Raw genomic sequence first — 144,179 nt, 5'->3', positions numbered from 1 at the left:
TCCGCTTTTTCTAAATCAATTCTGTGTTTTAGGTGTAAGTGTTCAATACTTCTTATTGGTGACAATTTAATTCTTCCTATTAATGTAATCATCAGTAAAGAATGCCGTCTCAGATATGGACACGTTGATCATTCCATGTGTAATTATATAATGCTCCTGCGAAGAGTGCTAACTCAAATATGGACAGGTTAATACCCTCAGTGTAAATACATGATCCAGTGAAGAACACTGTTTCAGACCTGAACAAATTAATCACTCTAATGTGTAACTGCATAATGACGAAGACTTAGTTCAGGACTAGTTCTGTTGATTGTCATTTTGGGATCTTCAGTAAACTACGACTGTCAAAAATTAGTTGCAACTCGAGTTGAAGGCGAAAAGAGGGAACAGAGATAGTTGCACTTTTTGCTTAACCATCATACAGAGGCCATCTTAGTTACTCTGTAGATTGAACGCTTTTAACAGAATATTTGTTGCAGTCAGTTTCTGCATCATTCTGTTCTGTAAATACCTGACACTTGTTTTCTATGCTATTCCGTGACAAGGGAAGTGTCATTGGGGGGGATATATTTCTTTCAAAGTTTTTTTCCTTAAAAACCAGCAGCCAGCTACTTTACATTTTTAAAATGTTTGTATAATTCATGTTCAAAAATTCTTTATTCTATTTGATTATTCAAAACATTGTCAATCTAATTAGAATCTTTAGCAAAACTGTTTTCATGAAAGTCATAATTTAATCTTACCACGTTTCTACATAACAGTAAAAAGTTCAGATTTTATAGTCAAACCATGTAATTATGATTATGGGGTTCTTTGGTGGTGGTTGTGAAATCTGCAGGGACTGACATTTATAGAAAGCTCCAAAAGAACAGTTTTACAATGATTGAAACAAGATAGTTTTTCAGTACCTTCTTTTCTAAATAAATTGTGTTTTCTGTCCTTTTAGAAGAGAAGAATCAATTTATTAATAATACGTGCTACGAGTGAGCAATTGCCAAGACATATTTTCATTGTGTTTAGGTCAGGAACACCAGGGGCACCAAATCAAGAAACACAAAACAAAAAGATATTTCAACATTTTGATCTAACCAGGATCCACGCAACAACCGGTTCGAGAAGATATCCAGAAAGACAACTTGAGTGTGATTTTAGACCAGCAACGTTGAATGTCTGGAGGGCTTACATGATATTCTTGAATCAGTGCAGAAGTATCAAGACGCTGGTGATGGTGCATAAATATCTCTTGATGAGTTTGCGACAAATTACCCAATTTTTATTTCGATGTTAGCAAACTTCCAATTTACCTGCTGAGATAGAAATACATTTTACGCTTTGTAATAATCCGGGTGAAGTGCTTGGTGCTTATTCACTTTATATCAGACATAAATATGACACCAGATGCAATAAAATGCAAAATGATAGTGCACATACAATATTTTATCAAAAATACAACAATAAAATGGTTTATTCAGGTAGTGAAGTAAGTTTAAGTGGAGGACAAATGCGAAATCTAGCCAGTGAAGTGTCAAATCGAGATGGTGTTTCAATGAGGATTGATTCTAAGTCAACATCGGATCAATGACAACTTTGATGTTAACAAAAAATAAAAATAGACTATCTAAAGGATCATCATTTGTCCATAATCTATCTGCTGCTCATATAAAGGACATTGGTAAAAACGGTGGTTCATTTGGTCCTGCAATAGCAACTTTGATAAAGACACTTGCTCCAAACATAGTACTTGTACTTGGTACACTGGTTATTTCAGTTGGACCAGAGGCTGTTTCAGGAGCAACAAAGAGAGCTGTTAAGGGAGTAGAATAAAACGAATTTTGTAGAACACGGTTCAATAAATGCCAAAGAAAGCAAAGAAGACAAAGAGATTAAAGACAAAGAAAACAGGTTATATAAATCGATATGAGGATTTATCTCTCCACTGTTGAAGGGAATAGCAGGAAGTCTACTTCCGAATCTACTGAGAATAAGACGAGGTCTGACATTACCAGGTACAAGGAGACCTTAGCAACGTTAACAAATTTCGATATCGAAAAGAAGCTAGCTAATGTAAAAGAACTTTATTTGTGTTTAGCAAAGATCAGTTACCAATACGAGGACAATTTGGCTCGTGTTGTGCTATTAACACACAATATTACAATGTTGGATCTGGCACACACTCGGTAGCACTTTACAACAACAATTATTTTGACTCTTTCGGATTACCACCATTTGATAGGATAAAGGATTATGCTCACAGAACAATAAACTACTCATCAAACCAACTACAACCACTTGGAACAGCGTCTTGTGGTTATTACTGTGTGCACTTTGTCACACACATGAGCAAAAACAAACAACCTATTGGTTTTATAATCCAGTTGTATCCTGTACCATCGATAAACAATGCTCGTATTGCAATTTTATCTAAAACAGAATATAACAGTTTGCTGAAAGTGTAAAAAACTGACAGAAAATGTTGATCCTGAGGAGATAATTACAAACTATGATCGAAAAATGATAAAGAACACATGTAGAGCTTGTGGTAAACGGAAAAGTGTTTTATGAAGAAAGAACTAACAGTCGCACAAGCTGTAGCCGGAGAAGATATGTGCTGTTAAAAACAATAACAATAATAAAATAATGGTGTGCAATTGTAACGATGATTGTCATCTTGCTAACGAAGATAACAAGATTCTTTTTACTGTAAAAAAGTTTGATCGTAGAGGCATCATCGGCGAGACATATATATCAACTTGGTTCACTAGTCAAAGAAATAACTGAGTGTACAATTGATGTATACAGTTTGATAGGTAAGTTACCTTGACCAAAAGTAGGTTGGACACTCCCAAAGCATAAGTACACTGGTTCAAAGAACCCACTTGATCAACAACTTGATGAAAATGATCAACCATTGCCAGGTCAAGAACCTTACAACCAAGTTGATGCAATAGATATGATACGTGACATCTGTTACAGAGAAAACCCAGATGATATATACGCCGTGACAAAGTTGTGCTAGATGAATTATCTTCAGTGAGACCAAAAGCAATAAGAGAAAATATTGACCAAAACGTTGTTCAAGGAATAATAGGAGCAAAACATTAACTTGGTGTTGGTCTGACTGATCTTCAACAAATAGTGAGAGAACTTCACAAACCAAAATCTATTTCTACGATGAAAGGTCGTTTCAAACACATTAGATGACGTCTGGGCAGATGATCTGACTGACATGACACAAATACCTGATTATAATCAATGTAATATCGTTGATCTCTTCATCTGATTTGGATTTAGTGTACCATTAAAAACAGACGGGTGCTATAATAACAACTGCATTTTATGAAGTGATCACTTACGTTTGAGCGACAACCGAACAAGTTGTATACAGATGCTGGTGTTGAGTTCTTCAATAAAAAATTGAATATTTTCTTGATAAACACAATATTAAAAAATACACGTCAGATAATGAAGGAAATGGTGTTATGTTAGCAGGAAATTAAAGGAAAATATCTACAAGAACATGACGACTAATAACACAAACATTTACACAAACACATTACAAAAGATCGTTGATGACAACAACAACACAACACATAGATCAATTAAGATGACACCAAATGAAGCCATAAACAATCCATTGTTTGCTAACGAAAATCAATTTGAACAGTATCAACGTGACTTAGAAACGTTATCAAAATGAAACAAGTTCAATAAGAACAAAAAAGTTACAATTTTAATAGTAAAAACATTCTGAGAAATGCTATCATAAAAATTGCTCTGAGTAACTGTTTATTGTTGACAAGGTCTTAGCAACGGTACCTTTCACATGCAGATTAAAAGACTTGAACGATGAGGATATAATATGTTTATTTTATTAACCAGTGCTGCAAAAGACACAACAAGAGGTTTTTGTCGTTGACAGAGTGTTAGCAATTTGGGGCAACAGAAGCTTAGTCAAGTGGGGAGGTTGTCAAGACTCGTTCAATAGCTGGATATTGACTAGCACGGTAAACAAGATTTAATGTTCTTGTATGATATCACTGTGCTGTAAGCTTATGCTTATATTTTTAGTGTCAGCCATTTATCTTAACTACTTGATAAAAATTGTATCTTGTCGTTTTGTAATGTCCATAAGCTAATGTGTGAACGCCATCTGAACAATATCTTTGTCATCAAATGATGATAATCCTTTCAGTTGAATACGCTGGTCTTTATCTCGTGATGATCTGTACCGATGAGTGCATCCTTTTCAAATGTACTGTTATTTATCAAATGCCTTGTCTTTATTCTTGTCATTATGTATTCTTTTGCTTCACGTATATTTAACAACCATCTTTATCGTGTTTACTTCATATCTTATCTGCAGCATTCTCTACACGAAGTGAGGAGGAGGCATTTCTAGCTATTTCTGTCCAACAGTCGGTCTGTACATTTCATCATCCGTGGCAATCTCGCCCGCAAGTTGACAGAAACTATTTGAACAAATTATGTTAAACAAGATTGTATGCATATGATGGACAATCGGATTAAATATTTGTGTTGTCGTATTTATTTTGTGCATTCATTTTCACCAAAGGTGTTTTCAACTTTCTTATGGCGAACCTTATTTCGCACGACTAAGATTGGACTGATTGATACTGGCAATAACTTGACATCTTTCAAGGTACATCCAGATTACCATATTAGATGTTTATACCATCTAAGCAATGGTAGCATTTTATCTATTTTACTTGAACCTATTTAACATAGACTCTTTTGCATAACCACTGTAAGAATAAACACCCATAACCCCTCCCCTCTTGCTTAAGCAGTTTACACTTAATACGCATGTTTCTATGTATTTATAGATGACAATTATAGATTTTTCTGTAATCTAAGTAAATTGTGCACCGTTACCATTTTTTTTTAAATTTAGACATGACACTTGTAATTTAAAACCTCTCAGATTTACGGCGTTCACTTTTTTTAGCAGTGCATACATACATACATACATACATACATACATACATGCATGCATGCATACATACAAAGGCTTTTAACAAAATGTCTAAACGCAGTTTACAATAACTGAAACAATGACGTTTAATCAAAGTGAAAAAACGCAACTTTTCCCTCAATTTACTAAATTTTCAATTTCTTAATTTTATGTATGTCCTTTACTGATTATTATAACAGGATCCAGGTTTTCAAACATCTCTGACAGTTAGAGATTATAGTGATAATGTTTCCTACTGTTACATCTATCTACGTAATGAAAAGCTGGACAGTACAACTGAGCATAATGCCAGTTAACACGCAAGCGATACCGTTTTATGAAGCACAATGACTAAGGAACTATGCATTAGATTATAAATTTGAAACAATGTTTCGTTAACATAAAATGTTACCAATCAAAAGCTGTTATGAAATATGTTGTCTAAAGGTAAATGCCGTTGTTTAAGAAATTGCATCAGCATTATCAGTGAAAACAAAAACCTGATGTCCAGCTCTAAAACTAGCCTGTTCATCGGCAATAGAGTAATCTGCTTGGAATTTCAGTCTTATTGGATGATTGTAATAATAACCATGTTGGGTGACTGATGAAGCTGATTGTTCAATAGTTCTAGCACAGCTGCAAATTCCCTTTCTTATGGAAAGTGCTCAGATACTAGCGTTCCAGTCTCCTTGAATAACTAGAATATCCTTTTGTGTGTCTGGTCAATAAGAGTTTGAAGCTGTCCTAGAAAGCATCTACTACTTCGTCATCATAGTCAGATGTTGTGGTATGAACCTCTAGAATGGTGATTTTGAAATTAAATGCCCTCAAGCTGATGATAATCATCCTGTTAGACACTGGTCGACAACCCATGACTAAACTCATAATGTCTTTTAGTACCATTATTCCGACACAATGTTCATGCTTATCCTCACGTCCAATGAAGAAAATCCTGAGACCAAGGTTGTGCCATTGGTATATTTACATTTCATGAGTTAGCTCCTCGAGATTCTCTGCTAGTCTTAATTTCCTAACATTCCACGCCCCAATGTTGATATTATATCTTGCCAGTACTTGGTGATGGCTGCACCAGTAACATACTCATCACCTCCGTCTAGGTGTTCAGCGGATGGCGCAGCCGTTGATAACTGGGCTAGGATTGATCCGTTATGAGAACTCTTGTCATATGGTTGCAACCTGGTGAAACACATCCCTCTCCAGGCTGTAGACTATAGCTGATATCCATTTTACTGCGTTGCTCGCCCTGGTCTCGAACATGTGGCCGTTGAGTTCATCTTGGAACCCCTCCGCCCTGGCCGTTGACCTCATCTTACACGATTTCCGCCCTGTTACGTAATGTTACTACCTTGGGATTCTTTAGACGTCATATATCATTGTGGTACATCAGGACATTATATATTGCTGGACTTCATTCGGAACACTATACATTTTGGAGTTATGATGGAACATTCATGATTATCTGGAATTTTATTCTTAATATTGTAAGCTGCGTTTGAATTTAATTGTGTATTCTAGGGAAACAACATATTTCTTCATTTTGCTAATCTTGCTGGTTTCGTCTATTTCTGTTACTTACTATAAGACCCAGAGTGGTAACATTATAATTAGTGGGTCATTCAAAGTCATTTTACAAAGGTTAATATCATACATTCAGCTTACGATTACAAAACTCAAAGCTTGAGCTAAATTGTATGCAGTCATCTATAAAATGCCTGTAAGTCACTGTGTAGAACAAGTTAAATAATTAGTTGAGGCTAACGTCAAGTCCCCGACGTTTCGCACTGTATGATACTTCTTCAAGAGTCTTAAATAAAAAATGACCAGAAGAAAATAAATAACCCACCTCTAAAGGTAAAAATAACCGGAGGGATAGAAGTATGGAAGTTGGAGGGCTTAACTGATTCAATAATTGACTGACCGATTATTTAGTTGATGAATGACTGACTGGCTGGATGATTAATATAATGATTTTAATATGCTATTTTGACTTGTTCTTGTTTCGGGTTTAACGTCTTTTGTCAGCACATGGTAGGCTATGTATGTCGGCCAGTATATTTGGTGGAGGAAGAGTCCGAAAAAATCCAGGAAGAACCCTTCGACTCACAGAAGCTACTGGCAAGTTTTTGCAAGTACCGAAGCAAGTCATTCCTGAGATTCGAACCCACGCAGATAGAGGTGAGCTGTCGGTGACTTGTAAAGGCGAGTGCCTTAGACCAATCGACCACCCTAAATGGAAAATGATCTCTGACTGTATAACTTCAAAGGACATTTTTTCGGATTAGTTTGATCATTGTGGGGCTAATTCTTTTGTTTTGTTTTGTTTAATTGATTTCTTTGCAATATTCTACGTTGTCATTAGAGATATCTTGATTCCGTAATATGTAAATGTGTGAATAACATTAATATCAATCCTACAAAAGTAAATGTAGAATCTGAAATCTCGTTCCTCGTTCCAGTATACTGTAAAGTATTAACTTTATGCATTAGATGATTACCACAGCTCACAACTTACCATTACTTTTCAAGTGTTTGTGTTTTTGTGTTGAAGACAGATTAAAGGTTAAAAGTGCAGTAACTTTCATACGCCTCAATTAAATGCGGACACTATGTCATTAAATTTTATCAACATTTATCTAGTGGCGGCAAAAACAGTTCGAATATACTTTCTTTTAACTTTACCGGTGTACAAAAATGTGAACACAATTCATGCAGACACTCCATGATTCGATTCGTTTTGTAAGTTGGGTTTTAAAATCAGGCTCTGTCATTTTATTTGTAGAAATCATTTGCGCAAAAAAACAAAGACTTTGCTGTATGTATGTAGTACGTACGTATGCACGCACACACATACGTATGTATTTACTTGCCTACTTGATCAATTTTTTTCTAATATTCGGACATGACAGAGACCGTATCGAGTATCAGCCAATAGAAAATTTCACATCGAATTTCAACATGTCATTAATACATGTTTGATAAGTATGTCACGAACTTATCACTTCCTTATGGAATCTGGCCATTAGGTAATCTGACTTCAATTCAATAGAAACCTTCATTCGTCTTCGTAGTGCATTGGTATCAATGTTATAGCTTGACTGTGTTGTATTATAAATTCATATTTTACGTTCTGCTCCCGTGGCAACGGACAAAACACAAACATTTCTCCTGCTAAAAACAACCATGGATTATCGAATAACATAGACAATTTATGAAATAATATGAATTCATTATTTTTTAGGTTCCACTTTTCGTGGATCAAGTATTGGTTAGGGACACGAATTTAAGATCTAGATTTCCTGATGCACTAATTGAAGCACCAACGAAAATACTAATTTTCCCAAAACACGACAATTTGCATATACAAAAATTAGCCAATTATTAGTATATTGATCCTAAACCGGCTAATCCAGGTATGCTTGCAATGCAGCCAAATTGGTGACAATTTGTAATTGATTTGTGCCTTAATTTTAGATCGGCGTGGCTGTAAGAGGTTCTCGATATACTTGGCAGTGTAATGCTGTATTACACCCTGATCACTGGTCCTATCTAAATGAACATTGAAATGTATTTTACGTGCCTAAGCCAAACGTTCCTTACAGAAATTAAAACACCATTCTTCCTATCAGCGGGAAAGCACTAAAGATGCTATGTCTTTCAAACTGCAAAACATTTGAGTCACAGAGCACCTGCTCAACTTAATTCAAACAACTGCACGTATATTTCGTTCACTTCATCTTAATCGTCTCTCATTTAAATGTAAAAAATACATTCAAAGTTGTATTAGAGTACAAGATCAGTCGTGTTTGCAATAAGACTAGGTCCAGTAAGTTTCCATTAGGATGGATGATTCTTTTTCCAGAATACTCTATTGAGACATAAGTCTAGTGAAATATGAATATAAACGATATTTGGTAAACAGTTGTTCATTTCTATTTAATAAAAGTCTTTAGGAATCTGTGAATAGAATTTACAGTTGTGTTCATGTAAAATTTTAGATGAATTATTTATTTAACTTTTCATCTTAATTACAAAGTGCTCAATGACTTTTTGTACTAAAAGTTTACTTTGCGATTATTGAGAAACCATTCTGGATCATTGTTGTACATCATAACATTCAAAATTCATGGAACATAAGACATTAAAGAGTATTGGAATTGATTCAGAACAGTATATACTATTGGACTTGTGATACAACATTTTGGATTATTTGGGATTCAGTTTCAATATTGTGTAGTTTTAATTTTCATTTCGTATTCTAGGGAAATAGAGTATTTGATGATTTTACTAAAAGTGTTGGTTTCATTTTTTCTATTACATTGTTCAAGACCTAGAATCTTAAAAATAACAATGTTGTTTTATTTATATCTAGCATCAATGAACATCTGTAGCAGAATCCGTTCAATGCTAATATTAAGGAAATAATAATCAGAAAAAAGGATAGCCATATTCCTAAAATAGTGCGGTATTAGAAAGTAATAGATCATTAATTTCATGTAAGGAAATAAACAAATTTGTATTTGGACCAAATAAAACCGGACGACCTCTCCCACTTCCGGACGGTTTTCTTCAAGCAGATAGATTATTTTTATTCAACAAGTAGACCTGATTGTACAGGGCATGACGTAACAACCGATAGCAATAGTACAGTCAAAGATATTGAGCCAACATCATTCTTTGTAACTGCCATAGTTTATACTCTAGTCTACCTTTCATGTCAGACAAATAAGGTTTAAATTATATATATATATATATATAGAGAGAGAGAGAGAGACTACACATTGACGGAAAAGCTTGTGTGTTTGTGTTTGTATATATGTTTGTATACCCTTCTTTATTCGAGGTTCTGCGAAACGCAGTGAGAACGTATCATATCAAACTTTTTCATTATGACACATTTAGCGACTGAACAATGCTCATAAACCTGTGACGTGAATTATCATTTTGTATGCAGCATTTGTTGGGTGTTAGTTTCTTCGAAATATGCACCGGTATCTAAATTATTTAGCTCTTCTTCCAAATTGGTCTAAATGGAGAAAATACCACCAATAAAAATCTAGTTTCCGGGCCTTAGAAAATATATAATGATCATATTCAGTTACATGAACATTTAAATAAGTTGAATCAAAACTTATTTCTTCTTGGCCAATTTTCAGCATACGACGGGCGATCAAGGCGGCTAGTATTATCTGGTGTAGGAAGAGCCCGGAAGAACCATCGACCCATCAGGAAGCTACTGGCAAGGTTTATCACGTACACACTCTGACCGAGACGGAGATTCGATAGGTTAGATTTCGTTGATGTATAAAGGCGAGCGCCATAGATCACTCGGCAAAGGGGAGACTAAATGTTGGTTTAAAAAGTAAAATAATCAATTATTGTATAGCATTTACGGACATGTTTACTCGGATAAGTTTGATCGTTATTTAGCAAAGTGTTCTGTTTTGTGATTTGTTTTTATTTTCTTTTTGCAATATGTACCCGTTATTATTGACATGGGAATATGTGGAAATGTTAATAACATCAATATCAATCCCAGAACATTACCTTTACATTTTGAAACCTCGTTATACGCTGCTTTATCTTGTGAAGCGTTAGATTCATGCATATCACAGCTCACTAATGAATATAACTTGTCATTTAAATGCTGGAACTATCTGCATAAATTATATTGACACTGACCTATTCGAAACTACTGCACATACTCGATGATTTGATTGATTTTGTTAGCTAGGTTTTGAAACCAGGCCCTTTTATTTTATTTTAATAAAATACATAAGACTTTGTTGCCTTTGAGATGACGTATCGCCTATGCCTTGATCTTTATCACCTATACATATTACACGTTATCTTTCCCAAGAGCATCGGAATGATAATGAATAGAAACAACGATGTCGTGAATATTCGGAATCTTGATATTATGATTATCGTGTGGTTGGCTGTTTAATTTTATATGACATTAGCAAATTTGAAATTGATTCCTTGTAATTCAGTGTTGAAATGTTTGCATTTTACTTTGTTGATATCATTTACAAGGTACTGTAAATTATTTACCATATTTATTTATTTAAAGATCTACTGCCAGTCAGCACGATTTTCTATGGAGTTATGTATCGCTACTCACTAGCTACTCACTAGCTACTCACTAGATACTCACTAGCTACTCACTAGATACTCACTAGCTACTCACTAGCTACTCACTAGATACTCACTAGCTACTCACTAGCTACTCACTAGATATTCGAATACCGACTTTTATAACAAATAGTTGTATCTTCTAAATAATCGTTTTAAATGCACTTGGTGTACGAGGCGTTTGCAGGCATACATGTACCTAATTAATGAGTGTGTATGTGACTTGGATTTTCAACGTAGCTTTTAATGGTTTTTCAGTCATATCGCTACGATGTCTGCAGTGTGGTAGTTTATAGTGATGTCTAGCACTGGGGCATCATGCCGTAGACATGTAGCAAGATGTCCAACCCAGTCACGTTATCCTGACACCAGGCCGACCACTCCTAAAACTAACGTCTTAATGTTGAAGGGCCACGCGAGGCAGCTGCTAGTACCATTTTCTATAAGTCTTTGGTATGACTCGGCCGTGGATCGAACCCACGACCTCCCGCATCCGAGTGGGACACTCTTACCAATAGGCCACAGGAGCGGTTTAATGTATGTATGTATGTATGTATGTATGTATGCATGCATGTGCGTATGTGTGAGTGTACCTCATCGATTTTTCTCTAATATTGGTACATGGCAGACAGTAAATAAACAGCATCAGCCAATAGAAAATTTTTATATCAAATTTTCACATGCCTTTAGTGCATGCTAGATAAGAGTATCACGAAGTTTTCACTTCCTTATTGTATCTGAGGAATTAGGTCCTATCTGTCTTCCATTCTGGTTCTATAGATCCCCATTGGTTATGATTTGAGTGGGGTGTATTATCAATGCAAATTATAAATGTGATGGCCTCCGTTCTGTACCTGCGGCAGAAGACAACATAATATTTGGCGAATTTTCAGATGTATGTAACTATGCATACACCGGTTTGCATGCATATCTGATATAGGTGTTGTAACAGCTGCAAACGGCTGACAATTAGTTTGGAGTGTAAGCACGTTCTAAAACGCGTTCTCGAATCTTAACATGTATTTAGTGTATATAAGATGCGTTTGTGACGATAATATTCCTTCCTTATGACCTCTGGTCACTAAGTCAACTGTCTTCTACTATGGTACCACTGAATAGTGTTGATCCTAAAATGTAACAATATCGACTTTAGAATTCGATTTAGATTACATTAATTTGCTAACGCAACTGCGTCCACTTACTACATGTGTATATATATATATATATATATATATATATATATATATATATATATATATATATATATATATATATTGTGCTTCCTACAGCAGCTTCTTCATCAGAATAGACCGCTCGACGAGACAGATGAGTTCGTCATATGTCCCTAGCCATGGAGCATAAGTGGTCGATATTCTTTCTTATATGCCTTATTTAAAAATAGCTTTGTAAAATCAACACATATGTAGAAGAACCGTCCGTATGTCTCGTAGACATGGGTTAACGGAAGAAGGCATTCAGATTGAGGCCTCCGGATTATGTCCATATAAGGTTAAACCATATCAATGCTAAGGATGACTCTTGACATACATACATACATACATACATACATACATACATATATATATATATATATATATATATATATATATATATATATATATATATATATATATATATATATCTTAGTTATTTAATCATTGGTATTTACCATCTGAACTGTACATATGATTAACTTTTTATTCAACAACAAATTGTGCAAACCGAATATTATATATTGTATTAAAACGTCTGAGTTGGCCAATAATATATGAATTGTTTGCTTTAAATTTCACAATTTTGGTAGCCAAATTGGTTAACCACAGTAAACTGTACTATGAAAAAAATGATAAGACTAACTAACTGCTTTATGAAAACATCTTCCAAATGTTAACCCTTAATCTGGCACACACATTGCAAGACGACAATAGCATTGCCTCCACGTGACCACTTACTAGGGTCAATGATAAGACAAGGTATATAGCTACATGATTCCAGGTACATTCTTAGTGTACACTGCTTGTATACGATGAAGGTCTTTACAGCTTATCTTGCCTTTATTCTATGCACTTTCACAAGAGGCGCAGAGCCGCCTGGCATAGACTATCAAGGAATGAACGTCTTTGATCAAACACGTCTGGACGTACAAAATTCCTTGGGGATTTCAAAAGGTTATGTTAAGTCGATGTTTGAATCGATGGAGAGGAAGTTGTTTCAAACAGAGAATCGTGTAAAAATGCTCGAAGACAAACTGCAGACATATGAAGGAAAAGACATGTTGATAGAGCAGCTAGAAAGGAAGTCGATGTCAGCAGAGAAATCATTGAAAAGGCTAGAGGACAGACTTCGATAGTCTGAGAATGCTCAAAGTGTCCAGGTTGAAAATCTGACAAGGAGATTAGAAAGCATGGAACACAGACTCAAACATGTCGATGAATTGAAGATGAAGCTTGATAAGGCAGAGTCCCGTCTCTCACTAGTAGAGGAACTGGAGGCAAAATTGAAAGCGGTGGAGAAAATCCTTGTTAAGATGACTATTGAGACAAGCGACGAAATGGAAGAACTACCCACATTGTCAGAAGGAAATAACCCTGAGAACATCCATTCAAAGAGTGGTAATGGTCATTCTGACAATCAGTGGTATGAGTCACCCATAGACCGAAATATCACTGAAAGAAAGAAAGTGCATGCTCACCAAACTAATGGAGTGTCATTTGAAAGATTGAGAGGTTTGTTGCTATTTGATTATGCTCGATTTCGAGATTATTTAATTATTTAATATGCTAAATTTGAATTTCAGTGACTTTTAAATTATTCCAGCATTATATAATTAGGAAAATATTAATTATGTCTTCGAAACCTCCAGCTCGTAAGCAGAATATAAGTAATATTTATATATTTAAAGTGTTTGATTTCGCCAGAGAATGCTTATACTTGCTACAAGTATATTTTAAACAAGCATCGGATGGAAATTAATGCGTTGAAACCACGTTACAATTATGTAATTCAAATAACTTTGGAACAGTGGTGGAACAAATAGCATATTTATTCCCAAGTTGATGCACCGTATATTTGACAAATCTTAACTCTTGATTGACATTTCAGTAATAATTAGTGAATAGAACGAAAATGTCTAGCAATTACTTTAATACCTCGAGATTTCTATGTGTAGAGTATTTTAATATAATTTAAAATAATGCATGCATGGATAACAATTCGATTATTCCTTTTCTCATATCAGTACTTCATATTATTTATTGTATGCAAGTTAGATATATTCCGTAAAATTAAACATTGATACTTTAAAGGCTTACTACTGGATGGCCATGTCGCTTTCAGTGCTGCCGGCCTGACAGGTCAGCAACCATTCCAACCAGGGAAAAGAATAATTTTCGGCTCTCTTGATTACAATGAAGGTGGCGGATTCCATATGTCTACAGGAACATTTATCTGCCCTAAATCAGGCTCATATTTCTTTGTGGGAACAATATCAAGTGCTGGCCACGGGTACATAGAAACAGCTATCAAGATTGATGGGGTGGGTAAAGTTAAACAGTATTCCGGGTACCATCTTCCGGGAGATAATATGTCAACCGGTGCCACTGTAGCTCATTGTCGAGCAGGACAATCTGTTTGGATGGAAATCACTAGCGGACAATATCTGGGTGGCAGTTGGCAGACGATGTCTGGTTTTCTTCTCTGGCCAGACATTTAGATTACCCTAGGTCAGACGCTACTTGTCTCCTTTTATCTTTGTTTTAAAACTCTTAATTAAAACAAATCAGCAATCCTCCAAACGTTGATTGAACAAGCTAATCAACTACACGCATATTCTTTTCTCAAAAGCCCAAACTCTACCCACCACACAATAAAACAAACTTTCACCAAAAAAAACTAGGTCACTCAACCTCTTGTTCATCCCAATTATTTCATAATTGAAAATGATAAATCTCGGAATAGAATAATGCAAACAATTAACAAAGGAAAGGTTTCTTGGCATTCTTCGTTATATATATATATATATATATATATATATATATATATATATATATATATATATATATATATATATATATATATATATATATATATATATTGTGTTCAATTGTATGAGCAGATGGTTGTACATTTTCTATTTCTTAGGAAATTTTCGTATTTTAATCCATTGCTAAATTTATTTTTAATTCCATTTGCTTTAAAACAAATTTCTGACACCGTCTTCTACAACAGACAAAATATACTTTTATTCTCAACATTAAAAACAAAGTTTGAAAAAGAGTAGTTTTCTTAAGTATTTACGAATATAGAAATTCTCATGAATATCCCTGGCAATTCCCATACAATGTTTACAACTGAGTCTGTCGGTAACAAGATATCCTCTCTTCTAGTTGCACGAATAAACTGTCATCTAGGATATAGTGTGTTTCGTTTATATCTCCTCCATTCCTGTCTATCAACATATAGTATAGCATCAAAGAGGTAGAGACCGGTATAGCTCCATATTTCTTCATTACAATACCATACCTATATCTTCGCCTCGTCTAGCACATTCTGAAATAAAGTTTCGTCCCCGCCATACCAAATCAGAAGCATTTTTCCACCTTGTTATATTGAACTCTAGAATGCCAATACAATCATTATCCGTCCATTCATGTAATTCTACACTATTCCCACACACAAAATGCTCGATACAATCTTGACAAATACTGCTCACCCTTTACTGTGTACGTTAAAAGCTCGGTCATTAGATCATGTATTTGGACAAATTCATTCAAAACAAAAAAGTCACAGTGAAGTTGATATACAATATAAATTGCAAATAATTATAAATGCTAGGAATTCCTCTGTGCGTGTGTGTGTGTGTGTGTGTGTGTGTGTGTGTGTGTGTGTGATTATAGTTTAATGTGATGTCTAGCACTGGGGCACCATGATGCCGCCGACACGTAGCATCATGTCCTGCCCGGTCATATTATCATGACACTAGGCCGACCAGTCCTAACACTAACCTCTTCATGATGAACGCCAAGCGAGGCAGCTGCGAGTACCATTTTGACTTTGGTTTGGCTCGGGATTCGACCTCGCCCATACAAGGCGGACGCTCTAACCACTTCGGCCATCGGAGTGGTCAGTAATGCCTATGCTACATTCTTACACATAGGTAAACATATTATATAAACTGCTATTTTTATTACTGCTACATGTATTGTAATCTTGGAATTTATGCTGTGTTCAAAAGTGATTCCTCGGATCTTTCCTGTTTTGAAAAAAACGTGCTTGAAAGTATATTTTTTTATTTGTATCAATGACTTCTGCGGCTTCTATTCTCAGAAACCGTCTTCTAAATATATACTAGTTAATGGGCAAATTTAACAGTTATTCCCTTACCTTATTCCATAAGAATTGCTTTCATGCATTTCTCTCGCTGTGTTTTATCTGTACGGAAATGGCACTCCGATTTAGAAACAAGATATGATTCCTCCTCCTTCACCTGGTTGTTTCCTCTCTATTCTAATAATAATAATAATAATAATAATAATAATAATAATAATAATAATAATAATAATAATGATAATAATAAGTAGAATCTGTATGTATAATGGTCAAACGTCTTTGGAATTATAAAATTAACGTGCGATAAAATAATGTAATTACGTGAACCTAGTTGTTTTGATCGATTAGTACAACGAAGCGTTTAGGAAACATTTTTATTTGCGCAACCTTCCCTTCGATCCCATGCCGTGGAGAAAGAATAACATTAGATTTTTTTTTTAAATTTACATGAAATTTAAATCCAATTAAACCCATACAAATTTACATTTTATTAATTATTAAGGGTAGTTCAGGTGTCAACAAATCAAAACAAGAAGCTAATTATTATTCGAGTATTGTTCATTTACTAACATTACCGAAACAAGTAATCTACATTTTGCGGTTCAACAGCATTAAAAGAATTTTATAACAATTTTCCCCATGCAAAAAATGTAAACTTTGCAACCATGAGTACATTTCACTCCAGCGTTGTATTTTCCTTTGGATTGGTGTGTACAGGGTGTGAAGGGCACGCTTTACCTCGTCGTAGAGTAAAATATCTCATCTCATTATCTCATTACGAAGTGTCTTGTCACTGAGCAGTCTACTTTAATGATGTGCTATCTCCAGCTGTAGAGGTGTGTGAGGTAAATATTATTTTTCTATTTGCATTATGGGATATAACTTTATTACTATTGGATTTATCTTGTATTTCTTAGTTTACCTGTATGTAACTTAACAGAACCATTATATTCGCAATAATGTTGTATTTATTAAGGAAGAGAAGGTGTTACATTAAGTATTGTAAGATTCTTGGCAGGCAGAGGTTCACTTCTGAGCCTGATTATCACCTTGTACAGTAGTCCCGATAATATACTTTGTATAAAATCAACTCAAGTTTACAGTACATGACGTCATTACGTGCTGTTATTACATGACCATGTCATTTGTAGTACACGGATTCGGATATTTTATTTTCACCTGACTGATTAGCCATTGACTGATTGATGGCCGGTGACTGTGAATGGTAACCGGTGAATGCTGAGTGTAGTGCTGAATGAGTGAAGGAGGGACAGAGTGATAGTTCTGCTGTATCTACGTATATCCACCATATTGCATGTGTTGTTCAGCATTGTTGCTAATTTGGGTTGTGTCATACCCAGTGTGCTACTGTCGGGGTTGACGTTGGCCCGGAAGAAGATAAAGGTCATCAGGTGGTGAAGAATCAAGGCTTCTGGACCAACGGGTCTGCAGAAAACAAGAGATTTTACGGATCTTTAGGCAGATCAGGAGGGGCACCCGTTCGTGGTGGCTTTTCAACCATTCGACAGAGCGTTTGGGGCTGAGAAGACCTTTCGGATTTGTTCGACTCTGCAAGATAGATGTCCCAATGTTTCCTATTACAATCTGAGCAAAAGCTCATCAATCAAATTTCACTATTTGAGTGAAAGGTAATCATATTTCACTGAGTGAAAACGTGTCATATTTCATTATTATGTGTGAACTATATTATTTTCGTGTGGAAATTGTAAATCTTTACGCATTGTCATTGTTTCCATTCTTTGTGTAGAATCACTTTGAACCATTAATCATTGCATCGTTTTACCATTTAATATTTTTTTCTTGCGCATCAGTACACATTTCATTTAAAACGCAATACATTATCGGGTTGGTGCATATTTTCTTAAATATCCAATATTTGGATTTTGTGGGCGCACAAATCAAACAGTCTTTTTCATTTAACCATTCATCAATAAACATTGTAATTTTGTCACCATCAAAAGTTTTCCTTGTTATGATCCGACCCCAACCCGGTTATCTTGTTGCAATGTTACGTCAAAAACCAGATGATATGGCCTCTTGCAAATAAATTGTAAAAACACGAAAGACAATCATTAAAACCATGCAAACCAAAAATCAGTTCCAGTGTTCACCCTGCTATGTGCTTGCCTTTTGCCGTCAGATCTGTACTATTTAATGTACGTAACCAAAGCTCAAGAGACCTGCAATAATTTTTTTTTAAAAATATGATCGATTATTGCCGAAGGTAACTAAGGTAACCCTTTGATGACAGTATGTTTCTTGCAAAATCACACAAAGGGGAAGGGTAATGGTAAAGCGTTTTAGTTTGCATTTTTAACATTGACATAAACACACATACACACACAAACACACGCACATAACACCTTCTCTTAGCTTAGAATGTAAGAGCAGGAGATGAAATCTCACAAATTATACTATCCTTTTACCACAAAAAAATAATTTCCATCACACCACTATACCATCCAATATCCCAATACCATCTATAATCCACACACAGTCCATACTGTGTTAGCTTGGAGTGTAAGAGAAGGAGATGAAAGCAAACAAAACACACACCTTATACACCATCCCACGCCTCCATTACACCATCTATACCACCCATCACTCCACACACTATTAAAAAAGGTCATGTGTTAGATTAGAATGTAAGAGCAGGAGATGAAATCTCACAAATTATAATATCCCGTACACCACAATAAATAAAATCCATCTCACCACTATACCATCCAATAGCCCAACACTATCCATATTCCACACACTACGTAAGAGAATGAGATAAAAGCATATTCTCACACAATTTATATTCCACTTTTATATTCTTCTATCTCTAAAGAAGGTCCACAGTCCAAAAAGGAATACGATTCTTCCATAGATTATAATAGTCTACAATCACTTCCAGCGTTTTGTCGAATTCTGCATACAAGATGACGTTCACCGTCTCAGCGATGTAGCAAACTGAAGTTCCTCATGAAGTTGGCCGTATTTTTAGGATGGTATTGTCATTCGTCGCTGCCTTGGTCAAGAGTGAAGTCAAAAGCCCACAAAGCGTAACCTCCTGCATAACTGTCGTAAGAAATGTCGTGGCTGCTTTTGGTAGATAAATGTCCTGTGGCTTTGTATAGGGCTAAGTAAGAACTCAAGTAATTATTCTGCTCAAAGTTATGGTCTATGCTTCTTTTCCTTACGTCAAGAGATTTTCTAGGTACCCTCTGTAAGGGTAAGTATTCTTGCTACTGCTGACCAGTTTGGTAATCAAGGACAAATTCACTTCGCTGAACAACGAATGCATGAAGTTGTTGATAGGAGCTACTCTTGCATCGGCGCCTGTAGAGGCATCGATAGGTTTAAGAACATTGACATTCAGGTACAAGTAACTGCTTTTCAGATCGGTCTGTCCTTTGATTTCATATTCGATGGGGGATTCTGGCATTGTCATCATGGGGGGTGGCATAGCAAACATATCCAGTTCTGACTATAAACTTTCATAAGACTCGGTGCATCCTTTCCTAATCTGATTTTTTTTATAATCAATGTCGTCTAATTCTCTGGTGGTTCTTCTTTTTTAGTTTTTCTCGCAAACAGTTTATGAAGTTTTCTGGAGGGTTTTCATGATCTGTTTCTGCCTTGTCCTTGCTGTGGCGTAAAGGAAGAAGGAATACCTTGCTCGGCAGCGTGCAGAGCATTTATTGGAGTTTCTCGTCGGCCCAAAATGTCGTTCCAGTTTGAAGCAACAAGGCTTCTTTGGGATTTTGTTTGTCGATGGTGACAGTTTGGAGAAATTCTTTTCCTTGCATCAAGGAGCATCTTTCAAGGCGTGCCGTCCTCGCGTTATCATCGGTTTCAAGACGAGAGCAACAGAACTAAACGCAGATTTCAGTATATCTCTAAACGATGTCCTCGTTATCGAGCGACTCCTCTGTACACAGGATACATCTATTACAAGTCGTTAGAGAATCGCTTTTGAAAATGTTCTTTCAGCTTCAGATGTTGAACGGAATATTTTGTCCGAAATCTCCTATTATACCAGTGTTGACATTGTCGAAATACGACTTGCTGGCAGGTAAACAGTGATGTGCAAATTGGCTGTGAATGTGATAGGTGTTTCCATGTTTTCGTAAGCAGCCACGGCAGAATCCACTTTGAAAGGAATGACTCGCAGTAACGATGCGGATGTGTTTCCCATCATGTTATATTCCACCACATCGGAGTACTTAAAGATCAAATTTATTCCTTCGTTCAGTTCTACAGGGTAACGAAAATACTTGTAATATTGATCTTTGTTATTGATGTCTCTGGAATTGGAAGACAATTTGATAACTCCATCCAAAATGTCAAACAAAAGCAAGAAAAAGTGATGGACAACGTTTTGGCATCCAAATATCTCATGAGCAGACGACGAGCTATTTTGTGGTACTCGACAAGGACACTTCGTTTTGTTTTATTCATGGTATTGCCAAATTGAGCATCGAAAATGCTAACAATCGTTTCCAACAGATTTTGAGCACTAAAATAATAGCCCGCGGAAATTTTCATGGCCTATATGCTTAATGCAGGATTGGCAGGTCTTGGTCCTTTAGATACGTAAAAACAATCATCGTTGACGTCCAAGTATTGCTGAGCTTGGTCGTTCAGGATTTCGATGCTAAAGTTCGTTTGATCCCATTGATGTTCAGGATTTACGTGGAGTGAATTATTTCGCCCAAAGCGACTTCCCAATGCGCTTCTTGCCGCAATTTGATCGCCTGAGGTAATTTGGCCGTGAAACAGCACTAAGTATTGTTGGCAAACAAATCCAAGGAACTGTCACAGGGAAAAGTTAAGTAAAATTGGTTATTCATAATTCAAGAGTTCTGCTTACCGCGGAGTTATTCGAGGCCAAAGGAGTGTCCAAAAGATGGTTGTTGTTGTTGTTCCTGATACTGTTTTGAGGATGACTGGCGTTGGTCGCAAGGCTCCCGTTTCGACAGGAATATTTCATGGAAGGATTGGGTAGGATGTAACCGATGCAACTTCTGAGTAAAATAATCCACAGTTGTTTGTCTCCTTGTTGCAAACTCAAATTGGCAATAGCTGTTCCGAAGACACAATACACTAAAAAGATTTGAGGGACAAAATTGCGTGTTTGGCACACGTTCTCCACACCACACCCACATGTGTTCCTTTTGTAGATCTTGATAAGAACTCGGAAAAGGAGCGGTTGCTCCTGCCGCTGTGTTTATCGGAATGATGGTCTTTTCTTTTTATAGTCGATTACTTGCGAAGCGTCCATCCAAAAATCAAAACTCGGCGTTTGCATCATTTACGTGTTCTTTGTTCGAGAATGTTATCGATGTCGTGTACATCGTCTTCATTTTTGGGGTCACTCCTTGTAATTTGGGCAAATAAAAAGTTCCTTTTACATCGATATACTTGAAGCTGTGTTGATGCGTAAAATATTTCCATATGCGTTCTTTGAACGTGCGTTGGAAACGTTCCACGTTGCTGGCTTATGTTTCTGGATGTTCGGTGATGCAAACACTGATGCCTCTTTTTTCAACTATTTTGGAAAAGCTTGGTCCATGAATTCGGTGCCTTTGTCTTTTTTCCATCAGACAGGGTGACGACAGCTTTGTTTCAACACCGGTTCTAAGCCTCGCACTAACTCAGAGCTCGTTTTGGAAGTAAAAGGCACGACTGGGGAAAATTTGGAAGAGACGTCGATGACACAAAACAAATATTTTAGCCGCGATTGTAGGTGGGTAAATGAGAGACATCTGCTAGATTGGCCTGCCATTGATGATTGATACCATCCAGTTTGGTGCGACTTCTGAAAACGTTTGGTCAAATGGGTTCGTGTAACGTGTATGTGACTTGTTATTGTAAGTATCGTTGCACCTGGGATGAAACGTACACTTTTCCGTTGAGTTTTGACTGCATGATACAATTTTTGAACTCCGTTGTAACCTGCAGGATTGACTGGATTGTAGTAAATGCTGGTTAAAAGATTCTCCATTAGGACTCTCTTTAATAAGTTACCCACTGTTCACTGATGATACTCTTGGTTTGGGGTGGTGATATGGAAACGGCTTGGCGTGTCCGACGTGCCACAGAAGTAGAACTCGAGAGTAGCGGCGGTGTTGGTGGTGGTGGTTAAGGAATGGCTCTCTTCTTGCGTTATTTTTTCGCTTCTAGTTTCAGTTCTTTCGTTTTTGCTTCTGTCGAAGGTGGAGTGGAGCTCTTCTCATTGAGGAGTAGGGGAAGGGGTTAAGAAACACGAAGCAACCTCATTCGAGATGGGAGCCGACGGTGTTTGAAAGACTTCTTGTGCATCTTTTTTTTCTAGCATCCGTGTGGCTACCTCTGTTTTGGTCACTAGGTGGTGGAGGTAATGGCGGTGATTGACTTATCATTATTCCCTTAAAGTATTTCCGAGTTGGTTTTTCTGTTTCATCTAAAGCTTTCTGGTGAAAGAGTTGAAGACGTTAAAAAACTTGACCGTACCTTTGAGATTTTTCCGTTTCTGACAAATAGGTGCGATCCATCAACGATTGTAATTCGTGTTGTAACTGTTGCATCAGATCAGATGAAGATTGGGAGGTAAATGAAGGGACGTTGTTCTTGCCAACGATGAAATTCCATCCATTGTTTGTATTGCACTAAAGGCAGATTTCGTCCTTCCATGAGATTCCAAGGTACACGTATGAGGTCTTCCCACAAATGAGGTCATTTTTATCTTCTTCATTCTCTCCCAGGACCTCTGGGTAAGAGTCCTCAAACGATTCCGCAAGCAGAGCTCCAGTCACTCCTCTGATCAAATGTCAAAGGTCATATTAGTGCGGAAAAAAGAAATCCTCTACGTTGCACCAACATACTTTTTCTTTTGAGGAATGGGTATTTTCCTTTGGATCATTTGACGAAGGTGTAGATGTTTGGCTAAGTGTTTTTTCTGATGTGTAGAAAAAGGTATCGTTCCTTTCAAGACATTCAGGCGCCATTTGCACACGAAAGCGGCAGGTCGTGGGTTCGAACTCCTGTCGAGTCATACCAAAGACTTACAAAAATGGTACTAACAGCTGCTTCGCTAGATGCTCAGCATTAAGAGGTTAGTGTCAAGACTGGTCGGCCTGGTGTCAGGATAATGTGAATGGGTGGGACATCATGCTACATGTCTGCAGCATGATGCCCCAGTGCTAGACATCACTATAAACTGCCACACTGCAGATATCGTAGCAATATAACTGAAAAATTGTTAAAGCTACGTTAAAAATCCTAATCACACACACACACACACACACACACACACACACACACACTCATTTGCACACGATATCGATGATGTTTCTTTTTGAATGTGTTGTTTTTGCATGTGTGGATGCGCTTTCGACAGAACCGACAACACATCCCAGTGTTTGGCTAAACAAGGAGGTATTCCTTTTCTTTTTCTTTTATTGTTAGAAGAGTGGTGACTTCTTTAGGGTGACATCTTTTTTCATTCAGGAGCAAAAACTATACTGAAGTTCATCGTTTGACACACGTTCTTTCATATTATTTATTTAGTCCTCTTAGTGTATCATAGTGTTTTAGCATGGAGCCCATCAGCGAAGGACTATGAATAAATCCTCCCATTTGCACCAACCTTTTTCTTTTGACGAATGAGTATTTTCTTTCGTTGACAACGAACGTTACGGTGGTTGACTTAGCGTTTTTTATCTTCTATGTTTGGCTTAACGACCAAACTGTCCTTTTCTTTTTTTGTTTCCTTTTTCTGGCAGGAGAGCGGTGGTGTGCAATTGGTCTGGGTGACGTCTTTTTTCTTTCAGGAACAAAAAAGAACTGAAGCAACTCGAATGGCTCGGGTCTTTTTAAACTGGAATGTGTTTCCATTGATTGTCAGTACGTCGTATCATCTTCATGATAGGCATCACTCAACGTTGAGGGTTTCGCAATCGACTAACTCGTGATAATTCTCGCTTGGATACATCAAAACAACTCTGCAACACTCCCAATCTCTCCTAGACTTTGATCTTGGGGAGGGTACCTTTTAGAGGTTGCCACTGAGGCTAAGATGATGATGATGATGATGATGATGATGATGAAGTGGAAGACGTTGCTGCTGCTGAAAGGTCACCGAAGGCCGTAGTTTGTGAAAGTAAGGTTGCATCCGGGCAGCACTGTCTCTCTTTAGGGTATAAACTGTTTTGGAACTTTTCTTTTTCTGGGGGTGTAACCTGGTCTTGACGCCACCGTTGCTCTTTTTCTTCTCGGAATGTCTTGGTTCGGGGGAGAATTTTTCTTGCGGGTTGCTGCTGAGGTATTTGGATACCATCTTAAGAGGAATAAATGATGACACCATCTAGAGAACCGCTACACCCAGATTTCAATATTATTTGCTGTTTGGTTTGATTGTCGATTCGGGGACAATGCTACTTTGCGTTTGTCGAAAAAAACGTTTGGTTTGATGAGGGATGTGAATGATGGCTTGAAGTAACTGACGTGCTGTCACAGTAAACCATCATAACACTTCTTTGAGACTAGTTAAGAATGACAGTAAAACCTTCTACTGTAAACGGTTCAATATTCTGTAAACCAAACTCTTGTTCAAGAAAATTCTTATTAGTTTATTCACTTTTTTCACTTTCCTCTTTTGAATTTCTCAACACATGTCCACGTGTTTCACGTCCACGTGTTTCATATATTTTGTTTTGTTGTGAAACATCTGGAAGTAACGGGAGGGTTCTTTCAGGTACTCCGTCTTAGGTAAACACGGTCATTTTTCCCCACAAGCAATTCAACATGACTTTGGCAAGCAATCGCCTTCCTTCGTTTCTCTCGATGTGGTTTACAAAAATGCCCTCGTCAGATAAGTATTCCTCTTTCAATGTCTCTTGGTCTTTGGGAGTCTGACACCAGGAAGGATAGACGTTAGCTTCCTGCTTGACTTTAAAAAAGGCAACCACGTAGCCCGAGAAAATGCCTTTTTGAGTGTCGTCGCCATTTTGGTACCGTTCTGACCCGCGAAATTGGTAAATTTCGTAGACTTCTAACAGTTACTTTCCCAGTTCCGGAGCTAAAATCAAGTCCAGGCTTACCGACGTTCTGTCATTGCGCGTTCTTCCTGAGTGTGATGAGAAAGTTGGTCTTGGTTACACATTTCGGCACAGGTGCGGCACAAAGGAAACATCAGCTTTCCTTGGCAATGATAAGATATGACGAGATGATATAAATCAGTGGGAGGCAAGACTTTGCATTTGATTAATCTTTCGTATTGTCGAATGTTGTTCAGGTCCATGTGTTCCGTCCGCAGTTGTGTGTGTCCTGCGGAAAAGTGACAATATCTGTACACTTAAAGATACAGGGATTACACGTCCATGTATTTGATTTGTTCTCCTTTCTTCTCCTCTGCGTGGTACAGCAAGCATTTGGCATTCGTTCGTCTTCCAAACAAGTTGTCCCGGGGGTCGAGAGAGTATATAAGGTGCTAAATTTCCACGATGATTTTAAATTCGGGATTGACTTTCAAACGACGGTTGTACTCGTGTTCCCACATTTCCACGTCTTGGAATCCTTCCTGTTCTAACTTCAGTCTCCACTGACAAGTGTCCTCGTACAAGTTTTCCATGGGACGCTGTAGCAATTGATTTTTGTTGTCACGTTGAGGGTAACATATAGGACATCCGTGAAGAAAAAAACATCCGTTAAATTCGCAGACAAGCTTGGGGATTTCTAAGTCACAGCCGTCATCTGTTTATATCCCAATGGTCTTTTCGCCTCCTCCGCTTCAGGCATGTTGGATCTATTTGTCTTCCGTTTTGCAAAAGTATCGTAGCCAGCACATAGCTTTGACCCAGCATCGACGTTAGACGAACTCAGAAGTTTGAGGGCCTATGACGGCTAGGGTGTTATCGGGCATGAATCGCTTGCGGTACACTAAAGAGCACGATTTGGTGATGTACAGGCTTCTTTCAAGGGGTCGATCCATGCTCCCTGAGTAGTTCTCGTAAAATGTCCATGTCGGAGAGACGATACTTTAATATTTCTTCCTGAAATTTGAAGGGGTCTGAAGCGTGAGAGTGATACCAAAAATGGAAAATTTCTCATTGTTTGGTACGCATGTTGTCGAGGTCGTAGTAGTGAGCATCAGGTAAATATGTCAGGACAGCTTCCTGATTGACCTCTGTACTGAAAAAGTGCGGAAATATCCTTTAGCTATTTTTGTCATTCTAAACATTTTAGACATTTTCGACTCAAGGGCATGGCCAAATAACTCATGGAATCTATTAATCGATCTTTCCCCACTTGCATGAAGATGATTTTGGCTCCGTTTTAGGTGACTTTATGTCATTCGGTCCCTTGTTCTGTATAGTATTTGAGAAGAAATTGTCCAACGTATCCCGAGAAACTGTGACCCATTACCGTAACATAGCAAGACAGTCTCCGTAACGTTCGATGTCTTCTTGAGTCCATGTATCCTTCATAGGATCTAAGATCCATCGAGCAAAATAGGCAAGTGTGTTAGGTTCTCGAAAGATTTTTTTTCACATCCTCCATGAATCTCGCTACAATGAGGACAACAAAAAAAGATCGGTTTTTGGAAGCACGTCTCACAGATCACGCTCGATGGTCCACGCAGAAATTAGAAATGTGAATGCCAGTCTCTTGCATGCGTTCAAAATGTATAAAGATGAAATTCCCTTCCTCCATCTGTTTCGATTGGTATTTTTGAATGTACCATTGATGTTTGAACTCCACGATTTGGCGACAAATGTGACATCGTTTTCTTTCCTCGACAAACGTGCGCCTTGGCAAAAATGTTACGTATGACTTGTCCACATGTAGAGTACCATCTCAGTAGTTGTAAACACTTTTACGCAGTGAACCTTGCGTCATCAGATGTTGTTGGTAACAATTAGGGTTGCCAAACGTTCACTGACAAGCTGAGCATTGAATTCGTTCTTGTCCTTCGTGATGACAGAGTTTAGAGGCTAACAATACCGACATTTCGATCCACAATGAGTGTGTTGCTCTCGATTGTTATACCCGTAGTTGCGTTTCTCACAATAGTAACCATACCCGAGGAATGCAGTGAGGCTGGTAATGGCATCCAAATATTCTTCGTGAATGTATTTTCCGTCCGGGGAATCTTTACCTCGAAACAATAGAGGTCCGTTCTTTTCTTGAAGATACCTAGAACCAAGACGTCTTACAGTGTTTGCATTTCAGAAATTCCAAAGGTTGTGTCTTTGATTAGGCATGCTTGCTGTAACAGGAGTTCTGCTTCACTTCATTGTTTGGGTCGATACGATTAAAAATGTTCTCCCAGGTTCTTTTCTATTTTGTCGTGTCTTTCTTGTCGGCGTACATTCGTCCCACGACAATGGCCCGGGCTATACACATTTTGTCGAGGGTTGTTAAATTGGACAATACCGTGTTTAGTGCTGAGAACGTCGTCCACCAATAACACTTTTTTGCGTCCGTCCCCTTTCGGAGGAGAAACGTGAATCATGTACAGTGTAGCTTTTTCAAGGATGATGGGACGCGTTGAATCTTATCAGTAATGTTGGAAGGTGTCAATTTTGTTGGGCTGCTAATTCGATCCAAACTGGCTACTTCAAACTGTGGTGATAAATGGAGAGTCTTAAGCGATTGTCTTCGTTTGCTTAGCATTGTCGTTTCCATGTGCTTAACAAAAAATCCAACAAATCGGCGATGAACCTTTCATATTTCTCTAGTTGTGCGTCTGGCTTGAAATGTTTAAACTTTGCCTTGTATGTGTGGGCCGTCGTTCTAATATTTCTGTAGGAGCGTTTTTCCGTCTCTCGAATGTGGTAATATTTTTCGGCAGATAATGGTTGACTTTGGCTTGGAGTAGACTATATTGGCCTGGATGCAGACGTAGGTGTGGATTCTGGCTTGCTCACGTCGTCTTCAGATTCACTGGCATGAATTCGAGCCACGAATTCAGCTCGTGTGCGAGGTGATGTTACATCGTGACCTCTTACTTTCGTCTCCTTTCTCACTGAACTATTGTGGTCGTTTCATCTTGATTGCAAAATGGCAAAATACTAAATTTTAGACACAGAGTGTCCCAATATAGGGTGTGTTTTGAGGCCAAAATTAGATACTGACATATATGGTTTTTCCATAAGACTTTCCTACAAATTGAGGATACAATTAAATACTACGGATCTTCTGTAGGATAGTCCTACAAGTTGTGGCTAAAAATAGATACTATGTTTTTTTCCACGGGAGTTTTCTAAAAGTTCAGATTATAATTAGATACTAGTTTTTTTTCAATCAGACTAGCGTACAAGTTGAGGTTAAATTAGAGAAAGTTTTTTTTTAGATAGGAATTTCCTACAAATTGAGGCTTAAACGAAATACCAAAGGACATTTCTACAAGCTGAAGTTATTAATAGATACTAGGGATTTTAAATCGGACTTGCCTACAAGCTCAAGTTAAAATTAAATACTAGAGCTTTTTAAGGTGTTGGATGGTATAAATAGTGTTATGGACAGCCTTTGTGATGCAAGGGATAGTATGTTTTGTGAAATTTCTTCTCCTTCTCTTGCGCTCTAAGCTAACACAGGACACTTGTAATAGTTTGTGCATGGGGAGTTGAATAGTATTGGAATGTTAAATGGTATAGTAGTGTGATGGATAGTATTTTGATGGGGTGTAAGGGATAGTATATTTTCTGAGATTTCATCTGCTTCTGTAAGCACTCCAAGCTAATACAAGACGCTTCTGATAGTGTGTATATGGGGTGTTGAATGGTATCGGGATGTTGGATGGTATATAAGGTATGTGATAGCATGTTTGTGAGATTTCATCTCCTCTTAGATTTTAGGCTAACACGTGTTATTTTGAGTGTGTGTGTGTGTGTGTGTGTGTGTGTGTGTCACTGTAAACAATTCAAACTAAAACTCTCCACCATTACCCTTCCCACCATGTTCAATCCCCCTTGTCCCTCAATAGGCCCATCATGTTAAATTCCCTTGTCCCTAGACAGTTCCATGTTAAATTCCAATGGTCCCTGAGGTAGCCCCATTAACTACAGTTGCATAATATAATAATCTTATATATTGTAGAAGCTAGTTACTCAGAGGTCATTATCTAGTTCAGACTACATACGGGATATATCAAAATCAATGAATCAAAAACATTGAATGCATACTCTTGATGCAAATTTGGAAATATTTCATAGTGGCATCAAGTCTTGTTAGTACCTTTCACCTGCTTGTATTTTTATGCATTGTGCCAAAGGTTGATGCTTGAGCAATGAAACACGCGGTTCCACAATTTACACATTATTCTAATATCAATTTGCAAGTTTTAGAAATATATGTTGCTATCTGAACTTCCTGCCATCCATTCCATTTACTCATGTAACTGTCTCACTACTGTATAACAATGCATAAAAACGTATATTTCTATATACCATTCTTTCTGGCTGAGTTCATGGTTCCCAATTACAGTTTGCATTGTTAATGCGATTTAGACAGTTAAAGTGTGTTTCCAACTTGATATTTAATGAAATATGTTTGAAAATTGCATTGTGCGCATTTTAATCGTATTTCATCATCCGGGTATCAACCCATAGATCGATTAAAAGGCTACAATGATCTAAGAGCGATAAATCGATGAAAACGCAACAGCAAGAGAGGTTGTAGAAATAGAATGGTTTCTCTGATAGTATATTTCGATTTCTCCATTTTCTAAAATGTAATCTGCTCTTCCCTTTGCACTGTTTAACTTTGACAGTCAGTTGTATTGAGAGCTTTAACAATATATCCTGACAACCATATTCTCAGACAGAACAATATTAATCGATACATATTTAAGGACAATATCCGATATTACTAGTAAATCTTTCACACCAGAACGTGGTCCTTGGTGTTTGAAACATTTCTGAATAAGAATATATAATACCAGAATAACCAATCAATAGCAGCTGTATGATAAGGATATAGATATAGTGGTAATATAAAATATACAGATATAAATATATAATGCATAGATAGATGGACGGATGCATGGACTCCTTGTTGGATTCATTAATCGATGTAATAAACGTTAGCATCCAAATTTAATTTATTTGCTGATATATAATTGTAGAACTATCTTCGACTTTATAACATGTTATTTTTTATTAAAAACATGTTTTCTGGATATATCTGACGATTATAGAAGCCTGGTTAGACCTAGTACGTCATGTAAGTACTGATGTACCAGTAGACTAGTGCTTATTGGTCATTTATTTCGTTAAGAATGTACATGTAGGGTTACAAAGTTCGTTACTATAGACTGCAAAACTTAATACTTACAAATTCAAACAAAAATTGCTCCCAAAAATGTATGTTGCTGAAATATTGTGAAATTCCCTGTCTAATGTTAGTTTCTCTTCAAACTTCTAATTATGCTACTAACATGTAACTCGTGTGTATTGAGCATTTTACCAAATGTCCTGTAAATTTTTACAGTTTTCTGTTCTAACAGGTTTAAAGTAGGATCAGTATCTTTTATGCCTGCTGGTTTATTTAAATGCAAATAAATATTGTCATTGTACCAAAGACAAGAATTTAGTTCATACATGCAAAGCATCCAAAATATGTACAGAAAGAAAAGATTGCAGAAGTATCCTATCTTTCAGTTGCAATCATAAGTAACCTTTTGTTGGGGAAATCTCGTCCGTATAGTTGCTATTTTCATTTACAGAAGTTGGAAAATTTCTACTACAAAGAGCAGAACAGTAATTTTTCTACCGAATCTTAAAAACGTGCCGGTAACATTTACAAGTTCGTAAATAAATTATTTCATACATTTGTTTCTGCCCTTGACGTTTAAATGGTTCGAAATCAAATGTGATGGTGATTTCTCAATCAAATTGTATGTTTTAAATGCACGCGAGCAAGGTTCCAGGTTTTCCATTGTAAGTAATCAGCATATGGATATGAGATGGTCACAAAACCGATGTAAAAAATCTTTTCAAACTCGTGACATTGCAATTCCTGTAAATATGACTTTAGTTGTGGGTTTATTTAACGTTCCAATGGATTTTCAATAAACAAGTTGAACATTAATTCCTTACTCTTTTTTGTGGTTTTTTTTTTTCATCTACCTTATTTTATCTCCTTTTTCAGTTATTAATTCAATGTATGGATTATATTTTGTCAGTGTAAGGTTCTCATTCCACTTGGAGTTTTGTCATTAGTTCGAACAGGAAATTTTTTTCCTCTGTCAAAATTAATCAAATAGTCAACACCCTGTCACATTTTGTCAACCGTTTCCCTTTAAATGAACAGTTATATTCAAACCATATATGTGGCCTCTTTTTCGTGCTCTTTCCTGTGCTATCGGTTATAAAGCATACACTATCAAACCTATAAAGAAAAAGTATTCATTTTTGATTTACACACAGACATATGGTAGTTAACGCTCTTTTTTAAATGCAGCAGATGTTCTGTGAATATGCATATATGTGTATGTATGTTTCTATGCATACGCGATAAAGGTGTCTAAACAATGGTGTATGGTGAGCAACGAATTCAGATAATCAGCCAGTCAAAAACATTATCTAGAATTTAGTACTATAGACCATTGTTGATCCTCCTAATGCAAGGGCTTCATGGTTTTAATTTATTTACATTTTTTGTTAGGCTAAGTTGTATTAGCCACAATAAAACATATAAAATGCACAGCTTATCTGCTGCACCGAGACCACGTACATGTGCAAAATCATTTCGTCATCCTAAATGTAACCACCACGTGCCGACTGCCGAGTAGAATAGAGGGCTTACAGAGACAGAGCATGTATGAAGCTAACTGTCGTATATCTCCGATTACTTATTTTAAAAAGGTTGAAAAATTAAAGGGTATAACTGTCAAGGCAATGTATGACTCTTGAAAAATGCACAAGGTAACCTATATTTAAAATTTCCAGGGGTAGGGTCTTTTTGTTTATTTTTTTTTTTTTTTTTTTTTTTTTGGTATTACCATTCCATTGGAAGCGTGATTTAAAATGTTCACAAATATCTGGAATTAATTTATAATGACAAATTTGCAACAACTTAATTGGAAATATTTCAGACTTATTTCTGTATGCTATTATCTGCCTGAAAGCATCAGGAGATGATTAAAATAATACAAAGTCCTTCATGATACTGAGTAACGAAACTTTGAATTCAAAATTGCAAAAATGTAAGGACTTCAATACTTTTTGTGATACCTTCACTTTCCATCATTTACTTTTCCGTCTTTAGTGACTATCCTACCTTTGCAATTAGTTTTGTTTAGGACTTCACACTATTCATGTACACTATAGAGGATTGGGTTGTCAGATATAAACTCGAGCGAGAAATGGTTATATTGATAACTACGTTGATAGACAAACGTTTCGACAGATTGACTGATTCAATAATTAATTCTTTTAAATATTTTATTGGCATTGTCATTTTAATATGATATTTTACTTTATATAATGTCTGATAAACGTAGAATAATCTTTGACATTAAAACATTTACTTGGGGATAAGTGTAACTCCTTTATTCTATAATACGTGTATGTAACAATTATCTCATGAAAACTACAAGTAGATCTGAAATTCAAGTTTTACGAATTCAGATGTGACGTATGCTCTCAAGCAAACATTGCTTAAAAATATATGCCTTAGAAAGATTGTGAAATTCTCTATCTAAGCTTGTTCTCTTTTTGATATCTTTCAAAGAATAACAGAGCTATAATTAGTATAGTCATTTACTGTTTGATGGAGAAATCTTGCCATAAATGGATCCTTAATCAGACATATATGGCATGATAGTCTGGATTCTTCCCCATGACCTTTGAATAGGTTTATTGAATAGACATGCGATAAAGATGCTCTGTTTCATGTGCACTCTTCAGTGTTCACCCTTCATATACAATGAAGGTCTAATTTTTTGTCATGGCTTTGTTCTCTGCACTTTCGCAACGGCGCAAAGACGCCTGGTATGGACCATCAAAGACTCAGCAACTTTGACATTAGATTTCAGGATGTACAAAATTCCTTGTGGAATACAATAAGAATGCTCCAATCAATGGAAACAAAGCTGTTGCAAACAGAGAAACATGTAGAAATTTTTATTGTTATTGTAGGGTTTCACGCCATTTTTCAGCACAAGATAGGCTGTACATGGCGGCCAGTATTAACGGTGGAGGAAGAACCCGGGAAAGAACCACCGACCCACGAGAAGCTACTGGCAGGCTTTCTCACATACCCACATTGGCCGAACCCAAGATTCGAACCTACGCAGACAGAGGTGAGATGACAGTGATCCGTAATGGTGAGCGCTTTAAACGACTCGGCCACTCGGAGCCCCATGTAGAAATACTTGGAGATAAACTGCAACTGCAGGCTTATGAAGAAGAAAAAATCATGTTGATCCTGCATCTAGAAGAGAAGCTAAGAGCATCGGAGCTGACCTCGAAGGAATATTTTATCCGTATGAAAATGCTAGAGAACACACTCTGAAATTCAGAGCATGATCAAACTATCCAAGCTGAAATTCTAAAAAGAAGGTTAGAATGTCTAAAAAATAGACTCTCCCATGTCGGCGAGTTAAAAATGAAACTTCATGAGGCAGAGTCCCGTCTCTCCAAAGTAGATGAGTTGGAGAACAAATTGAAAACCTTGAAGAAAAACTTAATAAAGATAAAGCAGAAATCAAGCGGTGAGGACATGGATCAAACATTCGCCTTCTCAGAAGTAAAAATGCGAGCTATCATCCAATCAAAAAGTTATAATGTGGATTCTAATTATCAGTGGAACGAGTCACTCGCAAGCAGAAAGGAAAATGAGAGGAAGACTGGGCATGATAAACAAGAGACTGGTAGGCATGCTGACAGATACAGAGGTATGCTCCTGAATGACTGTAAACGTTTGTAATATGCCATTTGAGATCATGTACCGTCACAATGTCCATTTCAGTAATCCTTACATAATTCCAGGATTATATAATCAATAACATAACATTGACGTTTTCTAAACTTAAATCTTTTAAAGAAGAATATAAGTAGTAGTTATTTGGGGACGAGTGTTTCACGTCATCTGATAATGATTATGCATAATACGTGAACATTATAAATATGCAGCTAACCTACATTTATTTTTTATATTGAAGGCTCAGGCGACACTACAATGTATCACAACATATTATATTGAAGATGCCGAAAGTCGTGTATATATTGGTTTAAATAACAATTGTTCAATTATAATAACTGAATAAAACCAAAAAGCCAGTGCACTGCAATTCCTCTGTGATGTCATTTAATGAAATGGAAATGTAATATATTACAGTAGCTATAGAGACTAATGACCTTTAGATTGTCCACTTTCTTATATATATATATATATATATATATATATATATATATATATATATATATATATATATATATAGATATATATATATATATATATATATATATATATATATATATATATATATATATATATATATATATGTATATATATATATATTCTTTCTGCTATTTGTATGAAAACTGTATGAATATTATCAATGGACACATCAATTGTTTGCAGGTTTGCGAGCTATGACTGAAGACCATGTTGCTATTCGCGCTAGCGGCATCAGGAGTCAGGATGGACATTACCTGTTTGCATTATAATGAGGGTAGTGGTTTCGACATGTTTAGTGGAACATTTGTTTGTCCAACATCAGGTACTTATTTCTTCGTGGCAACGATAGGATGTGTGGGTCTTAAGGTAGATGGGGTCATTGAGATGGCTTTAAATGCTGGTAAACACCTTTAGAGAAAACATGTATAGCAGTGTCACTATTTTCCATTGTCAGGCAGGACAATCTGTTTGAATGGAAGTCACTGCTGGAAACCATCTAGGTGGTTGGGAGACATTTTCTGGTTTTCTTCCGTGGTCAGACTGTGCGAGCAGTTAGATTAAAGTACCTTTAAATCTTTATCTTTAATAGGGGGTACTAACCAAATATTTTTGGTAACATCCACACCTGAACTTGGGAGAGTGCTTTCTGCTTGCCAGTTCTAATTATTTTAATTACAACTGCATTTCCTTAATTCTTCTCTCTTTATTTGCATTTCTCTTTCTTCATTCTGTATTTGCATTTTCATTTCTCTTCTTTCTCTTTTTGAATAGTATTTGTATCTATTCTCTTTCTCTTCTTTCTTCTATTTCAATTTCCATTTCTTTCTTTCTCTTCTTGAATCTGACTTTCTTCTTTATTCCTTTTGAAGCTGAAGTCTTCTAAATTCCATTTTCATCTTGTTTTATAACTTCAATTCTTTTACATTTATTTCAGACCCAGAAAGAGAAATACTAATCAAATCCAAAGCACTTGTATCAAAAAATTATTTTCCACTAAATATTAACACCCATCCTGGGTAGAATGTGAAACAAATTTCTCCACATTACAGGACACTGTGAAAGCTTGTTGGTTTCACTATAGATTTTCCAATATATGTGAAATTTAAATACCAGGAAGTAAGAAAATTCTGAAACAAAATAAACTTAAATTTCAAAAATAAATTAAACTTCTCTGAACAATTTTAAAGAAATTTGTATCCAGGATGAGCCCCCAATTTCTTGTTATGACTCTATGGTCTTCAACTAAGTAACAGAAAGAAGCAAAACCAACAAGCTTTGTAAAATGTAACAAATACTTTAATTCCCTAAGCTATAAAATGAAAATTTATGCGGAACTTACAGCATTATGAACTTAAATTTTTTAAAATAAAATTTCTATTACAAGTCCAAAAGAATAGTGTTCCAAATGATTTCCAGGTCCTGAATGTACTGATGTACTAAAATCCTTGCATGTTCTTAAGTATCAACAATCCCACCTGCACCACAATGGCACTGTCCAAAATGTCCCCAAATGAATTCACAACAATCCCAAAATATTGCCCCAATCCAGACAGTAATATAAAGACTCTGCTTTTCTAGTTAATAATTTTAATAAATGATTCTTCTCAAATTAAGTCTAAATACAACATAAATACATACGCATACTGATAAAACAAGAACAATACTAGGAAATAGGATTCAGGAATCAATTGTTATTCTTCCTCCTTATATACATTCCCACAACTGTATGTCACAATACCTCTCATGTGACTTAGGTCGCAATACAACCCAGCTGACTTATGTCACAACACAACCCACCTGACATAATCATCCAATCAGAAAATTACCCTTAACTTGTAAACAGGTTTAATATATAGAACATGAACCCAAATAAACAACCTATTTATTACTCATTATCTTTAATTAGAATCTACAGTCATATATCAAAAGTTGAACAGAATACAGATATACATAACAATATTCATCATCATTATTCATACCTTATTAATTAATTGGTATGTAAATGACATTTTAGTGACCTTGTGGCCACAGAGTGAGATTGCCAAAATAAATCCCATCAAATTTTACCACCTTAAATACTGTAAAATACATACATCAAAATAAGCAACCAACAAAAAAATATATTTAGAACAAAAACACAAATTTATATCTGCCAAACATACATGCTACATCATATAAGTTTTTCAATGTAAAAAAGTGCCAATACAATTAAACAAAATTATCTTTAAGCAGATGACTTGTCTATACACACCTCGGTATTTAAAAGTATCATATGGGAAACACTGAATGGAGCAGTTATATGCATATCTGACCAAGTTTTAAGAAAACTCATTACCTGAATTCTAAAAATTGAACAACAAAATCACTCATCAGATTGGAATTATTTTAATGACATACTGTAACCTGAGTGGAGAAACTCTTCTGCATAATAAATAAACAACAGAAACTAATACAATGATAAAGGCATTTCCTTTCTACTGCAATTGACTGTCATTGCTCTAATATAATGATTAAGGCATTTCCTTCTACTTTAGTCGACTATAGTTGCTCTAAAATAATGATTAAGGCATTTCCTTTCTATTGCAGTTGACTGTAGTTGCTCTAAAAATAATGATTACGGCATTTCCTTTCTAGTGCAATTGACTGTCATTGCTCAAATATAATGATTATGGCATTTCCTTTCTAGTGCAACTGACTATCATTGCTCTAATATAATGATTAAGGCATTTCCTTTCTACTGCAGTTGACTGTAGTTGCTCTAAAAACAATGATTACGGCATTTGTAATTGACTGTCATTGCTCAAATATAATGATTATGGCATTTCCTTTCTAGTGCAACTGACTATCATTGCTCTAATATAATGATTAAGGCATTTCCTTTGCATTGTAGTTGACTGTAGTTGCTCTAAAAATAATGATTATGGCATTTCCTTTCTACTGCAATTGACTGTCATTGCTCAAATATAATGACTAAGGCATTTCCTTTCTAGTGCAACTGACTATCATTGCTCTAATATAATGATTAAGGCATTTCCTTTGCATTGTAGTTGACTGTAGTTGCTCTAAAAATAATGATTATGGCATTTCCTTTCTACTGCAATTGACTGTCATTGCTCAAATATAATGACTAAGGCATTTCCTTTCTAGTGCAATTGACTGTCATTGCTCAAATATAATGACTAATGCATTTCCTTTCTAGTGCAATTGACTGTCATTGCTCAAATATAATGACTAAGGCATTTCCTTTCTAGTGCAATTGACTGTCATTGCTCAAATATAATGACTAAGGCATTTCCTTTCTAGTGCAATTGACTGTCATTGCTCAAATATAATGATTAAGGCATTTCCTTTCTATTGCAAATGACTATCGCTGCTCTGTTATAATGATTAAGGCAATTCCTTTCTACTGCAACTGAATGTCATTGCTCTATTATAATGATTAAGGCAATTCTTTTCTACTGCAACTGAATGTCATTGCTCTATTATAATGATTAAGGCAATTCCTTTCTACTGCAACTGAATGTCATTGCTCTATTATAATGATTAAGGCAATTCTTTTCTACTGCAACTGAATGTCATTGCTCTATTATAATGATTAAGGCAATTCCTTTCTACTGCAACTGAATGTCATTGCTCTATTATAATGATTAAGGCAATTCTTTTCTACTGCAACTGAATGTCATTTCTCTATTATAATGATTAAGGCAATTCCTTTCTACTGCAACTGAACATCATTGCTCTAATATAATGATTAAGGCATTTCCTTTCTATTGCAAATGACTGTCGTTGCTTTAATATAATGGTTAAGGCATTTCCTTTCTACTGCAACTGAATGTCATTGCTCTATTATAATGATTAAGGCAATTCCTTTCTACTGCAACTGAATGTCATTGCTCTGATATAATGATTAAGGCATTTCCTTTCTATTGCAAATGACTGTCGTTGCTTTAATATAATGATTATGGCATTTCCTTTCTACTACAAATGACTATCATTGCTCTAATACAATGATAATATATTTCGTTTCTACTACAAATGACTATCATCGCTCTAATACAATGATTAATGTAGTTCCTTTCTATTACAAATTGCTGTCTTTGCTCTTGTCATGTATCTGAAATTTCCAGTAATTTTTGATTATTTGTTAAATTATATCTTTAACATTATATCAATGCCCTCTTCAACCATTGAAGTATACTTAATAAGATATTACAAGATATAGGAACATGTGTTGTATTGTGATCAGCACTGAAATCCATTGCTATATTTCTATTCATCTGTTAATGATGTACATGTTAATACAAGACAAACACAAATGCCTCTGATTGACACTTGTCTCAATGGTGATGCAATGAAAATTACTTAGCCATTTAAATTTGTAAAATAGTATTCCTGCACAGAAAGTCAAAATTTGATCACAGCAATGATGATTAGCATACACAATTTCAAGCTCTACTGAACTGGGTAATAAACATCCATTAAAGACTTCACTGACATCGATTTATGTAGGGTGGGTATATCAACTACTTCCCATGCAGTGAAGGTCACATTCTTCTGAGAATGAACCATAAGGAAGCCATTGTCAGAGAAACGACCTTTGACACCATATGCCTCCAGCCAAACAAATGGTGCTATGGCATCAGTGGAGAGGGTTACTGTGTACATGCCAATGTTTGGTCCAGCTTGAATGGAAGTAATCTGAAAAAAAAAGTTATACAGCTATTGACTAAGTATGCAAATATGTCAAACACTGGGGTGTTTTACAGGTGTTCATTTGATATGAAATTTATGACCCAAGTTAAAAAAATATGTCATTAGTTATTTGTAGTGAGCTGCGCATTTCTTTATTCAACAAGTTTTCAGTATTTCATGTCAAATGAACAGGTGTATGAAACTCTTTTTATAACACAAGTCTGAAACAATCTATATAACAGGAGTCTGATACTCTATATATAACTGAAGTCTGAGACTATATGACAGGAGTTGGAGACTACTTATAACCAGTCAGATTCTATATATAACAGTTGTCTCAGACTATATAACAGGAATAGAGACTATTTTTAATCAGAGTTGGATACTATATATAACAGGAGTCTCAGACTCTATATAACAGGAACCTGAGACTATACATGACAGGAGTCTGAGACTATATATAACTGGAGTCTGAGACTCTATATAACATGAATCAGTGACTATATATAACAGAAGTCTGAGACTATTATAACAGGAGACTGTGACTCTATATAACAGTAGTCCAAGATTCTATATATAACAGTCTGAGATGCTATATATACCAGGAGTCTGAGACTCTATTTATAACAGGAGTCTGAGATGCTATATATAACAGGAGTCTGAGACTCTCTATATAGCAGGAGTCTGAGAACTCTATATATAACAAGAGTCTGAAACTCTATATATCATAGGAGTCTGAGACTCTATATACAGATAGCAAGACCTTGCAATAATCAATGATGTTGCTATGTGATGTTTCTAAATAAAGTGTGTAAAATCCTGAAGTGAGGATGTTAATAAAGGTAAATGTTATATAGCTAGTTGTTGAAATACAGCAAAGTAACATCATTCTCCACATAACTAAATTATCTATTATCCTCAGTCCCATTAAGTGATTCCTTACTATCATGTCCCTCAGTGGACCACTGCACTACTTATAATGCAGGTATGGTCATGGATTCCATTAAATTGGATGCATTTGTTTAATTACCACTTGATTCTAGTTCTTGGCTGTTGAAAATCCAAAAGACCTGTATAATGTTATTTCATCTGTCAACACAATCATTAATGCTTTGTATGCCTTATTGATATAGCCTTGTTGGGAAATAGCTCAATAAATTATAATTAAATTAAATTATAATGCATGCCATCTTTATCTATGTTGGCATCCATCTTTATCTATGTTGGCATCCAAGAACTCTGTTATGAAAAGGGAACTAGATGGCATAATGCAACTTAGCAGTTCTCTCCCCTTTATTTATTCAGGCATATATGCAGCTCCCTTTATTAATCTGTGACCAGAAAACTCTAGAACACACTTATAATATCATAAAATCAATAAATCCACTGTATGTATTTAGAATATGGTGACAAAATTAAAGAAAGTAGAGTCTGTGTTGCAAAAACTGATCATCCAATATTTGCATATTTTAAAGGTTTAAATGTCCAAATATTTCAGACATCAATTAGAAATGAAGGAGGACTATCTGAACATATACAAAATAAATGTTTACATAGACACAAGAATGCTGATGCAACTTCTGCATTTATTTATGTACAGTTGCCAGTTTTGCTGCTGATATGTCTGTACATACCCCACATATTGGCTGATTACAAAAGTACAGAATGTTTGAACATTTCACATTAGCTAATGACATAGAGTACAGAAAAAAAAACACACTAAGAATGTATTTCAGACCACAAAATCGTAAAAAGTGTCTATATCTGGGGCTAGACTCTGCTGTTCATCAGTGAGTATGTGTACCCAGTGCACATCATTCTGTAAGATATATGTACCTAGAACATGTCTTACTGTCAGATATGTAATTATCTAGGCCATGTCCTTCTGTTAGATGTGTACCTAGGGCATGTCATTCTGTTAGATGTGTACCATGGGAATGCAATTCTGTCAGATGTGTACCTAGGGCATGTCATTCTGTCAGATGTGCACTTAGTGAATATCATTCTGTCAGATGTGTACCTAGTGAATGTCATTCTGTCAGATGTGCACTTAGTGAATATCATTCTGTCAGATGTGTACCTAGTGAATGTCATTCTGTCAGATGTGTATCTAGTGAATGTCATTCTGTCAGATGTGTATCCAGGGCATGTAATTCTATCTGATGTGTACCAAGCGAATGTCATTCTGTCAGATGTGTACTTAGTAAATGTCATTCTGTCAGATGTGTACCTAGGGCATGTCATTCTGTCAGATGTGTACCTAGGGCATGTCATTCTGTCAGATGTGTATCTAGGGTATGTCATTCTGTCATATGTGTATCTAGGGCATGTCATTCGGTCAGATGTGTACCTAGGGCATGTCATTCTGTCAGATGTGTGCCTAGTGAGTGTACCTAGTGAATGTCATTCTGTCAGATGTGTACCTAGTGAGTGTACCTAGTGAATGTCATTCTGTCAGATAAATAACTAGTGAATATCATTCTGTCAGATGTGTATCTAGGGCATGTCATTCCATCAGATGTGTATCTAAGGCATGTCATTCTGTCATACGTGTATCTAGGGCATGTCATTCTGTCAGATGTGTATCTAGGGTATGTCATTCTGTCAGATGTGTACCTAGTGAATGTCATTGTCAGATGTGTACCTAGTGAATGTCATTGTCAGATTTGTATCTAGGGCATGTCAAACTGTCAGATGTGTACCTAGGGCATGTCATTCTGTCAGATGTGTACCTAGGGCATATCAATCCATCAGATGTGTACCTAGGGCATGTCATTCTGTCAGATATGTACCTAGTGAATGTCATTGTCAGATGCGTACCTAGTGAATGTCATTGTCAGATGTGAACCTAGTGAATGTCATTCTGTCAGATGTGTATCTAGGGAATGTCATTCTGTCAGATGTGTACCTAGTGAATGTCATTATCAGATGTGTACCTTGTGAATGTCATTCTGTCAGATGTGTATCTAGGGAATGTCATTCTGTCAGATGTGTACCTAGGGCATGTCATTCTGTCAGATGTGTATCTAGGGTATGTCATTCTGTTAAATGTGTACCTAGGGCATGTCATTTTGTCAGATTTGTACCCAAGATGTGTAAGTAACCTGTGAAGGCAAGCAGCCTTTTTAAAAAATGAAACTCAAGAAAACTTTATGACTATCTTTATATTAGTATGAAGATTGCTATGTACATGTATACATAACACAATAAAAATAATCCAAGTAAACATTTCTCTAAGTTCAATTAGAATGCTAGCTGACATTTAAGTTTTGTTACTTTATGCAAAAATATGTATTCTGATTGGAATTCAATATTCTGACTTTAATATTATATAGTACAAGTGTACATAATGTTTGTTCTCTTTAACTGTAACACAGACCATGGCAAGTTATGTTCTAAGTGAATCTAGTAATGATTTTTAAATTCTAATTAAATTTTACATTTGTTCTCCAAAAACAAATTTATATTTAAAGACAAGTTTCTCTTTTATACCGTACAGTAAGAAACAAAATGACTTACATGTCATAAACGACTATATAAACAAAGAAGGCCAAAGTTCAAATGTAGCACATGCCAAATAACTCAACAGTAGGTATGCACTACATCAAATGATGTATGCTGGGAATATAAGTACAGCAGAACCTAAATATTTTTCAGGAGACTGCAAAAAATACAAATAAGGTATGGAAAGTTTTTTTATTAAAACTTCCAATGAAAATTCTTATTATTTCAACTCAAAACTCACCCAGCAGCTACAGACAGAGTTGGAGACTGTGGGGTATATCTAATCATATCTGAGTGTGAAAACAGGGCTTCAAAAAACATTTTCTCACCCTGGTACTGTCTTCACCCATGACGATACACTAAGATGCAGACCTACTGGACAGGTGCTATACTGGGAGTTACCTGAATATGAGCTTTCTGCAGACCTACTGCATCTTTATATGCTGACAGCACATGCCAGGTTGCCGTGGAGTTGTACGGGTCACCAAGATGGAAGAACAGGAAGCAGCTTATTCTCCTTGGACATCCCGCCTCTAACATCATATCATTAACATTTCGAATGAAAACTGACTGGGACGTAGTATTCATCTGAAGAAGAAAAAAAATCTCTATGATATTTTTTACTTCAGGCTGTTGAGCTATTTACAGAAGCTTGTAAGCACTTAATTAAGAAGAAACAACCTTTGCTTATATCTTTTTCCTAATAAAGCTGCTGTTGGATTCCCATGTAACTTCTGACACACTCATAATAATAAAAGTAATGCTCTTAACATTAATTTTATTCTGTTGAGCATTCCACATTAATTTAATACTTAATATTTAAGTGATAATTTTCTGCTACTGTTACTGCCTACTTCAAATGGAACTGTCTCTATGTCCATATATCTGCATATATGGTGTTGATATTTCATCATCACTGAACAAGATCCACATACAACAAGAATTCAGTGGAATACTATTGTCTCACCTGCCCAATTGTGCCATAATCCATGAACCTTGCAATGTCACCCATGAAATAGAAAATCACTGTGACCTACTTTTGTCTACAGTGAGTAGTACCTCCGAGATGAAAATGATTGGAACATGTCAGTCTAAGAGAAAATTTACCTAATGCAAAAACTTACTACAATCATGTGAGTGAAAATAGGTCAATGTAACCTACTTGCATGCAGTGGTAATGCCTTGCAAGATGAATATACCTGTAGAGTTTCATGACTACATAATACAATGCTGTCAGAGAAAGTGAGCTAAATGCAAAACCTCAAGCTGATACCTACATCACAAACAACACTGACAACAACCACACCATCAGAAAAGTAATTCCTATGCTTGCATATCTTTTGCAGGTGAAACGAAACTAAATACATATTTTGTTCTGAGCTAGTGAAAGAATAACATTTTATCTGGCTTTAAGGCCATTAGACCAAGACAAACTCCGTCAAACCAATCTCTGATTATTTTGCACACAAATGCATTTCCAAAGGAAGATTATGTGAACTTTCCTAAACAACCACACTGCTAAAAAATCTTAACAGTATGCCAACAAAGCCACAATATTATCTAACATAGTTAAGACATAAAACAAACCGAGAATGGCACTGCCCATGTAAACAGGGGTTTCAGGGTCTGCCAGGTAAACATCTGAATGTACAAGGTCCCTGAAAGGGTTTGGTGACTGGCATGTACTCCAGAATCTGAAAGATAAATTTGTGCTGCATTATTTTCTTACAAAGATCTCGATGCTGATATCTGGTTTTATCCCCACATTTGCAGGGGAGATATCAATATTAAGTGCAAAAATAGATTCTTAGATAATACTTACCCAATCATAATATCCAAAAAGTACACACATAACTTTGCAAACCAGGCCCTCCCTAGCTAAAAGGAACAACTGCTGTGTCTGTTGCTTTTGTTTAACTAACAGAAGTACAAAAAGACTGTCTACCTGCCAAGATGATAATCAGACTAAAATGGTCTCCCCTTGGATATAGGAACTGTCACAGAAGGGAATGCTCTACAGATATTATGAACTTCTGAGAGAGTGGCAGGTGTAAGATACGTTGTTTACATTTGCAACATGCACAATGGAAAGAATGCTGGACAGGTTTACCTCTATGTTACTTCATGAACTGTGGCTCAAAATTTCTTTGCATATTGTGGAAACTGTACATGATCTAAGCCGCAAACAGCTAACTAAAATGACTGCTCCCTTATGCTAAAAACATCAGCAGAATTAATCTAAAGTATCCTATTTTTAGCAGTTATTAAAATAGGGAAAATTAATTTTGCCACAATGGAAAATACCAGCTTCTGAAAGTGCAATGAATGAATTAAAACATTTGTTTAAATATAAAAAATGTTATTGGCTCTTTTTTTTTACAATTTACCACTGTAGTTCTGGAAGTGAAAATAACCAAGCAGAGCTAGCATTTTTTTTAAAGGTGCACATCTGAAGTAAGGCCAAACTGTATACTCTGTATCCCATATTACACACATCAATCACACACCAAAATAATGGGAAATAAAAGTTCTTTAAACAATACCTAGGATATACAAGCCTTTTTTTTTTAAATAGCCAGTATAACCAGTGAGGAAAAATTAGGAAATTTCTTTTCCTTAAAAACAATGCAAATATGAAAATGTAGAGCACCACCAAATCCCAAATTGGTTCCTTCTCAAATGTTACCTGTCAGGATCATAATATTTAAGAATTTAATAGAACATGAAAAAGGAGTCATATCCCTTTATACCAGAGTTGGCCATGTCTCCAGTCCCCAAACATATGTGAAGTAGCTTACAATCTTGTGAGAGATATGGTCTAGGGATAGCACATGGTTCATGCATAGATACAGTTCTGTGTGAGATATGGTCTAGGGATAGCACACGGTTTATGCATGGATACATTTTTGTGTGAGATATGGTCTACGGAGAGCACATGGTTCATGCATGGATACAGTTCTGCATGAGATATGGTCTTGGGATAGCACTAGGTTCATGCATGGATCCAGTTTTATGTGAGATACAGTCTAAGCATAGCACATGGTTCATGCATGGATACAGTTTTATGTGAGATATGGTCTAAGGATAGCACATGGTTGATGCAAGGATATAATTGTGTGAGATATGGGCTATGGGTTACATGCATGGATACAGTTGTGTGAGATTTGGTCTAGGGATAGCACATGGTTCATGCATGTATACATTTTTATGTGAGATATGGTCTAGGGATAGCACATGGTTCATGCATGGATACAGTTCTGTGTGAGATTTGGTCAAGCGATAGTACATGGTTCATGCATGGATACAGTTTTGTGTGAGATATGGTCTAAAGATAGTACATGGTTTATGCAAGGATGCAATTTTGTGTGAGATATGGACTATGGATTACATCTGGTTCATGCTTGGATACAGTTGGGTGTGAGATATGTTCTAGGGATAGCACAAGGTTCATGCATCGATACAGTTATCAGACCAACAGTGAACCACACTGACCAAGTTATCAGACCAACAGTGAATCACACTGACCAAGGTATCAGACTAATGGTGAATCACACAGGCCAAGGTGTCAGACCAACAGTCAATCACACAGAGCAAGGTATCAGACCAACAGTGAATCACACTGGCCAAGGTGTCAAACCAACAGTGAATCACACAGACCAAGGTATCAGACTAATGGTGAATCACACAGGCCATGATATCAAACCAAATGTGAATCACACTGGCCAAGGTATCAGACCAACATTGAATCACACAGGCCAAGGTATCAGACTAATGGTGAATCACATAGACCAAGGTATCAGACCAACAGTGAATCACACAGGCCAAGGTATCAGACTAATGGTGAATCACTCAGTCCAAGATATCAAACCAAAAGTGAACCACACTGGCCAAGATATCAGACCAACAGTGAATCACATAGGCCAAGGTAACAGACCAACAGTGAATCACACAGGCCAAGGTATCAGATCAAGAAGTGAATCACATAGGCCAAGGTACCAGACCAACAGTGAATCACACTGGCCAAGGTGACAGACCAACAGTGAATCACACAAGGCAAGGTATGAGACCAACAGTGAATCACACAGACCAAGGTATCAGACCAACAATGAACCACATAGCCCAAGGTATCAGACCAACAGTGAATCACATATGCCAAGGTATCAGACCAACAGTGAATAACACTTGCCAAGATATGAGACCAACAGTGAATCACATAGGCCAAGGTATCAGACCAAGAAGTGAATCACACAGGCCAAGGTACCAGACCAACAGTGAATCACACTGGCCAAGGTGTCAGACCAACAGTGAATCACACAGGACAAGGTATCAGACCAACAGTGATTCACACTGGCCAAGGATACAGTTGGGTGTGAGATATGTTCTAGGGATAGCACAAGGTTCATGCATCGATACAGTTCTGTCTGAGATATGGTCTAGGGATAGCATATGGTTCATGCTTGGATACAATTTTGTGTGAAATATGGGCTAGGGATTGCACATGATTCATACATGAATTCAGTTTTGTGTGAGATATGGTCTATGGATAGCACATGGTTTATGCATGGAGACAGTTTTGTGAGATATGGGTTATGGTTTACACCTGGTTTATGTATGGATACAAGATATGAGCAAGGGATTGCATATGGTTCATGCACTGATATAGTTTTGCATGAGATACGCACTATTGATATCACAGAGTTGATGTATGGATAGTTTTGCAAGAGATACATGCAAGGGATAGCACATGATTCACACATGGCTGCATTTTTGAGAAAACATTTTCATTTCCTTCATAATGATTGGGAGTAGATTAACCTACAGTATTATTAAGCTGCTAAATAACCTGTTATTGAAACCTGTTGTGCTGCTGGTATAAGTCCCTCCAGGTGAAAGTGAACCCCTTAAGATACAAGGTATCTTAAGTCCATTAATGATGATCACAGGAAAAACCAATGAGTCCAGTACCTAGATATTTTTGTGTTGATGTTATACCTACTACTGGTGCAGATATGCCATCATACAAAGCAAATACTTGGCCAGTAGACACTGCTGAGAAACTGTTCTCTTTGTGACAATGAGAGTGATGGCAGGACTAGAACCATGTGATGGTCATGGTGACTGCGATTGATAAATATTTTTGAACAGGCAAGCCTTCCACCTTCATGGATTCAGTCAAAAGGAAGCTGCCAATGGCAGTGGCATTGATGGTAAGACTTATAGCATCCACATTCTTAATCATAATTCACAACTCTCTCATACACATTAATTAAATGTTTGGCAGTGACAGTCACCAATATATCCCCAGAACTGTACCTGATACAATTCACATACTAAGTCACTGTCTTCAGCCAGTTTAACAGCTTGCACCAACAAACTTTATTCTGCACCAGGTGTTGACACATTAAAATACAGGAAGCAGAAAAAGGGCATAAACACATGAATCACTTAAGCATCATGTGGCATTTACTATTAAGAGGACATTTTGAATATATCTTTTGACAAACTTTATGCATTTGTGACAGAAGGTGACAATTTATATTTGTAACAGAATTTGGATTACAACAACTGAGTCATGGGCTAAGAGGCATTAGTGTAATAAAAAGCATGATGATCGACCATAGGTCATGGATGCAGCTGTAGTTTGAGTCTTCATTCTGAGCCTACAGCCCCAAACAAATACCATCATTTCCTTTCTATGAATTTGCAATCCATGTGCAAATGTATATTTAATGGTTCACACACTTCTTTAAAACAAAAATTCATTGAATTTATTTTATTATCAGAGTCATCTAAAAATTATGCTTCATTTCATGTTCTATAAAAATATCAGCCATGTTGCACTATAGGAAATGCTTGATTTTTAAATGCTTCTCTCTGAATTAAAGAAGCATACTTTAAGTTCACTGTTATTCATGACGTAGTAGTTTCCCTGTATTTCATGTTTCCTTCAAACCATGAGTTAAAGGATTCTTTTAGCAATAATCTCTCTATACAAACAATAAACTATTATTCCTCAACACAGGCATAATTCAATTTTAAACACTAACAAAAAAATTACATTTTCTGCAAAGCCATAAATATTACCTAAAAAAATTAACAATTTCACAGTATCATGAAGAATAGTTTCCATCATGTTATTTCCAATCTCATCAAGATCTTCAAAAACAAATTAAAAAGAATTGTGCAATGAAGATAATAATTCCATAATACATATTGAAAGCTATAGTTTGAATTTGTGTATGTTGCTTGATAGTACTGGCCAAGTTATCAGACCAACAGTGAATCACACTGGCCAAGTTATCAGACCAACAGTGAATCACACTGACCAAGATATCAGACCAATGGTGAATCACACAGGCCAAGGTGTCAGACCAACAGTGAATCACACAGGCCAAGATATCAGACCAACAGTGAATCACACTGGCCAAGTTATCAGACTAACAGTGAATCACACTGACCAAGTTATCAGACCAACAGTGAATCACACTGACCAAGGTATCAGACTAATGGTGAATCACACAGGCCAAGGTGTCAGACCAACAGTGAATCACACAGGCCAAGATATCAGACCAACAGTGAATCACACTGGCCAAGTTATCAGACCAACAGTGAATCACACTGACCAAGTTATCAGACCAACAGTGAATCACACTGACCAAGGTATCAGACTAATGGTGAATCACACAGGCCAAGGTGTCAGACCAACAGTCAATCACACAGGCCAAGGTATCAGACCAACAGTGAATCACACAGGCCAAGGTGTCAGACCAACAGTGAATCACACTGGCCAAGATGTCAAACCAACAGTGAATCACACAGACCAAGGTATCAGACTAATGGTGAATCACACAGGCCATGATATCAAACCAAACGTGAATCACACTGGCCAAGGTATCAGACCAACAGTGAATCACACAGGCCAAGGTATTAGACTAATGGTGAATCACATAGACCAAGGTATCAGACCAACAGTGAATCACACTGGCCAAGGTATCAGACTAATGGTGAATCACTCAGTCCAAGGTATCAAACCAAAAGTGTACCACACTGGCCAAGATATCAGACCAACAGTGAATCATCAGGCCAAGGCATCAGACCAACAGTGAATCACACAGGCCAAGGTATCAGACAAACAGTGAATCACACTGGCCAAGGTGACAGACCAACAGTGAATCACACAAGGCAAGGTATGAGACCAAGAGTGAATCACACAGACCAAGGTATCAGACCAACAATGAACCATATAGCCTGACGTATCAGACCAACAGTGAATCACATATGCCAAGGTATCAGACCAACAGTGAATAACACTTGCCAAGGTATGAGACCAACAGTGAATCACACTGGCCAAGGTATCAGACCAACAGTGAATCACACTGGCCAAGTTATCAGACTAACAGTGAATCACACTGACCAAGTTATCAGACCAACAGTGAATCACACTGACCAAGGTATCAGACCAGTGGTGAATCACACAGGCCAAGGTGTCAGACCAACAGTGAATCACACAGGCCAAGGTATCAGACCAACAGTGAATAACACAGGCCAAGGTACTGGACCAACAGTCAATCACACTGGCCAAGGTATCAGACCAACAGTGAATAACACAGGCCAAGGTACTGGACCAACAGTCCATCAAACAGGCCAAGGTATCAGACCAACAGTCAATTACACAGGCCAAGGTATCAGACCAACAGTCAATCACACAGGCCAAATTATCAGACCAACAGTGAATCATCATAGTTAGATCAATAAGACATAGTTGGTAAACCCAAGACATTATATCTTGTCTCAAGAGTCGAATAAGGTCATTTTGAACTATGAATACTATGAATGTGCCATTTTTTATGTAGCACAAATTTTCATTCATTTCATGAATCTTGCCACAGAACGATAGGACTGTTTCCCAAATCCATGAATTTACATACCAACAAAACTATCATTTTTCATACTATAAACATTGACAACCACAAGAAAAAATGAATTCATGGTAAATAAAACTTTTACTGATGGCTGGTGGCAAGAAGGTTGAAAATGAGAATTTGCCAATTGAATTGAGGTTATGGCTGGTGGTAGATGGGTGGAGCTTGGAATGTTTAAATCAAGTTGACGCCATGGTGGAGGAGGGTACATGGAGCTTGTGAACTTGTCAATTAGACTGACGCCATGCCTTGTAGTGGTAAGATGGAGATTAGGGATATGCCAGTTGGTTTTGAGGTCATGCCTTGTAGTGGATAGATGGAGATCAGGAATATGCCAGTTGGGTTTGAGGCCATGGCTGGTCATAGGTAAGTGGTGCTGGTTATAAGTAGATGAAGCTTGCAAATTTGCCAAATGGACAAAGGCCATGGTTAGTGGTGGTCAATGAAGCTTGAAAAGCAATCAATTGGGATTAATACTATGTCAGTATAAAGCTGAGTATGGTATTACCCCAGTGTTGTGTTATTGTGTTAAAACATAAGATGAGACATCGTGTTCTAACTATCAATACTTTAATATATACAAGTGACTACTGTGAGGTCTTAATACAGAGTGCTATCAAAGAGGCAGACGCCTGTATATAGTACCAGTGGAGCCATGACTCATGCACAGAGGGTTCTGATTGGTCAGTTACACATGTATAATGTTACATCTCTCTTCTTACAAAGAAAAGGTTTTAATAAACTTTTAATAAGCTGTCTAAATGAATCATGAACCATTATAACTAATGTATCAAAATCAAGTTCGTCTTTGATAGCAATGCTTACAATGATTAACGAATGAAAGTCTGTGACAGACTGAGAATGCATTGTATATTTTTTTAAAATATCCTGCTGCTTGTTTGATTGCTATTTAATGTACACAGCTGGTCCTTATCTTGAATCACTGTCTGTGTTTATCAACAAAACCATACACTGTGCTACACTAATGACTGTTCTGTTAGCTGAGTCTCTCTTATCTGTGAGTACAGGATTTCCTAACTGTTTCTTATCCAGGATATGTACAGGTTTTAGGAACTGATATTACACTGACTCTATTATCTTTGGTTTTACTAGCCTACCAGAACGTGTGTAGTATCCGCTTTGCTGACAATCTTGTGGGTTTCTTGCAGCAGGCTCAGGCGTACTTCGGCTGAAACATTGAGATTCCACTGATTGTGAAATTGGTTTACTGGCATTTGCGGGAAGTGTTACTGCTGTACACAGTGTGTTTTCAATCTGAGAGAAGGGCGCATTTATATTACATTGTAGGAGGTGTGTTTCATTAGTTTTCATGAGCTGACGTCTATTGCGACGATAAATGGTACCATCTTTGGTGCGAACTGAGTATGACCTTTCGTCGAGTTTTCTTAATATAATGGCAGGTTCCCAGTTTTGACCTTTGAATTGAACTCTGACTGATTCCCCTTCCTTAAGTGGTTTTAGTGGTTTTGCACTTTTATCATAATAATTCTTTGTTTTCTTCTTGCGAAGTGTAATTTTCTTTTTGACCTCAGCGGTGATGGGTATTTTGGGAATTAGCTTTTCGTGGGTTGTTGGGAGAATTGATCTGAGTTGTCTCCCCATCAACAATTGTGCTGGTGAGGACCCGATATCAAGAGCAGTGGCTCGATATTCTAATATGCCTATAAGCGGTTCTCTGCCATCGGCTTTTGCTTTTGAGAGAATTCTCTTTACAGTTTGAACTGTTTTCTCTGCTAGGCCGTTCGACGGAGGGTATGTGGGACTCGATGTAACATGTTTAAAGTCCCATTCTTTCACAAAGCTTGTGAACTCTCGGGAAGAATAGCATGTTTGATTGTCGCTGACAACGACTTCTGGTATTCCGAAGCGCGCGAATATGCTTTTCATGTGATTAATAACAGTGCAACTTTTTGAGCTTGCGAGTGCCTTAACTTCAAAGTAGCGACTGAAATAATCTACTACAACAATGTAATCTTTATTATCCCATGTAAATAGGTCTGTGGCAACTTTTTGCCATGGATATTCAGGGACGTCATGGGGGATGAGAGGTTCCTTTTGGTTAGAACTTCTGCGCTCCAAGCAGATAGAGCATTTTGACACTACATCGGAAATGTCAACTGAGATTCTTGGCCAGAACAAGACATCTCTGGCTCTTTTCAGACACTTCTCAATGCCTAAATGTCCCGAATGTACAGTTTCTAGCATTTTCTGCCTGAGGACTTGTGGTATGACTATTTTTTGACCTTTCAAAATTAACCCATCTACAACCGAAAGTGTATCTCTATAATTCCAATAGTCAATTATCTCTGATTGACAGCTTGACCTCTTTTCAGGCCACCCTTCAATTATGACTTGTTTCAGTATGACCAGCTGGGGGTCTTGTTCAGTGAGAGATTAAATTTCTTCCTTCTTACGATCAGATATAGGTAATGCTGATAACACCATATGCACATGCATATCTATACCTTCAGATAAGGTGGGGAGTGTATCAGATAAAAACTTATGGGAGAGTGTGTCTGCTACGGATATGTTCTTACCTTGGTAATGTTTTACCTCTAGGTCATAACGCTGCAGCTACAAAAGCATGCGTTGTAGTCTCGGTGGGGCTGCGTAGAGGGGCTTTTTCATTATAGCGACAAGTGGAAGGTGATCAGTCTGAACGTGTACCTTTCTCGCGTATACATATTGATGGAACCGTTTGCATCCGAACAGTATAGCGAACATTTCTTTCTCTATCTGAACATAATTAATTTCAGTTGTTGTCAAGGATTTTGATGCATAAGCCACGGGCTTATCATCTTGCATTAGGGCAGCACCGAGCCCATATTTTGACGCATCAACTTGCAAAGTCAGTGGTTTCTTAGGGTCAAAGTAGGACAGAACAGGTCCCGGGCTTATAGTAATTATGTCTTTGACCTTTTGAAATGCATCTATTTGCGGAGAGTCCCATGAAAACTCTACGTCTTTCGCTAACAGTTGTCTTAATGGACTGGTGACCCCAGCCAAATTTGGGGCAAATTTGGACAAGTAGTTAACCATGCCAAGAATAGTTTCTAACTCTGCGCAGTTACGAGGGGGTTCCATTTCTCTGACCGCTGATACTTTGGCAGGGTCGGGTTTGAGACCTTCTGCTGACAGAATGTGCCCGAAGTACTGTACTTCTGTAACACCTACTTCTAGTTTTTCCTCATTAAGCCAGATTCCTTTTTCGAGGGAACGTTTGAGAACATTTCTCAAATTTGTATCATGTTCGTCGTGTGTGCATCTGAAAACTAGTATATCGTTGCAAATCGAAACAATACCACTTGAACCTTCAAAGCTCTCATCGATCTGCCATTGGAATTCATCCTGAGATGATTTCAAACCAAATGGGAGATGCAAGAAACGATAACAGCCGTAAGGGGTGTTGAAAGTTGTGAGGTATGATGAGTCACGTGACAGTTTTATTGCCCAATATCCTGACCGTACATCCAATTTGGTTAAGTATTTTGCACCTGATAATTGGGGTAGGATATCGTCTAGTTTGCGCATAGGGTAATGGGGAGGCAAAATTGCTTTATTAAGATCTTGTGGGTCGAGACATACCCTTAGTTTACCCGATTGCTTTTCTACGACAACCATAGAATTTACCCATGCTGTAGGTGATGTAACAGGGGCAATGATATTTTCGTTTAACCATGCAATCAAGTTCAGTTTTGAGTCTGTCTTGAAGTGCGACAGGTACTCGCCGCGAAGGGTGCACTACAGGTGTAGCCTTGGGGTCGATGTGTATGGTACATTCCCCAGGGAAAAGACCTATGCCGTTGAAGACTTCGGCATATTCCTTGAGAACAACTGCATTAGTGAGGGGCGTACTCTTGTTACATTGTAAATTTGACATCTGTGTCTGAACAGAGTATGTAAATTTAACTAAGCCTAACTCCATACAAGATTGTAAACCAAGAATAGGTGGTGCTTTCGTTTTAACAATGTAGAACTCGAGTTCATGTGTACGTTCAGTGCGCTTACACGTGAGATTGACTGTACCCATTGTACTCAATAATTTGCCATCATATGCGGATAATGTGCTTAATGTAGGTTGAAGTGGATGTTTAATGCCTAGCTTTTTGAATATATGCGATGGTATGATGTTAACTTGAGAGCCAGTATCCAATTTAAAATCAATAGAAACTAAATTAGGTCCTACCTCTATCGTCGCATACACCTGGCCATTGGCAATTATATCCCTTTTTACACTGTCAGTATATAAATCCTCGTTTTTATGTTCATTGTTAATCACACTGACCGTTTTTGATCTGCACACTTTCTCAAAGTGATTGAGTTTATGACACTTATTGCAAGTCTTTCCTTTTGCAGGGCACTTGTCCTGGCTTGAATGTGACTTGTATCCACAGTGTCCACAGGTCGCGTTGACGCTCCGTCTGGAAGATGTGGTCCATTTCTTCTTTGGCTGTAGTTCTTTTGTCTTGGTCTGTCGTTGAATTGTCGCATGTACTTCAAGTCTGGCTGATGCAGACATGGTCTGGAGCTGCTCCTGGGCATATTCATGGCTTTGACTGATGTTAATAGCCTTTTCCAAGGTCAACTTTTCACATTCGTTGATAAATTTTTCTCGTATCCTTGGTGACGATACCCCGAAGACAATTCTATCACGAATCATGTCGTCTTCGTCTTTGAAGAGACAGTCCTTGGCCAAAAGTTTCAGTGAAGTCACATATTGGTCTATTGTCCTGGAGCCTTGAATTTCATTGTTAAACTTGAATCTGGCAAAGACCGGATTTAATTTTGGTTGCACGTGATGTTTGAATTTTGCAAAGAGCGTTGATGGGTCCTTTTTATCTTCATCCGTCAGAGTCCATGTGTTGAAAATATCTCTACCTTTGTCGCCTACCCAAAGTAGAATGTAGTTGGCTTTGACCGCATCACTTCTTCTGCTCATCGGTCCATTAAACATTAATTCACAGTGTTGTTGGAATTTAGCCCATGAGTTGGTAAGGTTGGAATTGTCCCAGTCCATAGTAGGGGTTGGCATGCCGGAAAGATCCATCTCGAAGGTATTAAGTTCGTATGCAGAAATTTCAACGTTTTTAAGGTTTTAAATTCGTGCAAAATCTTCCGTGGATTGTAAAGTTATTGTTTCAAAATATCCATTTACGATCCATGTGCTATTCCAGTTATAATTAGTATCCCACATCTGACACCATGTTGTGTTATTGTGTTAAAACATAAGTTGAGACGTCATGTTCTAACTATCAATACTTTAATATATACAAGTGACTACTGTGAGGTCTTAATACAGAGTACTATCAAAGAGGCAGACGCCTGTAGATAGTACCAGTGGAGCTATGTCTCATGCACAGAGGGTTCTGATTGGTCAGTTACACATGTATAATGTTACACCCAGTATAATGAAAAATTTACCACAAAGTAAACAATCTTGTACTAAATTACACTTGAAATTTTTATCTTTCAGTATAGTTTAACAGCATAAGTCAATAAAGCACAAACACAGATCTAGCATGATCCAGGCTGTTCATGTGAGAATTATGTTTGTAATTCATACCAAAGTACATAACAAAATATTTATGTTTGATGGCAAAATGTTGTTGTAATACCTGTTTGATGTCCAATGGTATTAGGGTGACCCAAGATGTCCGCAAGTGTAGATGATTCAAAATCTGGCACAAATACGATCGTGTTGTCAGGATTACGTAATTCTTTCACTTTAACTACATCCAAAATTATAAATACATTGACACTGTCACCATCATCATATGGGGAAATTAGGAGTGGTGCAAAAAACTTTTCAGCAAAATAATGAAGCATCTTCCACTTTCCACCATATTCTGCAAACAAAAACAAATATATAAGATCACACATAAAAATTAGTATAGTTTTCTTACTGGTGTGTTTTATATATCATTTATGCTGTCACCCAATTCTCAGACTGACAAGGGTGTAGTACACAATACATTCTCTCACCAAGTTCCATGATTCTAAGTAGGATAGTATGCATAGAGCATGCCAAAATCCTGTGAGATCATAAGCTAAACAACAAAATTTAAACAAAGCCAGTAAAAGTTGAAAGCAAATTTTTAACTAAATTGCATTTTTCTGAGAATACTTAACCATTCACATTACATTAGGAATATTAGCCTGCTACCACATGAATCCAGATCTAATAAAAGACTAATATCATCTTTTTCCATTTCAATTGATAAAGGGCAATAACTCTTGCCTATTACTGCCATTTGGTACCACCAGGTGTAACTAGTTACTAACAAGGATGTTTGCTTGGCATGGTGGTTGGGAGGGTATTAAGTAATGTGATTGGGGGAGCATTCTTGGAGAAACATAATTTCCTTAAAATTTCCTTTCTCATTCAAATACATTCCCCAATCATATTACATTTGAGAATAATTAATAGGAGGAGGGGATGCTGATCAGCCGATCTCTAACTCAGGTATCTTTTTAAGGAAGAATAGCTGGATTTCCAATGGGAACAATATGCTGTTCTCCTAATTTCATAAGCAACACAACCCAGGTCAGCTGACATGTCACCCTAACATATGGTGAAGAAGACGCAATACTGATATCTTCTTACCTGCAAAATTTCACTGGCAAAACAAGCAAAGCTAACAGGCTGGGTTGATTGATCTAGTTTGGTTTGGTAGCCATCTGTTCTGCCACCACTGGACCTGCCAGATTCAATCTCTGAGATGAAGGATCAAGAACATTGACTCTGCATACCAGCCAACTGATTCTATTAAATCTTGGATTGAAATGCTGCATTCAAAAAAACCAAGGCTTGCAGAGATGGCTTGAAACTTCTGAGCAGTAATCTTTGTAAGGCAACTCCCATTCGGTGTCTGTGTGAGAAAAATGTCAGCCACATGAAGGATTTAGGCATGCAGAGGGATGATGTTGTAGGTATGACACCAATCCCTGAAAACATGCCACCTCCTAGTACGCCTTCAGAGTGGAGGGTAGGGATAGGGGCTTGAAGGCATTCCAAAATGACCAACAACCAACAAATTTCCTTGATGGTGGCTTGAAAGCTCATGGATCTGAATAAGATGGATTTGTTGGCATCTCACTGCACTCATAGTGTACCTAGTCCTTATCTGGGTTGTCTTGTAGCCCTGCACATGTCATGCTGGGTAGCATCGTTGATTCCATCCGGTCATATTTGGCAATGACACTAGCTCTCTCTTCAGGGTAGGAAATGAAAAATCTAAAGTATGACAGAGCCTACACTGCCAACTGGTATGAATGGTGTGTGGTTGACCAAAATGCTGGCAGTATATAAGACGGTCCATCAATCATCAGTACTGGCTGCTCCCAAGGCCTGGCTGAACAGACATATTTCTCATTGAAATCTCCAGTATAGTAGTGATAAGATGCTGGTGGAGTGATCTATGACTAAGATCACCATATGGCTGGACGTCTGGTAATGGTATGGCAGTATTAAGAGTTGGATCCAATGGATCTGGTATGACCCTCATGTGCCCTGACTTACAGGCTTCAGGATGTCTTCCTTGATTTATTCTGTCTTTCCTTCCATTCAGTGCTGTGGGGACTATTGCTTGATTGTGCATTTCATGCATTTAATAAAAATTTCTCGCAAAACAACACAAGAGAAAACAAAGCATAGATTAGCAAATCAGGATGTGCTATATAGACCACACTTCCTCTGACTACATATTACAAATGCTGCAAATCAAAGACAGCATATACTTAGTATCAACAAGAGTATGGTAGACTTCTGAAGTTACATACATAGTATTTAAATGACATTTTGCTGAAAAAACACAAAACCAAATTGACAGAGCAGAGAAAGTGTTGAATCAGAAACCTAGAGCCCTGTTAAGAACTTGCTTAGCTAATAAATAAGCCACAATTCTATCCAAAATGCATCAAAATGAATAAACTAAGTAAAAAAAATCAAGCATCACTTTTAGAATTTTCACTAATAAGAGCTCTGTAATAGACAGAGTAAGCAAACAAAGTCAAAGCAATACTAACTCATAATGACCTTGCATAAGGTCAAGGATAGCATGGTGGGATGGGGGTCTTAAAAGACAAAGTCCCAAAAGGTGATAAAATCACTCAAAATTGGCAGATATTGTAAAATGATGTATACAACCTGCAGAAAATTGATCCATCCACATAATAAACCCAAAAGGAACATTGGATGGGCCTATAGGAACACAAAAATGCCTGGACTGTCAGAGGATGAACTATACGACGTGTACTCTATACAGCATCAAAGCTAAAAACTAGGTACACCTGGTGGTGCCAAGGGAGGTAATGGGCAAGAACTATTGCCCTTTGTTTACTGAAATAGAAGAAGGCTATTTTTGTCTTTTAATAGGGCTGGACTCACAAAGTAGCAGGCTAATATTCCTAAAGTAATGTGATTGAGGAACATATTTGAAGGAGAAATATAGGTCGCACTGGCCTTTTTGTCTTGCCAAAGTGTAATCCTAGCCGAGTTGCATATCATCACCATATGATTCCTAACTATAATTTATCACTCCATGTACAACAGTACAGAAGGTGCAAAAGAACCTATGTGGTCATGAGCTAGATGCAAGAACTTATGAACAACATACAAATTTCATACATGTATGTTGACCTAGATTTTAGAAACTTATGAACAACATACAAATTTCATACATGTATGTTGACCTAGATGCAAGAACTTTTGAACAACATACAAATTTCATACATGTATGTTGAACTAGATGCAAGAACTTATCAACAACATACAAATTTCATACATGTGTGTTGAGCTAGATTTAAAAACTTTTCAACAACATGCAAATTTCATACAAATATGTTGAGCTAGATACAAGAACTTATCAACAACATACAAATTTCATACATGTATAATATCTGTCCCCTTGGTACCCTCTCCGGAAGGTTGATGCCATGAAACCCTGTCTGTTAGATATAACTTAGGAAAAAGAATCACTGGGGTGCAGTGAGGCTGTACACAATTTTGCTTTTATAATTACAGACACCAATGCTGTGGGTAGTACAATAACTCCCCTCTATTTCCTACTGGTAAGCAAAAATCCTAAACTTTTAACACTTTTTATGGACCAAATATCTTCCTCTTTTGAAATTATTTTTGGACAAAGTGGCATTATTTTTCCAAGACCAGGTATGTTGTGGGATTTTTTTGTAATCTAAGCATGACAGACATATGTATCGGTCTTTGCAAGTGTATCATTCACGTGTTCAGCTTCAAGCAATGCATGTATCCATTGTTGGTGAAATATTTTGATCTTCTTTGTTCATATTGTTAAATTTGCAAACAAATTAAAATATCCCTCCATGATGTATCGGTAATAAAAAATTTTATATATTCTGACTACAATTTATGATCTACATTTATTTTTATATCTCTTTTTTCTGAATCTTCTAAATGTAATGACTACTAAAACAACCTACTTTGCAATTCCAGACTAAAACAACCCACTTTGCAATGCCAGACTAAAACAATCCACTTTACAATGCCAGACTAAAACAATCCACATTACAATGTCAGACTAAAATAACCCACTTTACAATGTCAGACTAAAATAACCCACTTTGCAATGCCAGACTAAAATAACCCACTTTGCAAAGTCAGACTAAAACAATCCACTTTGCAATGCCAGACTAAAACAACCCACTTTACAATGCCAGACTAAAACAATCCACTTTACAATGTCAGACTAAAACAATCCACTTTGCAATGTCAGACTAAAATAACCCACATTGCAATGCCAGACTAAAACAATCCACTTTACAATGTCAGACTAAAACAATCCACTTTGCAATTCCAGACTAAAATAACCCACATTGCAATGCCAGACTAAAATAACCTACTTTACAATGCCAGACTAAAACAATCCACTTTGCAATCCCAGACTAAAATAACCCACTTTACAATGTCAGACTAAAATAACCCACTTTACAATATCAGACTAAAATAACCCACTTTAAATATCAGACTAAAACAATCCACTTTGCAATGCCAGACTAAATTAACCCACTTTACAATGTCAGACTAAAATAACCCACTTTACAATATCAGACTAAAACAATCCACTTTGCAATGCCAGACTAAAATAACCCACTTTACAATGCAGACTAAAATAACCCACTTTACAATGCCAGACTAAAATAACCCACTTTACAATGCCAGACTAAAACAATCCACTTTACAATGCCAGACTAAAATAACCCACTTTGCAATGCCAGACTAAAACAATCCACTTTGCAATGCCCGACTAAAACAATCCACTTTACAATGTCAGACTAAAATAACCCACTTTGCAATGCCAGACTAAAACAATCCACTTTACAATGCCAGACTAAAATAACCCACTTTACAATGCCAGACTAAAACAATCCACTTTGCAATGCCAGACTAAAACAATCCACTTTGCAATGCCAGACTAAAACAATCCACTTTACAACGCCAGACTAAAATAACCCACTTTACAATGCCAGATTAGAACAATCCACTTTGCAATGCCAGACTAAAATAACCCACTTTACAAAGTCAGACTAAAACAAACCACATTACATTGTCAGACTCAATAATCCACTTAGCAATGTCAGACTAAAATAACCCATTATAATGTCAGACTGTAATGTTCCTGCAGTGAATTAGGGCAATTTTTACCTATAGAAGCCCATGATGGGGCTTGCCAAATGTCAGCTAGCATCCAGTAGAGGGCACCCATAGTGTTTCCACGACCATCAGCACCGAGATAATTTTGATGTCGACGGTAGTGCTCAGTCTCTGTCCTCATTCCAATGGCCTGATTTATCTGCAAGAAAAGACCACATCTTTACAATCAATCAACACAGATACCCCCATCAATACAATGAAATGGATGTTCAAATTTCTAAGTTATAAAGGAGCCATAAATCCAGTACATCTGAAAAAAATCAATGAAAAGTGCAATTTACCAAGGCCTTCTTAATTTATAATAATGTAACATGTGGCCTTGAAATATTGGCAAGCACAAAAGTTTCAATATGATTCGTAAACTAAACAGGGAAACCGTCAAAACAAATAAACCTCAAGGACTATATGCTTTAAATCATACAAGAGTCCATCTAAGGGACTGACATTCTACTGAGTGAAAAGAATTTCCAGAAATTCAAGATAAGACGATTTCTTCCATTTAACTGCAGAGTGCTGAAAACATCTCTGATATTGTTCAACAATAAGATGCTTTGGTGGACATATTGAATCCAAATTGGTCCAATTTTTATGTGGACTAACAAGGCATCATAAGAAGTCTTCTTGTAGGAACCCCATGTTTATATGACATTACCTTTTGGAGGAGCAATGATAAAAAGATTAATAAGATGGATGCCATGGTGGCCATGTTCAATATCAGACTGGCACCATATCCATTTAGTACATCATAAGAAGTCTTTTGGACAATGTACAATGCCAATACGATCAGCCATCTAGGAAAAGTAACAAGACTTTCAGAATGACCGTTATTAGAAGTCAAACTGGCACCATTTTTAATTATGACCTATTAGACATCATAAGTAATCTTTCAGCAACAACCTGGTGCTGATATGACGATTCTTTAGACAGAAAAAGCGACAACATGATTTTCAATATGGCCACCATCAGGACAAACTAGACATAAAAAGGTGTACAGTAAAATCACCATGTTTAGTTTCTGAAAATAATTGTTTCAAGGTTTTTCTGTTTTTGTTTTTTTTTTGTAATATGGCAGTCATTATAGATGATGGGCTAGAATCAACTCAACAAAATAATCTAAAGTGCCTCGATGCCAGAATGCTCCTTAATCCGGTTCTAAATGATTGCTGACATTCGAAGAAGTTGTTAAAAACAAATGACTTCAGAGTACATGTAAACTTCTAGGAAAAAATGTTTCGTTTTTTGGCTTACTGTTTAGGTTTCATATCCATAATAAACTGACAAAATTCTTTGGAAGCAGAATTTTATTAAATTGGCAGAAGAGCAAGTAAAATAATGTAAATATTTTAAACAGATCTACATACATATAGAGCCTAAAACTGGTGAAATGGAAATAAAATGTATATGTAATGCAGAATGAATGTAAATGAACATAAAAGGAATTAAAACAGAATGCAAAATGAGGAAATTAAATGAAATGCAGAATGAATACAAATGAAGTCATCAATGCATTCTGAAGAAAATGCAGAACATGAGTGCAAACTGTACAATGATAAATGAAAACAGAATGAAATGTGAATGGATTTGAAATCAATATTTTCACACTACCTTAATTTACACGATTAAAAGCCCTTATATGCAATAATCTAGAATCTGATTCTGTGCAACTGCAAACACTATTTCATTCCTTACAATCCATAACATTTTTCTTCTTGAGGTATGCATAAAACAATTAACATTCATATGATTACATCATCAATGGTGATTGTGGCTGTTTGAAATTCAGTGAGATATTTGCATTCAGTGTGGTGTTCACAGTCAACATGAACATCACTCGTACTAAAAAAAATCTGAGTTACACAATGAGCAATGTACTGGACCGAGGCATTTCCATGTCCCCTGAGTTTTAAACTCAAATCTTGTTTCAGAATTGTCTCTGCAGGCTTAGGTTTGTACTTCACTGTCAGCATAGCTTTTTTATTGTTTTGCTGTCAGACCAATATATAAAATGCACAGACTGAAATTCTATTTGTCCTGTCCTGGTCTGAGTAAATATCAGTTAAACTTGTACGACAGATGGAAAGAAATCAGTCAGTAACATGGAAACAAATGGTGTTTCTTTATTTTCTTTTTCTCATAAAATTGCAGCCATTATCACAGTAAATATTTGTCATTACTTTCTGTATAAACTACAACCAAAGTGAACAAGTTGTGCACAGGTCTAAAGATAGATAAATACATGGAGGAAGCAAACCATTCCAAAAAACTTCAAGAGATCTTGCCATGATGCAATGAGAAACTTGAGTTTTACCAAAATTCAGAGATTGGTAATATGATTGCTTAATTAGTCATTGCTTAGAGAAAGTAGATAGACAAATAGACATAGATGATGACAGATAGATTAGGTTAAATTAGATAGAAAGATAAGGGAAGGATTACGTATGAGTATTCCTCAGCGGATAAAAATGTAACTGATAAAGCCATCACACTGTGATTTTCTCATTCCCATAATGTTTAATTACTCAACATGTATGATTTTCATATTCCCATAACTTTTAGCTACTCAGCCTATGTGATTTTCATATTCCTGTAACTTTTAGTGACTCCACCTATGTGATTTTCATTATCCTGTAGCTTTCAGTGACCCCATCTGTGTGATTTTCATATTCCTGTAACTTTTAGTGACTCCACCTGTGTGATTTTCATATTCCTGCAACTTTTAGTGACTCCGCCTATGTGATTTTCCTGTAACTGTTAGCGAATACCTGTGTGATTTTCATATTCCTGTAACTTTTAGCTACTCAACCTGTGTGATTTTCATATTCCTGTAATTTTAGTGACTCTACCTGTGTGACATATATAAGATCTTTAAACTTCTGTTTCCTATCAGGACAGTTAGGAACCTGAACGTACATTATTGTCTCTGCCATCATCTCAATGTTACCTGAAAATATTGCAAATGAAAAATAAGCAAGTGACATTTTACTCACTGTAGTACATTGTTAAAAGAAAAGAAATTTCATTATCAAAGGTAATACTCAATGGGTATCTGTCTGCCCATCTGCCAATCTGTCTCTACCTTCTACTTTCAATCTGTCCAATCTTATTACACTCTGGTAACTCTCAAAATGTGTACCTTCTTGAAGAGAAATGCATATAGATGACAGAATAAAGAAGTCTGCTTAAAACAAATCATGGTATTTGCAAAATCTGGCCAGGAGTTTTTGCTTGAAAAGAGGGAGAGTATTTAATGAGAATAGCTAGTTTTTCATTCTGGTTCATGTCTTCAACTTTTTTTATATTTTATACCAATGATGACCCTAAGCTTGGGTCACTATGTAATTGGATAATTTTTATCTGCTTGGATGAGAACATTTGAGCAATTTCTAAGGCTGGGAGTGTTCTTTTGACTAGATTCGAAAAACTATCTATCATAAATGGGTAATTATGATCAGCTATAAAGTTGGCAACAGCACACATATCTTTATCCAAATCTGACGATGACTTCAAGGACATGAATTTCATTGATGGGTGTATTTCCTGTTGCCTTGAATATACTGTCATTAGACACGGTTTCTGCATGATGCATAATGTCATTCTTGTCACAGTTGCAAATCTTAAAATCAGCTTTATAGGACTGGCACAAATGGATTTACATGTCCTATGAATTCATTCCAACCAGTGAAATTCGGACTTCCATTCAGCGCTGAATTTTATGTGATATTTTGGTTGTTTAGATTTTGACATTCTTGCATTAGGAGATAACACACACTTAAAAGTCATGACAAAGTTCATTAGTAACTCAGCCATAATTAATTAACATATTTAATGCTGACTTGTGTTTGCTCACACAAAGTATAGATTCTTAAAAAGAACCTACCCTACATCGAGAATCATATTAATTTTAACTGTTTAATGTTGACTACACTCTTTAGTAATCCAAACATAATGGATGTAAGGCATGAAAAAAGGAAACAAAATTCATTTCTCAATAAATGTTCTGCATATATGAGAAATTCTGGTGACTGATGAGATGAATTGGTTTTACCTGTCACACACTGGTATAATGATATTGGTTTGACCTGTCACACAGTTCGATAATGATGTTAGTTTTTCCTATCCCATTTGGCTTTACCCATCACATACTGGCATAATATAATTGGTTTTACTTGTCACACAGTTGGTTAATGATGTTAGTTTTACCTATCACCTTTCTTATCAAGTGACACGTTTTACCTATCATCTTTCTTACCAAATGACAATTTGAGAAGGGAGGGGTCTCTCTGAGAATGAAACTAATTCAATCATTCCGACTGTGTTTTACATGATGATGATAGCAGGTTACTTTGAAATAGATACACATATGGGCCGATAAGAATAAATCAAGGTGCATTGGAAGTGGGGTACAAATGAACTGTAATTTGATTGATTTTAAATAAAAATGTCTTCTTACCAAATGGATGATGCTGCCTATGTTCATTCATATCTGACCAGTAATCCATGTCAGAGTCATTGTAAACTTTCTCTAGGGTCTCATAGCTTGACAGAGACTGCAGGCCATATTCGGATGCAAATCGGGGTATGCGGTAAACACTGGGATCAAAGTAGGGATCCAGGTATCGGTAATCATGAACTGAAAATAAAAAAAATTTTAAAAATATTCAAAGATTTTGCCAATTTTTTTCAATGAATTTTCAACAACAAAAAATTAATGAAACAAAGATATCTCCAGCTAAATGAAATATCCCAGTGCATATTATACTGTAAAATTTAAGAATCTTTGATTCATGATTCAAATCAAGTAATCTTTTAATTATGACATGAAGCCATTAATAAAACAAACCTCATCAGCAAAATGTGATGTGATTTGGATTTTTACGTAGCTTTAAAAAAAATTTCAGTCATATCGCTATGATGTCTGCAATGTGGCAGTTTATAGTGATGTCTAGCAGTGGGGTATCATGCCGCAGACATGGAGCATGATGTCCCACCCAGTCACATTATCCTGACACCAGGCCAACCAGTCCTAACACTAACCTCTTAATGCTGAACGCCAAGCGAGGAAGCTGTTAGTACCATTTTTATAAGTCTCTGGTATGACTCGGTCAGGCATCAGCAAAATGTGGAAATAAAACCTGACCAAACTCTTCCAAAATGTTAACTCTCATACCATATAAGTTTTCAATTTATGGAATCATTGCAAAATTATTAATCAGAAACAAAATTTAAGAGATAAGTATGTATCGGTGGACATGGTACCACTGTAAAGAATACTCTATGGACATACATCTATTTTCTTGTCTTTACCACAATGAATGTTACCTTGTGAAATTGGTATTAAATGTACAATTCCTTAATTAGCAAGGAATCTTTAATGTGAGGATAATCTGAAATTAGAATTATGTTCAAAGAACATGAATGCTCCAGCACAGCATCTGAAAAACTGACCAAAACGACAACTGTATCTAGACAGGTTGACAGAAAATGGTGATACAATACACTCAACATCCATCCATGGGCATCCAAGTCTTGAAAATGGATGGATAGATAGACAGACAGACAGACAGACAAAGTAATACCTTTAATCAACCATTAAATATATCATAATTCCAATGAACAATCGGGACTCATATAAGTCAAGTCAAACTACAAACAACATAGACAACATAGACTTTGATCTACCATCACATACTAGACTGGCAGATCAGGGCCTATCTTACTTGTTCAAATAATTACTATTAACAAACTGCATGGACCCAAATCTCTTGGCTCATAATGTGACTGCAGATCTGGGTCTGTGCAGCTTGCAGTTGGACTCAACAATGGTTGTTGTTGTTGTTGTTGTAGGGTTTAACGCCATTTTTCAGCACGATGGGCTATACATGGCGGCCAGTATTAATGGTGGAGGAAGAACCCGGAAAACCCCGGAAAGAACCACCGACCCACGAGAAGCTACTGGCAAGCTTTCTCACATGCCCACATTGGCTGAATCTTAGACTCGAACCGCCGCAGACAGAGGTGAGATGGCAGTGATCCGTAACGAAGAGCGCTTTAGACCACTCAACAATGGTAATTTAAATTTTAAATAAAATCAAAAATTAGAGTTTCAATACAGAAAGCAACTTTCTCTATCTGTTTGATGAACATCAATATATTAAACTAAATGAAAACACAACATTGAGAAGACCTAATAACTTCATTTTTTTTGTTGTTGTAGGGTTTAACGCCATTTTTCAGTACACGATAGGCTATACATGGCAGCCAGTATTAATGGTGGAGGAAGAACCCGGTAAACCCCCGGAAAGAACCACCAACCCACAAGAAGCTACTGGCAAGCTTTCTCACATACCCACACTGGCCGAATCCAAGACTCGAACCCACGCAGGCAGAGGTGAGATGGCAGTGATCCGTAACGGATAGTGCTTCAGGCCACTCGGCCACTCGGGGCCCCCAACAAACTTCTATTTGGTGCAACATGCCATATTCTAATGGGGTAGTGATTTAAGATGGGGTCACAAAAATGTGAAACTCACTGTCTCCATAGTGCTCGTCCCATGGTTGCTGAGCAATCCAGCCTTCCTGAATGCTAAGAATTCCATTGGTTGGGCTGGATGGGAGAAATGGTCGACTGGTGTCCTCGTTCTTAACCACATCATAGACAGTATCTCGGTACAGTTTGAGGTAGTCATTATAGTACAAGGTGTAATTCACATCAGTCAGGTACCTGATCAATGTAAATATTATCATTACACCAGGAAGACTTTATTCAAATCAAGAAAAGAGATGTATGAATAATGATTTGCTGATTTGAAAAAAATATATTAAAAATACAAATCAAGATTAAATGTCATATAATATATCAGTTGCAAGCAAATGATTATGGTAAATGGTCAAGTGCTGATGTTACTGTGCTGAAACAATTTATTTTCCTATAGTCACAAGATCATTGATTTTTGAATCCCAGAATAAAGATGTTTCTTCATTACTCCAAGTTACAAGACCATTCATCTTTGTACCCCAGAATCAAGAAGTTTCTACAACACTCCAAGTCCAAGCCATCCACTTAATATGTTGTCCAAACTGAAGTCCCTGTGTGGAAAATAAAAATGGACATTTGCCCATCAATTCAGATGACCTAACATTGCCAGAGCATGCTCTATCATACAATAGGCATATACAAATATATTGTTGTTATTGTTGTTATAGGGTTTAACGCCATTTTTCAGCACAAGATAGGCTATACATGGCGGCCAGTATTAATGGTGGAGGAAGAACCTGGGAAAAGCCCGGAAAGAACCACCGACCCACGAGAAGCTACCGGCAAGCTTTCTCACATATCCACATTGGCCGAACCCGAGACTCGAACCCACGCAGACAGAGGTGAGATGGCAGTGATCCGTGACGGAGAGCGCTTTAGACCACTCAGCCACTCGGGGCCCCTACAAATATATTACATTTATGTATCCACACTAGGACTTGATTAGAATACTCACCAGTCTTGTCGAAGGGCCTTTTCATTTTCATTGTTTCCACTGTAGGCAACAACAGATGGTCGATGTTTGAGCCTTCTCACCTGATAATGATAAACAGTTTGCAATTATCATTCACATTAAAGCTATATTCTTTAAAATCATTAGTAGATAAACCTTGACCACTCAAATCTACAAATTCAAAAGCTTTTACACCTCAAAACTGTAAGACTCTAGACTGTCTGCTAACCCACCACAAGCCAAGAAAAAAAACGACTTTGGGGTCTTTATCCAAAATATGCAGTATTTATTAAGTCTTCATCTAATGACATCTAGCATTATTTATAGGTGCCATAATCATTGTCTTAAGTACTGTCATATGTGAGCTGGTAATGGTGAGTATGTGCAATGAGGTGAGCTGGTAATAGTTGCAATGCATAAGGAGGTAAGCTAGTAATGGTTGGTATATACAATGAGGTGAACTGGAAATGGTGGGTATGTTTACTGAGGTGAGCTGGTAATGTTGGATATGTGTAATGAGGCTTGCTTGCACTTATGGATATGTATACTAGGTGAGCTGGTAATGGTGAATATGTGTATAGAAGTGAGCTGGTAATGGTGGGTATGTGTATACTGAGGTCATCTGGTAATGTTGGATATGTGTAATGAGGTGAGCTGGTAATGCTGAATATGTGTAATAAGGCTTGCTTGCACTAATGGATATGCACACTAGGTGAGCTGGTAATGGTGAATATGTGTATAGAAGTGAGCTGGTAATGGTGGGTATGTGTACTGAGGTGAGCTTGTAATGTTGGATGTGTGTAATGAGGCTTGCTTGCACTGATGGATAGGTGCACAAGGTGAGCTAGTAATGGTATGTATTTGTAATAAGGTGAGATGTAATGGTGGGTATATTTTAAAAGGTATGCGGGGGCCCGAGTGGCCGAAAGCGCTGACCATTATGGATCATTACCATCTCACCTCTGTGTGGGTTCGTATCTCAGGTTCGGCCAATGTGGGTACATGAGAAAGCTTGCCAGTAGCTTCTCTTAGGTCAGTAGTTCTTTTCGGGGTTTTTTCCAGGTGCTTCCTCCACCATTTATAAACTGCTGCTATTTATAGACTATCATGTGCTCAAAAAAGGTGTTAAACCCTATTACAACAACAAGGTATGCTGGTAATAGCATGTATTTGTAATGAGGTGAGATATAATGGTGGGTATATTTTACAAGGTATGATGGTACTAGGATGTATTTGCTAGGAGGTGAGCTATAATAGTTGGCATGTGTTTCAGAGTGTGCTGATATTGTTTGACATGTGTCATGAGGTGAGCTGGTAATGGTGGTATGTGTCCTCACATTTGCTGATAATGGTGGATATATGTACTGCAGTGAGCTGATAATGGTGGGTATATGTACTGAAATGAGCTGGTAATGGTGGAGTGTGTAATGGAGGGAGCTGGTAATGGTGAGAACATGGAATCAGATGATCTTGTAATGGTGGGTATGTCGAATGAGGTGAGCTTGTGATAGTTGGTATGTGGAGTGAGGTGAGCTAGTAATGATGGACCATATGTAATGAACTGACCTGGTATGGCAGTGTGTGTAATGAGGTGACCTGGAAATTGTGGTATGTCTAATGAGATGAGCTGGTAATGGTGGTAAGTATAATGAGATGAGCTGGTAATGGTGGATATGTTTAATGATATAAGCTGGTAATGGTGGATATGTTTAATGATATAAGCTGGTAATGGTGGATATGTATAATGAGATGTTCTGGTAATGGTGGATATGTATAATGAGATGTTCTGGTAATGGTGGTATGTCTAATGAGATGAGCTGGTAATGGTGTTAGGTGTATGAGGTGAGCTGGACAACTTCTTATTGAACAAAACAAATGACTTTTGGGACTTGAAAAGTCTTTCATTACATCAGAAAATGTGTTTCTCTATAATAATTAAAATGAATGTTAACTGAATATGATTCAGACAGAATGCTTTAGCTCTCCTTTGAACACTGGTATGAGAGAATGAAGAAATCTATGGACAGATTAGTCATACTCAGTACCTGATAAGTGACCTCCTGTCTGACACTGTTTAGAAAGGCTGGATCTGTTGGATACATGGCACATCCAAACATGAAATCCTGCCAGATCATGATACCCAGCTCATCTGCTACATCATAGAAAGCTTCCGATTCATAAACCTGCAACAAAATTCAGTTTAGATTTGTACAGTAAAATGTGAACTGAATGAATATTGTTTTCAATGGCTGCATTTCCTTGCACAAATCCAGTGTTAGATACATACATAATGTGATTACTCTGTACAAGACAAATCACCCATCATGATAAACCACTTTTGGTTACCAGAAAGGGTGGTATCTCAACACTTGTTTCACCGATATAAAGTGTTCCCCCACCCATCATAATGTTGTTTGGACAGGCAAATATGCAAATTTTGTCTTATACCAGAGTACATTTTATTACAACAAGCACTATTATTACAAATAACTGGTCCCTCACTACAGTACTGGTAGCCAAACAAGTGCACCATCATATTGGTCAGCTTGCCTTATACTGGGGTATATTATCATAACTTACAATGGTCCACCATTACACACACGCACTATAGCACTGTTCATGGAGACATACAAGTATAACATGATATTAGTGAGACTGCCTTATAATGAGGTTACATTATTTGTCAACAAGCACAATGATCATGTATAATGTAACAGTGGTCTCTCATTACAGGACTGTTTAGGGGAGACATTAAAGTGTACAATGATCTAAACAAGTCTGCCTTATAATGGAGTTCATTATATTATATTAAGCATGAATTACATTGGTTCCTCACTATAAGATTGTAAGCCATAAAGTGTACCCTATACAACTGATACTGGTATTGTTGCTTTATTTTGAGATGCAAGATACAGTAATCCCTCATTTTAACACAGTTCAGGAGAGACAAAATTATACCATGATATAGGTCAGGTTGCCTTATAATCAATTAAACCTTTTTTAAAACAAACACAATGATTATGAAATGAATTACAGTTGTCCCTCACTTTTGTGTTGTTCAGGAAAGTTATGCAAGTCTTAGAGTACCATGACACAGGCAAGGCTGCCTCATTTTGGAGTATATTTTATGAAATATATAATTGAACGAGTATAATGGAATTTATGGCAAAACCTTTGTTATAACAAAGACCATGTCATATGGATATATCTTATAGTGAGAGATGAATGATTGTACATCCCAATACAACATTTTCAATTACAGAGGGTAATCTTAATTGAAAAACATAAATGTCAATATCTAATTTGATCATTTACATGTGATAGCCATATATCTGCACTATGCAATAAACATTATTTTGTGGCTACTAATCGTTTCCACTAGTACACATCAAACAATTAAACATTAATTTAATGTCAAACACATGTCAGTGTTTGACAGTCATATATATAAAATATGCATTGTTGCTAGTATATCATTTTAAACCTTTAAGTGAATATTTATAGGTTACTGCATTTGTATGGGAAAATATGAACAAGTTTTTTGGATGGAATACTGCAAGACCTAGGGAGTGCAGTATATCCGACAAAATGAGTTCATATTTTCTCATATAAATACAGTAACCTTTTTATTATATGCTCATTTTCTTATTCTACCTAAGGCCTAATTATCTAAACAAATTACACTACAAGAAACAACAAAAATGAACGTATGCTGTATTCCAAAACTAAATACATAAGTGTAGATTCATCATTACACAACAACAACATTATTATTGCGCACATAACTCCGCCCAGATAAATTTGAACTTGTCGCACTCTAGACATAGGTTTCAAAAGAAAATGGAATTTTTGTCTACTGAATATTGAAACTTTAAGTCATATTGTTTATGAATGTGCATTGCAACAAGTTTTCCATTTGATATGAAATGAATAGATTTTGGTATTTTTGTTGATTCTACAAAATTTCATGATTATGGACTGGATTCATCTGTGCAAATTGTACATGAAATACATCGGATTGAAGCAGTGTGGGAGAAGCATGTTTACATCTGCAAGTGTGTTTGTTCTGTCATGGACTATTTGAAATCATAATGTGGGGAAAATATGAAGTTGTTTCAACTGCAATTATCAAAAAGACGCTATTGAATTTAAAGGTTTTTTTTCATTTTGAGTGCAGTAAGGAGGATGTAATTGGAATATAGTCAAAATAAAAGTACAATTTCGAAATGTGTAATCAAGCTTGAGAACTCACGACATGGCTCATGTAATTTGGATTTGCATAACTAAGAAAGTACATTTTGAGGAAATTCAGAATGTAAAACTGTAAGTATATTTTTTGCCATTCTTATTACCAGCTAAAGGAGACAGTTTATGCCTTTATAACTTGCATGTTATTTGTAGGTACCAAGCAATTTTATGAAATCTGGCATCTATCGCCAAAATCCAAAGCACTGTATCAAAAAAGTTAACGCTGAATGTAGCAAAGCAGCCGGTATGTGGCAGTCCATGAAACATCTGCTTTAGTTCATTCAGAAACAAATTTAATCAGCCAAAATGTAAAGCGTCTGCTACACGAGAGTAGATGATTTGTTTACAAAGTAGTTCCTAATACACTATTGTGCACACATGTCCTGCGCATAGGTGCAATATGAAGGTGTGCAATATTGCAAAATACTTAACGATTCAGATAATGTAAAATTAACAGAGAAAACAATGAGCATATAATAATAAGTTTTATGAACCTGTAGATCTATCATTGACCAACAGGAAGCTGAGATCATTCTAACACTGACCAACAGAATGCTGAGATCATTCTAACACTGACTAACAGGATGCTGAGATCATTCTAACACTGACTAACAGGAATCTGAGATCATTTTAACACTGAACAACAGGAAGCTGAGATCATTCTAACACTGAACAACAGGAAGCTGAGATCATTCTTACACTGACCAACAGAATGCTGAGATCATTCTAACACTGACCAACAGGATGCTGAGATCATTCTAACACTGACCAACAGGAAGCTGAGATCATTCTAACACTGACCAACAGGAAGCTGAAATCATTCTTACACTGACCAACAGGAGGCTGAGATCATTCTAACATTGACCAACAGGATGCTGTGATAATTCTAACACTGACTAACAGGAATTGGAGATCATTCTAACACTGACCAACAGGATGCTGAGATCATTCTAACACTGACCAACAGGAAGCTGAGATCATTCTAACACTGACCAACAAGAAGCTGAGATCATTCTAACACTGACCAACAGGATGCTGAGATCATTCTAACACTGACCAACAGGAAGCTGAGATCATTCTAACACTGACCAACAAGAAGCTGAGATCATTCTAACACTGACCAACAAGAAGCTGAGATCATTCTAACACTGACCAACAAGAAGCTGAGATCATTCTAACACTGACCAACAGGAAGCTGAGATCATTCTAACACTGACCAACAGGAAGCTGATGATGAGGACAATGTGACATTGATCAAGAGTAAGCCAAAGTCAATATTATAATGGATTTCTTGTTCATAATATGCATTCGTTTCATCAATAATTTACAAATGTTTTATTAAATAATTTAGTGCAAAACTTTGAAACTTAACTTGTTTAGATTAGTGAAAATTCCATTTCAGCTGCATGATACCAACAAAATGCTGTTACGACATAAAATAAAAGCAAATTTTGTAGCAAATTGTATTTCTCTATTCAATTATATATATGCTAGGAAAGAGCTCCACTATGTCTCTAATCCAGTAATAATGGAAAATTCATCTTTCCCATTTATATTTCATATAGACAAAGGGAAAAGTCTTCCCTATCATTCCACTTACTTCCCATCACCACCACCAATTGACCGCAGTTGTTAAGCAGTGTTTTAAAACTTAAATGTGGAGCAAGTATTTGCAGGGAGGAGGTGCAGGGTTTAAAAGTAATGTGATCTGGTAAGTATTCTTGGAAAAACATTTTTTGATGAAAAATCTGCTTTCTCCTTTAAAATAATTCACAGATCACATTAACACCAGGAAAACAGTTGACAGGAAGTGTGTGCGTGTGTGTTTTAGATTTAATGTAGCTTTCATTCGTATTGCTACGATGTCTGCAGTGTGGCAGTTTATAGTATGTCTAGCACTGAGGCATCATGCCACAGACATGTAGCATCATGTCTGACCCAGTCACATTATCCTGACACCAGTCTGTCCAGTCCTAACACTAAACTCTTAATGCTGATCACCTAGTGAGGCAGATGTTAGTACCATTTTTATAAGTCTTTGGTATGACTCTGCTGGGGTTCAAACCCATAACCTCCTGCACCCAAGGTGAATGCTGTAACCAATTGGCCACCAGAACAGTGACAGGAAGAAGGAATGCTAAGCATCCTACATCTACCATGGTGATACTCAATTTTGTGTCTGAGGGTCAACTGTACTACTAATATCAGAAAAACACAAGTAAAGGTCACATAAGCGATAATGATAGTTCCAAAGTAAGAGAAATGGAAGCAAATGCAGATGCTCTGGGCTGATGACTTAAACCTGGTCTGTCAACATTCTGTTCCAATGACTTAAACCTTGTTTGCCGATGGTCTCGGCTGATTACTTAAACCTGGTCTGCCGATGGTCTGTGCTGATGACTTCAACCTGGTCTGCAGATGGTCTTGGCTGATGACTTAAACCTGGTCTGATGCGACTGGACCTACCAGATTCAAGTATTGTCTCTGTGGAGCTAGATAACACAGACAAAAGTTTGAGAACACTGAATGTGCCAATTGTTACTACTAGGTCTCAGACTGCCTGAAGAAATAGCTCTGATTTCATGAGCTGAGATTTTCATGATCAGCAATTGATCTCTTAAGACCTCAGAATGTGTCATTATGCACCCTTTGAGTATGTATGTCAGTTCCTGCATCAAAAGCTCCCTAGACTAATCAGTGGAGGGGAGGGCACAGATGACCAATCTTAGATCATAGCCCATTGAGAGAACATCACACAAAGTTTAAATTCTTTTCTTCTCCTGATAAGAGCCAGGCATGAATGAGTGGCCTGTATGGGAAATGATGAAACACCCATAGCCATGTTCGTCTGAATAAGTTTGGGTCCCAAGAAAATATTCTTGGGAATGATAATCGCTTGATCAAGCAGATAGTTCACCCAGAACTTGTTCCACCTGATAGGAGCAATCAGACTCACTTTGCATTCATAGCTCCATAACCTTCTGAATTATTTTTGGTTCCAAAACCATGGTAGTGGTGGGTGTGGTGGTGGTGGTAATCATAGCCCCAAGTCCCCTCCTAAATGACTGTGAGTGCATCCACGGCCCATTCCTCTGGGTCCAGTACTGGTGAGATGAAGATGTGCCATCTGTCATGGGCCGATATTAGGGCCAAATGGGACAACACAAAATCAGTCAATGGTTCCTTAGAAACAATACCAAAGGAACTTGTGTAAGATTGCGTGTATAGGGATGTGAAAGAATGTGTCAGTTAAATCTAAATTGACTGCAAATTCATTTTTTTTTAATCAACATCTGGCTGATCTTGACATCTTCATTCTTGACCATGGTGTAGCTAAGTAACTGTTGAGCCGGTAAAGGTCAGTATGACTGGTCTGAGCCTCCTGTAGGCCTTGGTGATCAAAACAGCCTGGAGTAAAACCTCAGTGTTTGACTTATGAACTATCTCCACCACTTATCAAGAACTGCCCATATCTCCTGTTAAATTCATACCGTCTCCAGATCAGTTGGCAAGTCTGTCATGTAAGGGGAAACTGTTATTGTTGATGCTGCTGTTTGTTCAATGCCATTTTTCAGGATATGATAGGCTATACATGGCGGCCAGTATAACTGATGGAAGAAGAACCTGGAAAAACCTTGAGAAGAACCACTGATCCAAAGGAAGCTAGTGGCAAGCTTTCTCGCATACCATATTGGGTGATCCAGAGGCTGAAACCCACATAGACAAAGGTGAGATCAGTAACCATCAGCAAAGCTGAGCAGCTTAGACCTCTCAGCCACCTTGGAAGGGGAAGTCAAAACAAGAAGGGGCTGGATAGATGAAGTTGTTGTTGTAGGGTTTAATGCCATTATTCAGCACACAATAGGCTATACATGGCGGCCAGTGTTAATGGTGGAGGAAGAACCTGGGAAAACCCTTGAAAGAACCATCAATACACGAGAAGCTACTAGCAAGCTTTCTCACATACCCATATTAGCCGAATCCAAGACTTGAGCCCATGCAGACAGAGGTGAGATGGCAGTGATCCGTAACAGAGAACGCAATGAAAAATAAATTGATAATGGATGGTCAATACTCCTTAAGATTAATGAAGATTCTGTGAGAAGTATTTAATGGAAGATAAAGGGAACAGTTGGGAAGAGAGAAGTATGAAACAGGAGTTAAAGGAAAGGGTTGGGAAGAGTTTGCTCCCTTATTTAATTGACATATAGATATTTTTTTGTCTTTCTGTAATTGTTGGATTTAAGAGGCAGTGAAGCTTCTTCCTAACACCAATGTGATCACAGAAAACAAGAAAGAAGAAAGTTATTGACATTCCACCTGTGCAATATAACAATTTGCAATTCATGTAAATTATGAAAAATGCAACTTGAAGTTTTCCACTCACCCCTCCACCCCATACCCTCATGGAATTCATGTGAACATCTGCTGCAGACTTGAGGTATTGGTACACACGATCTTTTGTAGCTCGTTCTGGAAAACTGTCTGCAGGAACCCAATTACTCCCCTTGAAGAATATCGGTATGCCATTAATCCGGAAGTAAAAATGTCGCCCTGTTTAAAATTTTAGACAAACAAATATTTGAAACAAGAAAGAAACTAGCATATATATTGTGTGCTGACTTTTAGGACTACTGTGTATAATATTATATTCCAATTATAATTGTTCATGTGTTGATCTTACCACAATTCAATGTCTAAAAATAACAGTTTAACAACATATTTCACATCTTGGGACCAAACAACCCTGACAAGACCTCCTCAGTATGGCAGTCAACATTTTTTCCAGATCTTATACCAGTTTTCGGTAAGGTGCCACAATATTTCATGTACTTATTTTGTCAACTTGGAAAATATGCATTTGAAAACTTAGAAGCATGGCCTGATGCAGCTAAGACAACATTATGTTGAACTAAAATGTTTACAAAATATGTTTATTCCTTAATGACCTCAAACACAAGTTAAGAAACTGCAGTACAACTGTTGGAGGAAAAACCTGGTAATAACCTAAATAAGGACCACTGACCCACAAGAGGCTACTGGCAAGTTTGATCACATACACACATCGGCTGAGCCCAAGACTTGAACTCATATGGATGGAGGTGAGATGACAGTGATTGTTAAAGGTGAGACTTGATATGGGCATAAAAGAAAGAAGCATATTTAGTTCCAGCCTTTTCTGAGAGTGGAATCAGAAAACATCAACATTTCTGTCCTACTTTTAAGAAATGGTGAGAAATAAAGTGATGGCATTATACATGTAAATGCATGCAATGGGGTCTGCAGGAACAAATAAATCAATAGCAATTTCAAACAATAAATATTTTCTAAAAGTATGAAGCAAATCAACCCAACCCAAAAATTAATTTGGCAGAAACAAGAATTTTATAAGATGCTGCATTTGCTGGCTTTGCTGAAACATGATCATGGATTCATTGTAAAAGGTAGGTCGCAAAAGCTAATTTCTGCCTGTATTAAACAGTACTCATGATAAATGAAACATGTGGTAAATAGTACTCAAGATCAATGAAGCATTTGGTAAACAGTACTCACGATCAAGGAAGCATGTTGCAAACAGTACTCATGATCAATGCACTCAAAAAGTTTTTAAGTACATTTTCATAAGCTATAATGGAAGTAATAACAATACCAAAAAAACAATTTCTGCAAAGGATTAAAACCAAATTTTGGAATGTATATCATTTAAAATATTAACATTAATATTATGTTGACAATGGGCAGAACTGTAAGAATTTGGATATCTGTCGGATTTTTTATTAATAGTAGAATGTATTTGAAATATGTACTGAAGAAATTTAAAACAGCAAAATAGTCTGTCCCCTCAATTGCAAAATAAAAGTTATGTACAATTAATTATCATAATTGCATTAGTGTTAATTGTTACATTAGACCTCAATTATATGTGTCCACTGATAGAAACAGCCAATTTTCTGATATAAAACAATACCTTTTTAGTCTAAAAACTGTTTAATTCAACAAAATAGTCTGTCCGCTCAATTGCAAAATAAAAATTATGTACAATTAATTATTATAATTGCATTAGTGTTAATTGTTACATTAGACCTCAATTACATGTGTCCACTGATAGAAACAGCCAATTTTCTGATACAAAACAATACTATTTTAGTCTAAAAACTGTTTATTTAATTAGACAAAATCTATATTCTGATATATGGAATTCTGAGACAACAAAAATGTCTGGAATCACAAACAGACAACTATGTCCTAAGAACTAATAACCCCTCAAGACAACAAATTGCAACTGATCAAGAATCTGTTACAATTTATCACTCATTCCCACTATTACCAATCATCCAAATGTGCAACAGGCAAGTCATAAGGAGTTGTGTCCCTTTACCTATCTGCATTTCATTTGCCTATTCCTACATGTAAGACCTCGATGCTGATATTTATGTTGTGGGCATCAAGGTCTTACAGCCTAACTAACAGCGCTGTGTAAGGTGTTTTGATGTCGACTAACATCGTTACAAAAGTCAACTTTTTGAGGAATATTTCACACAACTGACAACCAAAATAACAACGCATTTCTACAAAATAAAGTCATAATGTTTTAGTCAGACTTTACTTACTCTGATGTCTTTTCTCTAATAAATTCAAATTCTCACAAAAGAAATGGACCTGTTTTCAATTTTTGCTGGCCTACATTTCAGTTGGCTGGAAAGTGATGAAAGCCAGGAATGCCAAAATCGGGTTAAGTTGAAATATTCTTTAACGAAATGAATAAAAATATACTATGCCTATTGGAACTGTAAGCAATGGTTCATTTCGTTCAGGAAACATATCCCCAACACGTACCTACTTGAACTTTCTTCAGCATACCTTGACTACCGTCACATTGCAACAAATTTAAATGTATATCAACGGAACGTGAAAATGCGTCCATTTGCTAGTATCATATTTTCATTTCACCACGATAAAAAGACAGCATAGTAAGTATATTAATTACATATAAATTAGTGGAAGAGTGTTGATATAGGCTGCTAAGTGAGAATTTACTTAAACTTTGAATACTCATTCCGATGTCAACGACATTGGAACATGCTATACAAGGCTGTTACTTGGATAGTAAGACATAGCACTAAAACAAAAACAACATGTGCTATGTCTTAGATGGTAGGACTATTCATTTGCCTTGGTGGCAATATTTTAGACTGGATATGAACCAGCCACCAATAAATTAACCTTTACCTCATTTTATGTCATGCACATTGCCCTGTCTGATTCAGAAATGTTCTGTTTGCTTTAATTATTTTTAAATCTCATAAAAATTGTAAAAATAGTTGAGCTTTTGGTTTTACAGATTTGGGTACACTTGAAAAACCTGCAAAGATCTCACTGATCAAATCCTACGACAGCAACAACAAATATAGAGAAATACATGTATTATTTACAAAAAGATGAACCTAAATGATGCTTAATCACTGGTATAAACAGTATTTTAAGGTTTAATGTATTTCCCAGTACATTAATCAACTATGACTTGTATATAAACATTTTACTATTGAAATGAATACTAAGTCTCATTTTTCATGGTAACCATAGATTATCATATTGATGGCAACCATAGATTATCATATTCATTGCAACCAGATATCATCATATTCATGGCAACCAGATATCATCATATTCATGGCAACTATAGATTATCATATTCATGGCAACCAGAGATTATCATATTGATGGCAACCATAGATTATCATATTCATGGCAAGCAGAGATTATCATATTGATGGCAACCATAAATTATTATATTCATGGCAACCATAGATTATCATATTCATGGAAAAGCAGAGATTATCATATTCATGGCAACCATAGATTATCATATTCATGGCAACCAGAGATTATCGTATTCATGGCAAGCAGAGATTATCATATTGATGGCAACCATAGATTATCATATTCATGGCAACCATAGATTATCATATTCATGGCAAGCAGAGATTATCATATTGATGGCAACCATAGATTATCATATTCATGGCAACCATAGATTATCATATTCATGGCAACCAGAGATTATCATATTGATGGCAACCATAGATTATCATATTCAAGGCAACCATAGATTATCATATTCATGGCAACCAGAGATTATCATATTCATGGCAAGCAGAGATTATCATATTGATGGCAACCAGAGATTATCATATTCATGGCAACCATAGATTATCATATTCATGGCAAGCAGAGATTATCATATTCATGGCAACCATAGATGATCATATTCATGGCAACCATAGATTATCATATTCATGGCAACCATAAATTATCATATTCATGGCAACCAGAGATTATCATATTCATGGCAAACAGAGATTATCATATTGATAACAACCATAGATTATCATATTCAAGAGCATTAAGAGCTCCAATAAAAAAAAAATATTTCCAAAGCTGAAGTAACAGTACTAACATGATAAAGATTCATCAAAATTTGAAGAAACTCTGTCATGGGGTTTAAAAAAATAAGCCAACTAAAACAAATAAGTAAACCTCAACACAATTTTTCTATTATTGCAACCTTGACCCTAAGTTAAAAGGGATTAATAAGCATTTCAAAGAATGAACTCACACAGCTTCATAATCATTTGTGTTGAGTATAATGAGAACTTGTCATAGGGTTTAGTATGCAAATGACAAATTATTGATGATGACATGGATGGTGCCACCACCTGGAATGTAAGTACCATAACTCACTTCCCACTAATGTGGATTGGACAAAAAGTGTCAATTAGTATACAAGTGTTTATAGCATATTAAAAGAGGGAACTCAGTTATCTACATACTTTATGTTTCACTTACACTAAAAACAAGCAAAGGTCTATAAAAAAAAATAATACAAATACCTTGTGACTTATTCACAGAAACATAGTCCTGAACCAACTCTACAGTCCGGAAGCCGAAACGAACTTTCTTGTTGGAAACCTCTGCTCCATCCTTACTAGTGAAGGCAACATTGAGATTGTACAGTGACTGTTCCCCATATTCATTTGGCCACCATAGCTTTATCCCCACTGACTGAGAAAAACAAGATGCCAAACATTAAAAAAATGAAGTTTTAGTCCTAAAACAAGAGAAACGTATCCTCTCTTATTTCACAATTATACAATGATTATTCATTATAGTGCATATATTATATCCATAAATTATCCTGACATTTCACTTGTACACACAACGTAAACATTTCTAGGACTGCAATTGGTACACTCAAACAGAACTAATGAAAATACCCCTGGTGGTGCAATTGGCTCACTCATGCCTGCCATCAAATTGCCTCTGGAGGTGCAATTGGCTCACTCATGCCTGCCATCAAATTGCCTCTGGAGGTGCAGTTGGTTCACTCATGCCTGCCATCAAAATACCTCTGAGTCTACAACTGGTTTCCTCATGCTGACCAATGAAAATACCTCTGACTCTGTGATTGGTTCATTCATACTGCCAAATTAAAATGCAACCAGGCCTGCAACTGGTTCATTCATACTGCCTAATGAAAATGCCACAAGGCCTGCAATTGGTTCATTCATATTGCCAAAAGAAACTGCCGTAAGGCCTACAATTGGTTCATTCATACAGAACAAATGAAACTGACATAAGGCCTGATATTGGTTCATGAAAATGCCAGAAGGCCTGCAATTGCTTCATTCATACAGCCAAATGAAAATGCCACATGGCCTGCAACTGGTTCTCATATGTAGATCAATGAAAATGTCGCTAGACAAGCAGCCAAATGGGCTTTCAATTACTTCACTCATACTAAGCAATGAAAATGCCACTGCCTGCAGTTGGTTCATGCATACCTCCAAATAAAAATGTCACTGGGCCACCACTTGATTCACACAAACAGACCAATATAAATGCCTCTAGACATGCAATCGGCTAACTCATACCCACCAAATGAGCCTGAAATGTGTCTACTTATACAGACCCATGAAAATGGCACTGCGTGCAGTTGGTTCATGCATGCCTCCAAATAAAAATGCATTTGGGCTTGCACTTGATTCATACAGCAGATCAAGAAAAATGGCTCTAGACCAGCAATCGACTAACTCATACCAACAAAATTAGCCTGCAGTGTGTTTACTCATACAGACCAATGAAAACGCTTCTGAACCTGCAATGGTGTCACTCATACCAACCAGGTGCTTCTAATTGCTTCACACATACAAATCAATGAAAATGCCTCCTAGCATACAACTGGTTCACACAATACAGACAAATGGGCCTGCAATTGTTTCACACATACAGACCAATAAAAATCTATCTGGGTCTGCAATTGGTTAAGATATAAAGACCAATGAAAAACCTCTGGGCCTACAATTGTTCCACAAATAAAAAATTGTTTCACTATTACAGACAGACCAATTGGATCTGCAAATTGGCATAAAGCAAGGTAAATGATTCTGGACTTAAACTTTGTTCACTCATATAAACCAACTGGGTCTATATACACCAACCAACTGGGCATAGTTATACCAACCAACTGGGCATAGTTATACCAACCAACTGAGCCTATATACACCAGTCAAATGGGTGTAGTTATACCAACCAACTGGGCCTATATACACCAACCAACTGAGCCTAGTTATACCAACCAACTGAGCCTATATACACCAGCCAAATGGGTCTAGTTATACCAACCAACTGGGCCTATATACACCAACTGGGCCTATATACACCAACTGGGCCTAGTTATACCAACCAACTGGGCCAATATACACCAACTGGGCCTAGATATACCAACCAACTGGGCCTAGTTATACCAACCAACTGGGCCTGCAATTGACTCACTCATACAGAACAAGAAAAATACCTCTGGACCTGCAGTTTTTTCACTCCTAGTGACCAAATTGGCTTGTAACATATTTCTGCCAAACCTTGAAATAAATAAGTACATTCCAGCTTAAAGTTGGAATAAACAGACACATTTCATCCAAAAGATGAAATAAATATGTATATTTCAACCAAAAAATATAATAAAGTATATTTCAGCTAAAGGCTGGAATAAATATATATATTTCATCCAAAAGATGGAATAAATGTGTATATTTCAACCAAAAGATGGAATAAATAGGCATATTTCAGCCAAAACTTGGAATAAATAGGTATATTTCAGTCAAATGTTAGAATAAATAAGTATATTTCAGATAATAGCTGGAATAGATATATTTCAACCAAAAGGTGGAATAAATAAGTATATTTCAGTCAAATGTTGGAATAAATAGGTATATTTCAGTCAAATGTTAGAATAAATGGGCATATTTCAGCTAATAAGATCAGAAACAAATACAATGTTAAGACTTCTGCCATGTTTGGCTGAAACTGGTTCTGGGAATTTTGACTAGAAGTTGAAAAAGCAACTGTCAAAGGCCAGTGGATGATGTGCAATGCACAGTATATTATAGATAACATCATAAGCTAACTTGACCTTAAGACAAGATGAAAAAATTATGTAGGATATAAAAGTAGGTACAGTTTGGCTTTTTTCACAAACAGTAGAAAAATATTGAGAGGTCATCAAACACTTTCTTAAAACCAGTAGGAAAAATGTGGTCATTGGAAAAACAGCATGGTTTTGAGTCAAATATAACAATCTCTTCATTAGCTATGTCACGGCACATCCAAGTCAACCCTGTTTGCAACTGGGAAAAAATTATACATGGAATAAAATATGGTAGACAATATAATGGCCATGAAATAAATTTATTATAATCAAATTCAAATTTACTGGTGGAATCTTCATTGTGAAGGTTAAATTGTTCTGCTCCGGAGTTAACATGACATCCTGGGTATATCTCAGTGTTGTGTTATCCACACGAGCCTCGATCTGTCCTCCTACAGGGTAACCAGTCACATTCTGAACTTCCATAAAAATGCCTACTGTGAGGGACCATGACCCATCCTTCACTGTAAAGTTAAAACAAAAACATAATTTATTTTCCACCAAAAATGTTAACGAGCCTTAATAACCTATATTATGAGGCACCTTTAGCACCTTGAGTGGCAATGGTGCCAATATAAGACGGCCTTTAAGCTAGGGACAGTAGAGTTAAAAAAAAAACCTACCAATTAAGGATGGGCAAGTACTAATGCTGACATGCGTCACCTTTTGTGACTGAACCCAGGACTGTCTAAATAAAATGCAAGCAGTTTAACTACCCTGTTTACCAGTCCATGTTAATTTCCACGAAAATCAAAATAAATAGGAAATGGTCCATCACTAGAAAGCACCTCAGTTTATGGTCTCTGACGTAACATGCAGTGTTCCTCAGTACAATAGTCTCTGGGTCCCATTATAATGGTTAATTATATTTTTAATACACTGTACCTCCATACAAGGAATCCTCATCAATATCATGATACATATATATATTAATATAATGTACCTCTGTATTCAGGAATCCTTACCAATATCACGATACCTATATATATATTAATATAATGTACCTCTGTATTCAGGAATCCTACCAATATCACGATACATATATATATAATGTACCTCTGTATTCAGGAATCCTACCAATATCACCATACATATATATATATAATGTACCTCTGTATTCAGGAATCATTACCAATATCTCCATACATATATTAATATAATGTACCTCTGTAGTCGGGAATCCTACCAATATCACTGTACATATATTTTTTAATTCAATGTATTTCCATATAAGGAATTTTCACCAATATCACTGTACATATTGTTACGAGTCTAGTCTCTTACAAAACGTAACAAGAAAAAAGTGAAGACAACAAGCTCTGTAAAATTTAACAAATAATTTATTTCCCTAGAAAAACAAGTTAAAAATGAGAAAAAGAACTTACGGTTTTATGAATCAAATCCAAAATTAATCCAAGAATTAAAAAATAGAAGTCCTAGAAACAAAAAGTCCTAATGAAACTGAGTTCAAATCCTGATGAAATCTAAAATGGAAGGCAATGACATATGCTGTGGTCAGTGTCGTACTGATGTGTCAACAGGTCTTTGTTGATTCAAATAAAATAACATTACAGTTTTTGAATTCTGTGTAAATTTTAATAAATGTCTTTGTCCAAGAATTAATTTAAAGCACTAGTATTTCCAGGGAAAAGAATCACTTTAAAAAATAGCTAGCCCAAAAAGTCACAATATAAAACACTGGGACATCTCCAATGTTAAGGCATGCATGACTGTTATTTCTCAAAACACCAGTAATAAATCTAGCTACAATGCAAAATGGATGCCCGGATGTGGGTCAATCATCTGGAAAAACCTAACTGATACATGATATTTAACACTCAGTCCAAGTATGGTCTCAATTCCACTTTATGAATCTTACTCAGAGAAAGAATTTTTTTTAAATTTAAAAAAAGTTGTTTACTACAACTCTTACTGGTTCTGAATCAAGGTCAGGAACTAGGTCACCATTAGATAAAGTTTCTATTATTAGTTGTTTACTTTGAAATATATTTAAAAAATCAGTCAGAACTGAACTCTATTCCAGTAAAGAAAGTTGCATAACAATAGCAAGTAAGGGAATAACACAAATTTAAAACTAACAAACAAACAATTAAATTAAATCAAATATAAATTAAATCAAATATACATAACAATATATTTTTAATACAATATACCTCTGTATAAAGAATTGTCACCAATATTATTGTACATATAATATCTTCTACAGTGTACTTCCATATATGGAATCCTCACAAATATCACCATACACATATATGTTAATATAATGTACCTATGTATCAGGAATCCTCACCAATATCAGTGCATATATATTTTTCAATTAAATGTACTACCATATAAGGAGTTTTCACCAATATCACAATATTTAATACAAGATACCTCTGTATAAAGAATCATAGTTGTTGTTGCTGTTGTATGGTTTAATGCCATTTTTCAGCACAAGATGGGCTATACATGACAGCCAGTATAAATAGTGGAGGAAGAACCCAGGAAAGAATCACCGACCCACAAGAAGCTACTGGCAAGTTTTCTCACATACCCACATTGGCCGTACCTGAGACTCAAACCAACGCAGACAGAGGTGAGATGGCAATGATCCACAATGGTAAGTGCTTAAGACCACTATGTCACTCAGGAACCCACATAAAGAATCATCACCAATATTACTGTACATATATTTTTTTCTACAGTGTGTAACTCTATCAGAAATCCTCACTGATATCACTGTACATCTATTTTTAATACAATATACCTCCATATAAAGAATTTTCACTAAAATCACCATGATACAATATTTTTAATACAACATACCTCTTTATAAGAAACCATCACCATACAATACCGGTATTATGGCTCCCTAATGTACGAATTGAGGCAGATATGAAAATTAATTGGCTGCACATAAAATGTTTTTACCTAAAATAAGGCAAAATAAATTAACCCAAAGTATCTGAAGATTCTTTCATCTGCCATGTATCAATAAATTGATTCTAATTTAACACAAATGTTGGAATTCATTTAGGCTATTTTCCTGTACTGTAGCAAAGGACTAAAAAAATATCAAAACATCGTATAGAATTACTTAATTAGTGTTATCATATATGCAAGGAGTTAGATGAGGTTATCTTGCCTCATCAAGACCCTTGATGCATTTCATATCTAAAATCACACCATCGCTAAATAAAACCAGACTAAAATGATCTCAAGTACAGCCAGGAGTTAAAGGGAAAATTTATGCTAAGGTCTAATATCTACTCAGTTGATAAGAGGTCGTTTTTTTGTTTATTATATCTATAACATTGAGCATAATTTGCCCTCTGGTTTAGCTGAAAATAGCCCTTGATTCCCCAACTTTTCCTATATCTTAGGCAGGCCATTTTCTCATACAAGGCACTGTATTTGTGAAATGTAACTGACACTTCTTCATACTGAATGCTGGCAATGATAGGTCTACTGAGCTCAACCTGAAAGTTGTGTGTTTGCATGCTTGAGATATAAAAAGAACATAAGTGTATTCTAAAGTGACCTCTATTTTCAGTCCCAAATTATTGTAGATGTGGCTTTTTAAAACAACAAAGATGATGCAAAGAATGAGCAACTTTTGCCAAGGAATTTAATCAAAATCACGATGTATATAATTGTTACAATATAATGTCTATCACATGCAGTTAAGGATGTAATGTATAATGAGATCAGTCTTCAAAGAAACGAAAAGAATTTTAAGGAATCCGTGATTAGACCTTTCATTCCTTCTAACTCAAACTATCTCTGATATTCTTGAGTATTAGCAAGAGTTTTAGGATGGCTGTCATTGCAGTCAAATTGGGTGTCAGACTGGCACCATTTTCACTTAAGACCAGCTAGACATTATAATACTTATTTTCAGAAAATCCCATGATAATTAATATGACCACCCATTCAATATTAACCCCATGTTAATATGACCACCCATTCAATATTAACCCCATGTTAATATGACCACCCATTCAATATTAACCCCATGTTAATATGATCACCCATTCAATATTAACCCATGTTACTATGACCACCCAGTCAATATTAACCCCATGTTAATATGACCACCCATTCAATATTAAACCCATGTTAATATGACCACCCATTCAAGACAAGTAGAAACAACAAGATTTACATGATAGCCATGAGTGACCATACTGAATGTAAAACTGGCATCATTTTTGTTCAGTTAAATTAGACGTCAAAAGAAGTGTTTTGGTGAAAGCCCTATGTTGATATGCCTATCCATTAAGAAGGACCATTAAGAATGACCACCCATTCAATATTAACCCCATGTTAATATGACCACCCATTCAATATTAACCCCATGTTAATATGACCACCCATTCAATATTAACTACATGTTAATATGACCACCCATTCAATATTAACCCCATGTTAATATGACCATCCATTCAATTTTAACCTATGTTAATATGACCACCCATTCAATATTAACCCCATGTTAATATGACCACCCATTCAATATTAACCCATGTTACTATGACCACCCATTCAATATTAACCCCATGTTAATATGACCACCCATTCAATATTAACCCATGTTACTATGACCACCCATTCAATATTAACCCCATGTTAATATGACCACCCATTCAATATTAACCCCATGTTAATATGACCACCCATTCAAGACAAGTTGAAACAACAAGATTTACATGATAGCCATGAGTGACCATACTGAATGTAAAACTGGCATCATTTTTGTTCAGTTAAATCAGACGTCAAAAGAAGTGTTTTGGTGAAAGCCCTATGTTGATATGCCTATCCATTAAGAAGGAGTAGCAATGTAAATTTATTCAAGATAGCCATGTAGTGATCATACTGGATGACAGTGAAGCATCATTTTCATTTTGAAACAATCATACACCAAAAGTATTCTGTTCACGATAGCAAGGTATAGTGGCCATATTGGATGTCTGATCAGTACCATTTTCATTTAGGACCAAGTAGCTATCATAAGGAGTCCTTCACGGAAAACCCTGAGTTGATATAACGATCCATTCAGGAGGATTAGCAATTTGATGATTGTCAAAATGACAACAATAACAGCCATAATGGAGATCTAGGCATCACTATTAGAACTTAGAACAAGACCTAAACGTCAAGTTTCATGGCAATCCTCCAAGTAGTTTAGAATGTGATGCAATAAGAAATTTAAACTAAAAGACAGAAGGACGATGGACAACAGTTCATTCCATAAGCTCTCATGGTCTATGTCCAGCAGAGTTAATAAAACAAACCAAAGAAATTCAACACTGATATTTATATAATTTCATATATATAGATGAACTTATTAACCTCTATTTTTCTTTTTTAATCAGTCACCAAAATTTACAAGAATTTAACTGAGAAAAGTGGATCTTCATTGGATTTGGAGCAAATTACATGTGAAGACTTGATACACCACATATAAAAGTATACAATTCTTCTGTGAAGACTTGATATAGCACATATAAAAGTATACAATTCTTCTGTGAAGACTTGATACACCGCATATAAAAGTATACAATTCTTCTGTGAAGACTTGATACATCACATATAAAAGTATACAATTCTTCTGTGAAGACTTGATACCCCGCATATAAAAGTATACAATTCTTCTGTGAAGACTTGATATAGCGCATATAAAAGTATACAATTCTTCTGTGAAGACTTGATACCCCGCATATAAAAGTATACAATTCTTCTGTGAAGACTTGATACACCACATATAAAAGTATACAATTCTTCTGTGAAGACTTGATACACTGCATATAAAAGTATACAATTCTTCTGTGAAGACTTGATACACTGCATATAAAAGTATACAATTCTTCTGTGAAGACTTGATACACCACATATAAAAGTATACAATTCTTCTGTGAAGACTTGATACACCACATATAAAAGTATACAATTCTTCTGTGAAGACTTGATACACTGCATATAAAAGTATACAATTCTTCTGTGAAGACTTGATACACTGCATATAAAAGTATACAATTCTTCTGTGAAGACTTGATACACTGCATATAAAAGTATACAATTCTTCTGTGAAGACTTGATACACCACATATAAAAGTATACAATTCTTCTGTGAAGACTTGATACACTGCATATAAAAGTATACAATTCTTCTGTGAAGACTTGATACACCACATATAAAAGTATACAATTCTTCTGTGAAGACTTGATACACCACATATAAAAGTATACAATTCTTCTGTGAAGACTTGATACACCGCATATAAAAGTATACAATTCTTCTGTGAAGACTTGATATACTGCATATAAAAGTATACAATTCTTCTGTGAAGACTTGATACACCGCATATAAAAGTATACAATTCTGTTTCAGTTAATATCCATCTTAAAATAATGCACAAAAATTTAGTAACAAAAAAGTAAAAAAAAGTAATCAGGCCACTGTAGCCTTGAATGAAAATGTGTTCATCTCAGCTATTATCAACAATGACATGTGCTAATTCAATATCACTAAGGGTCCTAAGTTTTGTTCCCTTATATCCAAAGTCAGTGTTCCTTGATGGTCCCAAGTTCTGGTAGTCCAAAGTCAGCATTCCTCAATGGTCCCAAGTTCTGGTAGTCCAAAGTCAGTGTTCCTCAATGGTCCCAAGTTCTGGTAGTCCAAAGTCAGTGTTCCTCAACGGTCCCAAGTTCTGGTAGTCCAAAGTCAGTGTTCCTCAACGGTCCCAAGTTTTGGTAGTCCAAAGTCAGTGTTACTCAATGGTCCCAAGTTCTGGTAGTCTAAAGTCAATGTTCCTCAAGATTCCTAAGTTTTCTTCCCTTATGTCCAAAGTCAGTGTTCCTCAATGGTCCCAAGTTCTGGTAGTCCAAAGTCAGCGTTCCTCAATGGTCCCAAGTTCTGGTAGTCCAAAGTCAGTGTTCCTCAATGGTCCCAAGTTCTGGTAGTCCAAAGTCAGCGTTCCTCAATGGTCCCAAGTTCTGGTAGTCCAAAGTCAGCGTTCCTCAATGGTCCCAAGTTCTGGTAGTCCAAAGTCAGTGTTCCTCAATGGTCCCAAGTTCTGGTAGTCCAAAGTCAGTGTTCCTCAATGGTCCCAAGTTCTGGTAGTCCAAAGTCAATGTTCCTCAAGATTCCTAAGTTTTGGTCCCTTTTGTCCAGAGTCAGTGTTCCTCAAGGGCCCCAAGTTTTGGTCCCTTTATTCCAAAGTCAAAGTTCCTCAAGGGTCCCCAGTTTTCCCTACTTCTATACTATAATATGCCAACATATATGCTATTAATAACAGATGTTAAGTTGTTATGTAGTGTAAATTGTTATCATGTAGTGTAAATTGTTACTGTGTAGCATAAATTGTTATCATGTAGTGTAAATTGTTATCATGTAGTGTAAACTGTTATTGTGTAATATAGGCTCTTATGGTATAGTGTAAGTTATCATGTAGTATAACTTTATACCATGTAACATGAGCTCTTATGATGTAGGGGCCCCGAGTGGCTGAGTGGTCTAAAGTGCTCACTTTTACAGATCACTGCCATCTCACCCTTGTCTGCAGGGCCACAAGTGGCAGAGTGGTCTAAAGCGCTCTCCGTTATGGATCACTGTCATCTCACTTGTCTGCGTGGGTTCGAGTCTCAGATTCAGCCAATGTGGGTATGTGAGAAAGCTTGCCAGTAGCTTCTCGTGGGTCGGTGGTTCTTTCAGGGTTCTTCCTCCACCATTAATACTGGCCACCATGTATAGCCTATCATGTGCTGAAAAATGCATTAAACCCTACAACAACAACAACAACCTTTGTCTGCATGGGTTCAAGTCTTGGATTCAGCCAATATGGGTATGTGAGAAAGCTTGCAAGTAGCTTCTCGTGGGTCGGTGGTTCTTTCCGGGTTCTTCCTCCACCATTTACACTGGCTGCCATGTATAGTCTATATTGTGCTGAAAAAATGGCATTAAACCCTACAACATTAACAACTTATGATGCAGTGTATGATTTTATCATGTAGTTTAATTATCATGCAGTGTAAACTGTTGCCATGTAATACGATGTAGTGCAAGTTGTTATAATTTAGTACGTTTTTACCATTTAATGTAAGCTCATTTGAAGTAGTATATGGTGTTAAAATGTAATATGAACTCTTATGATATAGTGTAAGTTGTTAACATGTAGTGTAAGTAATTATCACATAGTGAAAGTTGTTATCACATAACAAGATCTTATGACATAGTGCAAATTTTTATAATGTAGTGCAAATTTTTATAATGTTGTGTAAGTTTTTGTCATGTAGTGTAAGTTTTTATCATGTAGTGTAAGTTATTATCATGTAGTATAAGTTATCATGTGTGTAAGTTATTATCATGTAGTGTAAGTTTTTAACATGCAGTATAAGTTTATATCATGTAGTACAAGATTTTATCATGTAGTACAAGTTTTTATCATATTATATTGTATGATGTAGTGTAAGTTGTTACACATACTATAAGCCTTGACAATGAAGTTTCATTTCTGTATCATGTATTGTAAATTGTTACCATGTAATATAAGCTTATGATGCAGTGTAAGTTGACATCATATAGTGTAAGCTGTTCTCATACAGTGTAAGATGTTGCCATGTAATATAAGCTGTTATCATATAGTGCAAGCTATTATCATATAGTGTAAGTTGTAACCATGTGTAATGTAAGGCACCATGAAATGTTAGCTCTGATGATGTGGTGTAAGTTGCTACAGGGCCCAAAAATGTTATAGCTGGATACATGTCCTGCTGGGCAAATAATTTGGAATGCTTACTTTTCCTCCTCAGTACTGCACATCCTACAGTATACATTACACAGAATTCTTTAAAAAGTCCCTTGTCCCTTGCCTTTCCTCAGCCACCACTTGTAAACACAAGCAGAGAGGAGGAATTTTCAAGTCCTGTGTAATCATTTATATTTATTTACACTAAAATGACACCATTAACTCATGAGACCCTTTATCAGACACTTACTCTTATTTGTTTCCGTGGTAACATCTCTTATGATTGCTGTATTATATGCTTGTATGTAAATGTCCCTCCTGGAAAATAAATATATTTTTAAAAAAAAACTATACTAATTGCATTCAATATTATTATTGATGATGCTAAATGTTATGATGTGAAAAACCATTTAGTTAACAGAATATGAATTTCACATATACTATCATAAAAAGTCTTTCATTAATAGAATACAGATTTCATGCACATATAAAAAGCTTTTAATTAATGGAATGTGGCTTACATGTATACTGTCATAAAATGCTATTAATTAATGGAATGCAGATTTGCATACTATCATAAAAACATTTAATCAATAGAATATGGATTTCATGTATATGACAGGAAATTGTTATTAAATATAAATGTAATATATATGTATTAACAGCATATGATACTCTTTCAAATATCTATAAATCAGTTATCTACATGTCAGCATTCCAATGCAATAATGCACACTTATACATGTTGAAAAGTAACCACTGAAACTAAAGATTATTATGACTTATTATTCCAATTCAATTAATTATTAAAAATTTATAATTACAAGTAAAAACAATATATTTGCTCTTAATGATTTTTTTTTTAATTTGTAAAAGTAAAAGCATACCCTATGTGTGATAGGCTGATGAGAGGAAAGCAAAACCTCAGGTGACACAATGACTGCAACTATGATTGTTTGCCTTTTTAACTCATTGAAGACTCTCAAAGGTCAGAGGTCATTATGGGTGAAACAGAAACCCATTTCTCTCCTCTATGCAGTTTAGACTCGTATATAAATTTTAAATTCATAAGCAACGGTGCATTTATCCAGAAGACTTTATGAAACATTAAGAATACTAATCATATTTGCTTCACTCTGAAAAAATTCAAACAATTTAACAATATTCAAATACTCTTTCAATATATGGGCCAGGCATATAGGATAACCATAACGCAAATGTGATTTCAAGCCCCCATATTAATGTTTTTGTCTGGAACATGGGCAAAAAGGGTGTTAGTGTTATCTCTCTGTAAGCACCTCTAGTACACACTGGACCTTCAAATGCTAGCCCTGAGCTCCAATGTTCAGTGACTCTACACTCTGTAGACCCTCAATTACTAGCCCTTCTAAAACTATGACCCTGTAGATGTGCATTTTATGTAGACCCTCAATTGGTAGTCCTGGACACTCAGTTTTACTAAAACTATGAACCCGTTAGATGTGCATTTTCTGTAGACCCTCAATTGGTAGCCCTGAACCCTCAGTTTTTCTAAAACTATGACCCTTTAGATGTGCATTTTCTGGAGACCCTCAATTGGTAGCCCTGAATCTTCAGTTTTTCTAAAACTATGACCCTGTAGATGTGCATTTTCTGTAGACCCTCAATTGGTAGCCCTGGACCCTCAGTTTTTCTAAAACTATGAACCCATTAGATGTGCATTTTCTGTAGACCCTTAATTACTAGCCCTGGACCCTCAGTTTTTCTAAAACTATGAACCCGTTAGATGTGCATTTTCTATAGACCCTCAACTGGTAGCCCTGGACCCTCAGTTTTTCTAAAACTATGAACCCATTAGATGTGCATTTTCTGTAGACCCTTAATTACTAGCCCTGGACCCTCAGTTTTTCTAAAACTATGAACCCGTTAGATGTGCATTTTCTATAGACCCTCAACTGGTAGCCCTGGACCCTCAGTTTTTCTAAAACTATGAACCCATTAGATGTGCATTTTCTGTAGACCCTCAATTACTAGCCCTGGACCCTCAATTTTTCTAAAACTATGTACCCTGTTGGTGTGCATTTTCTGTAGACCCTCAATTACTAGCCCTGGACCCTCAATTTTTCTAAAACTATGTACCCTGTTGGTGTGCATTTTCTGTAGACCCTCAATTGGTAGCCCTGGACCCTCAGGTTTTCTAAAACTATGAACCTGTTAGATGTGCATTTTCTGTAGACTCTTAATTACTAGCCCTGGACTTTTAGTCTTTCAAAATCTATGTACTCTATACGTGTACATAGTCCATAAAAAGTTGAAAGAAAAAACTCCTGTATTGAGAATACAGACAACTTAAAGAGTTTAAGTTCTGCTGTGTTAAAAGGGCTCCATGGGATAAACATAACCTGTGAAATACTGAATGTCCAATTTCATAAACAAATACCAAATGAACATCCCTTATGTACATGAGAGTGCATGTGTGTGTGTGTGTGTGTGTTTTAAAGAATTTTCTTCTCAATATTTCATAACAAATAATTTTTAAAAATTAAAAAATACACTGAGACAAACATTTATGCAATTATCTCTCTATTTTATGAGAATTTTTTATTGAAATTATTTAGTATTCTTCGAAATGCTATGCATAAGCTGTCAAACTATATCATGAGAGATAACCACCCAAAACATTTCCTTGCAGGATCAGAATCTGAGCTATTTCCCTTTAAATACCTTAATTAGCCTTTAGGGTCAAATGGACAGAAGAGCTAAACATGGAGAGTGCCTTGTTATTAGAAATAAAAGTTTCTTATAAGAGGGAGTATACAGCATGTCAGAAGCTCCCCTCCATGCCAAGTAGTATTTGGCAAAAAAGGAATTGGCATTAACTGAAACAAAGAATTCTCACTTTTACAAAAATTAAAATATAAATTGAAAATTAAAACTAAAAAGAATCCAAAACATTATTTCATACAATAAAGTCTTACTCATTTGTTTTGAATGAATAATTTTATGCCAATGTATGGGCTCCCTCTCTTATCCACCCACCCCAGTTAGCCAAACAGGACCCCCAATTTCTATGAATCCAGGTCTTCATGTCTTAAAGGCATACAAAGAGCTCTGAATAGTGATGGATTTTACAGCCAACTGGGTTCACATTACAAAATCGGACAAATAGTAAGTGATACTTTCACAGTAACTTAGAACAAGAAAATTATCAAAATTTTTCAGTTTTAAAGTGCTTAGTGGTCTACAACTACATAATCCCAAACCATAATCCAAACCTGCCCATTTCAAGAAAAATTAGTCACTAAGAGCCACTTTTGCCATCAGAGTAGTATTTATCAAGATAAATGTTCCAATCAATATTTTAATAATTTTACATAAAATAGTTTCTGAGAAATTAGGCTTAATGCAAAAACTTTACCTTAACACTGATGTTAATATCAACAACAACAAGACAGTTTATCAAGTAATTCTAATGTATTTATGTCTTCCCCACATAGTCTTGATGACAACATCAATATTCATAATGAAATGGGATAAGCCTGTGCAAAAGCTAAGCTGAATTCTACATGTGCAAGGTGCTCGGCGTTGTGCGCAAATTTTAGCAATACAATACTGGTAATATTCAACATTTACCTTGACATTATTTACATAAGTACTTGAAGCATATGGGCAATTTCTGAATTGTTTATTTATTCAGATTCAGTAATTGTCTAAAAATAAAGACAAAACCTCAAAGAAATGTGACCAATTAGCAGCTAATCTCAAGTTAAATTTTAAAATAAACTGAAAATTTCAAATTGCAGATATCAGACAAGTGTTTTTTTCTTAAATGGTTCTGGTCATGAATTGGTCTGTCATAAATATAGTATGCAATGATTATCTCACATCTGATTTATATAGAAAATGGTTCATACAAAGAAACTTTGAGATGGATATTGGAGTAGAATTACAGCAGTAACTGAGCATATAAGCTAGATAATGTCCAGAAAAAAATGGATTTTTTCTTTTCTATGTCTTGCTGTACATATGCAAAATTAGCTCAATAGTGGACAGTCTTGGGTAAATGGGTGCAGAGACATGAGGTGGGTGAACAGTTTCTACGAAACATTACTTCCCCCTCCCCGCAACAGCAATTGCATTTCAAGCTATTAGAAGCACACATCAAAAATTTGACCTCAAAATGTTTACAATAGGAAGAATTGGGTTGGTTGGGTGGTGCCTGACCAGCAGTTGCATACAGCTCTAGAAAGTCTGGAAAGGTAATTGCCATGGCAAATAAATAAAAATATCCTTGTTTTCTACCAAATTCCTTGTGTTGGAAATGATGGTCCCCAATCCCAACTAAAGGAGCACTGTTCTTTCCGTATCATGTTCACATGACATTCACCCTTATATTCTGGTGGAAAACATGGTGGTAGAATTGGATAGGCACTGTTTGCAGCGCTATGATTGGCCCAATTCACGGCCGATACAAACGCTACTCTGATTGTATTCAATCCAACCTGTAAATTGATGTCAATTACAAATTGTCATTTTCAAGGAAACATGATTTTATACTTATTTCCCCTACAGTGATCTTTAATCAAAATAGCTAACACTCACAGCCACTCATCAGCAAAGGAAAATGCATATATCAACTTCATACCTTGTTCAGTTGAGCCACAGTTTGACAGTGAGAAAACATATGGCCTGACTAGGGCAGCTAAAATCTGGAATTTTACTAAATCAGGATATGAGAATGAAACAGGAGAAACAAGGATGGAGCCAACCAGGGCATGTTGCAATAAAATCATAGCAAGAAAACAAGCACAGTGCAAAATAGGGTATGTTAATCTTAAATCACGCTGTAGTGCAGAACCATGATAGTGTGTCTTGTGGGAAACCTATGTGTTGATCAAGAACTGTCACTAAAACAACTGTTGTGCTATTTCAAGTTCAAGAAGAAATATTTTTAAGCAAATGACAGTATTGAAGGATATAATACAAAATGTCTAATGCAAAGAAGAGTATTAAAGAATTTTGCTTTCAAAGATTGTGAGAAGTCTGGTACCCTACCATATCCCCTGGGTGGGGAAAGACGGACCCCAGTCCCAACTGAATGAGCACTGTTCTTTACGTATCATGTTAACATGACATTCTCCATTTTGACCAGGATAGGGGCATTGTGGTGGGACCCAGTATGGATAACTCTCAGCCAACGAAGCTGCAGTGCTCACTGCTGACCAAAACTTCACTGTGATACTATTGAATCCAACCTAGTGGGGAAACCAATAATTACATTTTGATTGGTGAATGTTACGGATGATTGTGTTGACTCTAGTTTTATCCCTAAAATTATAAAATTACAACTATGCATGGATATGACAACAAGCAATGGAATTAACAGTAATTAGTTATAAAAAAAAGACTAATTATTAATTTAATTTTAACTGTGTCCCAAAGCTAGCAATTTTTCAAAGATGTTGTCTTAAAGTGTAAATAAATTAAAGCATCTATAACAGTATACCCAGCTAATATACCTTTCCATGCTAATTAAAACATCTACAGGTATGTAATGTACCACTCAATACTGTACAATATAGCATCTAATACTGATTAAAATTGTATAATATACCATGCTATACTGTTTAAAATATACAATTCAGTAGTGTACAATATGCCATTCAATACTGTTTATAATATACGATACATTAATGTGTACAATATACCATTCAATATTGATTAAAACTGTACAATATAATATTCAATACTGATGAAAAATATATAATATACCATTCAATACTACGTACAATAATATAACATTCAGCACTGATTAAAAATGTATAATATATCATTCAAAACTTACTAAAAATTATATTATAACCTTCAATACTGAATAAAAATGTTTTTAAAATGAGAGAACAGAATTTTTCTTTTCAAGAAAACACATTTTAAGTTATTGGTTCTAAAGAAATTGTAAGATTCAATCTTTGCAATTTACCCAAGATTTTTAATATCCGTTAATATTACTAATGATAATCACAAGACCATCTAATTATTATAGTGGTCCCTCATTACTTGTTGCACAGCTTTAAGAGGTTAGTGTTAGGACTGGTCAGCCTGGTGTCAGGATAATGTAACAGAGTGAGACATGATGCTACATATCTGTGGCATGATGCCCCAGTGGTAGACATTACTACACACTGCCCCACTTCAGACATCGTAGTAATATGACTGAAACGTTGTTAAAACTACGTTCAAAATCCAAATCACAAATACATTGTTAAATCCTTTATTATAACACAGTTCAGTCCCCTTATGTAACATTTTTTGATCCCTCATTATAAAACTGTTCAAACCTCATTATAACACTGTCCAATCCTTCATTATAAGACTGTTCCATCCCTGATTTTAATTAAATTCAACCCTTCATTACAATGATGCTCAATCCCTCATTATGACACTATTTAAAAATGTGTGGCATGGTATAAACTATAATCTTAAACTGGAGTATATCATAAGTCATGTAATAATTAGCATGTTGAACTAAAACGCACATTATGAGCAAGTAAATTTCATTTGAATCAATTACACATTTTAATACGCCAAAAACTAAACAAAATAAATTAATTACAAATTTAAAAATAAAATTTGCCCATGTTATACAGATGTATTAATAGAGTAAGACCACTTTATCATGGTCTCTAATTTTTTTATCTCAACAGAATTAAAACTATAAACAAGTATTAAATAATGACTAAAATTGTCAGGAAAAAGCTATACTTGAATTGACATCATTAGACTTGTTGACAGCAATAAAAACTTTCTCAAAAAATGCTATCAGTTTTAAGATAAAATAGTGTGTGTGTGTGTGTGAGAGAGAGAGAGAGAGAGATTTGGACTTTTAACATTACTTTAACAATTTTTAGTAATATCACTATAATGTCTGCAGTGTGGCAGTTTATAGGTCATGCCCCACCCAGTCACATTATCCTGACACCAGGCCAACCAGTCCTAACGTGAACTTCTTAATGCTGAGTGCCAAGCAAGGCAGCTGCTAGTGCTGGAGCGGTCAATAAAATATTTACCAAATGTGTGAAAATCGCGTGGTGGGTGAGAAATTTCACTCATAAATTTTTGGTTCAGGAATGGAGTTCCAAAACAGGAAGGCCACGGCCTTCAGGATGAAAACACAATCAAATCATCGCTGTAAAATGTGTAACCTGACCTCAATGTCAAAAGTCTAAGCAAGCATGTTGCAGAATTATTTTTTTACCTTCAATATGAAATATAAAGAAAATAATCCATAGAAAATATAAGCAAATCGAAATGCTTGAACCAAAGCTTGTATGAAAAACTTCCATGACTGTGACCATGATCCCAAGGAAGGGGGGGGTATCAGGTCACAGAATTAAATTCCCCAGTGTTGTATAGAATCACATTCAAGTATGAACCAAGTCAATTAAGAGGTTTATGAAATAAATGCAAAATAAAAACTTTAACCAAAACTTTAATAAACTGTTTATAACAAAAATGATGCCAATGGAAAAGTGACAGTTATCTCTTGGTCTTTTTTCTTCTTGTTTTCCCACTAATGTGAGCTCATTGATAAATAAGGCAATATCATAAGAACAAAAAAAATGTGTTCTCATCATTCAAAGGTCATTATTATAGTTAGCACAAGTGTTCTTCCAAATCTGATTCTCAAAAGCATCTGTGTATAGATGTATTTGACTTCAACAGTAAACTTCAATACACAAAATTATTGTTGATGACAGCAACAATGACATCACTATTAACAACACTACTGGTAATGACAGTAATAATTAGATCAGTATCATCTACACTATTGTTGATGACAGCAACAATGACACCACTATCAGCAAAATGTAATCTATGTGACATCATGCTAAAGAAGGTCAGACAAAAATCTGAATTTTATATTTTCAGAACGAGAACAATCCATCAAATCATCAATCCAATCAATTCAATTCTCATCTGCAAGTTCAAAATACTGGTTGCAACATGTTTATCATGTGATATATTGTAGATTGTGTTATTTGATGGACACCAATTTTTTTCAATTATGTGGCTGATACAAAACTTGAATTTAAAGAGACTAAATATACATCATTCCCTCACTATAAGGCCTTCATTATAACACAGTTCCTGTTATAAGGTTGATCATCATGGATTCCATTTCATGACGTTTCAGTAAAATTATCACGTACTTCGTTATAAGGTGATCTCACTATACCGTGGTTTACTCAATATGTCATGGTCTGTGTTATAATGAGGGAGTACTCAACCAGTTACTCAGTTTACTGAGATGGAAGTATCCATGAACTGAAGTATGAACATGTCACATTTTTCTGAGAACTGTTAAACTGGATGTTGTATATGCTCGCTAATAAGTCAAGTCTGACTGCAGTCAACATAGACCCTGATCTGTCATTGCATAATCTGTGAACAGATCAGGGTCTATGTCATATGTTCTACTGATTACTATAACAAACTCAAATCTGCCAGAACATTATGAAATGGCATAACTGGGTCCATGCCGTTTGTGACTGGATCAGATTTATACAGGAGTGTATACACTACCCACAAAATCAATGAATCCATAATTTATGCTGATATGGTAATTTTCAAGGTCAACATGACAATTTTACCTTTAAAGCTGATTTGATGTCAAAGACATAACGGACAAACATGTTGTCAGATTTGCCAACGGGCCTGTCATTAACGTAGACTAAGGAAACTGTGTCTAGACCCTCACACACCAATACCACAGATCTCATCTGCAGTAAATCAGCTGTTACTGTATGGGAGAAAAAAACAAGACATTCATCAATGATAAAAAATTAACTTGAAACACAGAGCAATCCCTCTCATCAAAGTTGTTCAGTATACGTGTACTGTGTCATAAATGAAGTCACCTTGAGCTCAGGTAGGTTTAATATCATAACTATATTCAAATATAAAAGTATTACAGTCTATAATAATTTATAATTAATGAATTTAAACTAATGTGGATTATGTTTTAGCACACCCCTTGCATATACAGTGTATCCACATCTATATGAATAATAAGAGAGTTACAATATTTACATGTAAATGGGGCCCCAGTTGGCCAAGTGGTCTAAAGTGCTCACCTTGACCGATCACTGCCTTCTCAATATTCTCAACAACAAACTATATTATACACACCCAATTTATAATAGTGTACATTAACATGTACACACTCAAATTAGAATAGTATATGCCATGCACACCCAATTTAAAACAGTGTAGGTCCCTAGACTGATCACAACAATTAAGAGTCTATAAGTTTGCTTTCAATCACTAGCAGAAGAAACATTCTCATTCAATCTGACCTCTTTCATGGCTCAATTTGATCTCTGCAGTTTCCAAAAAAAAACAGTATTTCATTGTAAGATAAAAAAAGTTCAAACTTCACCTTAGAAAATGGGCAAGTCAAACCAATATCCAGAGAGAGAGAAAGGTCATGTTCAGTTCACAATCCTTTATGTTCATAAAGTTTTAACTCTGTGATCTTCCCACAGTACAAATATCAGCACATTTATTTAGAATTTATATGTACTATATTCTTCTTTCACCTATCACTCTTTTTGTTTTACACTATTTACTGTTATTTCCATCTGGAAATCAATATCAAGGTAAATCTTGTATTTTCTCCAACAAATATGATACTTGAAATATTTACTATATAAAACAAATTTAGATAAATAGGAAATAAATATTTTTATTTAATTTTATCAGTTACATTTTAATCATAATAGCTGTACATAGATTCACTGACATTTAAGTCCTAACCAAGCCACAGGCAGTTAGTGAGCTCTGGATCTGCCAAGACTGTCAACTCCAAGCAATTGGTTTGTAGAAACTGTTTTGATGCATGTTGACAATTTCAAGGTCACTAGGTGATACCTGTTAATAACATAACTAAGAAAATTCTTATCACAGGTGTGTTTGGAAATAAAAGGCACTCATACGTAATAATTACCCACCAGGAAATCTAGCAGCCAACACTGGTGTTTATCATCTATGCTTTATGTGGCTTTTACAGGAGTTAGATACATGTGAGTTACACTATTAACAGTTATTTGCTAAACAATTAAAAGTGTCCTTAAATCATTCTCACAAGTCAGCTTGCCTATGCATGCCACTGATTTCAAAGTGAAAACTGGATGCTGTGAAAGTAGAAGCAAATATGAGAGTGAATTCATTAATATTGAATATTCCATTGAGGTACATAGGTTTACCTTGTTTTCATACTGGATGGATACTTAAATATGCCTGAAGGTGGAAACATAGATAAAACAAAAGGATATGATATATTAAAGCATGAGTAAGTTAATACATTTCTGTTCTTGTCTGTTTAATTTTTTAGTTTAGTCATTTCTCTAAACATCTCTCTCTCTTACTATTTCTTAAAGCTCTTGCCATTTCTGAAACCCTTGATTATCTATCTCTTTATCTATCTATATACAAGTATATGTATGTCTTTACTCTTCTAACTATATATACATTCTAACACTTCCTTTATCCCCATTTAAAAATACTTACATTTTTTTGGGATAACTTTTATTATCAACATATGGTTTTACAGTGCAAACAAAGATAAAAAGAAAACAAAATTTTATTTAACAGATTTAATATTATTTCCTGTAAACATTTTATTTTACCATTTTTTTTCCTTAGTTGTGAAATTTTGTTCTTATATTCTGGGGCAAGCATAAGTTGCCCTAAGGCAAGCTGGGTTTTTTTGTTAATCAAATTTGTAAAGCCAGGTAAACCTATGTTCAGTTTCTGAGGCAATATTTATTTTTCCTACTTCCCAGAGATGGCTGCTGAAAACAAAGTTGACTGAATTTGGAAAAAATATATTTCATTATGGCCTTTTCTCTAATTTACTGCCATGCACTTGGAAAAAAAAAAGCCTTGAACATGAGTATGATGAAATTGGAACAAGTGCAAAATGTAATGACTTATGGATCAAAAAAAGATTTCCCATCATGCCATATAATACTTAAATGTACATGCCTACAAAAGTTGCACCTACAACATGAAAAAAAACAAGGTACTTCGTGAGCTAGAAAAAATCAATAGAAACTGATGTACATTTCAGACAAAGAAATTAATCTCTCATCATGAAATCTGACCAAATGCCAATCACATCTCTCTGAAGTTATTTCCCTTTGCTTCCTTGACAACACCGGCAAACCTGTTTGATCTCTTGCTGAATCTGACTTGTATTATTTTCAGATAGGATCCGATAGTTTACAAAATGCCAAAAATGTAATTTCCTGTGTCAGATCAACCCAATCCTATGACTTTCTTATGTCATGTATATTTATATGATCAGGCTGTGAAAGTGAGGTGAATTTACAAAAAAAGAGGTGGAAGTATGTTCGGATGAAGAGTGAGTTTAATATTCTACTGAGTAAGCTTTGATTTTGGAGCAAGTGTGGTATATAATAAAATGACAATTTTCTATTCATGCATTAATAACAATATATCACATCTTGTAAAAAAGTATATATTTTAACTCAGGGCTTCACCACTCATTAAAATATCATGATGAAATATATCTGGTATTAATGCAGAAAAGGAAAATATCACATTTTTGAGTCTGCTATGTATATTACTAAAATTGTTATGACCATGGTCAGTGACCATGACCTCTAACTTTATCACACCATAACTGATGGGATCCTTCATTTAACCATAGTGTTGTTGTTGTTGTGTGGTTTAACACCATTTTTCAGCACGCGATAGGCTATACATGGCAGCCAGTATTAATGGTGGAGGAAGAACCCAGGAAAGCCCTGGAAAGAACCACCGACCCACGAGAAGCCACTGGCAAGCTTTCTCACATACCCACATTGGCCAAATCCGAGACTCAAACCCATGCAGACAGAGGTAAGATGGCAGTGATCCGTAATGGAGAGCGCTTTAGACCACTCGGGGTTCCCTAACCGTAGTGTAAGCAACCAGCAAAGTTTAGTCTAGGTCTGCAATGCAGAAGTAATGTTATTGTGCAAAATACATTTTTATACTTTCAATCAAAGTGACCTTGACCTTTGACCTTTTGAGACAAAAATCAAAAGGGTTCTTACTTACACCAAACACAGGCCATACACAAAGCTTTGTACTGTAAATGTAGAGAACTAAAGTTACTGTAGAGAAACGATCGATCTTCTTTCAGTCAAAGTGACTCAGACATTTGACCCCAATATCAATAGAATTCTTCATTTTCAGAAGCACAATCCATCTGCAAAGTTTGATAACAGTATACAATGGAGAATTTGAGTCCCTGTCTGGAATCTATTTTTCATTATAAGATACGGAGTACTTGTCCTCTCAACTTACGACCCCAAAATCTATAGGATTTTTCCAAATCTGAACGCAAATCATCCACAAAGTGTGGTAACTTTAGATGGCAAACAACTGAAGTTACTGTGCAAAAACAAAATTGGCAACAGACATACAGACAAATGGACAGCCAAACTCACTACACAATATGCCCCAATTTGTGTCTGGCATATATAAATGTAACTACACTCCATTTCAACAAAGCTATCAGCTTCTCTACTAGGTGCCTGATTGTACTAAAAATAGTAAGTATTTGGTGAATGCTGGGAAATCTCAATTTCCCAAGATGCACTCAATAACTCAAGAGTCCATGATGTAAGAGCTAAGTTCTTATATACTTTTAGTTTACTCAGTTAAATAAATCTTTATTCAAGACTGAGTTTACTACATGGGGAGGACAGTGCTTCCAGTGACTGTATAGAGAAGTGGCACACTTCTAGCAATGAACCTCTGACAAAAAAAAACAATTATAACAGGTTTTTCATCAAACTCTAAAGCTTATCTTTTGTACAGGTATTTCCTTCAGAATTGTTCATAATATTAAATCATTAATTTTAGAGAAACATGACTTAGATGAGAAAATATGTCATTTATTAGTTTATATGTAGGTTAGCCACAAAATTAAACATGCATACCCTCGTGTAGAATACGCACAATTAGTTGTTGTTATTGTAGGGTTTAATGACATTTTTCTGCACAAGATAGGCTATACATGGCGACCAGTATTAATGGTGAAGGAAGAACCCGGGAAAACCCTGTAAAGAACCAACGACCCATGAGAATGCACAATTAGTAGTTAACATATTCAAACATGTACATTAATTAGATTGCTCATGTACAATTAAGAGGTCTGAATTTTATTTTGAATTTATACCAGTAAAATTGCGTGTATAGGTCCAGTCATCCCTGCCAATCCAGCGATATGCAACATCGTTATTCCTGTAGTATGGATCCTGGATTTTTCCACTGTCCATAAGGGCTGTATACATGCTTCCTGGAACATCACCAGGAATGACAAAACCTGGAAAGGAATAGAAAGTAAAATATCACATTAAATAAAAAAAAATAATATAACTGTGCTACTGGATTTCGATTTACTGTCTGATATATTTAATTTTGGGATGAAGGATTGTTTTTATTTAATATGTTCTGGGGAGATAACCACAATTCTAATTATGCTCCCAAAGTGGTGTTAGTTTACCACCTTGGCATTCTTTCAATTTTGTGAAAAATGGAAATTTTATATAATGGCTAGCTTTTTTACTCAAGTCAGCAAGAACTTATCAATAAAAAGTAATATATGATTGACTCTCTCATGAACACACAATAAAGCCACAATTTTGTGAAAAGTTTCAACATTATAGCCCTGGCGGATTGCTATATTTTGTGGGCTCATGTGGGTGACCATTTGACACAGGGCTTCCATGGGAAATAAGTGTTAAAGGATGCAACCATACAATAAGTGTTAAAGGATGCAACCATAATTTCCTGCCATGAAAATGATGAAGTTATGCACTGAATAGATTCAAGCATTTCATTGAACAAATAATCATGGACACTGACTGTATGCAAACACAATTATAAATGCAGGATGTATATCAAATTATGATAATAAACTGTGAAAATCTGGTTCTTACTGGTACAATATCAAGATTGTTGTCAACCTTCATGTACATACATGTAGTCACCTTGACTGTATGTCTTTGACCTGAACTCTATCAATATTGGTATCAGCCTTAATGTACATGAGTCACCTTGATTGCTTGTCCTTCAGATAGTGACCACTCAGCCTTTTTCAAATGAATAACAGGTGACCCAAACATAGTATTAAACTTTGAAGCTGCTTGTTATTTAAATAAAGGGATGTTTTTAACTGAACTGAGCAAGGAATATACATGCACTACTATAAATAACTAAAGTTAGTTTCAAACACTGTGAATAGTACCTTGATCAACATTCTGCATATAATGTATTTAGTGTTTCCCGCTGGTTATTTTAGGATAGTGTTGCACCATGCTGTTTTATTCCAATGCCTTGCATTTTTCCTGTGCATAACAACTTTGTAACATCCGACCTAGCATTTTTTTATTATAACAACTTGCCAATTGTTCAGCTGCAAACCATACCTTTTCAGGTTTCACCAGAAAAAAACAATTGTCAGTTGGCTGGAAAGCAATGAAAGCTGGGAATGCCAAAATCAGGTTAAGTTGAAATATTATTCATTAACGAAACTAATAAAAATATATTATGCCTATATGAATTGTAAGCAATGTTTCCTTTCATTCAAGAAATATATCCTGCACATGAACCTACTTGGGCATACCTCGATTACCACCGCATTTGAACAAATTAAAATGTATGTCAACAATACATGAAAATGCATCCATTTGCTAGTGTCATATTTTGATTCAACTAAGATAAAACAGCACAGAAAGTCAGGACTCATACTGAATTCTGAATGATAAATTCAAAGACTTTTCCCAAACTTTCAAAGACACAAACATAGATTTCCAAGACCTATTTTCACTAACATTTTGTACACAAGTTGTTATATGAGAAAACAACGAATTCAAAATACTACAATATTGTTTAATGATGAAATGAAACTGAACATGTCATCAAAAGAAAGAAACCAGGAAAACTCGACTACATCTGAATCTAACAACCTTGGACAATTTTACTTGTAAGTATAGAAAGAAATTAAAATGTTTGGATTTATTTTAATTTGCAAAGACTTTTAAAAACCTCAGGGTAATCTGCTCGATTTTCCCAAACTTTCAAGGCCTTGAAAATGCTACCTCATTTTTCCCAAACTGTTAAAAACCTTCAAAGACCGTATGAACCCTGTAGTATATCAATTACATATCAATTTGTGGAAGAGTGTCCATGTGGGCTGCCAAGTGTATGAGATATTCCTGAAATTTTACTACTCGTTTCGATGTCAACCGACATCGGAACACGCTATAAAAGGCCGTTATTTGTGTAGTAAGACGTAGCACTAAAACAAATAACATGTTATATGTCTTACATGTAGGACTAATTGGGAGTAGTACCTGTGTCGAAAATTACATCACGAAAGTCGTTAACTTTCAAAGTGAAAGAATAGTGCCTACGTTAACGTGGAAAATTGTTTTAAAAAGTACTGATGCCCGTCGATACAAAAGCCATATATATCTTTCAGAAATACGCTTTTAAATACAACACAGATTAGGGTTAGTGATGCCACTTTTATCCAAAAGTATTTGAACACTACCGGCTGCAATATGATTAACATCAGCTAAGAAGGCACGCTGTTACATTCAAACTTACTCATATCCTTATTGTAGACCAGCCACTGTCCATTTAGAAGTAATGTAGAGAACGAAAAGCACAGACTTGTTTGTGCTATCAGAAAGAAAACAAACACCAGAGTTTTCTTAAATTTGTCACCCGCCGCCATTTTAACATCATATGACACGGAGGTAAAGTTTATCTTCAATATAAGAGAATTGTATTCGTCTGGATCACTAAGAAGTTTGCCTTGCGTTGAGCATTATCAATAAATTGTTGTCGTTCGTTTGTTGTTTTGTCATTTGCAGGTAAGAGATGTGCCGATATCAGAGGTTAGATGGAACCTAAAATGACAAATCTCTTCATATTATGCATGCAGCATGATGCTTTTTGTTTGTTTGCTTGCTTTTCTTTTTCAGTTTATTTGCTTTTGTTTGTTTGTTCGTTATTTATTTTAACACTATTTTGTCATCTAGCATTTCAATCTCACTCCTGTGATTATTTCTTTTAAAAAAATTTCAGTCATTCGAATTTCAATTTATATCACTTAGATAATTTCAAAAGAACATTTTACTTTTGTCTGTATTTAGGGAAAAAAATACGACTTTTAAAGAAAAATGTATACAAGTAACATAATGACTAAATAGTTGCCTGTTTCGTGTTATTTGTTTATAATTCACCCATCTAGCATGCAAATATTTAAAAATGAGAGATATTTACAAAAGGCAGATAAGTGGGGAATTTAAAAGAAATGGGTCAGTTTAGCTATTACAATTTCGTTCATGATAAATTACAGACACTGCTCTGTCTTTAGAACACAGATGGCACTGCCATTACAGACACTGCTCCGTCTTTAGAACAGAGATGGCACTGCCATTACAGACACTGCTCCGTCTTTAGAACACAGATGGCACTGCCATTACAGACACTGCTCTGTCTTTAGAACACAGATGGCACTGTCATTACAGACACTGTTCCGTCTTTATAACACAGATGGCACTGCCATTACATACACTGCTCCGTCTTTAGAACACAGATGGCACTGCCATTACAGACACTGCTCCGTCTTTAGAACACAGATGGCACTGCCATTACAGACACTGCTCCGTCTTTATAACACAGATGGCACTGCCATTACAGACACTGCTGCATACTCTGTTCGATTTGTTTTTCTTCACTTGTGTCTTGCTCTCAAGGTTTGCTTTCACTTCATTTAGGTTTGCCTAATACTTTTGTCTCCCCTATGAATAACTAGACATGAAATACATCGCTAGCTCCGAAAATAATGCGTTGATGATGGCCGTGTTGACGGCTTTGGTATTGTCAACAATTAAAACATGCAACGTGAAATGTGTTTAAAACTCATATATATTCCACACCAGATGATGTGTTCAACAGAAAGTCATATATTTTCTATACCAGATGATGTGTTCAACTTGAACTCATATATCTTCCACACTAGATGCTGTGTTCAACAGAAAGTCATATATTTTCACATTAGATGGTGTGTTCAACATAAATTCACATATTTTTACTATTAGGTGATGTGTTCTATAACAAGTCATATATCTTCCACATCAGATAATGAAGAAAGTTATATATCTTCCACACATGTCTCTAATCACTTTTCCTGACGGTAATAATAAGAAGAAGAAGAAAAAGAAGAGAAGGGCAACGACAACAAGAATGATGATACTTTATTATTATTATTATTATTATTATTATTATTATTATTTCATTTTTCAGCGGGCTCGTCTAGCAAAGGTTTAACATACGCAGTAAGATACCTAGGTTGAAATTTAGGGACCGATAATCATTTAATATAATAATAGTAGTAGTAGTACTAGTAGTACTAGTAGTAGTAGTAGTAGTAGCATCATTAATAGGGACGGTGTTAGTAGTAGGAGAGATGTTGTTTGTAGAAGTAGAAGTAGTAGCGATGGTGTTTGTAGCAGTAATAGTATTAGTCGAGATGGTGTTAGTAGTATTAGAGAAGGTGTTTGTACTAGTAGTAGTAAACGTAGTAGTAGTAGCAGATGATGCTGATGACGTTTTGTTTTTTTCTTGCTAGGAGTAATCAAACAAGAAAACCTTTGAGGAAAGGAATGCTTCAGACTGTTGCGTGTCAGTAGTGTATGGGGACAATATAGCGACAATGAGAAAATACATTACAGAACCCACCCACCCAGACGATATAGCGACAAGACTTTTCAGATCACCCTAGGACGATATAACGACAAAGGAATTGAACATTGGGAATATTGGGACTGTATAGCGACAAGGGAAAGTGAGGTTGTTGTATGTGGATAATAGGAATGGAAAGGTACTGAATATTGGTAACAATGTAGCAAGGGGCTGACCTGAATACGCGCTACTCAAGGGAGAGACAAATACAGGAGAGATATAGACATATACAACACATACAACACATAGACATAGATTGTTACCATAGGGCAAATGAGAAAATATAAGGAAAACACCCTGGGAACGTATAGTGACAAAGGGAATGTGACATGGGGAAATTTAACATGGGTGGAACTATATCGGGACAAGAGAAAGTTTAACATAGGTTGGGACCGTATAAGGACAAGGGAAATTGAACATAGGGAATGTATAGCGACAATGGATTGGGACTGTCTAGGAACAATGGGACCTTGAAAATAGATGGGGCAGTTTAGTGACAATGGGGAAATTGTATAGGGCCTGTCTAGGGACAAGGTTGGTAGAGTGCCAAACACAACAAAGACAGAAACGGACATATACTAATGCAAGCCCGAGATTTATATATAAAACATTACCTAGACCTGAAATTATGTTAGCGGTGTTCATAAATTTTCATAATTGTAATGCTGTTATAAATAGCTATAATCAATGAAAAGACCAACGCCAAATTGGATGTGACTAAAAGTAACGCAAAAATGACGAAATTGTCCCAGAATTTAAAGGAGACTAAACAAATTCCCGAACATTAGATTACATTGGTTTAGACTAAAATGGATAAACCTAGTAACTAATTATAATCTTATCTTGTAGGAAAGTCCTATGAACTAGCCTAGTCTCTAATTATAGCTGTACCTTGTTGAAATTCTTATGAAATCCCACTATCTACGTATAGCTACAAGTTGTGGAAAATTCTTTGGGAAAACCCACTATCTATTTATAGCCTCAACTTGTGCGACGTTCCTATTTAAAAACCCTGTTATCTATTTATAGCTACAACCTGTGGAAAAACCCATGTCTATATTTATAGTCCCAAAATATCCAGCTTCAATGACGTCACTGTACTGGACATTAGGGGAATAATGGCAACAGTGGTGCAAGTGGCTGACCTGAATACGCGCTGCTGTATATAGTAAGGTAGGTGAAATGTATTTGATAGGTATAGAGACAAACAAAGACCAATATATAAGCACCCACACAAACATACGCGCGCAAACATGCACACAAAGAAAAGCACACACTACAGAGGGAAGAAGAAAAAACAAAGCCGAAATATACTATCCACACAGAAGGGAAGGGGGAAAAAACAAATATCTACTATCAAAAATACACCAATGTTTATTATCAAAAACCCCAATATCTACTATCCACACAAACGTATGCGAACGCATACAAACACATCCTCTACTATCCACACAAACGTACGCACACGCATACAAACGCAAAAATCTACTATCCACACAAGCGTACGCGACCGCATACAAACACACACACACACACACACCACAGAGGGAAAAAGAAAAAAAACTAAAATATGCTATCCACAAAGTGGGATGAGGAAAACTAACAAATATAATATCCACACGAACGAACGCGAACGCATAGAAACACAATATATAATATCCACACAAACGTACGCGAACGCATACAAACCCCAAATATACTATTCACACACGGGTAGAAGAAACAACAAACCACAAATATACTATCCACACAGAGGGAAGAGGAAAACAAAAACAAAAACACATTCTATTATCCACACAGAAGAAAAGGGTAAAAATCCCAATATCTACTATCAAAATACTCCAATATTTGCTATCAAAAACCCAAATATAATATCCCCACAAACGTACACGCAAGCATATACACATTCTACTATCCACACAAACGTACGCTCACGCACACAAACCCCAAATATACTATCCACACAAACGTACCCGACGCATTCACACACGCAAACGCACAAACAAACTTACATGAACTCCTGCAAACACAAACACTCGCACACAAATATCAGCAATGGAGTTAGTGCTTATTGTCACACTACTCCAAACTCACACAAATTGTCGACTTGAATAGTCTCTTTTCTAGAGTTCTGGTTAGCCCTGAGAAGGTTTTTTTTCTTTTTGAACAGATGCACTCGGTAAATGGTGACATCTCCCAGGACGGGTACCACAGATACAACGGCGGCTTTAATCTTGCTTCCAATTCACAGTTGTTCTTGGGAACGCAGAGGCAGCTTGAGTGGCATCATCATCCCAGTTTTCACTTTGAGGGATAGTTAAGACTTCAACCTTTTCTCCTATTCCACACCCGTGGATACTGCCTCCTTACCTCCTGTGGATAATGTGGTTCCCTCTCTTACCTCTGCCTCTCCATATATTGGTCCCAGTTCTCTATTTGTGGGACCACCGGTCCCTGTGATGGTAGTGGCTGTGGTGCTTGTCTCTGTGGAGATATCCTCACCATCGGCTTGACATCACTGCTCTTAACATCAGGTGAGGCAGGCTAATTTCTTTCTTTTCCTTTTCCTCTTCTTAATTTTTCTTCTTCTCCTCTTCCTCAAGCCTGGCACTTTCCTGGATTGCCTCCATGGTCAGCTCATCCAGGTGGCGCCTGGCATATTGCAGGTCCACTGCTGATTCTACTCATCTTGAATATTAACGAGTGAACGCTGAGTAGCCACACTGATGGGCGCTTCCCCTTATATGTGTCAAGCACGAACGTGAAGGAAAACATCCCCCATACTAAAACTTGCAAGACCAATATCATTACCAAAATAGTGAAAGCGCGGACCTAAAAGAAACACTCACTCACTTTTTAAAATCACACTGGCTATTTGACAAGACAGGGCAAGGAAGTGTTGATAGACTGTCTCGCTTTATATGGTTCAAGAGCGGACGCGATAGAAATCAGGGTTGGTAGACATCATGGTCAACGACAAAATAAAACTGACAGAGAGAATGAGGCGTGGTATTCGAGTAGCCTGATTTTCTGGAGTACGTATATGTCCTAACGGCACAGTACCGTCTCTAGTACTCTTGATGACACCAACTGTCTGGTTTTTTTTATTTTTTATTGCAACTTTCTGTTTCGTGGTAGGAATGAATCGAAGGGAATTCAACTTCCAAGTCAAAGAAGGTAGAAAGACACAGAAAAAGACAGAGATATTTCAAACAAAGATCAAAAAAGAGTAGGGACTCCAAAAAGAAAATTATCTTGTATTGGTGCAAAACATTTATTCAATTACATACACGAGCTCTACGACATATGCTTTGGTATAAGCATTATCCATGTAATACATAACAACTGGACAAACATATTTACAAGTTATGTACATATTCATCTGTATATCCCAGTGCAAAGTACTTTACACATTTCTCATTACTCAACACGTTTAATTTTATGAGCTCCCAAATCCCATTTACACCATGATCTCTCCATACTTCAGAGTCCTTATACAAATCATATGTATCATTCCTATATTCATCACGTTTATCCATGTGAAGTCTGTACATATGTCCTTTCCATGTTTTACTTTTAGCAGCATGTAAAGCAATAAACGTCCGCTGTCTTTTCTCGTCCACCTTTCAGTTTAAAACCCTTTAGATTCACTCAACTTCACATCACACACGGTACTGTTAAACTCTGATATAATTACTGAATTAACCTCAAATTCTGTCTTCTACTTCCTCATCTTCTTCACACAACAAATACACAGCCTCATTCTGCTTCTACTTCAAGAACATAATATATCTACAAACTTCTTCAATAAATTCAATAGGATACCTGGAGAGAATATCATGCTGTTGTTGAGCTGTCATATCTGTTATTGACAAGTACAGGTTCCAAAAGAAAGTTCCAACAAATATTAATCGAATATATTTGTTCACGTGATCTACCTTTATCCTATGCAACTATTGGCCAAGATCATCTTTATTCACTAGATTGGACTTCTCCTCTCCCCTTGACTTGTAATGTAAAGACTAAAAACTCTCACTCAGATATATCCCATATTTGTTTTAAAAACCCAGTTCTTGGTCCTAGAAAAGTATTTTTCGAAATTACCATTCATATCTTTGGGAAAATATTTCATATACAACGTTTACATTTTCATAAAAGAATGCCATTTTCTTGCACGCTACATTAAATTACATTGAACGTTTTCCCCTAAATATGCTGGCCAATATCGGCGTGTCCGTACGGCAAAGTGAAGTGGTTGGGAAGCCGTACTTGCTTCTGGTACACGATTTGATACACTTTTTCCAAAGATCGATTGACGATTTGGTGTGTGGGTAAACGTACAATCTTGTGCGGTTCTTGGATGGTTACTTTAAAGTTTTCATCCTTTCGAGACTGCAAGGCTTCTTTCAGTATGTCAAAGTTCACTACTCGACCTGTGCGACAATTGAGAGTCAATCCTTTATACTCGGTGTGCACTTCTCCTTGTAGCCTTAATTTTTAAGACCGCCACTAGCAAAACTTAGAATCTTGTCGTCTGGGTGCTCGTCCGTCCAGGCTCCTAAACGGTCTACTTCGATGTCAGGGTGGCGTTGACCCAGGCGATCGATGTAGATGCAACTGTCCGTGCCAAAGTACAGGATACGATCTCCTAAAGCTTAGTACAATTTCAAACAAGCATGGGCTGTCACGTAAGCCGCAATGATGACATTTCCAAATTCGTCGGCTTCTACAAAGTCCAGTTCTTCTTTGTAATTGACTAAGATAACGTCCTCACAAATGACGTACACGTGTTTCGTGTATTTAGTTTTGTTGTGAATCATCTGGAAGTAGCGGGAAGGTTCTGTCAAATACTCTGTCTTGGGTAAACACGGTCGTTGTGCCATTTTGCCCCACAAGCAATTTCACATCACTTAGGCAAACGATCGCCTTCCTTCTTTTTTATCCATATGGTATAAAGCGATGCCTTCCTGCTCCCAATATTTCTCTTTAAATTTATTTTGGTATCCCAAGTCCAGAGCTTTAAACAACTCCACACTGACCCACGTTCACCTCAGGGCGCGTTTCTCCTGGGTGTGCTGACAAAGTCGGTCTTGGTTGCACGTTTCGGCACAAGTACGGCACAAGGGAAACATCAGTTTTCCTTGGTAATGATGAGCTAAAACTGGATGGTACAAGTGCGTGGGAGGCAAGACTTTGCATTTAATCAATCCTTCGTATTGTCGAATGTTGTCCAGGTCGATGTGTTCCGTCAACAATTAGGGGTGCCCTGTGAGAAAGTGACAATATATGCACACGTACTGATGCAGCGAACTCACGTTCAAGTATTTGATTTCTTTTCCTTTCTCCTCGTCGGCGTGGTACAGTAAACAGGTGAACTCCGTACAAACTATTCCGCAGGTTCAGAGGGTCCACCAGCTTGTAACCTTCTACGATACGTTTAAACTCGGGATATGTTTTCACATTTCCACGACTTGGTATCCTTGCTTTTCTAACTTCATGCGTCGCTGACAAGTGGCCTCGTACAAGTCTTCCATGGTCCGTTGTAAATACTGATTCTTAGTGTCACTTTGAGGGTAGCAGAGGGGACATCCGTTAAATAAGCACCCGTTAAACTCTCACACGATCTTGGGGTTCTATAAGTCGCAGCCATCCACCGAATATGGTCCGATGGTCTTTTCGCCTCCACCGCTTCGGGCATGTTGAATCCATTTGTATTCCTTGTCGCACAAATAATGTAGGAAGCGTAGGGCTTTGACAGATTATCGACGTTTGACCAAGTTGGTTGTTTGAGGGCTGATGACAGCCAGGGTGTGTTCGGGCATGAATCGTTGGCGGTATACTAAGGAACGCCTTTTGGCGATGGTACAGGCTTCTTTCAAAAGATCGATCCCTCCGTGTTCCATGAATAATTCTCGAAATTTTCCACAGCAAGGCCGTAAAATTTCCATGTCGGAAAGACAATACTTTAACATTTCTTCCTGAAAGTCGAAGGGGTCCGAGGCGTGAGTGTGGTACCAAGCGCAGAAAGCTTCTCGTTCAGTGCGCATGTTGTTGAGGTCGTAGTAGTGAGCCTCAGGCAAATGGGGTAGAATGGCGTGTTGGCTTCAGTATTGAAAAAGTGTGGAAAAAGCCTTTAGCCATTCCTGTCATTCCAAACGCTTTAGGCATTCGGCTCAAAGGCCAAGTAACTCATTGAATATTTAAACTGCACTTGTCCCACTTGCATGGAAATGAGTTTGTCTCCGTTCAAAGTCACTTTCGGACGTTCGTATCTTTGCTCCGTATAGTATCTGAGCAGAAACTGTCCATCGTATCCCGAGAAATTGTGAGCCATTACCGTGGCATAGCTATGACACTCACCGTAACGTTCGATGTCCTCTTGTTTCCATGTCTCGTCGATGGGTTCTAATATCCATCGGGCTAAATAGGCTAGCGTGTTATTTCCCGAAAGATTCTGTTTCACGTCCACCAGGAATATTGCTGCACTGAGGGCAATGACTAAGGATAGGCTATTGAACGCACTTCTCGCACGCTCGGTGAGCCACGCAGAAATTAGGAATGTGAATGCCAGTCTCTTGCATGCATTCGAAATCGAAAAATATTAAATTTCCTTTCTTCTTCTGGTCATCGTCTTCCACTTGATGTTTGGAATGGTATTTTTGAATGAAGCATTCGTGTTCTAAATCCATGATTTGGTGACAAATGTGATATCGTTTCTATCCTCGATAAACATGTGCCTTGGCATTATTGGTACGTATGCCATGTCTACAAGTAGGGCACAATCTCAGGAGTTGAAAGCACGTTTCTGCTGTGAACCTTGCGTCTTCAGATATTGTTGGTAACAGGTAGGGCTGACAAAAGTTCGCTGACAACCTGGGCAATGCACTCGCTCTTGTCCTTCTTCAAGACAGGGTTGAGAGGCCAAACATCCTGAGCATTTCGATCCGCAGTGCTTGTGTTGCTCTCGATTGTTATAGCCATAGTCACGTTTCTCACAATAATAACCATATCGCAGGAAGGCAGTTATACTGGTGATGGCATCAAAAGGTTCATCGTGATGATATACGTAAATGTATTTTCCGTCTTTGAAGAATTTGCCTCGAAACAACAGAGGGCGCAATGTCAAGATGTAGCGTGGAGCCAAAACGTCAATTTTTGCATTTCAGGAATGCCACAGGGTGTGTCTTTGGATATCCCAGCTTGATGTAACAGGAGTTCTGCTACTCTTCGCTGTTTGGCTAGGTGCGATCGTTGAATAGTTTTCCAGGTTCTTTTCCATTCTGCCGTGTCGTTTTTGTCGGCATACGTTCGTCCCACCACGATGGCCCTGACAAAACACATCTGGTCTTGAGGGTTGTTAATTTGGACGAGGCTACGCTTGGTGCTACGAAAGGCGGTCAACCAAAAACACTTTTCTGCGTTGTCTGGTCCCTTGGGGAGGAGACACGTTAGTCATGAACAGTGTTGCTTTTCCATCGGTGATGTAAAACTTGTCGTTGGATTGTTGCACGTGTTGAATCTTGTTGATGACTTTTTAAGGTGTCAATTCTGCCGGGCTGCTAAGCTCGATCCAAACGGGAGAATTCAAACTGTCGTGATGAATGAAAAGTCTCAAGCGATCGTTTTCTTTGACTTCACATTGTCGTTTTAGTGTGGTTACCAAAGAATCCCACACCCCATGGATGAACCCCCTTCTGCTTTCTCCAACGGCACTTCGGACATGAAATCTTTAAACTTCACAGTGTACGTGTAAGCCGTAGTTCTAATTGTTTTAGAGGAGCGCTTTTCCTTGTCTCCAATGTGGTAGTAATTTTCGGGTGATACTGAAGAGCTTTGGTTAGGTGTAGACTCTCTGGGTCTGTAATAGGGCTCAATATGCCATCTTCAAAATCTCTGCATGAATTTGAGCCAAGACTTCAGCTACTGTGAGAGGCGATGTATCACATTTCTGCCTCTTACTTTCTTCTCCTTTCTCTAAGTAAATGATGCAATCGTTTCATCTTAACTGCAAAAAGTCAAATGACTACATTTGCAACCCCATGGACCCCTATATCCATGTCAACTAGTCTTCCCTATATAAAGAGTATTCCCTCCCAGTATTCATTTCACTCTCAAACCGTCCAGAACGATGGAAGAACCCACACAGAACGAACTTCTGATCTGAGCTTTGCGAGGTGTCATACGAAAGTTTTCTTCAGACAAGCCGACGGACTACTCCCTCTCCTTTCGAGACAAAAGTCAAGACACTTCCTATATCTGTAAGAAGAAAGGGCATTGGGCTACGGAATGTCCAGACCGTCAAAAAAGCAAGACATGTGTCAGAAGAGACAAAAGTCAAGAGAAAGGACATTGGTCTTCAGTCTGCCCTAAGAAATAACAGAAGCAAAAGGAAGAGAAGGGTTCCGAAATGAAGAGGTACCCTCCCAAAAGGAAGAAACCCGACACCTCCAGAAAGGAAAGAAAAGAGTAGAAAAGAAGACGAGGAGGAAGTGAGGATCATGGGGAAAAAAGGGATTTTGAGTTTTAATTGATGTTGACAAAATCTCTTTTCGAGAGAGGTGGGTAGCCCTGAAATGGACCGTTGGGATTTTGTTTTTTATTTTTTTAAAAACAAACTCAGGAACGGGAAGTAATCAGCTTTAACTGCATTAAGCCTTTGTCACAACCAAGGCCCATTACTGGACTTGCTCCTGTCGATGACGATTTGGTAGGAATCATTAGGGTTGGTATCTCAGGTTTAATAACAGGGTTAGGTTGTTTGGCTCTGGAAGATCTTTTTTTGTGGGTCGTATTAAAATAGTCTGATACATTTGTTTCAGACTCCTTAACTCTGCCACAATGTCCAAGAGTACCGTCACTGCTTGACTTTCACTGTCCTCCTCCTCTCCTAGACCTTGTTTCTTCTCTGCTGCTGCTTCTTCTTCCTGTTGTTTCCTTCATCTTGCCTCTTTTTATCGCTGTTGCTGTTGTTGTTGAATGAGAAAAACGTGTTCTGTTTTTTCGGCTGTTGTGAAAATTTCTCCAATTCTTCTTTCTGTCTCTGTCTAAAATCCTCGAGTTGTGGTAAAGAAGGAGATGGTGGCGAAGTTACTGGTACCGGAACAAATTCTTGCAAAGAAGAGAGAAAATATACTAAATACCAATTACAATCGGTCACTTCTGGAAGTAGGACTGTATTGCCATTGGTAGCCGCTGCTATGCCATAGTTTCTCGTCTCCACGGCTGGTGCACCCCAATTCATCGTCTTCTTAGTCGCATTGATTCACTGCGCACAGACGCAAGAGCATCTATATAGGGTAGGTGACGTCACAAGGAGCTCTCTTCGGATTGGAAGACAGACTCCAGACTGTGACTGAATTTTGTAACGTGTGTTAGGATTTGTGTGGACAGTATATTTGATGGTTTTCCTCTTTGTGGATATTATGTTTTGGGTTTGTTTTTTCTTCTAGACCGTGTGTGTGTGTGTGTGTGTGTGTGTGTGTGTTTGGCTTTGTGTGGATAGCAGAGTGTGTGTTTGTATGGGTGCTTGTACGTTTGTGTGGATAGTATATTTGGATTTGTTGTTTTTTTTCCTCCCGTGTATGGATAGTATATTTGGGGTTTGTATGCGTGCGCGTACGTTGTGTGAATAGTATATTTTCGGTTTGTGTGGATAGTAGAGTGTGTATTTGTGTGGATAGTAGAGTGTGTGTTTGCGGGGATAATAGAGTGTGTGTTTGAGTGAATAGTAGAGTGTGTGTTTGAGTGAACAGTAGAGTGTCTGCTTGTATGCATGCGCGTACGTTTGTGTGGATAGTATATTTGGGATTTGTATGCATGAGCGTACCTTGTGAGAGAAGTACATTGGGTTTGTGTGGATAGTAGAGTGTGTGTTTGTATGCGTTCACATACGTTTGTGTGGATAGTTGATAATGGGTTTTTTTGATAGTAAATATTGGGGTATTTTTATAGTAGATATTGGGTTTTTTTACCATTCCGTTCTGTGTGGATAGTAGAGCGTGTGTTTTTGTTTTCCTCTTCCCTCTGGGTAGATAGTGTATCTGTTTTTGTTTTTTCTTCTTCCCTCTGTGTGGTGTGTGTGGGTGTGTGTATTTGTGTGTTTGTATGCGTTCGCGTACGTTTGTGTGGATAATAGAATGTGTCTTTGTGTGGATAGTAGAGTATGTGTTTGTCTGGATAGTAGAGTATGTGTATGCGTTCGCGTACGTTTGTGTGGATAGCATATTCGGGTTTGCGTGGATAGTAGAGTGTGTGTGTTTTATTTTCATTTTCCCTCAGTATGGATAGTATATTTTGGGTTTGTTTTTCTTCTTCCCTGTGTGTGTGTGTGTGTGTGTGTGTGTGTGTAACTATGTGTTTGTATGCATGAGCGTACGTTTGTGTGGATAATTGTGTGTTTGTGTGGATAGTAGAATGTGTGTTTGTATGCGTTCGCGTACGTTTGTGTGGATAGTAGATATTTTTTATAGTAAATATTGTTTTGTTTTTATAGAAGATATTGGGGTTTTTTACCCTTCCATTCTGTGTGGATAGTTGAGTGTGTGTTTTTATGCGTTCGCGTACGTTTGTGTGGATAGTAGATATTGTGTTTAGTAGAGTGGGTTTTTATTCTTCTTCCCTCCGTGTGGATAACATATTTGGGGTTTGTTTTCTGCTTCCCGTGTGAGGATAGTATATTTGGGGTTTGTATGCGTGCGCGCACGTTTGTGTGGATAGTAGACATTCTGTTTGTATGCGTTCGCGTACGTTTATCCATTTTAGTTTAAATATGAACGGCTTTTGGGGGTGGCCTGTGGGGCGACCGCCCCAGGCCCTGCTCTTGAGGGGGTCACGCGCTTCAGGCCTAAGGTCGTCCTTATGAGTTTCTCAAGCTATATTCTCCGGTAAATTGGAAACCCTGATACAGGCCGCATGTAATGCACGCAAAGTTACGAAGTCAACTTAGTCAACTTCGTAATGCAATTAACAGGTGGCAGCACAGATGCAGACAGATGCATCCATTTTCTCAACGCCTCTAATCAGCTTATTAGGCCAAAGGCATTGTCGTCATGTTATTATTTCGATTAAAAAACCCGTTGTCCACAAACAGGATTTTGTTTTATGAATAATGAAAAAACAGAATTCGAGCGCCAAATCGCGAAAGTTGATCTAGTCTAAACATAATCAGTGTTTGCATTAGCATACCAATCGATATACCGATACTCTGGCCCCGCGCGGTCATGGTCGGCCCTAGGCCCCGCGTACTCCTAACGCCGCTTCTGAGTTTAAACCAATGTGATATAATGTTCGGGGATATGTTTAGTCTCTTTTAAATTCTAGGACAATATCATCATTTCAGCGTTACGTTTAGTCACTTCCATTTTGGCGTTGGTCTATTCCTTGATTATAGCTATTTATAGCATCATTAAAATTATGAAAATTTATGAACACCGCTAACATAATTTCAGGTCTAGGTAATGCTTTATATACAAATCTCGGGCTTGCATTAGTATTTGTCCGTTTCCGTTTTTCTTGTGTTTGGCTCTCTAACATCCTTGTCCCTAGACAGACCCTATACAATTTCTCCATTGTCCCTAGACATACCCATCCATGCTCAAGGTCCCCATTTCCCTAGATAGTTCCTTGTTCAATTGCCCTTGTCCCTAGACAGTCCCAATACATCGTCGCTATACATTCACTATGTTCGATTCAACTTGTCTCAATCAGTCCCAGACTATGTTAAAATTTCTCTTGTCCCGCTATAGTCAAAATTAAAATTTTCCCAAGTTAAATTCCCCTTGTTCCTATACGTTCCCAGGGTGTTTTTCCTTATATGTTCTCATTTGCCCTACGGTATCAATCTATGGCTATGTGTTGTATGTGTTATATATGTATATGTCTATATCTCTCCTGCACTTGTCTCTTCGTAGAGTAGCGCATAATCAGGTCAGCCCCTTGCTACATTGTTACCAATATCCAGTACCGTCACGTCACCTCACCCGTTCCATACCTATTATCCCTATACAACAACCCCACTTTCCCTTGTCGCTATACAGTCCCACTATTCTCCATGTTATATTCCCTTTGTCGCTATATCGTCCTAGGGTGACCTGAAAAGTCTCGCCGCATTATCGTGGGGGGGGGGTCTGTAATGTATTTTCCTATTGTCGCTATATGGTCCCCATACACTACTCGTGTCTAATCACTTTACTAAAGATGCCTTTCAAAAGATGTTATCTTCAAAGAAACCACGTTTTTAATATGTTATATTAACCCACGTGTTTGTTTTATATCTAAGGAGTACGTTCCACAACAAAATTATAGAAAGACATATAATTTAATAACAAGTGATGTTCTAGTAAGACTTCTATTAATGTATACCGCATTTAGCCAAGTTTCCCTGGCAAAACTAACCTTTCAAAGTACTGTAAGCAGAGTTTAAGTGTACTATGTAAATGTTTTTTGTGTGCTCCATCTCACATGATAACGGGGATGGGATCATGCCTGTAAATGCTGAGACTAATGTGTTATACGCAATCCCTGGTCTGTACATTTGTATATTTGTGCTGTTTTTATTTTGTTTGGGATCAGCATCTATTTATGACAATTAGTTGTTTTGTGATGATTTTTTTTCCCCTGGGTGAGGGAATATATTTTCTTTCTAATTACTTGTATACCTAAATCAGTATTTAAAAATTTAAATAATTAATTTTTATTTATTTTTTTAGCGTTAGTTTATCAGAGACTTTTATGTTTCCATATTTTAATTGTTCAGTGACTTATCCTTTTCAAAAAGACTTAATTTCGTTTTGCTTGCTTCAGACATTGACAGAAACGAAACATAACTCTCACTATCCTGTAATTTGGCTTTCTTCGGGGATCAATATCAATGTATATAAAACCATCATATACGAGCATATTAAAGTATACATAAGCACGAAGAGAAAGCATGACAAATTGTATTAAAACATAATTAAATGAAGCTGAGCATCTGGTACAGCTATGGTTCATCCGAATCGAAAATCACCACCAAATAAAATTCAATGACAATCAAATTCAGAGCTTATTTTAACCAAGTTGAATCAACGGTTTATACATCTATACTTCTCATCAGATTGTTTTAGCAATAGTAGTAGTAGCTGTAGCAATAGTAGTAGTAGTAGCTGTAGCAATAGTAGTAGTAGTAGCAGCAGCTTTTCAGATTTTACACTTTCTCTGAAAGATGTTTTATCAAGGCTCATGTAGCATATAAATTCACCATCTATGTTCACACATTTTCATTACTTAGCAAACATCAAATATATTGTTACATAGCCAAGTTTACTGTTATATTATCCTGACAGATCTTTAGGATTCTAACTAGAAAGAGAAATGTTTATCTCAGTATTTCGATGTGTCTGCCGGGTTAATCACAACTCTCTCAAGCTGACTAAATGAAACTTCCTGAAATCCTGCCAACTGTCGCTGTTAAAGACACTTCACACCCAAACTTTGAGTAGCTCCTTACATGACAATCTTTGGCGAACACTATACGTCCTAAGCAAGGTAACTCTTATTGCAAACTGCAACAAAGTCAGAATGTGGGCGGACAAGGCATTCCCCAAGTAAGATTCGTAGTTTTTACTAATTTTAGCACTTTCTGTTTTAAATAATCAACTATTTCTCGGCAAAAATGCTACATATGCACGTGGATGCATCGATATGTATGACAAATTGTGGTAAAATATACAAATACAGTTCATAGATATCTATCGACATTGGACCCAGTCCTTTAAGATGAGGTTGTCTCCCTTAAACGTTTCTCACAGGGATGGGTTATGGGCGCGTAAACTATTTTCAGTGCAAATCTTGGTATTATAGCGTAATGCGTTCAAGTAGCCACATAATCTTGTTTATACAAATATATTGGTGGTTCATATAAAAGGTTACTGGGTTCATTTATCAGAATTCCTTTGCTGAATACCGCTTATTTAATGAAGTAATTTATGCTATGTTTCATTCAGTATTATCAAAAGCGAACTACATTCAAAACGTCCCATTATGTTTACACTTTAATTCATTTTGTCTTTGTTGATGTTGTTTGTTTTGTTTTTTTGTTTGTTTTTTATTTTATTATTTGTTTTGTTATTTTTGTGGGTGTTTTGTTTTGATTTGTTTTGTTTTTGTTTTATTTGTTTTTGTTTGTTTTAGTTTGTTGTTGTTGTTATTTGGTTTGTTTTGTTTCTTTTCTTTTCTTTGTTTTTGTTTTTGGGTGGAGTGTTTTGTTTTTGTTTTTGTTTTGTCGTGGGGGTGGTAGCTCAGGTGTATTACCAGTGTGTACATATAATCATTAATTCAGACCAGAATACGTTAAAAAAAATGTCTAAATTTATGGAAGTGTGTTGCTGAACAAATTACAGATTTCAACAGAAAGTTCAGCAATTTCCATTTGAGATAAACATATCGAATTAAGGATAAAAACATACATGATTGCAAATAAAGATGGTTTCTACCACACCTGAAGAAAAATTCCGAATGTCCACAATAATCTAGCTATTGGCAATGTAGGGATAGTTTTAAAACTTTGTATATTATCAATCGGGATTATTGCGAACTTTTAATGTGTGTGTGTGTGTGCGCGCGTGTGTGTGTGTGTGTGTGTGTGTGTGTGTGTGTGTCTGTGTTTGTGTGATTTGGATTTTTAACGTAGCTTTAACAATTTTTCAGTCATATCGCTACAATGTCTGCAGTGTGACATTTTATAGTGACGTCTAGCACTGGGGCATCATGCCGCAGACATGTAGCGTGATGTCTCACCCAGTCACATTATCCTGACACCTGCCGACCAGTCCTAACACTAACCTCTTAATGCTGAGCGCCAAGCGAGGCAGCTGTTAGTACCATTTTTTGTAAGTCTTTGGTATGACTCGGCCGGGGATTGAACCCACGACCTCCCGTATCCGAGGCGGACGCTCTAACCGCTAGGCCACCGGAGTGGTCACGAATTTTTAATATCTTCGCCTGACGTTCTTTCTTTGTCCATCCATGTTACCCTTACCACATCTTCTTGCCTCTTTAACCCATGGGTGGAAATTCGCCAGACTTTGTAGTTATGTTGCCCGTCTGCGAGAGCGGAGTCTTCCTAGACTCGATCCTGGGCGGGAGAAAGGGGAAAGCAAGTGTCCGATGGACCGGAATTTAGTTTCGATGACATTTTCAGTCAGAGCAGTACAGTGTTCCATATATGTGATTTAATGCATTATGACCTGTTGGCTAAGGTCTGGGGATGAGCTTGTGTACTAAGTATGAGTGTTCTGGAATGAAATAAGCAGCAAAAGCGTGAGAATCTGGGGAAGTGAGCCATTGTAGGCATTCTAGTCATTGTTTTCGTGTTAGAATGTATCTGATAGCATTACTTGATGTAAGGAAGTGATCTGCTTATACGTGAAAGGGGAAAGGAATTGGGTGCAATTGGGAGAGGGGCGTGTTAAATTTATCGTTCTACACTTAAGATAGGATACAGTCATACTAGCCTGATACATCAGACTCCAGACTGTTCTTGTACTGATGTACTGTTTGAGACTCAAGCCTTCTATCAGTATTAGTAACAGTTTGGGGGATGAATTAGCGAACTACACTCAAACGAGTGTATGTATGTATGTATGTATGTATGTACGTACGTACGCACGTACGCAGGCAGGCAGGCACGTACGTACGTACGTATGTATGTATGTATGTATGTTTGTTTAACGGCACATCAGCACACTCCTGGCTATATTGTGTGAAACGAAAGCTAATTAGCAAGAATGACAAATTCAAGAACAGTGACAATATTACCAACAAGACAGACCCCTCAAACCAATGTAAACAGCCGCCATGAAACCAAAGCTAAAAGGTAAAGATGTTGGGGGAAAAGAGATAAAGTCAGGAAAAGGTAAAATCCTTCAGCTGCAATGTCCAAAGGATGCATCACACGGCAAATAGGTTGTCTTCATTAGTTGTCTCTTACGACGTGATGGAGGGATCAACGAACCTATTTTACATACCTGGACCCACGGAGGGAAACTTATAGAGACTGTGTTTGTATTTGATGGAATTTTGAAATAGAAAACTAAATTGAAAACGATCTATATTTATATACATTATATAAAAATTATAGGTTTTGTGTTAATTCCACATTTGTGAAGTGTAATATATCACAGGTCTAGAGCACAGATAATATGAAAATTTATATTACCTTTATTCCGACTCAGTGTCGAGAAAATGTTGGTGCTTTATTATAAATCCTATATTATTACTATTCAACGCTGTAAATAAAATCTTTTGTTTTTACTGATTAAAATTAAATGTTAGTAGCGTTTGTTTTCACAGATTCACTTGCTGGTTTGCTTATTTCTTCTGACTTCACCTGAGGTAACTACGGTCAGTGGGGGACAAACTTAAAGACCTAATAATGTTTCCTACCTTAAATATTTTCAGCATGCTTTTTATGTTTTCTAATTTCATGGTGGTTTTTTTGGAATTATATCAACATATATGTTTTTTTTACGTTATAGGTGAAGTCTAATGTAAGCGCTTAGAGCTTCTAAAGATCAGGCGCTGTACAAAGCCCTCATTATTATTATTATTATTATTATTATCCGTTTAGTACGTACGCAAAAATCTAGCAAAGCTTGATCTCCATCCCTGCACATATGCATACTATTTTTTATATATAAAAAAACATCTGCGTACGTACTCCTTTAATCCACGCAGAAACGATCAAGGATTAAAATATTAACGTGTTTAATAAAACAGATAGTCCACCGACGTTGAATGTCTGGCTGCATCAAAGACATAAGCTGCCTAACTTTAAAAAGTTTGTCTAGTGTCCGCTAAAATTCAAACGCCGACTGAACCCAGTCGAGCAGGTTACGTATTAGACAAATTATTGTCGAGGTTTCACCTGCCCATCCCGTTTCCTATGCGTACGTACATTATCAGTAGACCCCTCCCCCCATGCGCAAGTGTATGCATTGTCTATCCGAGGTCGGATAGAAATAAACAAACCAGGATGTCAATCCATGGAAACAAACGCTATTAGCGTTTAAATGTAATCAGTTTATAAAAACGGTTTTATTTACATGGAATTATATACCGAATGAGATAATTATACAATATCAAACAAAACAAATTGATTACATTGTAAATGTAAACAGGAGACGCTGAAAACAAATAAAATGAAGGCGTAATGTTCATACCGTCACTGAGTAATTGTTTTTTACTGGGGACAAAATCAGTGGCGTTGAGGCAGAGACATGGGCAGTGAAGGTTCTTTCTTTCAAGACTCGCGGTATCGAATCCAGTTATAACCATACTTCTGTAACTATCTTTTGCAGCAAAGTTTTTGAATGTTTTGTTTGACTTTTGCTTTTTGATTTGTTTTCTTTCTTTTTTTTGATATTATCAATTTTATTTGGTTTTGTTTTGTTTCTTAATTTTAATATCTTCTTTTCAAAATTTGGATTGTGGCTCAAAACTAATATTGTCCCAAGAACTGATTACTTAATGCTGGTTAAAATGTTCCTACTAATTAAACAAGAAATTATTTTTTGTTAGCTTTCTAAGCGATTATTATTATTATTATTATTATTATTATTGTATTTGTTATTGTTGTTGTTATTGTAACTGTGCAAAATGTTGTTGAGATACTTTCTCGGTACATCCTGTCGTGGTCAGCGTGGCACGTAACTATTACGTTTGACGTATGGGCTAGACTCTCTATAAAAAATTTACTGCTAGGGATGGGATCCGATCTGTTTAGGGCATGAATTGAATGTTAATTAGAGTCCATTCGATGACGGTCCAACAAATATGTCAAAGAGGTTTAAGCGTAGGGAATGATAGGGTTGAGACATACCAGAGCAAAAAATTTGGGAAGTCTTGGACTATTTCAAACAGGTGCCATAACGTGCTATTTTCCTGAATAGTTATTAATAAAGACTGACTAGAGAGTAGTATTCTGACTTTGATGGGAGTGTTAACATTTGGTAGTTTGAGAAAGTAGTCCTGGTTGGCTAAGCAAAACGAGAGGGTGTGTTTCCCAGACGATATTCAATTTTTGTTTTGCAAGTGATCTCCATCGCAGTATTAGTCAGTCCGAGTTTTTCTTCCGAAAGGGGAAGCTAGCTAGCTCCTAGATCAGTAAAAACAAAAAAAGGTATTCTTCTCCTTAAATTAATCGTCCAAGGAACAGGGGTTCTGGACATTTGAGAAACCCAAAACAGGCGAGCGAGGGCTTGGGAAGGCACAAAGGATTTGGGAAGACTGGAAGCAACCAGGTGATGCTTGGTATAACAGTAAGGCTGATTCAATTTCGCCTAATTTGTGTAACTCAATTTCTAAGAGAAAGTGAATCATTCAAATGTCATGTTCAAATTCATTTTGATTTTGTAAGTGATTAAACTGTTATATTTTACATATGGGGATATGTGTTGTTCTGTTCTATATCTCTGCTCTGATCTCTGTTATTCCATCCATTAATTTCATATTTTAGTTTATTATTTACTCGATCCGGCGATTAACACCGTTGTCGATTATCTTCTAGACAATCATCATCACTATTGTTATTATTATTTAATTACATAAACCTTCCCGAGTATCTTTACTATTCCAATGAATGCCGCTTTCAATAACAGGCTGGGCTTTAGTGCCATTCATAGCTTATGTACACTGTCTCCTAATTTATCTGTTCTAAATCATAGCTCTTCTACCACAGCTTGTACGATCTCAGCACTGCGTTTTCCTGATCTTTTTCAGTTCCGTGGCCACGTCACATTGTTTGGTCATTTTGTTTTGTTATTTGTTTTATTTTTTTATTATTTTTTTTTTTTTGGGGGGGGGGGACATAGGACATCATGGTACTGCTACGTCTATGAAATAAGGGCAGATTCTTTCCCTTGTCTACCAGAACTATGTCTAGCCTTTTCTGTTGTATTATGTGATTGGTCAGAATGTTGTAATCCCGTAGCATGTTTGCCTCTCTGTTCTCGACTACATTATTCTGCTCAATGATCGTATCACTTGATTTTTTTGTGTGGTCATATTTCATAGACAGCTGCCGATGAGCTGCTGGGCATAGTGTGTCTTGTCGATTATTGTCCTCGCACTGGGCGAGTTTTGCTGAAATGGGCATGGTTGGGCAAGATATTGAGATTTTGGGATTCAAAAACATTGGTTTAATACCTCAAACGTATGGCTGCCAGGACACTACTTTTTCGACACGCAAATTTTGGATTTATATTGAAAGTTCCTTCGAATTTACGCAGGCTCTTCCGTTATAAAGCTTTTACCCCACGTTTTGAATAACGTTATTCGAGTACGGCACATATTGCTCGAAATGAACAAATGCATTCTTTTGATTGGTCCGATTACTTCTGAATGCGATTTTGATTGAGTCGAGTAAAGTTTATGAATGAACTTCTTGAATTTAAGTTGGTCCAATGTAACTGATTCTTGTTAAGCATACTTTCTACATACACTTACAGGCATCTAAAATGTATTTTATCCCATTCATTTTTTGGTTAAGACTATTTCTTTATACAAAAAATACAACAAATGATTTGATAAATTATCTTCCTTTCACAGGATTGCTAGGCAACTGAACTATGCACGTGAGTTTATTGCTCCTCACATCGCACGAGTCTTCATTCCGAGCCTACCTTATGAAGCCTTTAACAGTAAAGGTAATCTCTCTCTCCTCTCTCTCTCTCTCTCTCTCTCTCTCTCTCTCATTTCAAGTTAGTGATTAGATTCACAGTGTATGCGCAACACATAACGACATGATGCACGTTTTTCTCGTAAGCCCTTACCTTTAAAAGAATTAACTGAACCAACCGCTACGAAACATGGCATGTTTCTCAAGTTATATGGAATAATTCTGGCATAAAATAAACGTTTCTCCTAGTGTCAAATAACCAATGAGGTTAAGGTTTACTTTGCCTTTAAAACGGCGGCAATTTCAAAGTAATCGTGATGCTCTTTTTATTTTTGATAATTTATTTATGTATTTCTCTTGTGTGGCAGAGTGCCGCGTGGAACCCTGGAATATGCTGGCCCTTTTTGAATCGTGCAGAGCTTTCACCTTTTGGCCAATGCCGCACACGTCCAATCCAGATGAAGCGTGGCTTGACTGCAATGCCCTTTACCGTGACAACTCCTTCTTTATCGTTGGAACAACTCTAAAGGTTGACCCAGAGTTTAACAATTTCGAGAGTCCAAAGTTTCCTTTATTGGTAGATAGCCAACTGGAGTACGTGGGTACGAGTTCAAAGGGAATTGCTTACTCCCTTTTTCACCAGAAAAGAGCACGACCTTATGTCGTGTGCGAAATACAAGATGTACTTGTGAACACTAAGACTCGGAAACCTGTACCCTACCCTGATTGGTGGAAAGAAAAATATGCAAATTTATGCAAAGTAAAACAAGCAAATCCAATAACAGCCTCTGTAAAACCAGTCAAAAGATGTTTGGTAACGAATCATGTGAAGGTGACCCTGAGAGATACCGATACGTATAACCATACCAACTGGACAAGTTATGTAAGATTCTGTTATGATGCCTTGTATGAAAACGTATTTGAATCACGTTACAGTACACCACTTACGCCGTTGATAACAGGTGGTTTGAAGCACCTTACCGCCTCCTTCAAAAAAGAGTCACTGGCTGGAGACATTTTGGCTGTTGAATCATGGGAAAATCAAGAAGCTGAGGACAGCGTTGAGTTCGAGGTGAAGAAGAATGACGAATTGTGTTGTCATGTAACCATGAGCTTTTTCAACATGAAAGATCAGGAAAGTAAATTATAATATTCCCATCTGAATGTGTAAATAGCGCAATGACGATTCATCTAGTTAAATCATTTTGTTTTCTTTTCGTGAAAAGCATACAATTGCAAATTTATAAATAATTAGTTAATGCGAAATGAGCTCATGTCATTGGCAGTGAAAGTAAAGTAAATTCACCCCAAACAAATTGTAAGCAAATAGGTAAATGTTAACTGACATTATAGGCTTCATAACAGTAAGAAAGCATTTTACAAATAAGCTGTACTATTCGAATAGTTTGGTTTTAATTGATTCACACAAACTCTATTCTCCCCTCTCTCTCTCTCTCTCTCTCTCTCTCTCTCTCTCTCTCTCTCTCTCGTGCGATTTAAATCGAACATTTGACTTTGCATGCATAAAGATTTTGCCGTTATTATTGCTTTGTCTGCCTTTTTGGATACTTAAGCATACTCTGTAATGTATAACCAGGAATATGCTGATGTGTACATACATACATACATACATACATAGATGTACAAAGTCAAGGTGAAAAATTCATAATTAGTTGAGATACATTGGGCAATTGATATCCAGCTGATGTAGGTTTCGCTGTACAAACCAAATATTTTATGTATTACTGTTATGTCTCCCATCTCTCTGTATCTGTCTCAGTCTCTGTCTCTGTCTCTTTCTCTCTCTCTCTCTCTCTCTCTCTCTCTCTCTCTCTCTCTCTATATATATATATATATATATATATATATATATATATATATATATAGAGAGAGAGAGAGAGAGAGAGAGAGAGAGAGAGACAGGCAGGCAGGCAGACAGAGAGACAGACAGATAGATAGATAGATAGATAGATAGATAGATAGATAGATAGATAGATAGATAGATAGATACCAACACTTGATATCTCAAAGTCGGTGATAAATGCAGTCGTGTGTAGCAGACACACTCGCCTGTCTTCCTCGTAATTGATTTTCATCTAAGTTCAGTCATTGTAGATTTCTACAACAGAAATCAAGGTATATAAGAATAAGTATTGAGAATTACAGCTAGTTACCAAACATAGTGGAATGTGCCGGATTCTACAGGAGAATGCTTGATAATTCTAGGCAGAATTTATTTTTAAACCACGTTATACAATCATACAGGTTTTTAAAAAAATATATTCGTACTTTGTTGCATAACGTTTTGGTGGTGTGTGCTAAGTCGTGGTGGTATATGGACTGGTACGTGCAGGCAAGGCCATGAGTACCGTTTACCCGCGGACCTGGGTAGAGTACGGATTACAAATTCTCTAACTTGTATGATAGTATGATATATATAAAAACAAGGTTGAGAAAGAGAAATGATCAGATTGAGAATACTTGATTTTAATTGATTCACATACATACACATGCAAAGATAACTCTATCAATTAATTTATAAATCAGTTGATGACAGTTCGATGGGAGTCAATATAATTATTTCATAAGAATTTCACATCGATAGAACAGTTTGATAGCATTCAGTCATTTTAACATGAGTTGTGTACGATTGAAAACATCACAAAACCCAAATTAAATTCCTCATGACATTAAATATTGCACCGATACTACAACTAGCATGTTTTAGACTTTTAAGAAGAAGACAAATGAATCCGATACCGCGTTCGCTAATGCTGACATTTCACCCATGCCTGCCTATACCGTACATATTTCATCGTCTTTCATTCTAGTTTAATTCAGTAAATTCGGTGTGAAGTCTGTTTCTTTAATGGCCTAGAAGGAGACGGATAGAATAACCCTGCTTCCGTTTTGTACGAAACGGAAGAAAATAAAATCTTTAAAGCGTGGCATCTCCACACTCATATAATCTTTATAGCAACGTAATATAGTCCCCAAGCAAATAATCAATATTTGTACTCCAATATTCATGAAAACCTGTCGATCCGTGACAAATATTACTTGTATTCAGGTTTAACGTGTCAAAGTATCAATAAGAAATGATATGTTTATTACATAATACTTCTTGACATTTGTATAGGATGACAAAACCTAAAGGTCTGATGCAACCTCGTCCAAAAATCATTTTTAATAAACATTCATGTTACTTCATTCAAAAGCTACTTTTCTTTAGAAAAATCATACAATCTCTCACTGATGTTTATGCATTGTCACACTGCAATACAATACAAGTATATATATGAATGTATGTATGTATGTATGTATGTATGTATGTATGCATGCATGCATGCATGCATGTATGTATGTATGTATGTGGGGGGGGGATTTTTTTATTTTATTACCTGGATGACGGCCACTCTCAGACCGTACATTTGTCTAGAAGACTCTAACGATCTTATATTCCATAGAGCTTAAATGATCCTTTATCCGTCATGCGTCATCCGCTCAATTTTGCTACGTATGACCACATTTGCATCTGATGCTACATGCATCATTCTGGCGCAAAGACCTTTCGAATTCGTTCAGAGGATGTTAACACAGTGTTCAGTGCGGCAGCCGGTACTTAAAATAGGGACGCAAACTTTAAACAAAGTTCTTAACAGATGTTGACCAAGGTTGACAGAAAGCACCCTGGCACAGAGGGCTCTCAAACTGGTTCAAATGATATCTAATTGAATTCCAATATGACCGCAGTTACTAAAAATAGATAAGCCTATAAAGGACTTCTCAATACCGCTCAACAGAATTTGATCAGATTTGATAGAAAGCTGAATCCTGGTACAAATGACTGTAAAGTTTATACAAATGATGCCGATCCGCGGTCAAATTTACCCCCATACTAAAATTAGAAAAACGTTTAGACGACTGATTCTCAAACATTTCTCGGGTAGCATTCTGACATTAGGGCCTTTTAAATTTATTAAGTGGATGTCATTTAAATTTTGTCTCCACTTAATATAATTGAAAACTTCCAAAAAACTTCCCAGAAGTGTTCAACAGAGTTTCGTCCGTTTTGACAGAAAGGGTCAAGGCTGACGGTGTCTTCATTTTATTAAAAATAATAAATTCGGCCATACTTACTGAAAAATGTTTTAAAAAGGGACAAGGACTTCTTACATATTCTCCATAGAATTTCACAAAAAGGATGTTGGTAGAAATGCATTTCAGTTTATTTTATAAAGTATGCAGATACGTCGTCGTATAGTAACGCTATTACTAACAATAGAAAAGAACCCTAAACTTTTAGACGACTTCTCAGACACTATTCAGTAGAATTGGACTAAACTCGACAAGCACATTATAACGTTAAAGAAAATCAACAAACACATTATGACAATATAGAAATTTGGACAAACATATAACGACGTGAAAGGGGGTTGAATTTTGACAACGTATGCAGATGTATTATTAAATATGGCCTCCGTTAATAAGAATTGAAAATCCTTTGAACGACATCATGATAAAACCAGTCAACATTATAAACCAGTCAACATGATTTGACCAACTTTGCAAGAAAGCATCCTGTTATGACCGATTCCTAGCCTGGCGGCCCTGCACATTTATTGAAATGATTCTAATCTGCCATGAAAGATGGCATCCCTTGCAAAAATAATTGAAAAATATGTATAGACTATTTTTCTGTTAAAAAGTAAAACGCCTAAAACATTTTTCCATCTTTGGCATTGAGTTTCATGGCATTCGGTCTTTCAAAGCTGGATCAATGATGATGTAGTGCCATTAAAAATGGCGCGCGCACGCGTGTGTGTGTGTGTGTGTGTGTGCTTTGAATTTTAAACGTAGCTTCCAAAATTGTTCAGTCATATCGTTACGACGGCTGCAATGTGGCAATTTATGGTGACGACTACCATTGGAGCATCATGCCGCAGTCATGTAGCATCATGTCCTACCCAGTCACATTATCCTGACACCAGGCCGACCAGTCCTAACACTAACCTCTTAATGTTGAGCGCCTAGCGAGGCAGCTGTTTGTAACATTTTTATAAGTTATTGGTATGACTAGGCCGTGTTCGAACCTCAACCTCCCACATCCGAGGCGGAAGCTCTAACCACTAGGCCACCGGAGTAGTCCTATTCAAATTGATGAATATATAGAAAGTAACTAAAGAAACATTTATGCAATTGCTTTCATAGCATATGCAGTCAAAGGTCTTGTGGGAAACGTCTACAAAATTCATCCTACTGACCCAGAGTGACCTTGCATTGGGCTATTAGACAGGTGTAAGTAGGCGAGCGATCTCACCCTCAATGGGGCCTCTTGTTTATAACGTGATCTTAATTTCAAGTTGCACGCGAGTCGATTAAAACACGCCATAATGTGGATGGTGGGGTGGCAAATACATGCAATCCAATAAAAATAGGCCAACAAATATGAGTCACTTTTATATGCTAGGCTTAATTTAATTAGTCTGTTTTTTTTTTTGTGTTCTCATTCTGTTTTGTTTTTTATGCTGTAATGTCGTATATTCGTCCGCTTTAATGTTGGTTAGCGAATCAAATTTAGGCCGCTGGTCGTTATATTTTTCATCTGGCATTCATGCACAAGAGATGGTATATTATTCTAGGCCTCCTCCCTTGCTGTCTCGGGGAAAGGGAATCGAAGGTAAAAAGTACAAAAAGATATGCAGCGACCATTTTTTTTTACAACTGTTGTTCGACCACAAACTTTCGTTTATACGGTCTTAGAAGACAATATTATGTAATGGCTTTAGGTTTCGCACTGTTGGGTCGCGGACTGGGGTGGATATGGGGGTTGTATTGGTGAGATGGGGTAATATATAATAAAGATCGTACAAATTTGACATTATGGGCCAGTGAAGTAGCCATTTGTAATTTTGATCTTCACAGACGTCTCTGATTGTGTCTACAGAGAACACAATGTATGTCAGATTTCCACTAAAGTGCGCATAGGGTTGGATTCTACTAGACCATGCATACATTTACTGGATGTCGAAAACGTGAATGGGACAAGATCCATCAATTACCGTTATATGAAAGCACAGTCCAGAGTCATTGTAATATTTTATAATTTATTTGGATCAAAATGAATTGGTCTGTTCCACAGTTATTACAATACCGGTAAGTGTTTCCACCATGGCCGTTCCAAGAGCAAATTCCATTAGATTGTCAATGCCGTATTGGAAAGAAATTACGGTTCTTTACATAAAACGTGGGACGAAACATGGTTTTGAGTTCTATGAATGGCTGTATGTCACACTGTTTGAATATGTACCTTGATTGATGACTAGAAGATTATAAGCATTTTCTCGTCTCCAAAAGGGCAAAGTTTGCAAATATCAAATTTACTGGTAACCGGTCTAGCAAGTAAAAGTTAAATGGTCATCTTTCACGACATCTTTGTCTTAAATTTTAGTTTAGAAAGGAAAAGAAAATGATAAATTGGATGCACTTGGAAAATTTGCATAATGGGGATCAGTAATTTAATAATCGACGCCATTAATGGCATTGACCAACCAAAAGTTTATATTCGTTCATTTGAACGGTTGATTTACTTGATATTTGTCCCTACAATCGCTGTAAATTTCTGGGGCTTGTGCAGTGATGGAAAAGCACTATTTATTTTGGGAGAAATCTATCAGGAAATATATTTTTTACTTCTTTTCCAATTTAGTTCGCCTTTATTTTTTTTTTGGGGGGGGGTACGTGATGTTGTGAATTGTAACTCCTGACAATGGATGAAGTCAATGTAAACGAAATTATTTCACTTACTGAAAACCGAGTATTAAGCCCTATGATAAAGTTACGGAATGGTGTTAAATTTCATAATCAAAGAAAGACCGATAATCAAGGAAATGCATACCCAACGGACGACAGATAATCAATGAAAAGCATATCAAAAGGAAAAATGGTAATCAAGGAAAGGGATATCGAAAGGAAAAATAATAGTCAATAACTCATATCCAAAGAAAGAATGACTATTAAGGAAATGCATACCCAAAGAAAGAATGAATATCAAGGAAATGCATACCCAACGGACGACAGATAATCAATGAAAAGCATATCAAAAGGAAAAATGGTAATCAAGGAAAGGGATATCGAAAGGAAAAATAATAGTCAATAACTCATATCCAAAGAAAGAATGACTATTAAGGAAATGCATACCCAAAGAAAGAATGAATATCAAGGAAATGCATACCCAACGGACGACAGATAATCAATGAAAAGCATATCAAAATGAAAAATGATAATCAAGGAAAGGGATATCGAAAGGAAAAATAATAGTCAATAACTCATATCCAAAGAAGGAATGACTATTAAGGAAATTCATACCCAAAGAAAGAATGAATATCAAGGAAACGCATATCCAAAGAAAGAATGAATATCAAGGAAATGCATATCCAAAGAAATAATGATAATCATGGAAAGGTATATCCAAAGAAAGGATGATAGTCGCGGAAAGGCATATACAAAGAAAGAATAATAATCATAGAAAGTCATATTCAAAGAAAGAAATATAATCAATGAAATGCATATCCAACGGAAAAATGATAATCAAGGAAATGCACATCCATCAGAAGAATGATATTCAAGGAAAGGGTTATCGAAAGTAAGAGGGATAATCAAGGAAGGTCATATCCAAGAAAGAATGATAATCAAGCAAAGGTATATCCCAAGCAAGGTACTTAAGTGTTTAACTCATTCTGTTATCATGCACACAGGCTCTACGTGACACTGAGTGTTGGCTACAACCCCATTAAAGTTTTCTGCTTTTGAACAAATATAATATGCACAGAGTTGACTGTAAAGCAACTACGGTCGCAGGAACACTAATAATAAGTTTCGCCTGTTAAGTACAATCACAGATAGCCGAGGGGATTGGAGGATGAGTTGAGACATGTCACGGTCAGCGGATCTTGGTCAAGCTTAGGTGGGAACTGTAAGTAATTCATTTTTTATATTTTTATTCCTATGATCTGGGGCTTTATTAAAAGTCGAAGTCATAGATCCACTAGAGGAAGGAGAGCAACTATAGAAGCAACTCTTGGTATTCACAGGCATGGGAAATAAGAAAATGTTATTTTTCCAGTTTATAGGCCTGACCATTATATGTTGGATAAAATTACAAACTTTCTGACCAAATCGAACGAAATGTAAAAGTATTATGTGATTTGATCGTGTGCTTTAACCATGTTGGTACGTCACAGTTCTGCATGGGCATAACACGAAGTCCTGATAGTTTTTTGTTGTGACGTGTAATTTCCATTCATGAGAAACGATACAAGAATATGCAACAAAATAGATGATCAGCTTCAACAGGAAGCTTGCTTAATATGCAGTAGACTTGTTGCAATGGACGAGACAATTTCCTGACCCAGCATGCAAGAAAAACAAGTCAGAGAAGTAATCGTATCATACTTTTGTCGTTCTGTGGCTATTACGTTGCATTTTCGTATTTCGTCTTAAGAACAGAAACTGCGGAAAGACTTAGAAAAAAGTTCTAAAATATCCCCAAATAATACGACATATGAAATACCATTTACTATTATAAACGCCTAAAGGATATCAATTTTTTTTATTAGACATAAGAAAATATTTCACGCATGCATGAAGTTAAAACATTTTTTTATTGTAGATCATGGCTTCGGATCAATTTCCAAGAAAGTAGTTCCAAAAGTAGTTCCAAAAGTGGTGATGAACGTGATATCGCCACTGTGGTGATAAAAGTGGTACAGCCACTGTGTCGATATAATTTTACTCCCACTGATACATTTCAATATCCCATTGTGAAATATATAATTACTACGTAATATACAACTGAATAACACAATACTGTAAGAAATAGCCCATCATACCTGGCATGTAAAACACTTCCAAGGCGATATGCAAATAATGAAAAAAGGGGAGGGGTTAAATTTATATGTACCTGCTATGTAACTTGAGAAACTGAGTCAAAACAAAACCAAGATGATCCACTTAACTAACGTAAGGTTAATTATAATTATAAATAGATAACTGATGTCAGCACAGAGGAACAGGGAGGTTTTGTCTTTTAAGTGGGTGATTTATATTTTTGGAGGCTATAGTGCCACATGCGACAGGCAGACTCTCTCTCTCTCTCTCTCTCTCTCTCTCTCTGGAAAGGGGTTTGATAACTGTACAAGCATTACATGACAGTACAAACCAAAAGATGACAGAGCGTGTCTAACAATCATGATTTCGAAGAAACACACACATCATGCAGACACTCGTATCTCGTAATGGAATGATCTAATACAATTATATAGTTTAATTAAATTATTCTAAGATACTTGACTTTAGGTTAATTTTTGAAATAGGTTGCTTTTTTGTGGGGGGTCTATTTTATCGGTTCGATAAGCACTTAGTTTATTTGTAAAACCACCAACATTCTTGTATTGGTGCTCCATCATCGCATGTTTAAATAATCCAATTTTTTTGTGTTGGTTAACTGATGTTGTTGAATTTATGTTATCACTTTTATAATAGCATGTGTCATAAAACTGTATAGTTTGCTTGATATTGTTGTAGAATTTGTCTATTTCGGTACCTGTGCACCGAAAGTCTGTCTCCGCCATTGAAGGTGTTATGTTTATTCTTAAGATTGTTGTAGAAATCATACATAAGCGAACTACTTACTTTTACAACACTTTAAGCCATCATAAATTGATTAACCTTTTTTCTTATAGGTTGAACTAACTAAAATATTTTCATATTTTATTGTTCTTCCTGCAAATGAAATATCTTTATATCATTTGGAAGTTTGAACTATTTTGTTTCGTTAGTGTGTGTATATATATATATATATATATATATATATATATATATATATATATATATATATATATATATATGAGTACATAGGCAACCATTCGCTTGATAGGTTTTTTTGTGTCATGTAACCGTAACCTAGCGGCACATAGTTTCTGTACACTATGTACTTAAAATTTCTTGCAGTGTCTATTATAAACAATTCGTTATGTCTAAAACTATCTAATTTTTAAAAAGTGTGTACGATTCATTTGGGTATAGTACTAAATAATACCCTGTACAGAATATTAAAACTTTCTTCTGCATTAATATCAAACGTCGCGGGGATTGATGAATGTGTTATGCAAATGAACCAAACGTGCGTGGTTTTGTTTCGATCAAAAATTAAGTTATGATAATACATATCGATGAAAATGGGCCCTTAGGACTAGGGAAACTGAAAATGGGGTCACAGTGTAACGTGACTCTAATTCCAATGATAGGTGTCATGAATTATATTAATCTCACGCTGAATTTGCCTTGCTGAACACATGAAAAATGTTTTGCATTAGCGACAAGTTGTAACTAGAAGTATATTGTTCTCTGCTTGCTATGAGGTTTGTGAGGAGGATTTCGCGTTTTGTCCGTGTGTTATAGTGTTATGTGTTTAGGCTCTTTCAAACAGTAACAAGTAAAGAATGAAGACAAGAAGCTTTGTAAAATTTAACAAATAATATATTTCCCTAGAAAAACAACGTAAAAATGAGAAACAGAACTTGCGGTTTTACGATTCAAATCCACTAATAATCCAAGAATGAATCCCGATGTAATCCAAAATGGATGACGTATGCTGTGGTCAGCGTCGTACTAATGTGTCAACAATTCTTTTTTGAATCACAGAAAAAATATTCCAGTCTTGAATTCCAAATAAATATCGATAACTATCCTTGTCCAAGAATTAATTTAGAGCACAAGTATTTCCAGGGAGAAATAATCTCTTGGAATCAAAAAAATTTGAAGAAAACAAAATAATTACCCCCAAAAACTGGTCATAACATAAAACACTTGGGCTGTTCCAGTATTAATGCACATAAATAGCTATCATTTCTCAATACATCAATATTAAGTCTTAGTAAGACGCAAAACAGATGCCCGGATGTGTGTCGATCCACTGGAAATACCTAATTCATACAATTGCTACATGTTATTTGTCACGTACTCCATTATGGCCTCAATTTCACTTTATCCTGCTCTGAGAAAGAATTTTTAAAAATATATAAAAAGTTGCTTACTTCAGCTCTTACTGATTCTGAATCAAGGTCAGGAACTATGTCAGCATTGGATACAAAGTTTCTATTATTAGTTCTTTATGAAAAACAGTCAGGTCCAATGAACTGAATTTCTGGAAAACGTCAAATCCAGTAAATATCGTTACAGTACAATAGCATGTAATGGAATATAAAAAAAATTAAAACTAACAAATAAACAATTAAATTAAATCAAATATACATAACAGTAGATTTATTCGTTCATACGACCCATGCATAGGCTCCTATTATACCTACACTAATACAATGAATCCTATTGCATTGACACGCATACATTGGATCCTCTATATATCTATCTATCTATCTATCTATCTATCTATCTATCTATCTATCTATCTATCTCTCTCTCTCTCACACACACACACACACACACACACACACACACACTACATTGGATCATATTACATTTACACGCATACATTGAATCATGTAACACTTACACACATACTTTTGATCTTATTACACGTACACACATTCATTGGATCTTATTACACTTACATACATACACAGGGTTCAATTACACTTACATACATACATTGGATCGTATTATACTTACATACATATACATGATTATGTTACACTTACACATACATCAGATCGTATTACACTTATATACATACAAAGGATTATATTATACTTACACACATACATTGGATCTTATTACACTTAACGTATACAGCATTATATTAAACTTACACACATACATTCAGTATTATTACACTTGTATGCATACACAGGATTCTATTACACTTACACACATACACTGGATCGTATTATGCTTACATACATGCACACATACATACACATGATTATATTACACTTATACATACATTATATCTTATTACACTTACATACATACACAGGATTATATTATACTTACATAAATTGGATCTTATTACACTTACATATACAGGATTATATTACACTTACACACATACATTGAATCTTATTGCACTTTTATACATGCACAGGATTATATTAAACTTATACACATACAATGGATCTTATTACACTTACAGACATTCATTGGATCTTTTTACACCTACCTACATGCACAGGATTATATTACTCTTACAAACATACTTTAGATCTTATTACACTTACATACATGCTCATAATTCTTTTACACTTACACAAATACATTGGATCGTAATACACTGATATACATACACAGGACTCTATTACACTTACACTCATACATTCGATCTTTTTAAACTTACAGACATTAATTTGATCTTATTACTCTTACATACATACACAGGATTCTATTACACTTACACACATACATTGAATCTTATTACACTTACATACATACGCAGGAGTCTTTTACATTTACATGCAACATCGGATCTTATTATACTTATATACATACACAGGACTCTATTACACTTACACGCATACATTGGATCCTATAACATTTACAAATATTGGATTCTATTACACTTACACAAATACATTGGATCTTATTAAACTTACATACATACACAAGATTATATTACACTTACATACGTTAGATCTTATTACACTTGCAAACATACACAGGATTATATTACACTAACATGCATACATTAGATCTTATTACACTTATATGCATACACATGATTCTGTTACACTTACAGACATACATAGGATTCTATAACATTTACAAATATTGGATCCTATTACACTTACACACATTCACATTTGTATCCTGATGTATCTTCAGAAGTTTAACTCAGCCATGCTAAAATTAATTCGCTGTGACCTCTTTGTCGCATTGTATTGGCTTATAATTGTTAGATATGTGTTCCCTATGCCCATTATAACGTATTCCCTATATAACGTTCCTGTCATATCATGAATAGGCCACCGTGACCCCGTGTAACGTTTTATTGTCTCGCCTGACAGATAAACTGACAGGTTTTTAATTTTGTCATTAAAAGGCATCTCGACCC

At 36.4% G+C, this 144,179-nt stretch overlaps 2 protein-coding genes across 2 annotated transcripts; one reads left to right on the top strand and one right to left on the bottom strand.

The window, feature by feature from the left end:
* Positions 1-36,719: 36,719 nt before the first annotated feature.
* Positions 36,720-109,444, bottom strand: LOC149791581 (beta-mannosidase-like). The gene is made up of 18 exons (XM_089970140.1): positions 109,315-109,444; positions 106,880-107,026; positions 102,279-102,427; positions 98,683-98,882; positions 93,899-93,966; positions 85,184-85,362; positions 82,305-82,476; positions 77,801-77,967; positions 71,211-71,348; positions 69,169-69,248; positions 68,209-68,399; positions 66,129-66,308; positions 64,522-64,619; positions 61,670-61,817; positions 56,604-56,834; positions 44,633-44,739; positions 43,448-43,633; positions 36,720-39,547 (listed from the first exon to the last, which is right to left on the bottom strand). The coding sequence occupies exons 1-18, from the start codon at positions 109,442-109,444 to the stop codon at positions 39,302-39,304; spliced, it is 2,817 nt and encodes a 938-aa protein (XP_089826266.1). The 3' UTR covers positions 36,720-39,301.
* A 15,528-nt stretch (positions 109,445-124,972) lies between these two features.
* Positions 124,973-132,517, top strand: LOC149791580 (uncharacterized). Its single transcript, XM_089969221.1, has 3 exons — positions 124,973-125,042; positions 131,044-131,141; positions 131,482-132,517. The coding sequence occupies exons 1-3, from the start codon at positions 125,017-125,019 to the stop codon at positions 132,261-132,263; spliced, it is 906 nt and encodes a 301-aa protein (XP_089825347.1). The 5' UTR covers positions 124,973-125,016; the 3' UTR covers positions 132,264-132,517.
* The last annotated feature ends 11,662 nt before the right edge of the window (positions 132,518-144,179 follow it).

The sequence above is a fragment of the Sinohyriopsis cumingii genome, chromosome 9, assembly GCF_028554795.1.
Source record: "Sinohyriopsis cumingii isolate HCF-2022 chromosome 9, ASM2855479v2, whole genome shotgun sequence".
NCBI lineage: Eukaryota > Metazoa > Mollusca > Bivalvia > Unionida > Unionidae > Sinohyriopsis > Sinohyriopsis cumingii.
This window is presented reverse-complemented; position numbering and strand designations above follow the sequence as displayed.

Coding starts and splice junctions, on each gene's coding strand:
- LOC149791581 (XM_089970140.1), bottom strand. CDS start 109,444: ATGGCGGCGGGTGACAAATTTAAGAAAACTCTGGTGTTTGTTTTCTTT. Junction 68,400..69,168: donor AAGGCCCTTCGACAAGACTG/GTGAGTATTCTA, acceptor TACATTGATCAG/GTACCTGACTGATGTGAATT. Junction 56,835..61,669: donor CCCATCATGGGCTTCTATAG/GTAAAAATTGCC, acceptor TTTTGTTTGCAG/AATATGGTGGAAAGTGGAAG.
- LOC149791580 (XM_089969221.1), top strand. CDS start 125,017: ATGTGGGCGGACAAGGCATTCCCCAA. Junction 125,043..131,043: donor GCGGACAAGGCATTCCCCAA/GTAAGATTCGTA, acceptor TTCCTTTCACAG/GATTGCTAGGCAACTGAACT. Junction 131,142..131,481: donor TGAAGCCTTTAACAGTAAAG/GTAATCTCTCTC, acceptor CTTGTGTGGCAG/AGTGCCGCGTGGAACCCTGG.